Source organism: Schistocerca americana, chromosome X, assembly GCF_021461395.2.
Source record: "Schistocerca americana isolate TAMUIC-IGC-003095 chromosome X, iqSchAmer2.1, whole genome shotgun sequence".
Lineage (NCBI taxonomy): Eukaryota > Metazoa > Arthropoda > Insecta > Orthoptera > Acrididae > Schistocerca > Schistocerca americana.
This window is the reverse complement of record NC_060130.1, coordinates 765,078,020-765,222,198: the sequence shown is the minus strand read 5'-3', so window position 1 is coordinate 765,222,198 and position 144,179 is coordinate 765,078,020. Positions and strand designations below refer to the sequence as shown.

The 144,179-nt window shown below is 42.6% G+C and overlaps 1 protein-coding gene across 1 annotated transcript; it reads left to right on the top strand.

Annotated features, from left to right (window-relative positions):
* Positions 1 to 44,279: 44,279 nt before the first annotated feature.
* LOC124556766 (PAT complex subunit Asterix) lies at positions 44,280 to 117,879 on the top strand. Its single transcript, XM_047130774.1, has 5 exons — positions 44,280 to 44,403; positions 47,351 to 47,516; positions 78,656 to 78,764; positions 99,920 to 100,017; positions 117,541 to 117,879. The coding sequence occupies exons 2-5, from the start codon at positions 47,473 to 47,475 to the stop codon at positions 117,620 to 117,622; spliced, it is 333 nt and encodes a 110-aa protein (XP_046986730.1). The 5' UTR covers positions 44,280 to 44,403; positions 47,351 to 47,472; the 3' UTR covers positions 117,623 to 117,879.
* Positions 117,880 to 144,179: the final 26,300 nt, after the last annotated feature.

Below are 144,179 nucleotides of genomic sequence, written 5' to 3'. Positions count from 1 at the left end.
TACAATTCAGCTGTACTCCCCACCCTGCTTTATGGATCTGAATCGTGGAAATGTTACAAACGGCGCGATAAAAAGCTGGAATATTATCACTAGTTACACCTGAGGAGCATTCTGCGTGTAACATGGCCATATAGACGCACAAATGTCAGCAACCCTGAAGAGATACATACAACCAAAATAGAAACAATGGTTTTGAGACGAGTCTTCCTGCTAAATTTGGTCATCCTGACGCATTCGGTGGCAGAAGTTGCCACTACACTATTTATGTAAAAATTAACTGTGCTTATGATGGCTGAGTACAACCGATTTCATACTCCTATTGACATCTGCCTGTTTCACATTAAGGCATCCATCATCGAACACTCAAGGTAACATCTGGAGACTCTTCTGTTTATTTATGTCTTTCAAGTATTATGAACATGCATGATCTATATTATGTATTATAGGTTACAACATGCATACTGAGTCACTGGCAACTGTATGCCAAACCTGTATTCTGTGATGTAAGTTACCTGTATGATGATAGTGTATTGTGGATGACTTAAACAGTGCAGAAATTCATATGGCACTACATGCCCAAGTCAGCTATTGTCACTGCCACGACTATTAAATCCAGACAAGCTGAATTTACAGACAGAATACCTAGAGTTTTTGTTACTCCCATATGCTTGACTGAGATACAGAATGAATTTAAAGCATATAAGAAACAATTATTTGAGAGATACTGCAGTTTAAAGGCTGTAGAGAGGAAAAATACAATTTTTTGATGAATGTGATTAACAGTGTATGAAAATATATATAATAAAAAAATTTCTTATAAAATTACTTTTATTTTTTCAAAACCTGATACTCTGATTTCATGCGATTTTTGGGTACTTAAAGACCTGTAGTCACTGTAACTTAGTAAAAGAACTTTTTCTCAAACACACCATCCTCCCACCAGTATGCTAAGCCACAATAAGCCTGCATCTTTAAAAGCAAAACCACGTATATGAAAAATTACTTTGTTACTCTTTACATGCTTCAGAGTGCAGTTAGTAGGAGGAAATCCATAAGTTTGACATTGTGCATTCAATTCATAATGCTTGTAATAAAATTCGTGTTTAGAAATAAGCACAGCGCACTGAAACACTTGAGTTAGCCACTGGAAGCTGTGTGAAATACCGCATAACAATGTTATCCATTGTTTAGGAAACAAAACTCTAGTCAACTGAGGTTAAACTACGATATCTTTCTGTAAGTTTCTGACACATTTCAAAAAACAGATTACACACGTTTTTAGATTTAAGCCACTCAAACAGGTAATAAGCATTAACACACTCATCATTCTTCTGATTGAATCGATTGTTTTCCAGCTGCAGTATTGTGACATATTCAGTAACAGTTAGCTACTGTGCATCTCCAGGACTCCTGGGATTAGTAGATTTCTTGAATACACCAATGCTGTGGTCACCATTCTTCTTTAGTAGTGAGTTAATGGATGTGTTCTAAGTACAGGCACATGCTACATGTTCAGAACATGCAATGTGCTTTCATTGCACACACTTAAATTAACAATTAGTATTATCAGTCTGTGTTTATGAGGTTTAGTGTCAATATCATAAACTTGCTGGTTTTAAACAGTATATGTGATAATAATGAACCAATTGTAGTGTTCCATGTAGTTTTCTTTTATACCAAAAAGCAAAGATGATATTTGACTACACAATTTCTTTAAAAGTTGCTGACACTGTGGTGAATGATATTTATTATCATAGTTTGAAAAGTGTTATCCCTCCATCATATGAGAACACTCAAAGAGTAAATATGTTAGAAGGTGTTGCAACAGCAGTGCTGCTCTCATCCACAATGCATCCATCACGTAAATCTTAGTGAGAATGATAGTGACAGTATTAGGGTAGCCAATATGTGTGCAACTTATTTTGCTGTTCTTCATACAGGTGAGGCAGATGCATCATCACAACTGCCAGCACCAGACATGAAAATAATGATATAGTATATCATTTAAACAGCTGTGAAAGTCTATGCATTTGTGTGAGAATGGTATTGGATCATGAGTTCAAACCAGTGATTGTTTTCGAAAAGCCATGTTACATCCATTCAAATGGCTCTGAGCACTATGGGACTTAACTTCTGAGGTCATCAGTCCCCTAGAACTTAGAACTACTTAACCCTAACTAACCTAAGGACATCACACACACCCATGCCCGAGGCAGGATTCGAAACTGCGACTGTAGTGGTCGCGCGGTTCCAGACTGTGGCGCTTAGAACCGCTCGGCCACCCTGTCCCACGCCATGATATAGTGAGATCAAAATATTATTATCTCCAAATGAGTTGAATCAACTATGTGATGGTTAAATGCAAGCTTCTGCCATGCTCAATGGAGCTGCTCAAGCTCCCTTAGTGATATTAGATGTTCATATGATTAGTGCAGGCGACTTTCCATGAACAGTTAAAATTTTTAACGAAAGAGAGAGCGCACTCATCTGCAACTGAATATATTTAAACATTTTATGTATGCCATTTACACAATCCAGCATGCTCTAGACAAACGACTAAGCAGGCAGCCATTTGTGCACAGATTTGACATGAAAAGATGGAACAGTGTGCTGGAGTTAGATCATGAAACACTGCGTTCTACAGAATAAAGGATGGATGTTGTGCATCAGTAGATGCAAACGTGTGTGAACTAACTGCGCCAGATGTAGGTACATAACTATTTTATCACTTAGGCATGTTCATATATCATAATTTATGTAGGAACTCATAAAAAAATAAGCACAAGTGCGTAAGACAATTGCATACTAACATCATTGTATAGTCATCACCATGGATGAGTGGGCAAAACATCCTCATCACAAGGACTTCATAGTAACCGATTGATCCTGCAATATACGACAGTACTGGAAACTACGCATTGAAGTTTGATTAGTGTGGCTCGAGCCGCCATGTGCTATGGCACAAAAATATATATATATTTGTTACACTCAGCTTAATTGAGCGGCCCGGAGATGTGGCTGGTCTCAATGTTTGGCAACAGTTTTTTGTCCTAGGGCGCCAGCTCACACCTGTCGTAAACGCAATTTTTAAGCTGAAATAAAATATAAAAAAACAATGCAGGCAGCTATTGCAGTGAAACTTAAAATACTGAATAACTGTCGTTGATTTATAATTTGAATAAGTAGTTTATTTTTCTTCAAAACATTCACTAAACACTTAAAAAGCAGTCTGAGGGGCTTTTACGTAAAGGCAGCCATTAATAACTGATGTTACAACACTTCACTATAAAATTCATATGTCGCGATCACGGAACTCGACAGTCTGTTTGCTATTCACCAAATACACTCTTGTCAGCTGTCCTAAACCACTATATTGTGCTCCACTTGATCGCTTTCGAGCGTCGCTACATACATAATTATCCTCGAACGTGGCTACCAACTCACTACTATCCCCAGATGTGTGGCACGTCCGGCTCTTAGCGTCGCTCATCATATGCAGTGCGAGTTTCTGGCTAGTGATAAAACAAGAAAACTGAATGATGGAAGATGTAGACGAAACTTTAAGGAGTATCTTTTAACTTATTATATACACAATAAAGAAAACTGGTAAGTACATCAGTAAACTTTACACCAAGGACAAATTCGTAAGCATGTGAGGCACTCAGCATGATAGTTATGGAGTAAATAGACAGAATATTCGTCCATAAGTGGATGCAAAAATAGAAACAATAAGTTAGAGTTTAAAATGATGTACTATGGAAACTGAAAATATCAATGAAACCCTCAAACGTCATATTATAGAAATCAAAACGTTGATACATGCTGTCGATTGCATGGATACAGTAACTGTAAAGGCGCATGAAACTGCAAAAAATGTTAGAAGGTATAAAAAGAAAGAGTCTTGAAATGACGGTAAGGAAAGAAAAGCTTGGGAAGAAACCACTATAATCCGTCTAAGCTTAAACAATGTGGCAAATGCAAAGGTTGAGAAAAGTGAGGAAGTTTCTACATCTACATCTACATCTACATGGTTACTCTGAAATTCATACTTAAGTGCCTGGCAGAGGGTTCATACTACTTCTCTACCATTCCACTCTCGAATGGCGCGTGGGAAAAAGTAACATCTAAATCTTTCAGTTAGAGCTCTGATCTCCTTTATTTTATTTTGATGATCATTTCTCCCTACATAAGTGGGTCTTAAGAAAATATTTTCGTATTCGGAAGAGAAATTTGGTGATTGAAAATTCGTAAATAGATCTCGCAGCAAAGAAAACCACCCTTGTTTCAGTGACTGCCACACAAACTCGCGTATCATATCAGTGACACTCTCACACCTACTGCGCGATAACGCGAAATGAGCTGACCTTCTTTGGACTTTTGCGATGTCCCCATCAATCCTACCTGGTAAGGATTCCATTCCATGAAGCAATATTCCAGCAGAGGATGAACAAGTGTAATGTAGGCTGTCTCTTTAGTGGGTTTGTCACATCTTCTAAGTGTTCTGCCAACAAAGAACTGTCCTTGTTTCGCTTTCCCCACAATATGACCTATGTGATCTTTCCAATGTAAGTTGCATGTAATTGTAATTCCTAGGAATTTAGTCGAATTGACAGCCCTTAGATCTGTGCGATTTATCGCATACCCAAAATTTATTGTATTTCTTTTAGTACCCATGTGGATGACCTCACACTTTTCTCTGTTTAGTGCCAATTGCCACTTTTCGCACCATACAGAAATTCTCTCTAGATCATTTTGTAATTGGAAATGATCGTCTGATGATTTTACTAGATGGTAAATTACACCATCATCTGCAAACTATGTAACGGGGCTGCTCAGATTATCACCTAGATCATTTATGTAAATCAGAAACAGCAGAAGGCCTATGACACTACCTTGTGGAACGCCAGATATCACTTCTGTTCTCCTCGATGATTTACCATCCATCGCTACGAACTGTGATCTCTCTGAGAGGAAATCACGAATCCAGTCACACGACCGAGATGATACTCCATATTCACACTATTTGATGAACAGTCGCTTGTGAGGAATGGTATCAAAAGACTTCTGGAAATCTAGGAATGTGGAATCAATCTGAGATCCCTTGTCGACAGCACTTATTACTTCATGGGTATAGGAACAATATTTTCTGAATCCGTGTTTGTTATGTATCAATAAGTCATTTTCTTCAAGATGATTCATAATGTTCGAGTACAGTATATGCTCCAAAATCCTACTGCAAATTGAGGTCAGGGATATGGGTCTGTAATTCAATGGGTTACTCATATTTCCATTCTTGAATATTGGTGTGACCTGTGCTATTTTCCAGTCTTTGGGAACAGACCTTTCGTCAAGTGAGCAGTGGTATATGATTCCTAAGAAAAGCGCTATTGTGTCTGCATACTTTGAAAGGAACCTGATTGGTATAACATCTGGACCAGAGGACTTGCCTTTCTTAAGTGATTTCAGTTGTTTCACAATGCCTAAGATATCTACTTTTATATCACTCATGCTAACAGCTGTTCTGGTTTCGAATTCTGGAATATTTACTTCCACTTCTTCCCTGAAGGAATTATGTAAAACTGTATTTAGTGACTCCGCTTTAGTGGCACCATTAGCGGTAACGTTTCCATCCATACCACACAGTGATGGTATTGACTGTTTTTTGCCACTGGTGTACTTTACATATGACTAGAATCTCTTTGGATTTTCTACCATATTTTGAGACAATGTTTCATTGTGGAAACTATTAAAAGCATCTCGCATTGACGTCCACACTAAATTTCGAGCTCAAATAGAACTTAGCTGGTCTTGGAGATTTTGCGTTCTTCTGAATTTGGCATGCTAATTTCGTTGCTTCTGCAACAGTGTTCTCACGTTTTTTGTGTACTGTGGTGGACCGTGGTCATCTCTTACTAAGCTATGTGGCATGAATCTATCTGTTGCTGTCGATAATGTATCTTTGAATTTGACCTATATCTGGTCTATACTTACATAATTAGCTTGGAAGGAATGGAGACTCTCTCTCTGGAAGGCATCAAACGAATTTTTATCTGATGTAAATAGATATATTTTGCGTTTATTTTTAGTAGTTTTGAGCCTCAGTAGGATGGTTTTGTAGGTTCTGGCTCACTAGCTCAATTTTAAAAAAAATAAAAAATTGCTCATTAACACACACAGTTTTGTAATTTTTCACGAAATTGACCTAATTACCCAGAACTTACAAATTCATCCTACTTTCCATTTATCTAGTAATTAATAATAATAATATAATATAATAATATAATATATAATAATATAAAAATAACTATTTTTAAAAATCACTTATTTTCATACATTTCCCTTAGGTGAATGTAATAAATTAAATAAAAAAAGATGATAAATTAAATATATAAAATTATTCACTTTATGCTTTATCAGCCATAGGATAATTATGATTTGTTGTTGGTAAACGTTTTTTGAGGAAAGACTTATTTACAGTTCATCCACATTCACAAGTTACTTTAATATTAATATGTTCCTTACAGTATTCTTTACATACATATCTATGTCCACCTGTTCGATGTTTATCTTTATAAAATTCCTCAATATTTTTTTTATCATACATTCACTACACTGTCTTAATTGTGGCCTACTGTTATTCATTTAAACTAAATAAAATTAATGAGAAAAATAATTATATTTATAAATTTTAAATTGTGAAAGTAAGTAAATAATTGAAATGTATTAACTAACTAAAGAACATTATTTTAAACATTTTACAGTGTAAACTCTATATCATGAAATTTGTTATTTTTATTTTTAAGTTTCTTCATACCTTTATATTTTAATTTCATTTGTCCTTTTTTATTGAATTCAAAATCAAATTCGTCAATTAATTTAGAAAATCTATTTCTTAAATAACTTTAACATACTTTTTGAGTTCTAGACAAAGTTGTTCTTCAAATTTAGTATTTAAATATTCACAGCTTGTAATATTAGATAAAACATTTATCTCTAGCTGTTTTACTTGTATAATTTCTTTAGAAATTCTAAAATTATTTAACATCTTGATTAAAGTAGTTTCCATTTGTTTAGAAATTATTTTAATTAGTTATACAAAAATTAATTTATAGTTTGTATTAAACATATTTTTAAAAAAATGTATTTTTGAACTTATAGCTAAATGATTAATTGAAAATTATTACTTTTTTAGTTTTTGTAAATCTAATAAAAATTATTTCTTATAAATGGAGAACAAAAAAGAAATGCAAGCTAAAGAAAAAGACATATATGTTATAATTGAGGTTTGTGAAGAAGATGTTGATTGTCCTATTTCTTTAAGTGATGAAGATTATAATGAATTAGTTAAATTGGAATCATATCTTTCATAAAGAGTGTATCAATAAATGGTTGAAGGGAAAAGAAAATTGTTCACTTTGTAGAAGTATATTTAAAAATAAAGAACCAACATTAGAAGATATATTAGCTGTACTTGATTCTTTACCAAATACAGTAGGATCTTTTGAGCATATATATTTCAGTAATCTGAATTACGAATCTGATGATGATTCTGATGATTATTGTTGATGATTATTTTAAAATAATGTATATGAATAATTTAAAATTAAAATTTAAAAACTGTAAAAATTTCCAAAAAATTTTCTTTTTCACAAACCCAGTAAATTTTTTCTATATAAATGGTGCAAGCGTCAGCTGAAACAGGCTTAGAAATGTGCCAAGCACCAGCTGAAGCAGGCTTAGAAATGTGCCAAGCACCAGCTGTAGCAGGTTTAAGACTGCCAAGTTAAACATGACTGTTCTGTGAAAATTATATTCTGTAAATATTGTAATAAAGAGAAATTAATTGATACATTCACTTTGAAGAAATACACAAAAGATGATTATAGAACTATATGTTGGCCATGTATAAATAAATATCATGTACAAAACTACAATAAAAATCGAATTCCACGTGTATGTGGAAAATGTGTTTCTAAGTATTATTTTAAAGAACATTTAGAACGAAATCCAAGTGTAGTACATAGGAAAATAACCTTAACAATGGATAATAAAGAAATATCTATATCTATAATGAATAATGAAGAAGTTGTAATTGAAGAAAAATCTACTTCCACCATGAAATGTAAAATTTGTCAAGAAATCAAAGATTTAAATTGTTTTCATATAGAGCCATCTCATCAAGCTAAACTAAATAATAAATGTAAGAATTGTACTTTAGAATATATTAAGAATAAGAAAACCATAACTATGAAATTTTTAATTTATGAAATATATGATTAAAACCAATTGATTGTTAAAACACTATTTAGCAAATAATTAATTGTTAAAGTATATATAAAATAGTTCTCTTTTTGATTAATTGTTTATTATATACTTATCCTCATACTTCTAATAAAAAATTATCGTTTTATTAATAAAAATAATTTTTACAAATCTAATGATTCTTCTTCTAATATACTGAAGAGGAAACTGATTGAATGTTGAACTAAATAGTAAAGTAAATAGTAAAGTAAATCTTTTAAAAACTAATTGTTTAAAAACTGATAGTTGAAAAACTAAATAATAAACTAATTATTTAAAAACTAATTGATTGTTAAACTAAATAATAAACTAAATGATTAATAAACAAAAATATTTAGCTAATTGTGTATTAGATTAATTATTTACTAAATAATAATCTGTATCCATCTATTATATTATTATTATTTTATTTAAAAAAAATTTTTAAAAATCTAATAATTTTTTTTAAATAAATAGAAGAGCAACATGGTAAGCAACATTGCCGTTCAACTACAACAATTCAGAGTTGCAAGACTACATGAGTTTTGTAAAATAAATAATTTATGAGGATATTCAAATTTACATAGAGCTGATTTAATTTGATTTATTTTTAGTAATCGTTCAATTATAATTAGTAATCATCCAAAAATTGTTAAGAATAATACATCCGAATATAATACAAATATTGTTAAAATTAATGTTGCTGCAGCAATTGAAAATTATATAACTGAAGTAAATAAATATTATAAAAATATTGGAAATATTTATATAAATGAACAAAATAATAAAAATACTGTTAAAGATAATAAAGCTAATCACAGATCTGAGACTGCTTGAGCTATTGCTGAACAGACTGAAAATTTTTACGAAATATTTACCATATTATGATATTTCTGTAGCTTTTCCAACTGAAGAAAATTAACCATTGAAAAGAATATTTCTATTTTCTACAAATATATTTGTAAAACCGAAACCATAAGATAGAAAAATATTTAAAGACTACTAAGTTGAAAAAGCATTTGACAATAGCTTACAAATTATAAATCTTGAAAATAGTATAGACGTACTTGATCCTAAACATTTCTTAAAAGCAGTAAAACAATTTGAAATTGCTAAAGAATATTTCAAAGTACATCATGGTGAGAAGATAAATTTTAATTTACATTGTGAAATATACTAAAAAAAGACAAAATAGATGAAAAAGTTCAAGATTTTGGACAACAAACACCAAACTATTCTATTTTAACAGAGGAAGATTTTAATTACAAATTTAAATATAGTAAAAGACATATTTTAGAAAAAATTTCTAATTTTCAAGCACAAGGATCAGGATGGGCATTAAACAGAATTATTGGTTAACAACTAGAAATTAATAAATACTTTCCATTAAAAGGATTTGATTCAGGAGCTAATGGTAAATCTTTAGGTAAATCATGTAATTCTTTCGGATATTCTAGATCTACTTCAAATATATAACCATCTTGACTATTTGACATTTCACTTATTCTTGTACATTTAAGCTTATTTGGTTCTTCCCATTTAAATCCGCCACATGGCAAATATTGATTTATAGCATAACCATATAAATTATTAGCATCTAGATACATTATATATTATATGTTCATAATTTTCATCACTTATGTCACATTCATTTAATTCACTATAAAATTTATCTTTTGTTTTTTCAAGAACCCATGTAATCATATGGATAAACACTTTTTCTAATTATTCAGGAGAAAAATACTTATTAATATTTTTAAATTGATTATTCTTTAAATTTCATGAAAGTTTATCAAGTGAAGAAGCCATAAATCTAAATGTATCAATAAATCTCATTTTTTATTTATTTTTATGTTTACCAAAACAAATATATTTATTTTCATTATTTGGAATTAGTTTTATTTCTTTATCATCATAACCAAGTTCTTTTACAAAAAGATGTGAATCATAACTAGACAAGTTGTGTCAATAAATAGGAATGAAATCAGGTTGTTTTACTTTTAAATTACACATGTTACATATTGGACCAATATATTTTCAAGTTAAATGACCATGATAACAACCTCTTTTAATCTTTTTTGTATAAGGACATTTACATAGTGTACAAAATGTAGATTTATGAAACATTCTTTATCCATCAAGTCTAAGCAGTTTCATTTCTTCTATTTCAGAATAAATTTTTACAATTTCTTGAACTCCTTTTTTAATACATTAATTAAATATTTGATGACAATTTAGTCCTCTATAAACAACAGGATCTTTTAATTTCCCTTATATATATATATATATATATATATATATATATATATATATATATATATATATATATATATATATGTAATATAATAACAAAATCCACTTGGTTCATGTTATTGATATTTCATTGTATATGGTGTTTCTGGATTTGGTTCACAATTATCCATTTTTAAAAGTAAACTTTTAAAATCGGCATAAATAACAAATGGAACTTTTTGTGTAACTTGATAATTTTTAAAATAAACAGATTCACATTTACCTGGCATTTCAACTTTTAATGATTTATTAGTTAAACAGTTTTTTTGTTTTCATCTAATTTTTCTTTACTATTAAAATGTTGTAAACATAAATTACAAACTACTTTTACTGTTTCATGTTTGGTAATTTTACTTAAATCAAGTCTAGATAAATTTTTTATTTAACAATAATGCTAATTATTATCTTTCTTGAAATAAAGTAGATTTACATGTTTTTCCTTTTTAGATTCTCTTATTTTTAATGAATACACTTGATAATTTTTATCTTCATCATCAAATGAATAAACATTAATAGATACATTAATTATTTTTTCTATTTTTGGAATATGATCAACAAGTACAGGAAATTCAATATTTTCAAGTTTTATATCATGATCAAGACCAACATGTTAATCTTTTGTTATTCTTCCAGCATTTTGGTCTACAGGAAACAAAGCTGATTTTATAGACCACAGAAAACATTTTTGATCCTCATCTTTCACATTAATACAAGCTTTTTTGTATTTTACTACTTTGGGTAAATCAATATGAGATGATCCTGGTGGTGGAATATATTTGTTAATTGCTAGTTGTAAACCAATAATTCTATTTAATGACAATCCTGATCCTTGTTCATGAAAATTAGATACTTTTTTGTGGACTGTGTCTTTTACCATATTTGAGTTTTTTATTGAAGTCTTTTTCTGTTAAAATTGTATAGTTTGGTGTTTGTTGTCCAGATTCTTGAACTTTTTCATTTATTTCATTTGTAGTTTATATTCACAATGTTGTTGTTGTTGTGGTCTTCAGTCCTGAGACTGGTTTGATGCAGCTCTCCATGCTACCCTATCCTGTGCAAGCTTCTTCATCTCCCAGTACCTAGTGCAACCTACATATTTCTGAATCTGCTTAGTGTATTCATCTCTTGGTCTCCCTCTACGATTTTTACCCTCCACACTGCCCTCCAATACTAAATTGGTGATCCCTTGATGTCTCAGAACATGTCCCACCAACCGGTCCCTTCTTCTCGTCAAGTTTTGCCACAAACTCCTCTTCTCCCCAGTTCTATTCAATACCTCCTCATTAGTTATATGATCCACCCATCTAATCTTCAGCATTCTTCTGCAGCACCACATTTCGAAAGCTTCTATTTTCTTCCTGTCCAAACAATTTATTGTCCATATTTCACTTCCATACATGGCCACACTCCATACAAATACTTTCAGAAACGACTTCCTGACACTTAAATCTATACTCGATGTTATAAAATGTCGCTTCTTCAGAAACGCTTTCCTTGCCATTGCCAGTCTACATTTTATATAGTCTCTGCTTCGACCATCATCAGCTATTTTGCTCCCAAAATAGCAAAATTCCTTTACTACTTTAAGTGTCTCATTTCCTAATCTAATTCCCTCAGCATCACCCAACTTAATTCGACTACATTCCATTATCCTCATTTTGCTTTTGTTGATGTTCATCTTATATCCTCCTTTCAAGACACTGTCCATTCCGTTCAACTGCTCTTCCAAGTCCTTTGCTGTCTCTGACAGAATTACAATGTCATCGGCGAACCTCAAGGTTTTTATTTCGTCTATATGGATTTTAATACCTACTCCGAATTTTTCTTTTGTTTCCTTTACTGTTTGCTCAATATACAGATTGAATAACATCGGGGAGAGGCTACAGCCCTGTCTCACTCCCTTCCCAACCACTGCTTCCCTTTCATGTCCCTCTACTCTTATAACTGCCATCTGGTTTCTGTACAAATTGTAAATAGCCTTTCACTCCCTGTATTTTACCCCTGCCACCTATAGAATTTGAAAGAGAGTATTCCAGTCAACATTGTCAAAAGCTTTCTCTAAGTCTACCAATGCTAGAAACATAGGTTTGCCTTTCCTTAATCTTTCTTCTAAGATAAGTTGTAAGGTCAGTATTGCCTCACGTGTTCCAATAGTTCTACGGAATCCAAACTGATCTACCCTAAGGTCGGCTTCTGCCAGTTTTTCCATTCGTCTATAAAGAATTCGCGTTAGTGTTTTGCAGCTGTGACTTATTAAACTGATAGTTCAGTAATTTTCACATCTGTCAACCCCTGCATTCTTTGCGATTGGAATTATTATATTCTTCTTGAAGTCTGAGGGTACTTCGCCTGTCTCATACATCTTGCTCACCAGATGGTAGAGTTTTGTCAGGACTGCCTCTCCCAAGGCCGTCAGTAGTTCTAATGGAATGTTGTCTACTCCCGGGGCCTTGTTCCGACTCAGGTCTTTCAGTGCTCTGTCACTCCTTTCACCTTTCTGCTTTCCCTTCTTCGATTAGGACTGGGTTTCCATCTGAGCTCTTGATATTCATACAAGTGGTTCTCTTTTCTCCAAAGGTCTCTTTAATTTTCCTGTAGGCAATATCTATTTTACCTCTAGTGAGATAAGCCTCAACATCCTTACATTTGTCCTCTAGCCATCCCTGCTTATCAATTTTACACTTCCTGTCGATCTCATTTTTGAGACATTTGTATTCCCTTTTGCCTGCTTCATTTACTGCGTTTTTATGTTTCCTCCTTTCATCAGTTAAATTAAATATTTCTTCTGTTACCCAAGGATTTCTATTAGCCCTCGTCTTTTTACCTACTTGGTCCTCTGCTGCCTTCATTACTTCATCCCTCAGAGCTACCCATTCTTCTTGTACTGTACTTCTTTCCCCCACTGCTGTCAATTGTTCCCTTATGCTCTCCCTGAAACTCTGCACAACCTCTGGTTTAGTCTGTTTATCCAGGTCCCATCTCCTTAAATTCCCACCTTTTTGCAGTTTCTTCAATTTTAATCTGCACTTCATAACCAACAGATTGTGGTCAGAGTCCACATCTGCCCCTGGAAATGTCTTACAATTTAAAACCTGGTTCCTAAATCTCTGTCTTACCCTTATATAATCTATCTGATGCCTTTTAGTATCTCTGGGATTCTTCCATGTATATATCCTTCTTTTATGATTCTTGAACCAAGTGTTAGCTATGATTAAGTTATGCTCTGTGCAAAATTCTAACAGACGGCTTCCTCTTTCATTTCTTACCCCCAATCCATATTCACCTACTATGTTTCCTTCTCTCCCTTTTCTACACTCGAATTCCAGTCACCCATGACTATTAAATTTTCGTCTCCCTTCACTATCTGAATAATTTCTTTTATCTCATCATACATTTCATCAATTTCTTCATCATCTGCAGAGCTAGTTGGCATATAAACTTGTACTACTGTAGTAGGCGTGGGCTTCGTGTCTATCTTGGCCACAATAATGTGTTCACTGTGCTGTTTGTAGTAGCTTACCCCTACTTGTGTTTTTTTATTCATTATTAAACCTACTCCTGCATTACCCCTATTTGATTTTGTATTTATAACCCTGTATTCACCTGACCAAAAGTCTTGTTCCTCCTGCAACTGAACTTCACTAATTCCCACTATATCTAACTTTAACCTATCCATTTCCCCTTTTAAATTTTCCAACCTACCAGCTCGATTAAGGGATCTGACATTCCACACTGTGATCCGTAGAAAGCCAGTTTTCTTTCTCCTGATAACAATGTCCTCTTGAGTAGTCCCTGCCCGAAGATCCGAATAGGGGACTATTTTACCTCCAGAATATTTTTCCCAAGAAGACGCCATCATCATTTAACCATACAGTAAAGCTGCATGCCCTCGGGAAAAATTATGCCTGTAGTTTCCCCTTGCTTTCAGCCGTTCGCAGTTTCAGCACGGCAAAGCCGTTTTGGTCATTGTTACAATGCCAGATCGGTCAATCATCCAGACTGTTGCCCCTGCAACTACTGAAAAGGCTGCTGCCCCTCTTCAGGAACCACATGTTTGTCTGGCCTCTCAACAGATACCCCTCCGTAGTGGTTGCACCTACGGTACGGCCATCTGTATCGCTGAGGCATGCAAGCCTCCCCACCAGTGGCAAGGTCCATGGTTCATGGGGGGATATTCACAATATAAATTAAAATTTAACTTTACACCATGATGTATTTTCAAATAGTCTTTAACAATCTTAAAAAAAATTTGTTTTTACTGCATTTAAGAAATGATTAAAGATCAAAAACATCTATCTTATTTTCTAAATTTATAGTTTGCAATCCGTCTGCTTTTTCAACTAAGTAGTATTTAATTTTTTTTCTATCTCTTGGTTTCTGAAATATATTTGTGGAAAATGGAAATATTCTTTTTAATGGTTTATCATCTTTAGTTAGAAAAACATCACAAATATCATAAAATGGAAACTTTTTCTAATGATTTTCACTATGTTCAGCTTTATTATTTTTAACAATATTTGTTTGATTTGCACTTACTTCTTCAGATGTAAAAATATTAAGACTATTTTTGCAATTTAACCTAATTCTGTAAAATAATACTTATGATTTTCAGTTACTGCAGACGTATTACTTTCAACAATATCTGTATTATTTTCACTTAATTCACCGACAACTGAAGCAGTGTCAGATCTACAATCAGATGTATTATTTTCAAAAATAATTGGATAATCTCTTACTATAATTGAACGATTACTAATAATAAATCTAATTAAATCTGCTTTATGTAAATTTGAATATCCTCATAACTTATTTTTTTCACAAAATTTACGAAGCCTTGTAAGAGGAAATCGTAGTAGATTAGCTATTTGTTCTAGTTGAACAGCAATATATTTTTCCATTTTGGACTTCTATTTATTACAAAAAAAATTTAACATGTTTTTAAAAATTATTTTTATTGATAATATGATAATTATTTAATACATGGATTAGGATTATTATTTTATAAATAATTGATCAGAAAGAGAATTACCTTAACTATCAATTAGTTTTTAAAAGAATTAGTTTACTACTTAGTTTAACTTTCAATTAGATTGCATTCCTATTTATACAAAAAATTCATTAGATTCGAAAAAAAAATATTTTTTTAATAAAATGGTAATTATTTAATACATGGATCAATTTTATTATGTAATAAATAATTACCCATAGAGGATTATTATTTTAAATTAAATCTTTCTTATTCTTACGAGGGTCGGTCAAAAAGTAATGCCTCCCATTTTTTTTCTACTTAAAGAAATTAAGTTAAGTGAAAAATTTGAATTTGGCGCCATTCCTCAAACCTTCTTCTGCAATCCACTGCAGTAGTAACTTTCTGTGTCAACAGGTGGCTGCACAGCAGAAGTTTGTAAGATGGCCGACATCGATGTTCGTTTGAGACAGCGTTGTGTGATTGAATTCTTGAATGCAGAAGGTGAAACGCCCATACGCATTCATGAAAGACTGAAGAAGGTGTATGGTGTTGTGACAGTGGATGTCAGCACTGTTAGACGATGGGTTCGTCGTTGTAAGGAAGCTGAAGGGCAAACACCGTTGACTGACGAAAAGCCGAGCGGCAGGCCGGTGAGTGCAGTGACTCCACACAACATTCAGCAAGTTGATGACATCATTCGTGGTGACCGTCGGGTGACTGCAGATGAAGTGTGTCGCATTATTTCTCTTAGTAAAGGCAGTGTGATCACGATTATTAAACAATTGGGGTACTCAAAAGTTTGTGCACAGTGGGTTCCAAGAATGTTAACCGATCAGAATAAAGAGGCAAGGAAAACAATAGCCTCCCAACACTTGCAGCGCTTCCGTTTGGAGGGAGATGAGTTTCTGAAAAAAATTGTGACCGGGGACGAAACATGGGTGCATTTTTTTGAACCCGAATCAAAGAGGCAGTCAATGGAGTGGCGTCACACAAGCTCGCCGAGGAAGAAAAAATTCAAAACTGTGCGATCGGCAGGGAAAGTTATGGCAACAGTTTTCTGGGATACAGAGGGTGTGATTCTGGTTGATTTTTTGGAGCAGGGATGCACAATAAATTCTGTTCAATACGTCACAACCCTCAACAAACTTAAAGCACGTCTTCAGCGAGTTCGCCCAACAAAATCAATGGCAGATGTTCTTCTTTTGCATGACAATGCAAGACCACACACCAGTCGTCACACCTCTGACGAGATTGTCAAAATTGGATGGGAAGTTTTGCCTCATCCCCCATACAGCCCTGACCTGGCACCATCAGACTTCCATCTGTTCGGGCCACTAAAAGAAGCTCATCGTGGGATTCATTTTGAAGATGAGGAGGCTGTCAAAACATCCGTGCGTCAATGGCTTAGGAAGCAGAGCTGTGATTTTTACCGTGCTGGGATACATGCCCTTGTTCAAAGATGGACCAAAACTGTAGAGATGGGCGGAGATTACATTGAAAAATGACAAAATGATCCTCAATGTTGTGGTTTTCAACCTATGTAATTGCATTTAAATTTCCTGACAATTAAACGTAGAAAAAAAAAATAGGAGGCATTACTTTTTGACTGACCCTCGTAATATATTCTGTGGTATATTTCTTACATTTTTATTATGTTTATCTTTATGTGACGGATTTATTTAAAAACAAATTTTACATTTCTTTTTTCTTCACTTGCAACTTCTTCATTATTTATTGTAGATTCATTTTCCATTTTCATATGTTCTTCGCTTGTATTTCATCTCACATGTTCCTTGAAATAATATATAGCAACACTTTTTCCACTTACATAAGGAATTCGATTTTTATTATAATTTTCTACATGATATTTATTTGAACATTGTCTACATATAGCTCTATAACCATATTTGGTGTATATTTGTTAAGTAAATTATCAATTGATTTCTCTTTATTACAATACTTACAAAAATTAGTTTTCACAGAACGACCTGGTTGAACTTGCTCCATTTATATAGAAAAAATTTATTAGAATTGTAAAAAAGTAAATTTTTTAATTTTAAATTATTCATATAAATTATTTTTAAAAATAATCATCACCAATCATCATCATAATCACCATGATATTCTGCTTCATCCTGAGCATCAAACATAGCATTAATAGTTATTTCAATTTTTACTGGTACTTTATTTTTAATAATACTTCTACAAAGTGGGCAATTTTCTTTTTCCTTTAACCATTCATCAATACATTCTTTATGAAAAATATGGTTGCAACTTGTTTTGACAAATTGATTATTATTTTCATTGCTTAAACAAATAGGACACTGAATATCTTTTTCACATACTCCAATTAGTACATAAGTTTCTTTTAGTTAAGATGGCATTTCGTTTTGGTTCTCCATTTATAAGAATAACTTTTTTAGATTCAAAAAAAATAAAAAAATAATAATTTTCAATTAATCAATTAGCTATAATTACTATAAATTTACACTACCATTTATCTTTTGCAAAACTAATAAAAAATATTTCTCTTAAATGGAATCGATTGTAGATATCATCAACAATAAGCTAACTTACAACAATAAGCAAGTTTCCATGATTACTGATGAAGAAAATAATCCATGGTTCAAAGCTAAAGAATTTGCTGTGTTTTGCAAGCCCAAATCAAGAATTGATAAACAAACTATTTTCATCAGTGAATCTGGATTGTATTCTTTAATTTTAAAATAAAAGAGAGAAGAAGCTAAGCAATATAAAAGATGGGTTACTCATGAAGTTTAACTATCCATTAGAAAATATGGTGAATATAAGATTAGAAAAGAGATGATTGATGCTTATGAATATTAAATAAAAGACAAAGATAATTGCATACAACAACTACAAGAATTGAATAAATTCACACTGGAACAACCGAAATAAAATGTTCAAATGTACCAACATTCTGTATTTTAATTTAAAATACCTACCTGTTGCCAACTGTTCGTGTAAAACTGTGAGCTCTATTACAGCGCCATCTATCACAAAGCGAAAAAAGTGGTCCAACTAAAACATTCATATTTCTTTACGTGCTACACGAATATGTAATAAAAAATGGGGTTCCTATTTAAAAAAAACGCAGTTGATATCCGTTTGACCTATGGCAGCACCATCTAGCGGACCAACTATAGCGTCATCTGGTTTCCCCCTTCAAGGTAGGCGATTTTCGTTCTTTGTAGTTTTTTCGTTTGATGCTTATTTCGTGAGATATTTGGCCTGGTCACTTTCACTGGACCACCCTGTATAATATATGTCTGAAAAATAATAGCTTACGTCAAGCCAAATATTTATTAGAGTATTATGTAAAAACTTGAAGTAAATCAGTCAATAACAATTCGAGATTTGTGCTATGTTCACCCATTATATATTTTATATATAATTTTATATAGGATATATATTAAAGTAATGTGAAGCTTTTGTCTGTCCAAGCTTTAATTAGAGTATCACGCAAATATTTTAAGTACATGGGTCTTCAATTTCTCAAAACTTTTACAAACAAAGCTTGTTTATATATTGTCACGTGGAAGGAGGTGTAATTAGATTAATGACGAACACTGGCTTCACTAACAAAGGCTCCAGCACTTGCACATCCAAGAGCGCAGAGCGAACTGCCTGCAGCCAGAACACATACAGTATATTCCAGTACAATGGTTCTTGACATTTGTACATACTTCTAGAATGTACCCAAACCGATTATAGAAATTAAAATCATGCATCCCAGGTGAATTTTGAACTCACAACCCTCCATGCAACAGCTTAGTATCATAACCACTACACTACAGGGCTACTCAGCTACTTCAGTGACTGCCTCTTTCCTTCTCGGTGTTACGACGTCCTAGTCCGGGAACGAGTCAGCGGTCCTGCGTACTCCGACTCCCGATAACTGATGCTCGCCCTGGCGGTGATCTTCTTAGAACTTCTTTTGCCACCACGCTCTTTGTCACCTTTCCTCTTATTGCCTGTCGCTGGAGCTTCGAATTTGCCCTAGGTGGCAGGATCCTTGTAGGGCTTCATTCGAAGGACGTGGACCGTATCTTCGATCTTTCTTCGTCTTGTGTCGGGGTAGAAATCTTCAACTTCATAAGTAACATCAGACAACTGTGTTACAACCTTATAAGGTCCAAAGTAGAGCCTGAGGAGCTTCCCAGAGAGACCATCCTTCCGATCAGGAGTGAAGATCCAGACAAGGTCACCAGCCTGGTTGGCTCGCGTCATACCTTCGGCAATTGTTTTCTTGAGCCTGTAGAGTGCAGTGTCGAGCTAACTGCGGAACTTCCTCAGCTCTCGTTAACACCTGGCCGATGTAGTCGTCGTCTACGTCATCAGGATGTAACGGAAATACAGTGTCAATTGTCGTAGCCGCCTCAACCCCATGCACCAGGAAAAATTGCTTAAATCCTGTGGTGTCCTGTTTGGTGGTGTTGTAGGCAAACGTCACGAAAGGTAGCACCTCATCCCAGTTGCTCTGCTCAACATTCACGAACATTGAAAGCATGTCGGCCAAGGTCTTATTAAAGGGTTCAGTAAGTCCGTCAGTTTGGAGATGGTAGGCAGTCGTTACGTGATAAGTAATGTTGCACCGACAGTTTATCTCTGTCACAAGTATCGACTGAAAAACTTCCCCCGATCCGTAATTAACGACCTTGGGGCACCGTGTTTTAATACGCTGTCTTCCACGATGAATTTGTCTACGTCAGATGCTTCGGCTGTTTTCACGGCTTTTGTAATGGCATAGCGTGTCAGACAATCAGTGCAAACAATAATCCATCTATTGCCACTAGCAGACGTTGGAAATCGTCCAAGGAAGTCAGTCCAAACACGCTGGAAAGGCGTTTCGGCTGGTGGAATTAGTATGAATCGACCAGGTGGTTTCTGAGGAAGTGCCTTTCTCCTTTGGCACTCTCTACAGTGCGACACATAGTGACGGACACTCCTTAATAAACCTGGCCAGAAGAATCTCTTGCGGATTCTATCATATGTCTTAATAAATCCTAAACGTCTGGCCTCAGGTGTGTCATGGAATTTCTGTAGAATATCTAAGCGCATGTGTTTAGGAATCACTGGTAACCACCTCTTTCCAAACGGCTCAAAGTTTTTCTAGCAAAGTAATCCACTAACTACCTTAAATTGTCCTTTCGCATCCTCTGACCGATTTAAGGCAAGCATAATTTGATATATCTTAGCGTCCTCCTTCTGCTCAGCAGAGAGATCCTGGAGTGCAGCGAGACAGTCACTACCTTCGTCGAAGTCTTGACGGTCTTGCACAGGGTATCTTGAGAGACAGTCGGCATCTTGGTGTTTTCTTCCACTTTTGTACACTGTGGTAATGTCGTACTCTTGAAGATGTAGTGCCCACCTGGCGAGTCGTCCTGTTGCATCCTTAAGACCTGTCAGCCAACGAAATGAATGATGGTCTGAAACAACTGTGAATGGCCCTCCATAGAGATACTGTCGAAATTTGCACATGGCCCAGATCACATCAAGACATTCTCTTTCTGTAGTTGAATAGTTTCTCTTGGCTTTTGTAAGTGTCCTAGAAGCATAGGCTATAACCTTTTCTTTTGCATCCGAAATTTGCACCAGAACAGCACCGATCCCACACCCACTTGCATGTGTTTGTAGTTCTGTAGGTGATCTCTCAACATATAAACCAAGTACAGGGTCAGTCGTCAGAGCTTTTCGCAGCACATCGAAAGAATCTTGTTCAGCACCACCCCAGATAAATTTAGCATCAGCTTTTAACAACTCTTGGAGTAGCCTGGCTTTGATACAAAAGTCTTTGATAAAACGACGGGAATAAAAACATAATCCAAGGAAGCTTCTTACATCTCTAATAGTTTTAGGAATAGGAAATTCTGTTATAGATCTCACCTTTTCTGGATCTGGCCGCACAGCTTCGTTTGACACAAGGTGTCGAAGTATTTTAATTTTTTTTGCTCCAAAGCGACACTTTCTTGGATTAATTTTCAGTCCGCCTTGTTGGAGACACTTAAGAACGGCCTTCAGTCTTTTTATATGTTCATTAAATGTCTCTGAGAACACTATAACGCCATCTAAATAACAAAGACATATAGTGCACTTCAGGTGCCTTAGAAGATTATCCATCATCTGTTCAAAAATTGCTGGTGCATTAAACAAACCAAACGGCATTACCTTAAACTCACACAGGCCCTCAGGGGTGATGAATGCAGTTTTCTCACGATCAGCCTCATCTACTTCGATTTGCCAGTATCCCGAATACATGTCCATGGTTGAGAAAAACTTAGCCCCATTCAGACAACAAGCGCATCGTCCATTCGTGGAAGAGGTTAAACGTTCTTTTTAGTTATCTTATTAAGCTTCCTGTAATCAACACAAAAGCGCCAAGTGCCATCCTTCTTCCTGGTGACAACCATGGGCTATGCAAAGGCTGAATGATGTCATTCTTCATCATTTTCTCTACCTCGTTGCAAATTATTCGACGTTCCATTGCTGACACACGGTATGCTCTCTGGCTTATTGGTTGATGGTCTCCAGTGCTAATCCAGTGCTTCACCATCGATTTGTCTAATTTGCTCTTCACCTGTGGATTTTGAAGCATTCAGAGAACTCTTGAAGAATGACAAGTAGCTTCTTCTGTTGTTGCCTAGTGAGATCTGGTGATAGTCAAGCTAGAAGATCTTGTCTCGTAGTGGTAGCGCTAATTTCGCCCACAGACTCGGCGTGGGAGGTTTCTATGACACTCAGCTGTTCTTCAGTTAACGGCTCAGTGTTTGCTATGCACAAGCATCTTGGAACGATTTGCGGTTCTCGGCGACAGTTAACTATCCACAATTCACCGAATCCGTACTCAAACGAGCGAAAGAGGTTGGGATGACCAAGTTATTCTTTGGTGGTATGTTTCTCTTACATTCCACAAAAAGATCCATGGGTTGACACATGGCATGACACACGACAGTTACCTTTCTAGCGTTGACTGCAGGAATGATTACTTCATCCAGCACACATACTCTCCACACACTCGGATGTGCATATTCCTGTCCACAGTATCTCATCTCGCCTAGCATAATCTTTGAGCGACCACAATCTATAATTGCCTAAGAAGCTTTCAAAAAGCCCATCCGAGAATGACGTCATGAATGGACTCTTGTAAGACGGTGAATTCTAAGGGCTATGATTGGCCACTTCTACCCACATGAATGGTACATCTTTGACTGAATATGATGCTCCAGAGCCCACAAGAGCTTGGCCTGGTCGGCCATCCATGAGGATATCGACGTGGTTTCCTATCATTTTTGTAGTGATTGACGGTGGAGGATTTTTCTCTTCGGTGGCCTCACTTCCAAGGAAGGTCGCACTCTTTAGTTTTCCACGTTGTGGAGGCTAGGTGATCGGCTGAAGCTTCAAAACGACGATGGAGACCTTGATTGGCGTGCTGGGGAGCGTCCTCTCCAGCGGCTAGCTTGCGGCGATGGTGATCTACGTCGTCCTGCACCCACAACGTCTTGTTTATCTTCGTCGTTCCGGAGTTGGCGTCTACTAAGGTCGGTCTGCTGTCTTCTGGCGTGGGCGTCATCAAATATCCGCCGCCTTTCTCGACAATTGCGCACCACATCTCCTCGTCGTCCGCAGTGGAAACATACTGGTTGGTTATCTTGGGTCCTCCATATGTCAGTCTTCCTTGGTGCCCAAATAGGTTCCTCATGCGGCATTGTAGGAATGTAACTTCGCCTCGGTCTCGACTTTTTTTCCGTTTTGAAGGAAATGAAGGACGAGAGATTGGGTTCAATGTCTGTTCCACTTCCTCCCTTATGACCTCTTGAAGCGTTCGGTTTTTTGCTCGCCGTTCAATCCAAGTGCCTTCTGAACTTCCTCTCTCACTATCTGATGAAGAACACTTGTGAAATCAGTTTCTTCCACCATCACAGACATCGATACGACGTTTGGAAGCCGTTCAAACTTCTGGCATGTAATTCTTTTTTGATGCATTGTCTCGATATACTGGCACCATGTTATTAAGTCGTCTGCTGTCGAAACCTCCTTCAGGAGGATGGCTTGATACGTGTCCTCAGCAACACCCTTCATGAGATATGCAACCTTATCTTCCTCCTTAATTCTAGGATCCACTATTTTACACAGCTCCAAGACGTCTTGAATGTAGGATGCTGTAGATTCTCCTGGACGCTGTGCCCTGCACTTTAATTTATCTTCAGCCTTGCACTTCTGTCGTTGTGTGTAGCCGAAATACTTGCGCAGTTCCGCCTGGAATACCTTCCAGCTTTTGAACTTCTCCTTGTTGTTCTCATATCATTGCTTGGCAGTACCCTCCAAGTAGAAAAATCCGTTAGCCAAACGCAGTGTCATCCCATTTGTAAATTTGGCTATACGCTCATATACCTTCAGCCACTTGTTTGGATCTTGGCCATCATCACCAGAGAACGCGGAAGGATGTCTCATCTGGTGGCACACCGTTGCTGTAATCGTGACGTCCTCTTCTTCTTCTGTCCCCGATAGATTGCGATCTGTTGAATATGGCTCGAACTCGGGTTTCTCGCCACGTAAACGGCGGCTCCGTTGTAGTCTGCTGGGAGCCACTGTGTCGTCGATAATGTGTGGTATCACAAGTTCCTATACCCAGCGTCTCCACCAGAATAATGTCACGTAGATGAGGGTGTAAGTAGATGAATGACAAACACTAACTTCAATTAACGAAGGTTTATTCAGCACTTGCATATACAAGAGCGGGGAGCAAACTGCCTCTGGCCAGAACACATACGGTATATATACAGCTACAGGATATTCCAGTACAATGATTCTTGCCATTTGTGGATATTTCTGTACTCAACCAAATATAGAAATTAAAATCTTACAGTTTAGGAAAGTTTTGCGCTCACTTTCCACCACGCAACACTCTAGTATCATAACCACTACACTACAGCGACTGTGCTGCTCAGCTTCTTCTTCGACAGTATTTTTGGTTTTCTTACAGCGTGCAATATTTATGCAATAGATTAGAGATGAACAGAAAGTTTCCCAGTGCTTAACCATGGATTTTGCTATAACATTATTACTGTTATCGTACATTCTGGCTTGTACAAAACTGGTAAATAAGAAGTGTGTAAAGAAGTGTGTGCTGGAGCTAAATATAAGTACAGGCAGGAAATCAATAATGCAATGAAATTCCATGATATATTAAACATTGAGAAGTCCAAAAACAAATGGGAAGAAGCCTGGAGTGTAATGAACTTTATTGGCTAAACTAAACAAACAGGTGATATTGCCATAACTACACAAGGATGCAATAAATTTTGTATCTAATCCAGTGAAGAAATTAGTAGTTTAATAAACAAACTTCCTGAAACTGCACTTAGTATCAGGGACAACTGCTTTGAAAAGCCTTTTCCAAGCACTTTCATAGAAATGTGTCCGAATACTATCTTGAAAGTAATGAAAAATTTCAGACCTTCAGGTAGTGGTGATTACTATGATTTGTCATGTAATTTGTTGCAAGATGTTATTGACTGTGTATTTTATCCTTCGGATTTTGTGTAAATAAAAATCTAGTTGAAAGTAAGTTCCCTGAGAAACTAAAAATTTCTAGAGTTGTGCCCATATATGAAAAAGGTGAAAACAACTGTCCCACTAGCTGTAGGCCCTGTTTTTCTAAAATTCTTTGAACAATAATTTATAAACAAGTTAGTGTTTATTTGGGCAAATCAAATATAATCAGTGATAAACAATTTGGATTTACGAAAGGTAAATCCACAACTAATGCAATGGAGTCCATAGTAAAATTTGTCATAGATGTGTTCAAGGCTAGGTGTTGTGTCCAGTCTACGTTTTGTGACCTGATCATAACGTTTGATTGTGTAGACCACAATATTTTCTTGAATAGGGTACTCTATTCTGGTTTTGATGGCAACAGTATAAATACGTTTAAATCTTCCCTAGATCTTTGGTAGAGAGAAGTCAAATTCGGTTTATATCAGGACTGGAGTTCCACAAGCGTCTGTGCTTGGACCTTTATTGTTTCTGTTAATGATTAATGGTTTACCCTTATTCATAAATTCTCACACAATATTGTATGCCAGTGATACAACTTTTCTAAATAAAAGCTCAGATCTAGCTACACTGAAAATATTGTCTGAAAATACCCTTGCTCAATCTTCATTATGGTTCAGAGTGAATGGTTTCTTGCTAAATGAAAGTAAAACCCAAGAACTTTACATTAGCTTGAAGTACATCCCTAACCATCATGAACTCTAAACTTAAAATTGTATGTGTTATTATTGACAACAAATTCACCTGGGAACCACACATCAAAAATATATCAGGTAGACTTTCAAGAGTTGTTTATTTAACTAGAAATTTAAAAAGATATGTTCCAGATAACTATGTAAGATTGGAATGTTTTGCTTTTTTCCAAAGCATATATTATCACATGAAATTTTATTGTGGGGTAGTAGTTGCCATATAAATAACATTTTACTTTTGCAGAAGAAAGTATTAGGGGTAATTATTGATTCTAGCAAATATGAACACTGTAAAACTCTGTTTGTGAAATTGCAATGTGTGACAGTAGTAAACCTATTGATTTAATTGTTGTATTGTACATTAGAAAAATGTTTCAAAATTTTTATTCAGAAGTGATATTCACAGCCATAATACTAGAAATAGAACACATGTAGACATACCACATCATAAACTATGTAAACCACAGAGCTACTGCCTAGTTCTTGGACTAAGCATCTTTAACAGACTAAGCAAAGATTTTAAAGAATGGCCTGGAAATATTTTAAAAGCTAAATTGTATAAGCTACTAGTAAACAATCCGTTTTACACTGTTGACGAATTTTTCTAAGATGGAAGTATTGCTTTGTAACATGTGGGTTCTACTCTTACCCATTTCATGCAAACTAAAGTGCATAGAGAAAGGTATGCTCTTGACTTTGTCTATTGCTGTAACGAACTGTATGACAATAAAGTTTTACTTCTATTATTACTGCTCCATTTTTCTGAGATAAATGTAACATCGTTAGTTTTTTAAATCTGTGTTACATCCATAAATGTAACTGCATTGTGTTTTAATTTGTAGATTATTTATATAAACAGCTTTTGATGGTCTGAAATTAACATTTAATACCTGAATATCAGTGTTGCTAATGGTGGAACAGCAGCATACTGTATAGCATTTTTTTCCTAAATTTAGGTTGTGACTTCTGATTAGATCCTATAAGTCTCTTGAAAGAGAACTGTCTTCTAGTGTTTTTATGTTATCACCTACTACTGTTATGTAAGTCAATTCTCTGGTATCCTTTTTTAGTAGTACACACAGTTACTTGAGAAAACGTCTTACCTGGCAACTTGGAGGTCTGTACAGTCCTAGTATTAAGCTCCTCTTCCTTCCTCTGCTGCTTCAGGACAATTTCTGTATATTTCTGTCTGTCCACAAAGTGGTAACCTTTCACCGAGCGAGGTGGCTCAGTGGTTAGCACACTGGACTCGCATTCGGGAGGACGACAGTTCAATCCCATCTCCGGCCATCCTGATTTAGGTTTTCCGTGATTTCGCTAAATCACTTCAGGCAAATGCCAGGATGGTTCTTTTGAAAGGGCACGGCCAATTTCCTTCCCCATCCTTCCCTCACCCGAGCTTGCGCTCCGTCTCTAATGACCTCGTTGTCGACGGGACGTTAAACACTAATATCCTCCTCCTCCTCCTGGTAACCTTTACCTTTTTGTTTAAATATATTGCCACTCTGCCTCCCTTATGTCCCTGCCACTGAAACATGCAAGTCCCTTGTATCCAAAATGTGGCAAGAATATTTACGCTGTTTTTGTGTAATACAAAGTTATGTCTTTGTTTGTCTCAATCTATGACATCAACACCATCTGGAGCCAAGCTAATACAGTCCTCGAGTCTGTGATCTTCTGTTTGGCATACGAAGTCCCCAAATAATAACTTTTGTTGCAGATCTTGTCTAAAGGCAATTGAGTATGAGATGGTATGTTTTTCTTGTATTGGTCACTTATAATCGTCTTCCTAAGCATATTGTAAATACTTGTATCCAGTATGTATTTCTATTCCTTATGTTACCTCAGCCTCATAATTATTGTGTGTTAGGTTTTCTAATTTGTCTTTGTGTAAATTTTGCGACAATGATCTGATGATGATTCGAAACCCATCATATGTAAAGTTTTTAGCAATCAAGACATTTCCATGAAATTAGTACATGCAAAGCCTGAATGGTCACATACCTTACAGATAGAAGACTTCATTTTTCAAATGGTAATTTTGTTGTACATCTTGATTACATTTTCTTCTACTCCATGTTCACACATTATGGTCTCTGGTGTATCAGAATCAATTAGTACTTCTGTTGTTCTCAATTTCCAAGCAGTATACTGTACATTTTGGTGTAAAATTCTTACATTTGAAGCATATCAGGTTGAAAAATACGTGTAGTTAAAAAAATGAACGAAGGAAGAAAGTGACCAGTGTACCAAAAGCAAAGTCAACTTTCACACTGAAAAAAATCTCTAAAACTCCAAAAACAGGAATGAGGTGCTCTCATCAGTGAAGTGTGACCAAAAAAACAGGTGAAAAGCAACTTTACTGTGAGTACAGTTACCTCAGCTCAGCCACATTTATAAACATGAGTGTGACACATTTCTAAATATATAAACATCAGACACATTCATTAAAAAATCACTCACAACTTGTAGTAAAGAATACCTAGTGAAAGCAAGTGCACAGTTAAGATCCAGTAAAATAGAAATGCCTTTGTGCAACAATGATGAAATTATTCTCCACATTAATGTCAAGTCTCCTAAAGGCCAACTTAATGAACTGCTGTATCAACTAGAAAGAATCAGTTACAGCCACTTCCGTATCAGTAAAATTTGGGTGAAAGACTCCAAAATAGTTTACTGTTCTCCTCTTTGCTACCTGCTAGTTGGTAAATTCTAGCCACCCAAGCATTGCACAATATCAATCTACGTAAAAATTCCTATTCTGAAACATGAACCTCAGAAAGTGCTGAAGACAAGAAATGGTATATAAATTTAGAAGTATAATTGCTAGCTGTAAGGCACATGACACTGTAAACTCTAAAAATAATTCTAAAGCACCATAGAACGATACTAAAAAGCTAATGATTAATTATAGTAAAGAAAACAGTGTCCCATTTTACGTTAAAATTCTCAATATTCTGTAAATCGTACTAACTGCACCATCCTGCTCAGTAATTGCACCTTGGATGCAGAAACCTTGTTTCCTCAGATTAAAAAATGTGTGAAATTCATTACCACAATTATCCTTTGTCAATAATCACTATAGGAACACAAGTACAAATTTTTTCAGGAAGTTGTCACATTCAGAGCCATTAAATAAATATAAGGGAGCAATAGATACTTGGCTTAAGGGCACTGAATTTTATTCTGTTGAACTCTTAGTGATGACTGAAACGTGTTTCAGAAATTTTTAATTGCTATGCAAGCATTTTTATTTTGCGTTTTGCAGTATATCATGACAACAGACTTTGGTCCATCATATGAAAAGTGTCTTCCAATTCATGCCAAACATACTCCTCTGCAGACACATCTAAATTTTCTCCACTAGTTAAATAGCAATTCATTTTACTGTAATCAAGTATTTCAAATAAGGCTTTAAATTACACATGGAAATAAAAGGATAAAATTTTCAATTGAAGGACAACATTCCAAAAAAATTTTATTTTCTTTATTAATATTGCTTGGGTTTCTGCATCACCAACTGGGGTACCAAGCACAATGCATTACTCTTTGTCTTACATGGTGGGTTTCCCCAGTAGGCCTACAAACCATGTACACAGAAGCACACACAACTAAAAGTTAGTGCCAACAGTAATTATGGTCATAGTCAATGTAAACATTTAATATTTCACTTTCAGGCTGCCTCAGTGCTGAAATAATATTTGCTTTTTCAGCAAGGGTTCATTTATTGAAACTGCCCTTTGGCTGTTTGTTACATTTACCAGGTCTTCGCTGCACTTTTACCCTCTTGTTGCTGGGGCATCATGGAGCTTCCCTGCAGTCTGACTGAAATAGTGACAGTGATGAGCTGCATCTTTCTGTAGTGATTTCAGGATTTCTGTGGACACTAACCGAACTGACAAGGTTAATCAAAACTTGGTACATGGATACTAGTTCTCAGACCAGAAATGTGTTCTCATGATCATCAGTATTTGTTTTAAGTGAACACAAAATGGCAGAAGCCTGTTGCTTCAGTTGGTGTAAATGTGGCACTGGAATGTAATTCATACATCATTGACACAGCATGAATTTGTTTGCATTTGTTCAAATGAATTAAACTGTCTGCACAAGAACAACTGAAAGCATGTATACATATATTACAAATGGAACATGTCAACTTACACGCCAATCTACATTCAATATTATTTAAAATCACAGTGTGTTTGTGATTTCACACGAAACTTTATGCCATCAGTATTGGCTGTTATATCACTCTCCTTAACACTATATGAAGCTTTGTGATGAGTTTCGGTAATATGGATCCTATATGAATGGCCACCCTTATACAGTTTAACCTCTGGCGCACACAGTTTGTCACCCACTAATTTCATCAACACAACAAGTAGTTTGTCAAGTCTGCCGGCCGGTGTGGCCATGCAGTTCTAGGCGCTTCAGTCTGGAAACGCGTGACCGCTACGGTCGCAGGTTCGAATCCTGCCTTGGCCATGGTTGTGTGTGATGTCCTTAGGTTATTTAGATTTAAGTAGTTCTAAGTTCTAGGGGACTGATGACCACAGATGTTAAGTCCCATAGTGCCCAGAGCCATTTGAACCATTTGCCAAGTCTATTGTTAATGTTCCATCTAAATAACAATATGTTAAGACTCAATGCTTTGGTTCAAGGTGCATATTTGTGTTTATACCCAGATTGCAATGGTGACAGTATGCCCACTGCAGAGGCCGGAATAAATACTTTGAACGGAGATATACACTAAAGTTTCTTGTAACTTCATATGCTTGAAGCTACCCGACAAAGGACTCCAACAGCTCGTTAAAATTGTCTATGTCCGCTTCTTCAAGCAATGTATGAAGAGCTTTATATACAAGTGCTTTCTTTCTCTTCATTGCCATGGACTTTCTTCAAATTATTCCACCAGCTGCGGTGTATGTGTCAAGCACACAGCAGGTTATTTTCTGTGGGTATCATGAATCAAGTCCACACACTGCAGAAAGTATTTGTGTCTTCAGACACAAATACAGACACTTTTATGATGACATCTCTCTCTTTCACAGCACTAAAGAAATGAGTCATTATGGAAGTAGTCTCCTGATTTGAAACACAGAATGCTACAGGCATACCTGAACCACAATCGTCTACCACTAACAATGTGGTCACAAACTTGTAGACATTTGTACAATGTGTGGAGTCTACACATACAATATTTTGTCCAAATCTCCGTAATAACTGTTTCTGGTAGTCAGTCGACTTCGTCAATGCTATGCTGCTGATCATTACCAATGGTGGAAGGTCATGTCGAGTCAAGAGATGCAGCCTCTCCACTTCGCTGGAATGAATTGAGTCCCGCACGTCATCCAGAATTCTCTGGAGAGTGACCTCCTTAATAATTTAACCTGTAACATTTTAAAATTACTCCAACTACAAACAGGGCATTTCTGAGTATGTACATGCACACAATATGCAGAAAGAACACTGCAGTTAATCACTCTCAATAAAATAAATTCATGAAATATAACAGTTGCTGTAAGTATGTATAAGCTGGATAGTTAATAAATGGCTTAACAGTGTATTCAGCTTAACAATATATTCAGCATACCCTTCGAACATAGCTGAAGATGTCATTAATACACTGAGGACAGAAGAATAAACTGAGACCAGATTTCAGCACCAGCTGCAATGTGTTATTTCCCTGTTTCAACTACCAAGGCCACTTTCAACTGGTTATGATGTCTGCAAGTACATGCCAGAGCATTGTAACCGGTGCTTTAATCTAACTCAAGTCCATTATTGCATTTGCAGATGTCCTGATCCACCATGTTTAACGCGCTGGACAAGAAAAAATAAATGTTTTGCCTTTAGTATATCCAGATGCAGTAATTATCTATTCTTGTAAAATAGATTACTATGACACATGCAATAACACAAGGCAATATGTAAGTATTTCAGAACTTTCTTCCACACTTGCATTACTGTAATGCATTACACCTGCCCTCACCCACCCAAGTACGTGGCATTACAATCACCATTATTGTGGTCAGTATGGATCACAACAGTCTGGTCTTTTACAACTGCACTCATGCTACCGTCACAAATTGTATTCATATGAACTGCCAATCAATATATTTACATCTTTTGCTCCTGAACACATATCCATGACAATAGTCATTTCTCAACAGTCAAAAATAATGTTCCTTCACCGTAAAAAAGTAAAAGTCAACTACATGTAACTAAAAGCAAGCCTGACAACGGATTCTCAAACTTTCATGCTATATTTTAATCAGAAGTTTGACTCACGTACTAGGAGATCACTGAAAGAGCAGCAGCATTCTATAATTAAGGTAATACTCACCAGTGATGGCTTCTCTATCAGAAATACTGAGATGCAGGAAAGCAATGTTCTGTTCTGTAGTAAATGGCAGTGCAAATTCCACTTTCTTATTCGTGAAGCACTTATGGCAGCAACACAATGGTTCCCCATCTTGCTAGTACCCTGGCACTTACACAACCTTTTTCTATCTGACTTGGATGAAAATGTGCCAGTTCTGTGGCATACAAAGGTGGTTTTTGCAGTGCCATCCTTTAAATGCTTAGTTCCATAACGAAACACAAAACTACTTTTTGTTTTTCTCTCCTCCTCAGACTTCCACTTCAGGTAGTCAATAAAACCGTCGATGAAAAACAATTATATTCAGATTCAACAAGTACAATGTAAACAGAAGGAGTAAAACATACATTGCACTGTTAGATATCCTCACGAATTACTGACACCGTACTGTTACTGGTGTGATTTTAATCATTTAAATTTGTGTGTACAGGGCTTAGGTGCAACAATTTAACCTATACGGAATGTAGCATACAGTAAGGATACAGTTTATGCGAAATGCGTCTTTTTTAGGCTTTCAAATAAGCACATATTCTATTGATAAAAAAAGTGCTACTGGCCACAAGTCAGGCAAGTATGTAACAATTAACAATGGACGATATTAATTTAAATAGGCAGTGTACACTTAACTTACCATCCTTCTATTGGAATTCACTAATTTCTTTTACCATCTCAACCATGTGCTCCTGTTCCAAATGTAGTCGCAACTTAGCCAAAAAAATAAATTTAAAGCTGCAGCCACTTTTTGAGCAATTTATCATATTCTATCCATCTGGCTGTATTTTATGCACATTTGTCAACTGAGCGTTCAAACGCTTTCCCGCTGAATACTCTCTATCACACACACTTAACACACAACAGAACCAGCCATTTCGACGAAATAACTCACAGTCCACAACATGCAAAGATATTCGTTCTAATTGAGTGTGATTATGAGAGTGAGTGTAGCAGAGATGTTGCATTCACTCAAATTTTAGCTACGCTTCTGGTTCGTTAATGTGTATGACGTCATGAATCTAAGTCCCTGCCAATCAGCATCGACAACAGCATGTCGCGAGACGCAAGTATATTTTCTACATTTAGTGCAAGGGTGGCCAACCTTTCTGGCATGCTGGCCAAATTATTGAGACGAAATATCCCCGTGGGCTGCATTAGCAATTTTTGTTTTGCAAACCTAATCAAGCAAGAAATATTATTTCTTTCTTTAAATGAAATATAACAAATCTGAGGAAGGAATATTTCTTATGCAATTTAATGAAATGCAATGTTAGTGGGATGTGTGGCTTTCTTTGACCAACGTAAGTGAGTCAATGTTGATGTCAACTGAACTTTTCCAGATGAACATCAGGAATTCGTGTTCTCATTTTGATTAGGTGTAATCCATCCGACTAAAAAGCTGTTCACTCACGTGTTTTCAAATAATGAAATAGTTTTTAAATCATATTGTAAAACGCTGGATGTTTCTTCTTGTTTAAATATGCTTTATAGAACTATTCCAAACCAACCTGATTAAATTTCTCTGTTAACTGTGCATCACCTTGCATTTCGCAGCATTCCATTTCTAAATGTCCGGGCAGTGAACTCATGCCTATGGAGAATGGCATAGTAAATACAGAAAAAACAGGCAATGTTTATTTAGACCTTTAAATCGGTTTTCGTATTCATATTTCAAGTCAGATATCAAAGAAGCATATTTAATCGCTGCCGCCTGTGTGACGTCCGTTTGCTTTGACAGTGTAGGGAAATGGTTGAAAATTTTTGTTCGTAACTGTTGGCTCCAAGGCCCAAGTTTCGTTTGAAATGCGGAGATAAGATCAGCATGACATTAAATAGCTGTTCTTTTCCTTGCAGTCGATTATTAACATAATTTACATGGCTAATTATATCGACCAAGAACCCGAAGTCGAAAAGACCTTCTTTATCTTCGAACTGTGGGAATATCTTTGATTTGCTTTCAAAGAATAATTGTATTTCTTGCTTCAAATCAAACACTCTTTTCAACATTTTCGCACGGGTTAGCCATCTAACTTTTGTGTAATACGAGATTTTATAATGCTCGGAATCCAAAGACTTCTGAAATTCTTGGAGCAGGCGGTGTTTCAATTCTTTTGAATTAATAAAGTTCACTGTTTTGACAGTTATCTTCACATCATGCTCCATTCTGGGGGACTTAGTACATAAATTCTCTTGATGGATTATGCAATGAAAGTTTTGCATCGACGTATTGCCAACATTGCAGGCCTCGTTTTCAACCAAGTGAACTAAATCTTCTTGTTTCCCAGCCATTGCTGGAGCACCATCCGTTTCCAGCCCCAACAGATTGTCAACTTTCAACGAAAAGTGTCTTAATGTCGATATAACTGTTTTCAATATATCTCGTGACTTCGCGGTATCCTTAACTGGATACAATGCCACTAATTCTTCTGTTTTGTTAAAGTGGTCATCAACACCTCTGACATAAAGCGTTACTTGGGGGGTATCCGCTATATCTGTGCATTTATCCAAAGCTAGAGAATAAAACATAAACTCAGATGCACGATTCTTAAATTATCTTCAATTTGTCTTCCAATGTCGTCCACAAATCTAGTACTAGTCTGACGAGACAGGTATATTTTTGAAAAATCCTTTTTCTATCCTGGTCACGCAATTTCAACGACTGTCTCTAAGCATTCCTTAATATGGCTTTGATTTTTTTGCCAGTATCAGAGGTAGTGCATATCTCGCTTTCACATAGCATGTTGACTCCGAAGTCGTCCTTGTAAATATCTGATGATGAGCAGAACGTTTCCTGTTTAAATCGTTTACCTGGTCTTGTCGAAATTTTCCTTTGTACTTATAAAATATAACTGCATATTTAGTCTCCCGTGTCATAGTTTTGTTTTATATTCCACAAAAATATAGTTTACAGTCCACTAGTCTTGAAAAGATCGCAACTCCCCTGTAACATTCCTCTTCTTAGATCCCGTTGGTTTACTAGTTGACGCTATGCATAATTTACGTCTTGGACTGAAACAGATTTATTTTTACCATAAGTCAGAAACTGACAAAGGTACCACATGGTAATCAGAGTTTCGTAATTTTTTATATGTATGGTACTATATGTATGTTACTATGTATGATAAGCTTCGAATCAAATATCAGTTACGGTATCTAAAGTAGTTCGATGCAACTTTCAAAAATTCCCTACAAAATCTACTTTGAAGTTCCCCGAAGTTGTTTAACACTGTAAAGCAAGTTGAATGTTTTGATGGGCTGTGTGTCTGTGTGGTAGGATGCCTAACTTCCACATGGGTGGGGAATGATTGTTGGCCTTGCAAAAATGTTTAATGATATACATAAACTATGCTGAAAAGTGGAATCCAATCCTGGCCCTCCACATGACTGACTAGCATCGTACCACAGTGCTCGTCAAGTTACCAGTATTTCATTTGAGTATTATACTCATTTGGGAAAAATGGCTCTGAGCACTATGAGACTTAATATCTGTGGTCATCAGTCCCCTAGAACTTAGAACTACTTAAACCAAGCTAACCAAAGGACATCACACACATCCATGCCCAAGGCAGGATTCGAACCTGTGACCGGAGCGGTCACGCGGTTCCAGACTGAAGCGCCTAGAACCGCACTGCCACACCAGCCGGCTCACTCGGGAAACTTTGTAGTCTGTTCTCTTGAGAATGTTTGAGAGTGGTATTCAACTGCTTTAGAAAATTAATATTTTAGTTCTGAGCATCAAGCATCATAAATATAAAATATTACAAATGCTTGACTTAACCTAGGAGCCTTACTTTAAAACTTGGACGCACATTACGACTTCTTTTGTTATGATTGTTTCTAAAAACTATTCTACATTTCAAGTCGATAACATTATAAGTTGCTGCAAATAAGAAAGAAAGAAAGGTGAATGAAGTTACACTGGGAAGGTCTCTTTCCTACCTTTGTAATGCAGAATCAATAAACGTCAATGGTAAAAACACATTATTACAATTTAGTATTTATTCATTTTGTACTACTATAATTTAAAGGAGGTACTGAGGCAGAAACAGTTGTTAATATCGAGTGGTGTACCTACTCGCCATAACTGAATACTTCAAATAAATGTAAGCCTACTGAAATGAAAGGCAAGCATCACAGACTAATTGAAAATGATAAAATCTGGCTTTACTTACCTGAAGTGATTATAGATATATGGCGATCGAATGTGCACCACATACACACGCGAAGGACCATACTTTATGCCTCAGGGTGTTGTTAGCTTGCAGTAAAATCAAATAAGGAATATGTTGGCAATGTCTGCCACTTGTGACACTCGCTCAGTGCAACAAACATATCCTGTTGTGCAATCCATACTACTGATGATTGGTTGCATATCACCAAGGCGAGCTACATTTTCTTCAAGATGGCGTGCGGGCTTTTCAGAATAAATATATTGGAGGGACTTTTCTTTCAAACAGGAATACAGACAAAAATCTAATGGTAGTCGAATCAATGAACTGAGTTATTTCTTTTGTAATTAGATATACGAAAGGCACTTGATGGAACGCTCTTTTGGGGTTTTTATATCAAATAAAAGTTAAATTTTTTATCATATGAAAGAGCTCTGTGGGCCAAAAATTAGTGCCCGCAGGCCGCAGGTTGGGCATCCCTGCTATTGGCCAAAAAAATTCAACCTTTTGAGCCAAGTTGTTACACGCCAGCCACTTGGAGCACTAGCAATGCTTCAGCTGCCAGAAGTTTTGAGAGGTGAAGTGATTCTAGCGCTCTAAGATACTTGTGCTTAGTAACAGAAGTATGGAATAGTATAAATGAAAACTTGCTTTACTTCCATATTTCTGTCACTAAACGTAGGGGTGACGTTTTGACACAATAAAGAAAATGTAATTAAAGTATTATCTCATCTTCTGTTAATGTCAACATGTAATAATGAAATCTCAGTGGAAAGTAATATATACAGTTCACACCAGCACAGTCATAATCACATAATCGTACATCGATTGAGACAAGAAATAAATTGTGACCTGATGTGTTTAAGTTCAAAAGAAAATTATTACAAATGTATCTGCATGCTTGGTATGTATTTTATGAATTCTGATGCTTTGCACCAAGTGTACTTAGTATCACCAATTTCTTTGCGAATTTCAGACCTATTTTAATACATTCAAAACCAAGCAAGTTTTTTTTACAATCTTGGAGATATTTTTTATTGCTCCTACAATTTATGTGGCACAATTAACTTCGTTTGTGTTTTGAATGTGCTTCTACACTTGGTACTTGCAATATACAATTGTTTTGCTGTATGGCAGCGCTGCAGTAGCAGTTTCAAGAAAACCGTGGAGATTTCCATAGACAAGATATTTCTGTTCTATGGGAGTTTCACAGCTGTTTTTCATAAACTGTGCTTAAACGTCCATGGTTTATACATACTTCTTTACAGAGACCTTTCATGTGATACCTTAAGTCACAGATAACAATGGGAAGCACTGCTTTTCAATCAGACATTTTAGTTGCTGGGTCACCCAGAGTGTTCTGTAACAGCTCTGGCATTGTTCTCCTATTGTTGCTACCTAGAAATAAGATGTTTTTGTTTTTCTTCATAGATTCTAAGAAAAAAGAAAAAAGCCATGTACTGCAAAGGAATTATCCGAATGTGACGGAAATCGGTAGATAGGATGTACATGCACAGATTAACAAATGATAACAGTCTCAGAAAAACTGGATGATCTATTCAAGAGAAACAGCTTCACTAACCGAGCAGGTCAATAACGCGTTGGGCCATCTCTGTCCCTTATGCAAGCAGTTATTCATCTTGCTATTGGCGGATAGAATTGTTGGAGGTCCTCCTGAGGTATATTGTGCCAAATTATGTCCAGTTGGCACCTTATATCGTCCAAATCCCGAGATGGATGGAGGGCCCTACTCGCAAAGCTCCAGACATTCCCTATTGGGGAGAGAACCAGCAACCTTGCTGGCCGAGGTAGATTTTGGCAAGCACGTAGACAAGAAACTCTTGTCGTGTGCAGGCAGGCATTATCTTACTGATGGTTTGCCATAAGGGCAAAAAAACGGTGTGCAGAATACCGTCGACGTAGCAATGTACTGTAAGGGTACTGCAGACAACAGTTAAAGGGGTCTTGCAGTGAAAAGAAATGCCACCCCAGACTATCACTCAAGGCTGTCGTGGAATATGATGGGCGACAGTCAGGCTTGTATCTGGGGCGTCTCCAGACACGTCTTTGCGGCTCATAGGATCTCAGTTCGAAGCAGCATTTGTCACTGAAGACAATTCTACTCCAGTCAATGAAATTCCAGGCTGAAGACTTGCATAAGGGCTAGAGGTGGACTTACAAGTTATTAACTTGCTCAGTTTGAGAAGCATTCTCTTTTGAACGTGTTATCCAGTTTTTCCGAGATTGTAATTACTTGTTTGTCTGTAGTTGTACATTACATCTACTGATTTCAGTTCCATTTGGATAATCCTTTCGTGGTGCGTATCTTTTTGTCTTACAGTGTATTTTAATTAGCTTTTGTGAAATGCTGCAACGTGTTATCCAGTTTTTCCGAGATTGTAATTACTTGTTTGTCTGTAGTTGTACATTACATCTACTGATTTCAGTTCCATTTGGATAATCCTTTCGTGGTGCGTATCTTTTTGTCTTACAGTGTATTTTAATTAGCTTTTGTGAAATGCTGCAATTGTAGTGATCACTCCAAAGATATAAATTTAACGCCCCCTGTTCACTGTTAAATAGCCACGGTAATAATTACTGCATTATTAAAAACATATTTTTCAAGAAGGTTGTGGGAACATTGTATGGGAAAAAATGTTGTGTTCAATGAAAAGAACGATTATTTTGTATCAAAGCTGGTTACATCCCAACATAGTTCGGGATCAGTTATTTGACAACAGTGACTGCATTCCTCCATAATGGGGTGAATGACGTGTTGTTTGCTAGTTTATGGATATGAGTGAGGCAATAGCTAATTTCTACCCATAAATGAATGCTATTTTCATATTGTTTAGGTAGTCTTTTGGTAGTGGTAGAGATTTGGCTGGCAGAAAATATCCCAGCTAGCAAGTGGTAAAATAATTCAGACATATGAGCTACTAGAAACCATTATTTTTATTTATTTATTTCTTGTTCTGGTGACCTATGTTGTGACAATATCACAGGATATGCAACATATCAGAAACATATGGTAGCACATAAAAACAAAACAAAATGATTTCAAATTACAGTAAACAGTAACTTAGGTTCTACTACAAAAAATCAGTTTTGAGAGATAAATAAATATTACAAAATAATAAGTGTTACAGAAAATAAATATTGCAAAATATGTGTTTGTAATAAAGAATAGTCAGGATTACAAATGTAGATTTGGGAATATATTTGCAGTTAACAATGCAAGAAAAGCGAGACACTATAGTTCAGGAACTCTTCTCTCATATGAAATGATCCTTGTAATAGGAACTGCCTTAAAGTTTTCTTTAAACAAGAGCTCATCTTCTACCAAACACTTAATTCTTAAAGGAAGGGCGTTAAAAATCTCACAGCCAGTGAAATGGACTCCTTTCTGTACCAGACTTAGATTGACCTGTTCATAGTGGATATCATGTTTTCTTCTTATTTCACAACTATGATGCTCAATATTCAGTTTAAAAATTGATTTTTCTTTCCTTATGAATCACATCAAAGAGAATATATATTGTGCAGTGGATGTAAGGATTCCAAGTTTCTTAAAAAGATTTCTGCGTGTGGCTCTAAGATGGACTCCACACATGATCCTTATGGCCCTTTTTTGTGCACACAGTACTTTCTTAGGCAGTGACTGATTTCCCCAAAATATAATTCTATATGGTGTTTGAATAACCATAATAGGCTGACTTAATGGTTTCCATACTTCTACAAGAAGAAACAATGCGTAATGCATAAGTTCCTGAACTCAATCTTTTGGATGGATCGAGGATGTGGTTTGACCAGTTCAGTTTGCTGTCAATATGCAAGCCTAGGTATTTTGAGGTACCCACCCTGGTTACCACATACTCACCTATTTTTACTACCATTTCTTCATCTTTGATGTTGTGTGGAACTGAACGTAATTTGTTTTAGTGTAATTTAAAGAAAGTCCATTACTGTTAAACCAGTTCACTGCTTCACTAAAAACCTTATTTGCTGTTTCCTCAAGTTTATCTACTGAATTATCAGTAAGTAACGTAGTGTCATCAGTAAAAATAGTTAATCTACAGTATTCAGTACAGAGAGGCAGATCATTCATAAAGATAATAAAAAGTAGGGGCCCCAGAACTGATCCTTGTTGCCTCCACATGTGATGATACCCATCCTGAAGATAATGGGACTCCATTTTGACTATCCACCCACAACTTTCTGTTTCCTGTTTAACAGGTACGAGTCAAGCCGTTTCCCTGATGAACCACTTATAGTGAGATGTGCAGCTGTTTGTAAAAGAATCTGGTGACTGACACAGCCAAACGCTTTTGTTAGGTCACAGAAATACCAACCACCTTCAGTTTTTTGTTGATAAATTCCAAAACTTTGCCATCAAATGCAAATATTGCATCTTTTGATGACAAATCTTTCTAAAATCCAAACTGACTTTCGCTGAAGATATTTTGATTCCTGAGATGCTTAACTATCCTTGCATGCATTAGTTTCTCTAAAAGATTTGAAAAACTTGTCAGTTATGATATTGGCCAATAGTTAGCAGCATCTGTCTTATCTCCCTTCGTATACAGTGGTTTTATAACTGCATACTTAAGCCTATCAGGAACTATTCCTTGCTTAAGTGATGCATCAAAAATGTGGTAAAGGACTTTACTTACATGGCTGCAGCAGTATTTTAATAATTTGTTAGAAACATTGTCAGTTCCAATAGAGTTTTTACTTTTCAGGGATTTAATAAGTTTTTCAATTTCTTGAAGAGTGACTGCTGTTACCTTCATTTGTTGTAATGAGCTAGGTACTTTGGCTTTCAAAAGATTGGTGGCTGGGTTCATGGAGCCTTGTGAATCTATTTTTCTGATACTATTAAAATGTTTGTTTAATGTGTCTGCAACTATTTTTGGATTGCTAACAAGATGACCCTCAGTTTTTATCTGGATATTTTCACTACAAACTGCATTTTTGCTTGTTTCCTTCTTTACAAAATTCCAAATAGTTTTTACTTAATTGCTCAAGTAATCAATTTCTGCCTTCAAGAACATGTTCTTTGCTGCTTGTATGGTCTTATTCAGAACTTTACTGTAGAGTTTATAATGCATACTCCTACTGGATCATTTGATCTCTTGGCTACTGCATATAGTACTCCTCTTGTTTTACAAGAAATTTTGATGCGTTTAGTAGTCCAAGGCTTGTTTCCAGATTTTAAGAGGTTTTCTCTCATTTCCCATTGTTGGAAAGGTTTCTTCAAGAAGACTTGTAACTTCACTGATAAATATATTAAAATTTGAGTTTACATCAATTGCAGCATACACATGAGACCAGTCCACTAGCAGTAATGGCTGACTAAAGCTTTCAATGGTGTGTTCATTTATAATCCTATTTTTTTCCAAATGAAATTTTCTTTCCTTCGTACATTTATTTGGTTTAGAGCGAGGTATTGCCCTTCATGATCATTTATAATATTTTTCACAGTTAGATTATTATAAATATCCTTATCTACAAATGCATTATGTATTAAAGTGCTAGAACTGGCTGTCACGCTAGTTGGAGTGCCCATCAATGCTACTAAATTGTAACAGTAGATCAGGTGTTCGATACCATTTTGTTTCTATTTACTTTTTAAAAGTCGACTTTGAAGTCACCCATAACAATGCTTGATTTATTTTTCCTACACAGGTGGGACAGAAGTGATTCTATTTATCTCAGGAACACATTCAGATTTCCAGCAGGTGCCCTGTAAATAGCCAGTTCGATAACTGTGCACTGTCTGCTGTTAACTCGATGACTCACGCCTCATAATGCTGTTAATCACAGTATTTGCTCAGATATACAGATTTATACACTACATTGTTTTTTTTTTTACAAATATTGCAACTCCAGCTTTTCTCATAATAGATCTGTAGTAATATGCAGCAAAACTAAAGTTTGCAATTTGCAGTATGTGGATTCCACTAATAACATCATGTTCTGAGAATCACAGTATATCAGGCTCTCTTTCACACTTGTCTTTTAAATTTATTAGCAACTGGTCCATTTTATTCTTGAGACTACGTATGCTTTGGTGGAATAAAGACAAGGCTTGATTTTTGCTCACCCTTGCGTTTGCATGATGTTTGATAGGAGTGGCTTTTCCCAGAACACTAGTTGATAGTATTGCTTGGGGTGTGGAAGACTCATATTGAACACACGAGATAGCTGTTTCACGCAACTTGGGATCCTTTTCCCTTGTGCTACCACAAAAAACGCTGGGTTTGCTTTCTGTTTCGTGTAGGACCGGCAACAGTTTCTGCTGCACATGTTGATGTTTCAGCTGTTGGTCCTGCCACTGATCATTCTGCTGCTTTTGATGATGATGCTTTTTCTGCTGCTGAGACTGGTCCCCTACCAGTACATGGAATTTTGCTGTTCGCTCTCTCTCTGTTCGCAATGATTTCATTTATCATTTTACACTTAAAATTTTTTCTTTCGTAATTTAGATGCATTCCGTGTTGGGTATGCTTCCATTCTGTCCAATTTGGTACGCTACATTTTACAAACAAAGAACACATTTGTTTTCTTTTAATGTTAGTGTTTCGAATTTCTATGTTGACACACAAGTGATACCTTACTTCGTATCTGTGTGGTAAATTTGTAACTATTGTACTTCGTAGTTTATTGCGTTCCAGGGGCGTTTTTAGTACCATTATGCAGTTATTCACTTCGTTTTTTGCAATATCATTTGCTGCCGCTACACACACGACATAGTCATTTTTTTCCCGACATATTATCGTGTAAGTCGACACGAATAATGTTTTTCGTTTTTGCTCCTGGCTTCACAATACCCGTTGCGTCGTATCTTTTGAAAGTCTCGTCATGTTTTTGCCGTTAGTGTCCGTTAAAAACAATACACTACTTTCGTGTTTGTACTGTTGTACGTTTTTGTTGGTACTGTCTTTCTCATTCGTCCCATTACTACGTGCAATAGATGACATTCTCAATTTCTCACCGTCACTTTATGCCTTAATGCTGCTCAGTTTCTCACCGTTACTATTTGCCTTAATGCTGAACTTAGAGCCTGTATCACCATTCTGTTGATAAGGTTTGTTCAAAAGTTCATGTTCCCTTACCGATGTTAGGCCTAAATCCGCCTCTTCACTCACGGAAAGAACATGAAATTTGTTTTTAACCACCAACTGTTGGGCGTTTTCACTCCCCGGCAATGTTTTCGTATTTACATCTCTGTTTTTATATGGTATTTTCGTCCAGTCGTTAGAGTTTTTTTGCTGAAGAGAAATGGATTTTTGTTTGACTAATGGCTCAGTTATTTCTTTTCGAAGTTTAGATATCTTACTATTCAATACACTGATGATTTGCTGAAGGCTAGAAATACGCCCATTTAGCTCCATAATTTCGTACCTACAATTTTCACACACTGTATTTTTACCGACATTATTTTCGTTTTTCGCAAGAATACTGCTCACTTGTTCACACAACGTCTCCGCCATCTGTCTATTGTAGGGCAGAATGAAAACTGATACGAAATATTTATTAGAATAGGTACTAGGCAGGGCTGAATCTTCTTTCAGAGTCGCAACAAAGTTACCTCCATAGGGGCAAACTAGCCTCGTTTTACCACGAGTTTAAAACAAATTAAAGTACAATATGTTGGTGGAAATCCCGTGCAACACGCATACACCGAGCGCGGTTGCGCAGTGGTATGAGATTGGACTCTTATTCGAGAAAAAGGCGGTTCGGATTATCGTCTGGCCATGCAGATTCAGATGTCGGCTTTCTGTGGAACGCATAAGGCTAATGCTGTATTGGTTCCTTCGTTATAGCATGGCTGAATTCCTTCTCCATCCGTCCCACGGATTTACTTCATCACTAATGGTCTTGCCATCGATGGGACGTTAACTTCTAATATACTTTTTGTAGGATGAAGGCGGTATGTTTGTATGACCTTTCGACTGTAATTATTCGATTGCTATCATATTTCACTGCTGGTAGAAGACGCTGTGTTTTTCCTCTTTTCTCTGAGTGTTGGGAATGGTTGCTGTTGACGTCAGTAGAGGTGGGCCAAACGGTTATTCTGGAGTAACCGTTATCACAGTTCCAGTTATTCTTTGATAACCGTTATCGTTAACGGTTATTAATAACTGCCAAGTTATTTTTCGCTAGCGAATACCGATAACTCCGTCTCCGACAGTTAAATAACGACGTAGTTGGAATCCATCAGTTTAGTTATCAGTATAACTGCGAGTAGTGTGAAATAGCAGGAATGTCGTATGAATCGTGTCATAACCTCAGCTTATTAACTCCGGGTACATTTTAGTTGATGTCAGAACGATTATTAGTGTTTCAGATTATATGTTTGTAGGTTATCGGTCGCTATTAGAAATATTATCTTCGCAGCTGCGACAGAAAGTACGCGGAACTTCGCCAAAGCACTGTTTAAGTAAAATGTTAACAACGTGCGTTTTTAAGTATGAAGTAATATGTAAACTGAGTACTGTAGGTTAAATTCGAAGCTTAATTTCTTGTGCTGCTCACATAATAGAATAAAGTGTACAGCCTTGTAATACAACAAAATATACGTAATGTGACAGATTCGTTTACTCCTGTGCTGTAAAAGCTATTCCTATTGGGGATAGTGTGAGTACGCTAATCCAAGTTTTATGTCAGATTTGCAAACTGCTCGATTTCTCCAGCGACAGCATGTTTATAACATATGAAGACATGCAGATCGAAAAGGTTGACAGTGTTACATTTCTGGGATTACAACTCGATAATAAATTCAGTTGGGAAGGGCATACCACATTTTTTCATTCTATTATTTCATAAGGGAACATATTCTGTGGTAACTCATCAAACGTAGCAAAAGTTTTTCGCATGTAAAAGCGTGTAATAAAAATCGTTTGTGGTATCAATTCAAGAACATCATGTAGGAACCTGTTCAAGGAACTTTGTATTCTAACCACTGCTTCCTAGTATATTTATTCCTTAATGAAATTTGTTACAAGTATTTCCAACCAATAGCTTAATACATAATATCAGTACTAGAAATGGGAACAGCAATCTACATAAAGACCTAAAATTACTTACCTTGGTCCAAAAGGGGTCTAACATTCAGGAACATGCATTTTCAATAAGCTGCCAGCAAGTCAGCAACCATTAAAAACTTGGTTTCAGATAAGGCACGGTTTACAGTGTGTTTGAATGACTATTTGATACATAAGTGTCTGATTCCACTATATCAATATGCCGGAAATGTCTATTTTAAGTGTGTCTATGACGTCACTACATACACATGGCAACAAACACGAATATACATATAAATAATACAATAACATTTCCCACCAAAAGTACAATCAAACCAATGGGACAACTGCGGGAAGTTGGGGGTTTTAGGGTGAGGACAAGCTAGTAAAAAAAAAACACACCATGATCCCAAAACACAAAATGAAGAACAAAAAGAAAAAAAATACAGCATTCTGCTACACCAACAAAAATCTGCAGGAATCGGACACTTCCCTTGAACAATATAGGTCAACTATAGGTGACCATACCAAAACACCAATACCCATAACTAAAAGTACGAAAATTGGAATCAGACATTTCCCTTGACCTACATAGGTCAACCTCAGATGACGATACTAAAACATCAACACACACAATTATGAAAATGGGAATCGGTCATTATCCGGTGACCTATATAGGTCCACCACAGCTACTGATGCCAAAAAACCAACACCTACAACTGCGAAAAATAAAACCACAATCCCAAAAGTCCACAAATCAATCATCCCTACATAAGTTAAATCACATTCAATACTTCATAAATACACAAAACATCACAGCTAGAAAAAAAAAATTAATTACCACCAGCAAATTCCGGCACTGCAACCTAGATCGACAGCCCCCCCCCCCACACACACAAAAACCAACTCATAAACACCGTGCCGTAATGACATTCACACACCACAACACCTTTACGTCGAAGCAGACGGGTGGAATCAGACGCTTCCAGTGACCCCTCCTTCTACTCTGTAGATGAATATCGTAACAGAGACTGATAGACCAGCTCAGGTAAAAATTCTGCTATATTTCAGTTTTGACAGCACTTGGTTGCAACAGTCAAGATCGGGTATTCTGTGTACGATAAATTTATTAAAAGTACGTAACTGTGTTTTATTCTGTCAGTGTACCAATTCTGTAAAGATTAGCAGTTACTATGATATATTCACGTATTTTGACAATCTCCTGACAAATGATGAGGATAATAATTATTATATTCCACTGTATTATGTTATACTTTCTGACATGTTATTTGTCATTCGCGATGGCCAGCGGCTATTTCCGTAGCAGTACGAAAATATTTGTTCGCTCCAGTTACTATCCTCTCTGGAAATATCACCTGGAACTACGACCTTTAACTGGAGTCACCGAGTCAGGAACGTCTAGACACACAGTTATTCCGTTACCAGCTTCCAGGTTATCTGTGGTGGTAGCCCGATAACTACCAGAGAACTAGAACTACGAGCCAATAACGATAACTGCCAGAGGAGAATACCGGCTCTGACAGTTATTTCCATAGTCGCTCGAATTCCTTAGTAACTTTCCTTGTAATACCCGTCCAAGCTAAATTAACACGTAAGGCGGTGGCTTAAGGGAACGACCGTACTTGTTAATGCCTGTACTGCAGCTCCTATCAGCCACGGCTCGGACATTAACTTTATTTAATTGTTTATTCTAAAAGTAACGAAGGCCCACGAAATAGTACACAGTTCTTATCAACAGATGGCGCGCAGTCTCACAGTTATTCCCATGGTCTATAGAACGCCTTCCAAATGCGCAGTACGATCTTCGGTCAACAGATGGCGCGAGGCATTGTTGACACAACAGTTATTGAAATAACTGCCAGAATCAGAGGAACGGTTATCGCAGTAACCGTTACTTTTCAGTAACCGGTTATTTCTATCAGTTACGTTATTTTTTGCCACCTCTAGACGTCAGTAATGTAGGTCATGGTCTGTGTGTGGGATATAAAAAGCATACGGAAATAAAGCCTATTCGATTGCTTAGTGCAGTTTTGTGTTGTATATTGAAGTTAATGCTATATCTAGTGCAATGAACAATCACTTAGATCCCCGAAGACCTGATAAAGAAGTGAGGTTAGTTACTAAAGTGTCTGTTTCTACAGTGCGATCTATCACATGGTTACGTTCGTTTACCTCGATGTTACGTTTTTAAAGGGTTGTTGATGTTTTGTGGCATTTCAAAAAGCTGTAGATTCACACGTTTTGGAGATTCACGCGTTTCTTTCTTTTAGTTTGCTAGTAATAATTTGTTGAGCGGTCTTTTTAAAACTATGTTTCAAATGACAGCATTATACATATGTTCTAAAGGCATAACCGTAAAATGCTGTTTTCTTATTACTGTAGTTCTAGTTTCGCCATAGATACAACACATAAACATGACTTAGGTTCTACAACTTTACCAGTACCAAATTACTTACGTAATGGAAGGAAGGCTGTTTATCAACACCAATTGGGTTTTAAATGCACAAGTACAGTTGGCCAAAGATGGGACAGCGAATCAACTGAGTGCTTGCTTATGGTAGTGCCTTATACCTACGTGAGAATAACTAGGGGAACAATTGAAAGCTTATGTGAGAATTAACTCGTGGATTTACGAGCCCACCTCTCAAATATGGAGCTGTCTTCTTTATCACTGCATCACGTTATTGATGCAGACCTCCACACACCTGTAAATAAGTTCCCATGTAAAACTAGAAATTAGTCATACATTACAGTAAGGGTAAAAAATATGCAGCATGATAATGTGTTTATAATCACTCATTTGAACATACTGGGTCATGCCTTCACTTATTGTACCAAATTTATGGTTTGTCACATTCATATGAGTAAAAGCAGTGCTTTAGAAAGGAAGCTAGCAAAACTGCTCTTCATACTAACACTTGGTAAAGAAAATTCCCCCACCCCATCCATACATACAGAACCAAGTAGATGTCTACATCTAAATCTGTACTCTTCAAACCACTGTGAAGTGCATGCCAGAGGGTACATGCCTTTTGATTAGCTTATATATAAATTTGAATTTCACAGTTTCCACCCATCATCACTTTACACACTCTCCTTGGAACATACCACCTCAATGTTGACATTACATGTTTAGTGATGTACAACACATGATGCTCTTGTGCTAAACTACCCCATGATGAGATATGCTGTTCATATTTGGTTTTTCTCACCTCTAATTCCTGCACTCAACCTCTGTAAAGATGGTCCCAGACACATTAGCATTACTGAAGAATTGGTCAAACAAGCATTTTGTAAAGCGCCTTTCTGCTGAATGAATTGCATGTTAAGGGACAAAAATGGCTTTGGGTATCATTAAGTTCAACTCAGCCATAGTTGGAACACTTATAAAGACAGCAATATTTTTCAATTGGTTTGGACACATTGATACTCCAGTGACCTACTTTGAATTGCTACTAAAAGGGGGGGGGGGGAGGAGAGGTATCTCATAAGATCCAGTTATTTTCACTCTGTTGTAGTTGATTTTGTACTGTGGGAAAACTTATTTTAGTATCGTTCATTTGAATGTCTGTGAAGTGACAAATGAGAAGTCATAGTACAATCTTTCCAAATGAAACAAGACTGAAAGACTGCTATGTATGTGCACTATGGTACATTTATATGTGTTGGTCAGCTGTCAGCCCTTGAAAAAAGTGCTCGACTTTTGCAGGTCTTCATGAATTTTAATAAAATTTGCGGGTGTTGCAACACGTATTTTCAAAAGCACCATCTTCAGATGGTCTCGTGAAGTTTTTGATGTTATTCCTGTCGTCACTGATGTGTGTTGTGAACATTAATGCTGCTCGTACACTGTCATACAATACACTGAAATTACTTTCATATCTCTGTTTCTCCCTACGAAGACTGACATGCTGATATCTATTTGAGAGGAAATCCTCAACTGTCACAAAAAAATGGGGTCGACAGAAGCGTCAGTTCCCACGCGTTGGCTTTAACCTGTGACGTAAGGGTGTTGTCGTGTGAGACGTCATGACGGCGCGGAGTTTGGTTTGTGAGTGTGGCGTGTTTGTAGATGTCGTCGTGTTGTGGTTTTTTTGTGCTCTCTGGTGGTATGTCCAGGTTTTCGTTTGTGTGGTGTGATGGGCCAGTTTGCTTTTGCTCATTATCCAGAATTGTTCGAGTGTCGGCTGTGTTTGTAGTGGAATTCGTTTCAGTGAGTTAACGATTTTGTGTGAAGGTTAATTTAGTGTTGTTCGCTGTGCGTCGTGTGGTAATTTTAGTAAAATTAATCGGTTGTTGTTTTTGTTCAGGAATGGATATGACGGATAAAATTAAGAGTGCGCAGGTCAAGGGAAGTGTTCGATCCCAATGTGTGGCTGTGTATGTTGTATTGGGAGATGTTTTTGAACTATATAGGCCAAGGGAAGTGTCCGATTCCAGATGATGTTGTGTTTAGTGGTATTTGGGGAGTTTTGTGATGTCGGCTTTTTTCGTCGTTTTATGTGATTTTGAACTGGGCTGGGTGTCTAAATTTGTTTATATTTAGTTTGCCCCCGCCCAAGAACACCTTATTTCCCGCGCTTGTCCCGTTAGTGTCATTAGGCTTTTTGTGGAAAGTGTGTGTTTGTTTTTCGATGTATTTTCGTCCCCATAATGTGTACGTAACGACTTTATATGCGCCATATTGGAATCGTGGTTTATGGTCGTTTCCGCCATATTTGTGACGTCATGGGTCAAAGCAGACGGGCGGGATCGGACGCTTCCGTATTTCCCAAAAAGGACAAATTTCTCTAAACTCTTATTTGTTTCACTAGGTGATAATCCAGAGCTGTTTTGAATGCTTTCTGCCCGTCAACTGCATTCATCACCCCTGAGGGCCTGTATGAGTTTAAGGTAATGCCGTTTGGTTTGTGTAATGCACCAGCAACTTTTGAACTGTTAAACTTGGTGCTGCTGTCTGTGGTTAAAGTTATGGACTCCCTCCTGAAATCATGGTTGTGGCAACAGATTGAACTTTTAGTGCTTCCTGAGGTGTAGGTTAGGTTTGAAGGTCACAGTTTGGTTGCGAGTTGGTGAAGCCAACTAATGTGAAGGTACAAAATCTGGTTGTGATAACATATTCACTGGTAGTGAAGCTTGAAAAATACAAAGGGAGTCTAATACATAACTTTTACCCTATTTACTGCAGTCCGATTCTCATGAACAAGCATAGAATGTGATCCATAATTCTACTGCTCTAAAAGTCTAGTTATGAGCACATTTGGTTTGGGGTTAACTGAAGTGTCCAATTCCACTTTGACCAGTCATCTTTCAACCTAATCTAGTTACCAGGCTATGCTACAGTTCAGTATGTCATCACAGCTAAGCTTTTGTATTCAGATTCATTTACTTCTCTAACTCTCAATCAAATTGTCTCCTTCAAACCTAACCTAGATTTCAAGCTATGCTACAGATCAGTTGGGCTCCATAACCAACATTTCAAAAACAGGTAAAGGAGGAATACCAGCTGTTGACTTTGAGTGATGCAGGTGTCAAACAACATGACGTCTTTTTCTTTCTTTCATTCATTCATTTTCCCCCCTTTCATGTGGGCTAAGTTACAGATAAGTCTGTCACAAGCACCACATAATTTGCTTCCACATTCAGTAGCTTTGCCAACCAACAATAAAACAGAAAATGTGCACCAAAAGATGATGTCACAGCAGCCATTAACTTTGTTACTAGTCAATGCCAACAACTGGTATAGAATATTCCTCTTGACTCCCGAAAATATTAAGGTGAGGTAGTGGACTCGGACATGCCCTCCGCTCTCCTGACCACGGTAACAGAGTGATCTATATCATAGATGAAGGTCGAGAGTATGTTGGAAGGTGATAATTTAGTTGACAAAGGGAATGTGACTGTGTAATAAAGATTTTGATAATAGGATCTCTAGTGTAGCCAGATGTCTACATTTGTGCCGTATTTAACACAGCATTGATAACACAGATTTTGCTATACAAACTAAAATTGGAAAGTTCAGAATACCTTTATTAGAGAATGAAAAAGCCTCAAACTAGTATTTTGATGCACATTATGAACATATATTGTACATAAACTATCAGAAATAGAAGGGGGTTCACCATGTAAGTTTGCCCAAAAACTAAGACAGATGCAAAAGAAATGTATTCAGTGTTCTGTTCTCTTTATGTTTTGAGCACATATGGTGTCATGTCACATCATCATTATGTTATGGGACAAAGGAGAAATCTGGTATCATTAGGTTCAATTGACCCATTGTTTGAACATTTATGAAAACAGTAATGGTCTGCAGTTTTTTCCAGTTTTGGAGACAAGGATTCTTCAGTGACCAACTGTAAGCTTGCCCTTTTTTTTAAAAAAAAGGGAAGGGAAAAGCTCTTTCACATAATCTGTACACAAGCCTCTCGTAAGATCCGTTTATTTGTACTCAGGGTAGTTGTAGTTGCGAATAATCTGAGGAAACTTATTTCAGTATCAATCATTAGGACTTGTGTGTGATGAACCACAGTACAATCTTCCCAAATGAGACATGTGTGGAAGATTTGCAGTATTTTGGTCTTCTGCCATTCACCATTTCAGTGCAATAGGCCTTGCCTTTTTTAACCATTTATACTCCTTTGTTCAGCTCCAGAGGTGAATATTAGATTTTGATTGTGCAGGTAGTCTGCAATCTGTTTCCTGCACATTTGCGATGCTGAAATTTATTCCTAGTTTTCTTAATGTTTGTTTTTAATGGAGCTATGACAACCCCATGGTCACTTCTGCATGTTAATTGAATTGAAAAGTTCAGGTCTGTCCTGCTTCATCGGGCGATTCTATAATTTCTCAATGTAATTTTTGAACAAGACATTTAAAACAAGTCATGTCCCATATAGATGTCTTTTTTCCTTCTAATGTTGAAATAGTCGTTAATGAATACAGAATCTCAGTTTGATGCACCTGATCTGTAGTGTAGCCCAAATGTAGCTTAGCTTGGAAGATATGTTTGGCTCTGAGATGTCAAAGGCAACAAATGTGCCACGGCCCATGACACGGCCCCAGGCCCTGCTTCAGTTCGCAATCAGATGATCCAACACCTGAATGTTCCCCAAAGCCAACAGTCTTCAACCGTCTTTGGATCCCAGGTGCCTTCCCCCCCCCCCCCCCTCCTCCCTCCCCCCCCCCCATGATGAATTTAGTATAGTTGTGCCAACACTTAAGCCAGGCAACAGGCTAGTGTCTCTCAATAGTTATCTGCTCATTAGCCACACCAATGTACTTCACAAGTAGCTTGAAAGAATGGTTGCCTGCAGGTTCTCAAATCTCTGGGCTTTTTGTCTCCCTATCAGTGTTGTTTCTGGGAAGGACAATCAACAATCGACCATCTGCTTAGGTTGGAAACAGCAATCCCATGGACTTTTTGTTAACTCCAACAACCTGCCACAGTCTTTTTTTTTTACTGCATAAAGGGTATGACACTACTTTGTGTCATCACATTTTACTTGCCCTCCATGCATGACTGGGTATTTAGAGACCACCTACTGATTTTTATTCATTTTTACCTCACCAGTTGTACAAGGTTAGAGGTGGCACTTCAGTCAGCTTCCCACAGGATTGTGTGTTGAGTGTCACTCTTTCCCTCATTGCCATTAATGAGTTTGTGGTGACCTCTGTTGGGTCACCCCTCAGGGGCTCAGCATTCATTTGATGGGTACGGCGGGCTTGACGACTCTTTGGTTCCTGAGCTGGGAACTGATAACCAGTGTTCTGTCACCGTAAGCTGTGGTCATACTTCAACGACCACTGTGTGGCGCAGCGGTGGAATGTTGTATGTTTCGGAGAATGGGGGTCTTGGCTTCACCGCCTGGACCACGAGGATGGTACACACCTCTATAAAAAAAAACCTCAACCTCAAGGTGTGCTACGTGCTGAGGAGTTGACTGGCTGTTGATGTAAAACAGTCTTTAGGGGGCAACCTCTGGGGCACCCGTCCCCCCTCCCCCAGTTGTATCAGGCTTGCTCAGGTGTGAAGGGCTCTGCCTGGGTCGATGGTTGTTTCCCTAGCGTCTCATGGGATCCTTATGGAACTGTCTCGTGAAACTACTACTCCTGATGGGACAGGTGTACTGTCAGGCAGCACCTACACGCATTCCTCGAAGAGAGCTTGGTTGGTCAGTCCTCCTGAAAAGAAGCCTCAGAGTAATAGTAACAGCGCATTAGTATGTCAACACTTTCATTGTAATCAAGTGAAATGGGGACAGCTTTGGGAAGATATCCCCTTTCTATATTCACAAGGCATTGGAAGGTATTGCTGGGTCTCTGAAAAGTGTCAAATGACTTCGTAATGGAACGCTTTTAGTTGAAACTGCTAATTCCAACCAAATATCTAAGCTTCTGGGATGTAAGGCCCAGTCGAGGCTGAATTGCATAACACCCTTAACTATAGTAAGGGCATGGTTACCTGCTTCGATATAATGGAAGTGAACCCCGCGGAGTTATGTGAAGGGTGGAAGAATGTGGGCATCACAGAGGTGCAGAATTATATGAGGAGAGTCAATGGCAAATTGGAAAAATTGGCAACATTTATTCTAACATTTAGTATTCCTGAATTACCAGAAGATATCCTAGCAGGCTATATCCGTGTTAAGGTTTGCCTGTTTGTTCCTAACCCCAAGTGATACTATAAATGTCAAAGATTTGGCCATACCACTATGAGATGTAACAGGAAAACTACGTGTGGCAATTGTGGAGGCTCTGCTCAAGAGTCAGGGACTTCTTGTACACTTTCTCCGAAATGTGTAAACTGCTCTGGGGATCACCCAGTGTGGGGTTTACAATGAGGAAAAGAAAATTCAAGAGTTGAAAGTAAAGAGACGCATACCTTATGGTGAAGCTAAAAAGGCTTACAAAGCCATGCGACAACCGGTTTTTGCTACTTCTTTTGCATCAGCCGTTAAGACACCAATAGCTAAGTGTGATGCGTCCACACAAACTCAGGCCACAGATTCCAGTACGAGCACTTGCACTTGTCGATGTACCTGTGGGGAAATGCTCCACTTGCAACTGATGTTGTTCGGAAGCCCTCAGCAGTAGGCTACCACCTAAGCCACATACCACTGCCCAACTTTAGAAGCCAACTAAGCCATCCTCACAACCCAGGCAGACGCCGCCTCCTGCCAGTAAAGAAAAATGCCCTTCGGAAAGTAGTTCTAAGTCCAAGAAAGCGGTAGGTAAACCTTCGGATTGACGAGCTCTCTTACTTCCTCATGACTATGCTCTTGAGGATATGGACTTCCAATTGGAGGAACCAGAGAGCACGGAACGGGCTAACGTTCCCCCTGACCTCCCGGGTAAATCACCGCCTCTGAGGGAGATAAAAAAGAGCCACCAGCGCTAACCAATGTTGTCTTCCATAGGGACTTCTGTGTTGAAGTGGAATTTGAATGGATATCGCTCACATTTGGAAGAATTCCAGCTGCTGGTCCAGGATAAACCTTTCTGCATCTGCTTACAAGAGACACATCTTAAAAACACACACACACACACACACACACACACACACACACACACACACCTGTGTTATGGGTCTACCACATATACAGGAAGGATGATACTACTGGAGACAGGGCTAAAGGTGGAGTGGCTATTTTTCTTGATGACAGATCCAATCCTCTCCTGTCCCTCTTACCATGACTATGCAAGCAGTTGCTGTGAAAGTTCTCGCACCCTTTACTATCAGTGTGTGTTCTTTGTACCTGCCCCCCCCCCCCCCCCCCCCCCCATGACACTTTGGATATGGATGCACTGGCAGACCTCTCCCATGCCCTTTCCTTCTTGTGGGGGACTTCAATGCCCACAATGTGCTGTGGAGCTCGGCTACTACTTGCTCCAGGGGTCGGATGATCGAGCAACTCGTCCCTTGTCCGTTCTGAGAATATCTGCCTTCTGAATGCGGGTCAGATGACTCACTTTTCCACAGCTACAGGGTCTTTCTCAGCTATTGATCTTTGTTTTTGTTCCCCAGCTATTGCAGACTCAGTTCAGTGGGAAGTGGCTCCAGATTTACATTATAGTGACCACTTCCCAGTGTGGATTCGACTGCCGCCTTGGTGGCCAGCAGGAGACCATGCAGGTGGCTGATACAAAGGACAAATTGGTTACAGTACAGTCGACAGGCTATTTTTGAGTGAAAGTATTGTGCACAGGAGGCAGTGGCCCAAATCACTCATGAGATCCAAAGGATTGCCTCAGTCCATCCCCAGGTCTATAAACCACCTCAGACGACGGCCTGTTCCTTGGTGGAATGACGACTGTCGATTGGCAATCAGGGCCAGACACACAGCTCTGCGGAACTTAAAACAGTGTCCAGGGGGTGTGAGAGCACATGCAAGGCGAGTGGTCAAAGAATGGAAGAGGGCTTCCCGGAGGGAATTCATGACTTCCAATAATCGGTCCACTTCCGCTGCACGTGTTTGGAAATCAATAAGATGGATTTCAGGCAAGGGTAGTTGACATCCCCTTATGGCCTTGTCAAATGATGGGGTCTTGGACACGCCAGAAGACATGGCTCACGTTTTAGCTGAACACTTCTTTACTATTAAGTTATCCAGACAAGCTCCTGCTGTTCATGTATTCCGTCAGACTGCAGAGATGAGGAAGCTCAATTTCTTCTCGAGTAATGAGGAAGTCTACAACCTTCCATTCTCCATGTGGGAACTGGAATCTGCTTTATCTGCAGCCAGAGACACTGCTCCAGGACCTGATGAGATCCATTATGCCATGCTTAGTCATCTGTGCCCTGAAGCAAAAGGTCAGCTCCTCCCTTGTTTCAATCAGATCTGGTTTGATGGAGAGTACCCCACGACTTGGAAGGAGCCAATATTAATTCCATTCTGGAAACCAGGCAAGGACCGTAACGCAACTAACAGTTATCGGATTGTCGCCCTTACTAGTTGTTGAGTCCCATAGTGCTCAGAGCCCTTACTAGTTGTATGGGTAAGACTCTTGAATGCCTGGTCAACCACCGCCTTGTCTGGCTGCTCGAGTTCTGAGGTCACCTGAGCCACTCCGTGTGGTTTCATGTGCTACCGTTCCACTCTTGAAAACTTAATTCTTTTGGAGGCGGTGATACAGGAGTCGTCCTTACGCTGAAACCAATAAGTTTTTGTGTTTTTTGACCTCAAAAAAGCATATCACACTACTTTGAGGTACAACATCCTTCGCCAGCTTCATGAATGGCAAGTACGTGGACGCCTGCCGCTTCTGATCCAATCCTTTCTCAAGGAACAGAGTTTTCGTTACCACATTGGCAATGCCATGTCCGATTGCTTTGTTCAGGAGAATGGTGCGCCCCAGGGCAGTGTCACATTGTTTGCCATCGCTATCAATGGCATTTCCTCCCCAGTCAGGAGCCCTGTCAAATGCTCTTTGTTTGTGTGTGACTTTGCTATGTCCTACTCTTCCTGTGATCTTACGAAGACGATGAGGCAGCTATAGCTGACCATTAGGAGGCTGGAAACCAGGGCCCAGACAACTGGTTTTAGGTTCTCACCTAAGAAGACTGTGTGTCAATTTTAATTGTGCTTGTTGGAGTTTTAATCAACCAGAGCTTACAATGGAGAACCATATTTTAAGTTTTCAAGACACTATGCACTTTTTGGGTTTATTATTTGACTAGAAATTAACATGGCTCCCACACCTGAAAGACCTACGAACAAAGGGCTTCCGGTTGTTGAACGTTTTGAAATGCTTTGGCGGAAAAACATGGGGAACTGACAGGTCGCGGCTCCTGCAGTTTTATAGGGCATTTGTTCGATCACGCCTAGACTATGGCAGCGTGGTTTGCGGATTGGCCTGTTCTTCCTACTTCCTGATGTTAGATGCTGTCCACCATGAGGGCATTCGGATATTGATTGCAGCCTTTCGGACCAGCCCAGTTCAGAGTCTATGTGCAGAGGCTGGTGAACCACCCCTCTGGATTCAGCATCGTATCCTTTTGGCTCGACAGGTGCTGAAAATCTTGGCCTCACCTCAGTCATTGGCATTTAGTTCAGTGATCCAACCCACCTTCAAACGACTGTTCAGGAACCAGCCCCAAACGACCCAGCCATTTGGTATACTGCTGCGGACTGTCTCAAGGATCTGGATCTCTCAGGCATGAAAATACACACCCATGGAGGGAATGCACTGCCACCTTGGTGTCTTCAGAGGCCCAAAGTGATTTTAAGCTTGACACAGTACACGAAAATTTGTACTCCAGATGTTGTTTTTACAACTTTGTTTTCGTCTATTTTAAGTATGTACCATAGTTTTATCGTTATTTATACAGATGGATCCCAGCAGGGGAATGCTCTCGGTTGTTCTGTGGTTTTCCCTGATAGGGGTTTTAAAATGCATCTTCCAGAACAATTTACAAATTATGATGTGGAGTTATGTGGCATTCTGATGGCACTGGAGAGGGTTCACAGACATCATCGTACCAGTTTCCTTGTCTGTTCCAACTCTCTTAGTGCACTGCAAGCACTCCACCAAATGTATCCGGTAGACCTGCTGAATCAGCTCATCCATGACACCTTACAGCAGCTCCAACGCCGTGGCAAGGTGGTTATCTTTTGCTGGGTACCTGGCCATGTTAGGACACAGGGTAACAACGTGGCTGACAAAGCTGCCAAGGAAGCATGTTGGGATGGTGCTGTCCATCAATGCATGCCATTATCTCATTTTCTGACAGATGCATCATGCGTCAGTGGGAGACTGAATGGTTGCAGGTGTCAGACAACGAACTGCGGTCACTCAAATTGACGACAAAGGCTTGGCGGACTTCGTGTCGGCCTCGCTGCTGGAAGGAGGTTTTGCTTACCAGTCTGCGCATTGGGCTTCCTCCTCCGGCGTTAGGATCCACCATTCTGTGAAGTTAGTGGCGTGTCGCTTTCAGCTCAGGATATTGTGGCTACATGTGTCCTGTATACAGATATTAGGGCAGTCCTTGGTCTTGCTGGAGATCTTTCCACCATCCTCACAGATACAGATACCAGTGTGAAATTTTGTGGGCTATCAGGCCTCATCCCTAAACTGATATGGAAGGGTGGAAGATTTTAGTACATTATAAACTGCTCCACATGTGGGACAGACTTCATCCCCATCTATGAGACTGACTTTGTCAGGGCACTGACCACCATGATGTCGAGTGCCGCCTCAACTAATTCACCATCTCTGTTGGGCCACTGGTCACCCTGCTTTGCATGTCAACGATTTTTGCATGAGGGTAATTTCATGTCAGTTCTGGATTGGGGATTTTTTTTATGCCTGGGGACTGGGTGCTTGTATCAGCACCATCATCATTCATGATAGTGGCTAGATTGGATTGTGTAAAAACTGGGACTTTGTACAGGCGCTGATGACTGCGCAGTTGAGTGCCCCACAAACCAAAAATCATCATGTCAGTTCAGCATATAAAAGTAACATTTTCAATCTGACCAGCTCATTTCTTCCAAACTTGTCACATCCAGTGATCTAGATAAGAGATGAGAAACTACCAATTTGCAGAGGTATATGACAGTTGTGAAGATAGTTACAGGTCTGCGAAGTTTGGAAATTGTGTGAAATTTACATGTGTCTGTCTCAACTTAAATGACAATAATTTTGGTTCTCATCCAGATACACCAATGAAACTTGTATCATTACAAAGCTAATGAGTAGAGCTTTACATTGATGTGCAGCATGGTGGGATTCAAAGAATTTCCACTATAAAGGTCATTGACCTTCACCTTTGACCTTGAATATCTCAAAACACCCCACATACAATTCTTTTTAAATTAAATATTGTATTGCTTCAGCACGCTACAGTAAAGATGGTAAATATCAAGATGATATACCAAAGGAATCGTGCTCCAAAATTTTTGTCATTGTCAGTACAGTATTTAAATGCAGAAGGTAGCACATGAATATGAAACACAAATTATTAAAAAAAATACAATTCATGAGTAATGTTGTATAAAAATATGGTTTATATTGTTGTAGTGGTACAATGAATGATTTAAAGTGTAGCTTCAATGAAAAGGCAATAGAAAGTGGTTACATCTCATTTCATAAGTCTCCAATTAAATTGTTAATGTTCACCAGATCTGATGCAGTTACTTCCTTCCAGTTGGTGTCACTGGATCCAGTCTTGTGAGAATGTCACGTTTTCTGATGACACGAAAGTCTGGTTTGGCAGGAAACATAAATGGTGGATATGGTCCATGTGGATGCAAGTAGTTGGCCTGTAGTTCTCTATTTCTTTATGAGTTTCTAAGACATATGCAATCCACCAATGACTGTCACAATACAGGCAACAAATCCATGTATATATCTTAACAGCAATCCATTCACCATAGTGATCACTAACTCTCCTCTGCTCACAAAAGAAGCAGAACATGTCTTTGTTTTTACTATACATTTCCTAATGCATATTACACCATTTAGCTTACGGGCACCTGTAACTTAACTTGTATTCTTGAAATGTTGGCTCAGCTTGGCAATGTCTTAATCATGATGGAAAACTGAAGTATAGTCAAAGACACATGGCGGAATATTTTCTTTGCACCACTGAAACATACTGACCCGGAATTCTGCTTACGTACCCAGCACCTGGCTGTTGTAGCACAATCCTGTTTCTTCAAGCTCTTTTCTTATAAGAAGCTGATCTAGCTGCCCCATATTTGTCACCTGAAGTCTAGCTATTTGCAGAAGCTCAACACCCTCGTCTTGGTGTGTGGATCATGCTACTCTTATCTGTATATCCCAAATGGATTACTGTTGCCAAGTTGGTGAGTTTTAGGCTCCTTCAGCTTTAAAACTATTAGACACAGTCCCCCATTGTGGTATGCATCTGGCCACTGGTTTCATTTGGAGTAGTCCCGTAGACAGACTCCTTGCCGGAGCAGGAATCTTCCCCTTCAGATTAGACAGTACCAGCTCTTGGTCTCGTATGCAATTGCCATTTGGCAGTTCATTGCTCATCCATCCACAGCTTGTGGTATAGTGGCTAATGTTGCTACCTCTGGATCAGGGGGTCCTGGGCTCGATTCCTGGCTGGGTCGGGGATTTTCTCTGCCCGGGGACTCGGTGTTTGTGTTGTCCTCAAAATCTCATCATCATTTGGGAAGTGGTGAGCTTGGAACTGGAAAGATTGGGAACTTGTACGGGTGCTGATGACCTCGATGTTGGGTGCCCCACAAACCATCATCATCATCATCATCGATCATCCCATGTATTCCATTCTCTTTACATCGGAGTGGTGTTGTCATCCTGATACTCACCTTTGGGTGAGACTACCACTTGGATGGTGCCTTGTTTCCCTCTTCCAAGATCTCCAGCCCACCCACCCCCCCTCCCCCCTCCCTTGAGTGCTCTTCATGTTTTCTCCTGCCCTTCCCCTTGGACCAGTCTTATCCCAGGTCCTAAAGTCTGTTGCCCCTAAGACCTTTATGCTCTAAAGCTGAGGAACACAGGGGATATACTTTCACATCTTGTGCTGGTATGGAACACCATTTGCTATCAGGAACGTGTAGTGTGTTTATGGCAGAGCCGATAGGTGTTAGCAGAGCCCTCCAGTTTATTAAATGGACCTCCTTTGACCATGTTTTAATATGTACTAACCCAATGTGCAGTCTCCAGGCTATTGGCCGGTGCTATTCTTGCCACACTTTGGTCTCTCTAATTTGTGACCTTGCTGACTTTAGTCACGTGGCCTGCTCAGTTGTCTTTCTCTGGGTCTCAAGTCATATGGGTATCCCTGGGAATGAACTGGCTGACCATTTGGCTTGGAGAACTTACTCACTCCCTGTTCATTTTGTCGACCCCAGGTGCAGATTTGTGGGTGCACGAGATACCCGTTCACTCCTAAATGGAACTACATCTGGTGGGCTACTGCCCCATCTAATAAACTTCTCACAACCACTCTTTACTTTGCTTCTCCCAGAAGAAATCCAGTCCTACGTTGTCTCCACATTGGTCATACCAGGTTAACCAACAGTTCTCTTTTGTGTAACGATCTATCCCCACATTGTGGTTGTGGAGCCTTGCAGATAGTAGCTCATTCCTTGGTGGTGCCCCAAGCTATTGCAGCCCCTTCTCTCTCAGGCTGCATTCTGTTCCCCATATCCACTACTTCCCATCCTAGCTCCTCCTCCTCCTCCTCCTCCTCCTCACCTGATCCCCTTCTTTCACCCTCAGTGTTTCCCTTTGATGACCCGGCCATTCCCCAAGTTCATATATTCCCTTTTGGTCTTGTGTCTCATGTTTCCACTCTCCTTTTTTTCCCTCGGGCTTTTTCTGGTGCCACCTGTAATTTGACCTCCCATTCTAAATTGTTTCCATAGTGTGAACCATGTGGTAAAGAACTTCCTCCCTAGCATCTCCAATGTGGATTCCTCTCCTTCCGTCCACAGCTCATGGTCTCGCGGTCGCGTTCTCACTTCCCGAGCACGGGATCCCAGTTTCAATTCCCGGTGGGGTCAGGGATTTTCACCTGCCTCGAGATGACTGGGTGTTTGTGTTGTCCTCATCATTTATGCAAGTGGAAGATTGGACTGAGAAAAGGTTGGGAATTTGTACAGGCGCTGATAACCACGAAGTTGAATGACCGGCAATCCAATAATCCTCCTCCTCCTCCTCTTCCCCACTTCCTTCCCCACTTCCTTCCCCACTTCCTTCCCCACTTCCTTCCCCACTTCCTTCCCCACTTCCTTCCCCACTTCCTTCCCCACTTCCTTCCCCACTTCCTTCCCCACTTCCTTCCCCACTTCCTTCCCCACTTCCTTCCCCACTTCCTTCCCCACTTTAGCTCCCCCCCCACCTCACCAGGTCACCAGCACATGTAGCCAGTCTGTGTGGTTTCGCTGTTATGTACCCATCTGGCTGAGCCCCTGACAAGACAGGGATCACAAGTCAGGTACTTTAGCTGTCACCATCTCATGTAAGCCTAGTAGTGATTGCTCACTTTTTGTGGAATTGGAACTCCCGGCAACAACCAGTGGGCCAGATGGCACTTGCTGCGGCTGGATGCAGGTGGTGCCCGTGAGGAGAGTCCCTGATCAGTGTGTGTGGTGCCAGGGTGGATGTTCTGCACATGAAGCATGCTAAGCTCCGTGCTTCTCACTGCTCATCAACAGCCATCTTTCTCTTCGGACAGGAAGAGCTCTTCTCTGCTCCTATCTTTGATTCGTCAGCCTTCCTCTCCCATGCCACTCCATGTGAGGACCAGGGCCACTGGCTTGGAGCGAAATCCTTTCCCCATTACTTGGTTTGTTCCAGAACAGATGGGGAGACTTCTGCTGCTACCAAACTGCTCTTTACGTAGATCATATTGAAGATAAGTTTGGTGAAGTTGACTCAGTAAGGTGCGATCTGGTTCCCTACTGATTGAAACCTCTGCTGCCAGTCAGTTGGCTTCCCTTTGTGATTGTAAGCACTTGGGAGGCCAGATGAGTATCACTCTTCACTAGTCCTTAAATATGATCCATGGCATTATCTTCCCCAGGTACCCCTTCTTTTAGTCTTACAGGAACTCGGGACTAATCTGGCATGGTGCAGCATTCATTTTGTCTGATGAGTCCAGATAGCTCATACGGACAACTGAATTGATACTAGCACTTTCATCCTGGCCTTTGAGGGGAATACCCACCAGGAAAAAGGTCTTAAGTTATGGTTTACGATTGTGACGTGCACCCTATATCCCATATTTCGTGTGCTGTTCCTGGTGTGTCTGTTTTGGTCACATATCTTCATGATGTGAAACAAATCTTAATTGTGACTACTGCACCCACCCTCTCTATATGAAGAGTCAAAGTGCACCAACTGTTATGGCCCAAATTCTCCTCGCTCACTGGACTGCCCAATCTATAAAAAGGAAAGGAAAGGAAGATTCAGGAATTCAAATCTCTCAACCCCATCCTACTCTGAGGCTCGACAGAATTTTAACCATCTCCACCCAGTATCTCTAACATATGCCGCCGCTTGTGTTGCGTCCTTTCCTCCTCCCTCCTCCTGACCTCCACCCTGTCCCACTTCACGTTCCTCCTTCCTGGCAGTTCCAGAGATGAGAGTATCTTCCCTGGCACCCACCATCTCCAGGACAAGTAACCTGTTATGTAGAGCTCGATGAGGCAACAGTGGTCTGTGGGCCTCAAGGCAACTTGTTCTCTTTCGCATCCTGACATTTCTGTGACTTGCTATTTTCCCAACCACAACTTCTCTTGCCCTCTGAAGGTGGTGGTGGTCCATAAGTCTCGGTATGAGGCTGCCCACTTCCCTGTGTCATAATGGGGGTGTTACCCCTCCCCCTCCCCCCTTCCTGTCAATCAGGGTCCAGTCTTACATTTATTGATGTCACCTTGTCCTTACAAGTGATAGAGAGCGACTTGGCACAATACCGATTCCGGCTGCTGGCCTGCTCAATATCCATCAATTCTCTTGTACTACTCTCTTCCAATTGGTCTGTAATGGTTATTATTGTCACCTACTTGAATTGTAGTCTCTTCTTCTCCTCTCTGTAGCTTGTGTTGTATTGCAGCAATCTCATTTTGTGGATACCCATTTGCCAGCTCTTTATAGTTACCAAGCCTTCTGCCGGAACTGGATTGGCCCTTTGTGAGCCTCTGGTGGTGTATCTAAGTTGGTTTGCACGGACATTGTTAGTTGTTGTGTTACTCTTCATTATGTGCTGGATGCAATGGCTGTTTGGATCCATTTAGACCCTGTGGTAACAATATGCAATTTGTATCTCCCCCCTGGACCAGCCTCCTATGCTTCCTGCTCTTATTGCCTTTCTTCAACAGCTCACTACCCCCTTCATCCTTCTTGGAGCTTTTAATGTCCAAAATCCTCTGTGGCGTGGTACTGTGACCACTGACTGGAGCAGACTTGTTGAAGACCTGCTGGCAGGGCTAAATCTGTGCCTCCTCAACATGGGAGCGCCCCCCCCCCCCCCCAAACATTTTAGCGTGGCACACAGCACTTCTTTGCGACTTATCATCCCATCTCTAGACCTGGATTCCTCCCCTTCATCCAGTGGGTAGTTCACGATGATTTGTGTGACAGATCATTTACGATCTTATCTTTTCTCTGCCATCACTCACCTTGATGCCCTCCCCAGGTGGGCCTTTACTAATGTGGATTGGGCTTAAGTGACTCTTTCCTCCAGTTCTCCCTGATGGAAGACCACGATGGTGGACCCCCAAATTTGTTGCAGCTATTAGACTGACATTGTGCCCTCCAACACTACAAATGGCATCCATCTCTAGACTACCTCCTGGCCATTAAATGGAATGAATCCCAGAAACAGATTTGTCGGGAATGATACGAGGTGAATTCAAGTTCTAAGGCCTCCGATTTTTTTTTCTCCGGACTGGAAAGAGGTAGAAACATGCGCATTGTTTTAAAATGAGGCCGCGTTCATTGTCAATACGTCCCAGAGATGGCAGCACCGTATGGCAGATGGAATTTTACCGCCAGCGGCGAGAATGAGAACTGTTTTAAATACTTAAAATGGCGATGTTTTCCTTACTTGAACAGCGTGCAATCATTCGTTTTCTGAATTTGCATGGTGTGAAACCAATTGAAATTCATTGACAGTTGAAGGAGACATGTGGTGATGGAGTTATGGATGTGTCGAAAGTGCGTTCGTGGGTGCGACAGTTTAATGAAGGCAGAACATCGTGTGACAACAAACCGAAACAACCTCGGGCTCGCGCAAGCCGGTCTGACGACATGATCGAGAAAGTGGAGAGAATTGTTTTGGGGGATCGCCGAATGACTGTTGAACAGATCGCCTCCAGAGTTGGCATTTTTGTGGGTTCTGTGCACACAATCCTGCATGAAGACCTGAAAATGCGAAAAGTGTCATCCAGGTGGGTGCCACGAATGCTGACGGACGACCACATGGCTGCCCGTGTGGCATGTTGCCAAGCAATGTTGACGCGCAACGACAGCATGAATGGGACTTTCTTTTCGTCGGTTGTGACAATGGATGAGACGTGGATGCCATTTTTCTATCCAGAAACAAAGCGCCAGTCAGCTCAATGGAAGCACACAGATTCACCGCCACCAAAAAAATTTCGGGTAACCGCCAGTGCTGAAAAAATGATGGTGTCCATGTTCTGGGACAGCGAGGGCGTAATTCTTACCCATTGCGTTCCAAAGGGCACTACGGTAACAGGTGCATCCTACGAAAATCTTCTGAAGAACAAATTCCTTCCTGCACTGCAACAAAAATGTCCGGGAAGGGCTGCGCGTGTGCTGTTTCACCAAGACAACGCACCCGCACATCGGGCTAACATTACGCAACAGTTTCTTTGTGATAACAACTTTTAAGTGATTCCTCATGCTCCCTACTCACCTGACCTGGTTCCTAGTGACTTTTGGCTTTTTCCAACAATGAAATACACTCTCCGTGGCCGCACATTCACCAGCCGTGCTGCTATTGGCTCAGCGATTTTCCAGTGGTCAAAACAAACTCCTAAAGAAGCCTTCGCCGCTGCCATGGAATCATGGCGTCAGCGCTGTGAAAAATGTGTACGTCTGCAGGGCGATTACTTTGAGAAGTAACGCCAGTTTCATCGATTTCGGGTGAGTAGTTAATTAGAAAAAAAATCGGAGGCCTTAGAACTTGAATGCACCTCGTATGTCACAGCTATAGGTAGGGCTGAATACTCTCTCTTTGCAGGTAAGGACAATGATCAGTGCAGCTATTGGTGTCCTCCTACAGATGTCCTGGAAATTCCCTGAATGGTTTTATCCTCACCAGCTCAGATTCTATCACCTAGGATTTTGCTCTGCACTTCGCCCAGGCCCCACCGTCTGCAATGACTTCTTTTACCTTTTGTTCCCTGTCACCTAGAGCCTTACAATGTCCCATTTAGAGAGCAAGAACTCACCAGCACTGTTACTCTCTGCCCTGACACAGCTCCTGGATTGGACCGACTGACCGACCCGGCTGGGTGCACAACCAAATGCTTAAACACTTATCGATGGCTAGCCAATGTCGTATACTTGCCTGTTTTAACTGTCTCTGGAGCAAGGAGGAATTCCCTTCCCAATGGTGAGAAAATGTCATTATTCCAGTTGGGAAATCTGTTAAACTGCCCCTTCAGATGGACTGCTATTGTCTGATCAGCTTAACCAATGTCCTGTGCAAGTTATTTCAATATATGGGGTGTCAAAGACTCTATTGGATCCTCGAATCCTGGGACCTTTCTTTCCTCGAGTTCCATACAGTAGGCCCTTCTTTGGTGTATAGTTTTGTTGACTTGCTTGTTCTAGGTAGGAGGGACTGACGCGTTCATGCTTTATTCCCTTTAATCATTAAACCAACGAACGAACCAGCCACATCTCGGTGGAATGCTTCCTCATTTTGGCTCTCCGTGCTAAGTATAAATTCCAATCTCATTGCCTCTAATATTGGCCAACAATTCATGGATGATTCAACTGGTTCTCAGTTTTCTCTGTGAAAGTGGTTTTTATTCTCAGTTATAAGGTTTTAATCTTCCTCCGTCACAGGGCCAGATTTGTTCGGGATGAGTGTCACCTGCTCCATGCTAAGTCTGTGGGGTCTTCAACCCTACCTCCTTGACCAGGCTACTCTTTCATCCCTTTTACTCTGCCTTAATCACTTTTAGATTCCATTTGCATCCTGTCTGCCGTGCCCAATATACTATTCTGGGTGTCGCACTTTGTTGAATAGTTGGTACTCTCGACTGTAATGGATCAGTGGTTGGACAGCTGTGGGTGGGACATTTCCTGTTGCATGCAGAGGCCTGGGGATTCCCACCTGCTGAGTTGTATCTCCTTTAACTTGTTTTCATTATTGATGGTGGAAAAGGTATTTTTTACAGTTTTAGCCTTCTCACTTTTACTGTTATGAATCTCACGGCTAGTTAAGAAAACATTCTTGGTGCATGTCTGTTCTTCCAGATGCACTATTATTGGATTGAGGGTCTGATGACCTCTTTGTCTGTACATCCCCTCCTCCAATCAATCAAGTTCTTCAGCCGTGAGTGTTGCTGAATACCAGCTACAGGTTGCCATAAGGAAAGCACAGTTCTGGATGGCTTCCTGTTTCCCACTCTCAAAACACTTTTTTACCAATGTAGAACTGTCTAGCCCATCAGTAACTTTTCCTTCATAGTGAACTGCTTTTGGGGCTTTTATTTGATGCTTGGCTGACATAGCTACACATATTTTCTAGCTTAAAAAGAAGTGGTAGTTGAAATAAAACACACTCCACTGCCTCAGCTGCCACGTCTTGAGCGGGAGCCGATCCATCCTTTTGTATCTTTACAAAGCCCTTGTCCTATCTTGACTTGATTGTAGAAGTCTGGCTTATTGATTAATGTCTTTACAGCTACTTAACACAGTGCACCATTGCAGGATTCAACTAGTGTCTGGTGTTTTTCAGATGGGCCATGTGAACAGCCTTCTTGTAAAGGCTGAGATTTCCCTTCTACAGATCAGTCAGCACCAGTGATTACTGAATTATACAGTAAACGTCCACAGTGACCCTGAATGCTAGAATCACCATGTCCTTTTCACCCCCACAAAGGTTCAGGTCTGTTTTCCCAGCAGCATTTCATCTGAAGTCTCTCAGATCTTTACTTTGCTTTCATCTGTTGAACCCTCATGTCAGGTTCTCCTTGCAACTTCCCCTCCACCTCCCCACCATGCTCTCTATTTCATCCAAAGATCCACCTGGAACTATCCTTCAGACCAAAGGAAATTGCGGACTCCTCTGCATTTAGATGTTCATTCCTCTCAGTTCTACGAGAATTTCCTGGTTCAGAATTCGTCTATCCTGTTGACTTGAAGGTAGACAACCATATTGCCCGTAACTTCACTCATTCTGTGGGTCATGAACAGCACTCCTTGGTATACAGGTGCTCTGTTTTGATAGTAGAATTAAATAGCTGTTAGCCAAGCTGTCCATTACATGTGCTCCTTGACCTCACAGAAACTGCCTAATATGCAGTGACACTCTAAGCTGTGTATTCTCAGGACCTGTTGGTTTTGACCATACATGATCTTTCTACCCCACAGTATTAGGAGCCTAATTGTATTCCTGCAGACCTCATACCACACTGGGATTCTTCCGGAGAACAAGCTGGCTGATCAGTTAGCAAAGGAGGCTTCTGAGATGGAGATGGGGAGACCAGGATATGATTTGCAACACTATCATTGCATCTTAGGCTTCTGGAGACCTGAAATGGGGAATAGCATGGTGGTCTTTTTTGCTCCTTCCAAAGGGAATCCACTACCCTTTGCTGGCTCCAAATTGGCCATACCTGGCTCACTCGGAGTCACATCCTTTGGCTTCTGGAGACCTGAAATGGGGAATAGCATGGTGGTCTTTTTTGCTCCTTCCAAAGGGAATCCACTACCCTTTGCTGGCTCCAAATTGGCCATACCTGGCTCACTCAGAGTCACATCCTTTGGCTAGATGATGAACTGTAATGTCCTTTTGACATCCTTCTGTCGTAAGCCCATATCCACTTAGTGCCCCAACTTTGTTCTTTGCAGTGAACAGTGAAACTTGATAACTCATTGACTCTGCTGTTCTGTGATGACCCCCAAGTAGTGTATCTGGTTTTACAATTTATACAAATATGATTTACCGACCCTCATTTGACCTTTGTGACTGTGGTCTCTTCACTTCATTTTTGCATTCTGTGATGAGAGCATTCTGACAGTATTCTACAGTGAATAGGGGAATTCTGGTCTGGTACATAAGTTAACCTTGCTTCACTGGACTAGCCTTGTTGAGGTCCTTCAGCTGCTTTGTCAGGCACATATCCCCTGCTCACTCTAAAATATTACTTTTTATGGCTGATTTACCTTTTCTCTTGTTTTTATCATGTTTTAGACTTAAGATGAAATTCCTAAAGATTGCCCGTTAACAGTAGACTGATGTGACAAGATGTTTTCAACCTCTTTGTGATTTTTGTGCTAGTTCTTGTTTCCACAATTTTTTTGATATTCTACCTTTTCACCATTTGATTATGCCTGTATTCTACAATGATTGGGTGACTGTAGGTTGGATGTGGAAGCTGACTTCTCACTGCAAGACTACCCTCGAAGGATGGAGCTCCACCTTTGGCAGGTACACCTCTGGCTCCTCACTGTGTGTAATTACTTTTGGTTTTTTTCCCCTTCATTCTGCTCCTTACCTGGTCTTTTGCATCAGATAATGCCATAAATGATCAGATTTGCTGTCCTCTTTTTTTTTTTCTCTTAATGGAATCCTTCAGGCTTTGATTACTAAAGGAAGAGGGGGACTAATCTGATGACCTCCAGGTTTAGTCCCAGCCACCATTCAATGGAACATCTCCAAAATGACGATGATGTCTTGTATTGAAGAATGGCTCCTATTCTACAATGGAATGTGAATGGCTTCAGGGTCAACGTGGAGGAGTTCAAACATGGCATAGAAAAAGACATTGAGCTTGTGTCTACAAGAGTGACACTGTGAAACTTCTGATAATCCTGTACTGAGGTTTGATCCGTTCCACAGGAAAAAAGATGGTAACTGTGATTGGATTAGATGTGGTGTGGTATTATTCATAAGTAACATGTATCACGCTGCACCCGTCCCACTTACCACCACCTTCCACGCAGTAACTGTTAACTTCCCCATGTTGCCTAAAATTGCCATTAACACTTTGTATATCCCACCTTATGATCTAGTTGTTAAAGAAGTTCTTGTAGACCTAACTGGGCCTCTTCTCTGTGTCAGATTATGTACTTAGGAGCTCAGAACACCACTTACAAAGAGTAAAGTTCTTGAGTGTCTCACTGTACAAGAGAACACAGTAGCAAAGTGGGGGGGGGGGGGGGTGAACAAAAATATGGCAACACCAAAAACACATTACCATGCCTAATACAGTGTAGGAAAACTCACTGACATTCAAAACAGGAATGGATAAATACAGGCCATCTATGGTGTCAGGAAGAACCAAGCAGCTTGGTGAAAGTTTAGGTCCAATCTGTCAGGAGATAACCAGTAGCTTCTAGTGTTGAGAGAGCAAATTATGGTGAGTAATTAGAGAGGAGGAAAGGTCATAACAAAAGTTTCTAAATTCCATTTAATTACAGAAGTTGGGGGGTTGATCAGAAGGCTCAGATCCCGCAGGGGGGGTCCACAACTCTTTTGTGGATACGTGTGTGGCGAGCACGGGACCCCGAGCTAGTGTGGCTCTCTGTCCTTTCTGGGCTGCATACCTTCCTTTTCCACATCCTCCCCCCCTCCCCCCACCTCTTTCCTTCCCCTTCCCCCTCTTTGGGAGTATGTTTCATCCCTACATCTGGAGGTGGACTCTTACAGTTGAAAGACATAGTTTCTGTTCTTTGCTCTCTATGCTGGAAAGTCTCTGTCTTCCCTTTGTCCTTCTCTTTTCCTTGCCTATTCTCTTTACCCTCTTCTCCTCTGTGGCATTTGATACATGACTTCTTTACTTTTCTTTGTTCCTCCCTTTCTCTTTCTTTCTTCCCTGTGCGTGTCTGAAGGCCTACCCATGCGTAGCCGGTGATGGGGCAACGTGCAATTCTCCGCCCTGGGTAGACAGGTAGGACACGTACATACCCCCTAGTAAAGGCCAGGCCCAAGGAGGGGTGATTACCTGAGCTGGTACCTTCCAAACATGCCAATTGGTCACTGCATCCGTTTCTCAGGAGGTCTCACCTGAGGTGTGAACAATCACTTAAGGCAGGAGTGCCTTCGGAAGAGGGAACCAATGAGGAAGGAGCGCGCCATCTGAGACGCCGGTAATCAGGGGGGATACTTTCACAGTGGTTTCCTCTATGTCTACAATTTCTGCTCACAGGCGAAAATTAGATGAATCTCAGCCACAGACAATTCTTCCATAAGTGCTACAGTTCCTAGTTGTTTTTCGGTTTGATGAAGGTCAAGACTTCTACACAGTCAACCCTTTCATTATTCAGAAAGGTGTTGAGAAAATTGCAGGTCCTGTAAGGTCTTGGTCCCAATTATGAAATGGCACCTTGTTGTTAAAAAGTCAGCGCCCTCTGGACACACAAATTGCTGCAAACTCCACTGCTTCACACCTTCCCTGTCTGGATGGAAGCGCACCGCACTTTAAATTCATCATGCAGGGTGGTTTATACATGCTCGCTCGACGGATTGTCCAACGAGGAAATTCAAAACTACCTGTCTGACCAGGGTGTAATGGCTGTACATAGTCATGAAAAGGGTTGACAAGGACTTGCTACCAAACCTTACGCTCTTCTTGACATTTGACAGAGTTAAACTTCTATCGAACGTTAAAGCGGGCTATGAGATAATTTCAGTTCGCCCTTACATCCCCAACCCTAAGCATTACTATTGGTGTCAGCAGTTTAATCATACCAGCCAGTCGTGTTCTAATTCAGCCAAGTGTGTTACATGTGGCAGGGATGTCCATGAGGGTGCTTGTCCACCTCCACCCCCTCGGTGCATCAACTGTATCGGCGACCATGCTGCATCCTCTAGAGATTGCCCCATTTTCAAAGATGGAAAAGTTGTCTACATTTGCTGCTCGTAAGTTGTGCGCCAGATGAAAGCCCACTGTGCCCCCAGCAGGTAAATAAAGCACTGTCGTTACATCTCCTCGGCCTACTAAGTAGGCAGCCATGCAGACTTGCAATCTCACCTTTAGTGCCACAATTGTTAGCTTTGTCAGCACAAAGATCGCCCATTCAACCTCCCCACTTACACCTGCTCACTCTACGGCTCACCCTTCATCAGCTGCTGTTAAATCACGAGCCCCAAAATCGGATGCCCGGACTTCCAAAAAAGAGCCTGCTCACGAAGATTTTTTTTACATACCCCAACTTCACAACCCTCGATTCCTCCCTCATCTCAATGTCCTGTTTCCAAGAAGGCTCATAAGAAACAAAGTTCCTCTCCTCTGCCTTGGAGTGTCTCATCTACAGCTGCGGCTGTCTTCCATGTCGCCAAGGCACACCGTTGACGGCCGATCAACTGGCCGATCGCTGGTGGCAGGAGCTGCCCCCGAACAACCTATGAATCAGGATCTTCTGCCTTTGGCTGAATGCTGTTCCATGCTGTCAGCCGTTGGCTCTCAGCAGTCGTTGAGTTGACAGCAACTGTGGTAAAATTCTTCCCTTTTCTGTCCACCCTATGCTAATTATCCATTGGAATATCCGCGGCATTCGAGCCAATCGGGATGAATTGTCGATCCTCTTACGATCCTACTCCCCGGTCATCTTCTGTCTTCAGGAAACAAAGCTGCGTCCCCACGATCGCTTTGTTTTCCCTCATTTCCAGTCAGTCCGGTTTGATCTCCCCTCTGTTGATGGCATTCTGACACACGGGGGACTTATGATTCTTCTCCATGATACTGTGCATTATTACCCAATATCCTTAAACAGTTCCTTCCAAGATGTCACTGTCAGTCTTTCCATTTCTGGATACATCTCTCTTTGTACCATATACATTCCATCGTCCACACCGATGGCAAGAGCTGATCTCCTTTATCTCCTTGGTCAGCTCCTGCCCCCCTACTTGCTGGTTGGGGACTTCAATGCCCACCACCTGCTTTGGGGATCTCCGCATCCTTGTCCGCAAGGCTCTCTATTGATTGACCTCTTCCACCAAGTGGATCTTGTTTGCCTCAACACCAGGGAACCTACATTTTTGTCTGCCTCCAAGACAAATTTCTCTCATTTGGACCTTTCGGTCGGTACTGTTAGCTAGCGTGGCGCTTGTGAGTGGTTCGCTCTTGCTGATACACTCTCGAGTGATCATTTTCCGTGTGTCCTGCGATTACAGCAATTGCCACCTATGTGCTCGAGACACTGGAAGTTTGCCCAAGCTGATTGGACACTTGTCTCCTCTCTAGTGACATTTGATGACTGTCACTTTCCTAGCATCGACGATCAGGTCACTCATGTTACAGAAGTTATTCTTACAGCAGCGGAATGTTCAATACCTCACACCTCTGATTTGCCCCGGCGCCCCCCAGTTCCTTGGTGGAACGAGGTGTGCCGTGACACAATATGCGAGTGGAGATGTGGTCTTTGCGTTTTCCGCCACCATCCTACTTTGGCCAACTGTATCCGCTATAAGCAGTTGTGTGTGTGCAATGCCATTGCATCATCCGCGATAGCAAGAAGGCAAGCTGGGACTTCTTTACTAGCTCCTTTAACACCTTTGCTACTTAGTAGTTTGGAGTTGAATTCAACATTTATGTGGCACATCTAGTTTCTCCCCGACCTCTGGGCTCACTGTCGTGCATGATACCTTAGTGGACCCAGTCACAATTTCTATCTCATTGGGTCAACACTTTGCTGGGATTTCGAGCTCTTTAAAGTACCTGCCAGCCTTTTTCCTGAAGAAATGTGCAGTGGAAGTCTGACCTCTTGCTTTCTCCTCTCAAAAGAGCGAAAGCTATAATACTGTTTTCTCTATGTGGGAACACCAAACGCACTCTCTTCTTCTCGTTCTTCTGCCCCAGGACCAGATGGCATTCATGTCCAAATGTTGCTGCATTTATCATACCATAGTCTGTGTTACCTCTTTTGCTTTTATAATTGGATTTGGACCAACAGTACCTTTCCCAGAAGATGGCGGGAATCTATCGTTGTTCCTGTTCCGAAATCTGGAAAGGACAAACATCTCCTCGATGCTAAGTGTTGTACTGTTTGCCATTGCCATAAATCCAATTATGGATTGTCTCCTTCCCGATGTCTCAGGCTCCCTCTTTGTCAGCGATTTTGCAATCGTCTACAGCTCTCAACAGACCAGCCTTCTTGAACGACATCTTTTAAGGATGTCTCGATCACCTCCATTCTTGGAGCATAGAAACCGGCTTCCGCTTTTCTCCCAGTAAGACCGTCTGTGTAAATTTTTTGCTACGGAGTTTCCTCCACCTTCCCTACATCTAGGTGCTGTTGACCTTCTGTTTGCGGACGTTGCTAAATTCTTGGGACTTAAGTTTGACAGAAAACTGTGCTGGCCCTCCCATGTTTCATATCTTTTGGCTCACTGTCTGCGATCTGCTAACACCCTCCGTGTTCTGAATGCTACCTGCTGGTGAGCAGACAGAGTGGTCCTTCTCCACCTATTTCGCACCTTAGTGCGCTCGAAATTGGACTATGGTAGCATAGTTTACTCCTCTGCTTGGCTGTCTATTCATCAGGGTCTCGACTCTGTCCACCGTGGATTGCGTTTAGCGTCTGGAGCTTTTTGTACCAGCCGCGTGGAAAGCCTTTTTGCTGAGACTGCTGAACCTCCGCTGTCCAATTGGCGAGCTGTCATTCTGAGTCATTACGCCAGTCATCTGTCTTCCATGCCTGCTCATCTGGCACATGCCCTTTTTTCGACGCCTCCTCAGATGTATGGTATGTGGGGCGCTTTTCCTCTCTGCTACCACCGGGAGTCTGCTTCTGTCAACTGCTATGTTCTCTTTCCTTTGGCTATCATAAAACTTTCTTGACTACTGGGGGTACGGCACCACCTTGGCTTCGCCCCCGGACTTGGCTGCTCCATGACCTTTGTCATCTTCCCAAGGATGGTACCCCTCATCTCATTTATCATCGGGCATTTGCTGCTCTATGCACACAAATGGAGGATGCCACATTTATTTACACTGATGGCTGAAACACAACATATGGTGTTGGGAGTGCCTGTATTGTTGGCGACACCCCTAATAGAGTTCAGCTTCCCAACCAGTATTCGGTTTTTACTGTGGAGCTTTACGCTGTTCTGCAGGCTGTCCAATACATCCGTAGCCATAAGCGGATCCAGTATATTATATGCTCGGATTTGCTCAGCCTCCAAGCTCTTTATCCTGCCCACCCTCTGGTCCACCAGATTCAGGACTGCCTCCACTTGCTCCAGTTGGGGGGCATCTCTGTGTCATTCCTCTGGATCCTAGGGTGCATTGGTATGTGTGGAAATGAGGCAGCCAATATAGCGACCACAGCTGCAGTCTTTCTTCCTTGGCCCGCTGTTTGCATGGTTCCCTTTGCTGATCAACAGGGTGTTTTATGTCGTTGTGTTGCTCTTTTATGGCACACACATTGGTCTACACTTCCTAATAATAAATTGCTGGATGTGAAAGCTCTTCCCTGTGCGGCGACCTCTTTCTCCCGATTTTGTCATTGGGAAGACCTAATTTTAACTAGACTCTGGATAGGGCAACTGTCTTTTTAGCCATCAAAATCTTTCAAGTGGTGATCCTCCCCCGCTTTGTCCCCTCTGCTCTCAACCATGGATGGTAAGACACCTTTTACTTCAGTGCCCCTATTTACAGCTGCCACCTGACATATTCTCCCTTTTAGTAGATGACACGCGCTCAGCCAGTCGCGTCCATGTGTTTGTGTCAGTGAGACGACATTGGTCATTTGAAGCTCTTCTCAGGCAAAACAACCCCCCCTTAATAAGAGTGTTTCCTAAGATTGCCTGCCATTTGTAGTTTCCCTCCTCCTTTAGTTTTGCTCCCATTGCTGCTGATTTAAATTTCAGTTTTTTCCTCTTCACTGAGCCACATGAACATAGCAGTTTTGCGCCCTAAAAAAAATTCATCTGTGAATGGCCTTAAAGAGCATCCAACATTCTCTACTAGATCATTTATGTATATTGTCGACAGCAACGGTCCTATCACACTTCCCTGTGGTACTCCGAATATTACCTGTACATCTCTCAATTTAGTTCAGTTGTGAGTGGCGTGTTGAGTTCTATCTGCAAGTCTACTCTGATACTCCGTAAGCTCGTATCTCCATTAGACGGCAATGCCTTGCTGTGAAGGCAAGGAACACAGGATCAACCTGAGCACTGTTTTCCGCTGAGCTGTGAATCTCGTGAAGGAACAGAGCGAGCTGAGTTTCGCAGGATCTCTGTTTCCAGAATCCATGTTGCTTTTTGATCCATCTTCCTAAAGTAGATCTGAAAATTCACCAAGCTCTCAAAAACTCGTGTAACTGTTCCAACTGTCAACAATTAATTAAATATTCAAAACAGCTGAAAATGCATACATACATCAGGAACATGTATACCAACAAGATGAGAAGTTTTGAAAATTTGATGTGTAAAGGCTGCAAAATTAAATTCCCATTACTTTTTTATCACACCTCATATATCTAAGCCAATGTTGTACTTTAAATGCCAAAATTTTGGGAACATCACCATGCAATACAAGGGAAGACATTGTGCAGCAGGTGTTTTTTTGCTGTAAATGATAGAAATATTCCATGTATGGCTCAATCCACATGTCTGAATTGCTTGCAAAAAGAAGTATGGAGCAGAGAATGTTGGTTATTTATAGAGGAGAAGAAATTACAGGAACCCAAGGTTACCCAATGTATCTCATATTCTGTGGCAAACAAGACATTTAGGTCTAGCCAGCTGCCTACATTCATGAAGCCATTCATCTCGGCAGTGAAGCAACCTGTATGGAAGACTAGTGTTGGCACCCAGAAAATATAGCTGATCAAAGCACAATAACTTGAAAATGTAGCTACAAGCCTGTGCTACAGTCTAAACCAGCAAGCACATGCAGAAGAGACAATAGTGGCAGCAGAATATATCGTTCAGAATAATGAACCCTCATGGTACTCAGAAGACAATAAGGAAATGAATGGTTCTGGTATAACAAAGATACCTGTGTGCTTAAAATTGAAGCAAGGGACCAAGAGCAACGAGTGAAAAGGTACAGCAAAAAAGTCTACAATAAGCCACACTTTAAACTTTGACTCCTCTGTGCTACATGGTTATAGCAGTCATGAAAAGGACAAAATTATTTGGGAGAATGGTAAAGGGGGAGTGGCAGTTACTGTAAGCAATACATAGTCCTTCTCATCTATCCCCTTTAGCACTAGCTTACAAGCGGTCACTGTAAAAGTGCATGTGCATCTTGGATTAACATTATATTTCCTCCACCTGCCCCCAAATGAAATTGTAGACAAAGAGACTCTCCTCCCACCCCCCGGTCTCCTCCTGCGGGTCTCTGTCTCTTTGCCTCCCCCCCCCCCCCTGTTGAAAGCCTAATTTCAGTAATAAGTACACTGTGATCAAAGTATCTGGACACCCCCAAAAATACATGTTTTCAAATTAGGTGCAATGTGCTGCCACCTACTGCCAGGTACTCCTTATCAGTGACCTCAGTAGTCATTAGACATTGTGAGAAGATAGAATGGGGCATTCAATGTCAGTTAAAGTGTCGGTCAACTGCAGATAACCTAAAAGTCTTGGAGTGATAAGGGTGAAACGTCATTGATTTGTTAGGGAGAGCAAGTAGACTATGCCAGCTTTTCCTGAACGTCATAAATTGATCCACTAAAAGTATGATTGTATGGAAGACTATTAGGAGGATTTCTTGAAGAGATGGGATATGTCAAGTTGCAGCTGTAATGTGAAACTGGAGTTGCTAGAGCAATGCACAGACATAACCCAGACAACGGTGGAAGCTTTTGCTGGAGTTACTTCCACTACCAGTCTGGATCTAGCTTTCTGATACCACACAGTGATTTGTTATCACTGTCAAGACACAATGGATAAATTTAGAAAAAAAAACTTGGGATTGACAAAAATATTGCAACATTCAGTCATCCATAAACAACTAATACTAGCCAGGATGTCTTACTGTTAGAAATATTTGAATTCCACTAGATTTCTTGTGTACATACTCTTGGATTTCAATGACTTATTTACTATGAAAGACAGCATCAGCACTATCATACTCTAGTTTGGAAGGCTTCTTTTTGCCCATCCGTTCTTAGTGGAAAACACACAGAAGTTCTTACAGCAGCATGTAAAATGGGTTCCAGAAAAACTGCTGTGTGTCTAATTTTCATTGTCTGCATTTGCAAAATCACACGTCACACTGAACCTCATGATTGCAGCGTACACTTAACACAAAGTGTGCTGTAATGAATATCATGTGGTTTGAGAAATCATTTGCACTTGTGTGTGTTACTTTCAGAGTTGTGTGTATTGCATGTGTGAGTTTTAAAAATAATTTATGTTCAGTGACATTTGTCGTTGAAGTGCCTCTTTAAAATTATGGTGCTCGATATTTTTATAGCCCTAATGATATGATGAGATTTAGTACAAATAATGTAACTTTCTTTGCTTGAGAACCACACACATTTTTCTACCTCATCTAATTGAATGAGTCAGTTACAGTAACAGGAGTTATCAGTTGGCAATAATTTTAATTCATAATTTCAATAGATACCTGTATCAAATATTTTTCTGTTTACAGGTACAAACCTCCAGTACAGAACTCTCAAAATGGCCAGGGGGAAGACCTGACCCCTGATTATATGAATATACTGGGAATGATCTTCAGCATGTGTGGACTGATGATGAGAGTAAGTTTACAGAAGGTCCAACAAATTGCTCAGATATAATTAATTTCATTTTATGAGAATCAATTTTTATGGAGAAATGAACAGTCTTGTGGAAATAACAATATCAAGTTTTCTTGCTGCCCTGAATAGGCTCTAAAGCCCTTGTACTTAAAGCTTAGTGGGTGTGAAAGACAGCTTGAATTTCATTAACTTCACAATCTTGATTCCCTTGTGATGCAGAGAAACCTCTGAAAACAAGCTACTCAGATCATCATCATCATCATCATCATCATCATCTGGGTAACAGGACAGTTTCCTGATGAATTCAGATATGCTAATGCAATGTCTGCTGAAACCCAAAGAGGACTGCATGCCAGAGCACTTAACCCAGTGTTGCCTTCACCAGATATGTAAGTAAGATATTGAAGGGAACAGTCAACTACCACTTTGTTTGAAATTTAGAATTCAGACAACACCTGAGTCACTTTCAGCGGGGATCAGGAAATAACACACTACTATGTACAACCTGACCCTGCTGGAGCTGGCAGTACAACAGACCTTTGCAAATGTCACTTAGCAAGTACTTTCTTTGAATTAAAAGGAAAAAAAAACCATCCTCAGAAAGCTCTAGAAATGCAGTTTCCAAGGACATCTGCACATCTCCATTAGGTATTTCTCCTGCCCCTGCTCCCTCACCCTGTTGCCATCCGTGTTGCTCCTTCCATTTGAAATACTGAGGAGGTGCTGTTCTAACTGCCTAAGTAGCACATGGCTCAAATAGCATTCTGTGACTGGTGTACTTTGTGACCAGAAGATTCCAAACTGCCTCAAGTCGAAAGTATACTGATTTGTAATCCATTCAGTTGCACTTTATGCTACTGAATGCTGGCCTTTAAAAAAAAAGAAGTGGAAGGACGACTTGCTGTCATGGAAATGAAGATGCTCAGGTGGACATTTGTATTATCACTGCACGATTGTGTCACAAATGATAACAGTCATAAGCTATATGGAGTACCATCAATAGTAGACAAGATGAGAGAAAGCCATCAACAATGGTATGGGCATGTTCTTAGAGCAGACACAATAGTAATGGCAAAGGCGAGTTTTAATTTGAAAGTAAATGATAAATGGCAGTAGGATGACATTGACAGTGAAGGCTTGACACCCTGCATGAAGACCTCATGCCTACACCCTGATCAGGCACGTGATCACATAAAATTGTGACAGCCAACCAAAATGGGACCCTGCAAGCATGCGGGACAAATGCTAAGGAAGAAGAAGAAGAAGAAGAAGAAGAAGAAGAAGAAGAAGAAGAAGAAGAAGTACATCAGTCTTTGTTGTTAAGTCCACCAGTTTTAATGCTCATCCAGCCTTGCCAGAAAAAAATCTGATAGCTGCAACTGACAAGTGAGTGAACTAATGAAAAATGGAAAAGAAACTCGGCAATCAGGCCCTGAAGACGATTTGATGTTGACCACCTGCCTTGTAATCATCTGCAATGTGGCGTCACGTAGATGGAGTACGGAGGGGGCACAGTTTCAGCACACCACTCTCCAACCTGCTGTTGACGTTTACACCTGAGAGCCGCTACCTCTGTTGAGTAGCTCCTGAGTTGGAGGCTGATTGCACCCTTGGTAGCTTTGGAACTTGAACCTGGGTCGCCACATTGCAGGCATCTACACTGACCACTCAGCTACAGAGGCAGACAGGTGGAGGAATGGATGGAGAAAATGCTTTTAAATTATCAATTGTCAAATCTAGTTGCCCTTGTAACTGCTTGTATTCTGTTTTTCTAAGGTCGTGACGAGGGCCACTGTTGCTAGCTGCCCTAGCTTTGTGCAAGAGATGCAGCCCACGTGACTCATCATTTCAGCCCCTTGTAGCCAACAGCAGAAGCAGTTGTAGGGACGTGTAGCACCTATGAATTGTTATCGAAACCCACTTTAGGTAGTGATACTAAATCCCTTCCCTCTGAAATTGCCAAATGGAGCCGGCAATGGCCAGGTTTTGCCATTGCAGGCATGGGAGAGTGGAAGGTGTGTCTGAGATCCCCACCAAGTGATAGTGGCCCGATCTCATCTGGACTGGCCAACTCAAATGGTCTGACTGAGCACTTAGGGGATGTTGGAGTTGGCAGCACATTAGAGGCAGTGCTGCTCTGATGCAGCTGGACTAGAAGAGGCTTGGGCAGTTGGAGTGGCTCAGCATTCATGAACTGTCACACACTGACCTACTCAGTTGCTCACCTACGATCGGGGTAGTGGGGTTGCAGGTTGTACCAGTGAAACGGCAGCACAGGGTTATGGCTAGTGGCATGGTAGGTTGTTACTAGGGTGCTAGGTCCCTGTATCAGAGGTGGCAATGGGGACAGGAGTACTGACTAAGAGTACAGTCATTGCTGGAGCAGGTTTTGGTGGTGGGTTAGGAGCACATGACAGGATATGATGTTGAACAGCTGACATGCTCTGTGGCCTACGATGACCCCTACCCCAGGGGACTCGCAGATCTTTTGTGGGTAATAAGTACAGCACGCATGGAGCCCCAAGCCATTGCAGCCTTTCTTCCCTCCCAGGCTGATTTATCTTCCCCATATCCTCTCCTTCCCACCCTAGCTGCTCCTCCCCCCCCCCCCCCCATCCCCATCTCAGTGTGTCTTTCCCTTTATGATGATGATCCAGTTATTCCCTTGGTTCCACTATTTCTTTTTGGTCTTGTGTTTCTTTCTGGTTCCCCTTGGGATTTGACCTCCTTTCCGAAATTGTTTCTGTAGTGTGCCATCTGGGAACGAATTTCCTCCCTAGCACCTCCAGTGTGGATTCCTCTCCCCCAGTCCTTCCCCCTTCCTTCCCTGCTGTAGCTGTCCCCCCCACCCCCACCCCCCCTCCTCCCCACTTCTCTTCAGCAGGTCACCAGCACGTGTAACCAGTCTGTATGGTGGTGTTGTTATGTACTCATTTGGCAGAGCCCTATGACAACACAGGGATCGCACTTCTGATACTCGAGCTGTCACTGCCTCGTGTATGCCTAGGAATGGTTTGCTTGTCTTTTTGGGGCATCAGAACTCTCAGCAACAAGCACTATGCCAGGTGACCCTTGTTGCAGCTGGGTGGTGCCCTTAGGGTCAGCCCCTGATTGAAGTGGGTGGTACCAAAGCAGATGCTCTGCTTCTGGCTGCTCAAACAAGGCCATCTCTTCGTACAGGAACAGTTCTCTCTCTGTTCCTGATTTTGCTTCCTAGGTCTGGGGAGGAGGGCCAGGCCTGCCGGCTTTAGGCAAAACCCTTTTACCTTCACTTGGTTTGTTCCAGGACTGACAGGAAGACTTTCACCACTACCAGACTGCTGTTATTTGGAGAACATATCACAGATCAGTTTGGTGAAGTTTACTCAAACAATAAGATGCAGTCTGGTTTCCTACTGAATAAAATGAATTCTGCCAGTCAGTCAGATTTCCTTTGTGCCTGTCAGCGGTTAGGAGAAATCCTGGCGAGAATCACTCCTCAATAGTCCTTAAACATGACCTAGGGCATTACCATCCACAGGGACCTCCTCCCTCAATCTGACAAGGAACTTAGGGGACTAACCTGACATGGCATGGCATAGCATTCATTTCATCAGCGAGTCCAAATAGGTTCTAAGGGCAATTCTGTTGATAATCAGCACTTTCATCCTGGCTTTTAGAGTGTTACCATTCCATAAAAAGTCAATTGTGGTTTACTGCTGTGACATGAAGCCTTATATGCCATCTGCCATGTGCTGTTCATGGTGTCTCCATTTTGGTCTCATGTCTTAACGATGTGAGGCGAATCTTATTTACGGCAATGGGGGCCACCATCTCTGTATGGGGAGTTCTTGCACCCCACTGCCAAAGTGCATGAACTGTTCCTGCCCACATTCTCCTTGCTCACCAGATTGCCCAATCTAGAAAAAGAAATGGAAGATTAAGAAGTTCAAAACTCTTTGACAGTCTATCCTACTCTGAGGCCCAACAGAAATGTGACCATCTTTATTTTTAATGTCTATCTTTGCTTCTTGTCAGTCTTCTTCTTCTTCTCCTCCTCCTCCTCCTCCTCCTCCTCCTCCCCCCCCCCCCCCTCCCCCTCCTATTTTTCTGTCCTACCCTCCTTCGCATTCCTCCTTCCTGGCAGTTCCCATTGCCTTCCCTCATGGAACCATTCCTTCTCTGTGGTTAGAGAAGCAATCGTCTCCTCTGGCACTAGCCAGGGATGGGGCTGCCTCTAGGAACCCCCCTCCCCAGTGTCCCCAGGGCAAGAAATCTGTAAAGTCAGACACAGGACCCATGCACTGTGGGTCTCAAGACCACTCATCCTCTTTCAGATCGTGATATCGCTGCAACTTACCAACTTCTCTTGCCCTGGAGGAGGAGGAGGAGGAGGAGTGGTGTAAGTGTAGGGGCATGACTCCCTGCCCCCACACGCCTGCCCTCAATACCCCATGGAGTGTCGCCTCCTCCCTCGCAATCAGGGTCTAATCTTACATTCAAGGATATCACTCTGCACTCTGTCCTTACCAGAGATGGACACTGAATGGGAACAATGACTAATTCTGGCCCGTTCACCAGCCATCCTGCCTCTTTTACTACTCTCCTACAATGGAGCAGTAATACTTATCATCACCACCTGCAGGAATTGGAATCTCTTTTTCCTCCTTACTCTGTAGCGTGTGTTGTACTGCATGAATCTCATTTTGTGGATACTCATTTGCTGACTCTTTGTGGTTTCCAAGCCTTCTGCCAGAACTGAGTTGGCCCTTTGTGACCCTCCGGTGGTGTCTGTACACTGGTCCACACGAAAATTGTTAGTTTCTGCATTCTTCTTCATAGTGTGCTGGAAGCAATGTCTGTTCAGTTGCATTTAGACTGTGGTAATGATATGCAATATTTACTCCCCCTCCCCCCGGACCAGCCTCCTATGGTTCTTGCTATTCTTGCCCTCTTTAGACAGCTTAGTCCCCTCCTTTCTTCTAGTGAATTTTAATGCCCATAACCCTCTGTGGAGTGGTACAGCAACCACTTACCAGGACTCCACCAGGAGGCTCGCCACTCTTTGGCAGGTTTGTGTTTGGCTACCATGGGGCCCCAGCTTTTGCAGCATCTCTTCCCTTCCATGCTGCATGTCTATCCGCTTGCTATTATTTTTCCCCTCCCTTGGGGAACACATCTGGGGTGTTATTGGGAATGTTTCGCATTGTCTGTCACTGACATAAGAACAGTCTCACCACTTTTTTTCATTCCCTTTTCCTTTCTCTTTTTCCCTTCTCCGCTTCGGCGTTTGAGATTACTTTTTTTCTCCTTCCTCCCTGTGCACTCCTGAAGGCCAGTCAACGTGCCTGACGCATAATAGGTGACTGGGTAACTCACAATTCCCAGCCCCGGGTCGACAGGTAGGGTTTGGATTTACCCACTGGGACAGCCCAAGCCCAGGGAGGGGTGATTGCCTGAGCTGCAACCTTCCCAAATTGCCAATTAGTCCCTCTGTCAGGTGTTCAGGAGGTGTGACCTGAGATGTGAACAATCACCTAGGGCAGGTGCGCCTGCTTGTGAAGGAAACCCCCAGTTGGAAGGAGTGCGCCATCGGAGATGGTGGCAATCGTGGGGGATTTTCTTGCAATGAGCCAATGTTCACAATCAAGGTCTACAAAATGTAAATGGAATGAGGCTAACTACTCAAAGACCACTCCAGCTGCACCATGGTTCCTTGTGGTCTCACATACTGAAGACGGCCAGTCCTTCGTCACGGTAAATCCATTTATTATTCAGAAAGGTGTTGATACCATTGCCAGCCCTGTGAAACCCTGCTCTCATTTACAGAATGGCAGTTTCCTTTTGGAGATTACGTCTAATTCTCAAGCTCAACTGCCTGCCGCTTCACTTCACTCCTACCCTGTCTGTCTAGGCCCATAGAGCTCTGAATTCTTCCCGTGGTGTTACTTACACTAAGCTGCTCAATGGTCTGACCAAGATCGAAATGCAGTCTTGCCTCTCAGATCAGGGTGTCACTTCCATCCATTGGGTGATGAAAAAGGTAGATTTCTCCTTAGTTCCCATCCGCACTCTTTTTCTTAGCATTGATATAGTGGTGCTTCCGTCCAGACTGAAGCAGGCTATGAAATTATCACAGTCCGACCACACATTGCGAACCCGATGTGCTGCTACCAGTGTCATCATTTCAACCACACTAGAATGTGTTGTCGACACCCAGCTAAATGTGTAACCTGTGGTAAAGATGCACATGAGGGCGATTGTCATCCACCTCTTTGCCGCCGTATCAACTGCAGTGGCAGCCATGCCACCTCGTCTTAGGATTGTACCTGATATTTTGATGAGTGGGCTGTCTAAGAGATCCAGATAAAGGAAAAAGTGCTTTACCGAGTCACTCGCAAGTTATTGGTTAGGCGCAAACCCTGCTTTCTCCCGTCTGGCGCCTATAATTCTGTTTTTGTTACCACTCGCTCCATGAAGAACATGGCTACGCAGATATGCGACCTCAAATTCAGCTCTGAGGTTGTGAAATCACCCAGTGTCAAGGTAGCCTTGGCATTCCCCTGTCCAGCTGTGCAACAAGATGACAAACTCTCTCCTCAAGGGGCGGATCCACACAACCAGTAGGCCGGAAAGTACAGAAGGAGCACTCCCGTGATGACTTCTTACGTCCCTCCAGCCAAACAACACCAGTCTTCCTCTGCTAGTCGGAAAGGCTCGAAGAAGTCATCCAAAGGCAAATGGTCTTCTCCTTCGCCAACTCAAAGATCCTCTTCGACGGTGTTGCCATGTGATACCTTAGCCTGGCCGGCCTCCGTATCACCAGTGTGCACCACTGACTGTTTTTCTGTGTTGAACTCGACAGACCAGCAGGATCCTCCTGCTTCTGTGGCCTGTAGCAGTGACTTTTTGCAGGCTGTTACTCAGCAGCCACTGAGGTGACACCCTTTCACCCTGAGGTTGGCATCCCATCTCATGGAGGTGTCATGGTGCTCATATGGCCTGATGTTCATAGTCAACCCATCTCCCTGACTACCCATCTTGAAGTTGTTGCGGTTCGCCTTTTCTTCCTCACCTGACTTTGTCCCTCTGTACTGTTTATGTCCCTCCATCATTCGATGTCACCAGGGCAGACATCCTTCAGCTTACTGGGCAGCTAAGTTCCCCATTTCTACTACTTGGTGACTTTAATGTGCATCATCCCCTTTGATGTTCTCCCAGAATATGTCGGAGGTGTGTCCTCTTGTCTGATCATCTTAATCAACTCAACCTCTTCTGCCTTAACACTAAAGCACCCACCCACATTCCTTTCTGACTCCTCACATACCTATTCTCATTTGGACATATCTTTATGCACTGCCCAGCTTGCTCATCATCATGAGTGGTTCATTCTTTCTGACATCTACTCGAGCGACCATTTCCCATGTGCTATCTGATTGCTGACTCCTACCCCACCTGCGTGCACACCCAAATGACAGCTTATTAAAGCTGACTGGCAGCTTTTCTCCTCCCTGATGACCTCCGAAGAACAAGATTTCCCCTGTTGTGATGACCAGGTGGAATATCTCAAAAATGTTATCCTTCCTGCTGCAGAACATTCCATTCCTCTCACTTCCTCTGTACCACACCACGTCTCAGTCCTTTGTTGGAGTGAGGCATGCCATGATGCAAATCATGCACGGAGATGTGCTCTCCGCATTTTTAACTATCATCCTACGATGGCAGACTGCATTCCTTATAAACAGAGGCATGCAAAGTGTTGTCAGCATAGCAAAAAAGCTAGCTGGATTTCATTCACTAGTTCTTTCAGCATTTCCACCCTTTCCTCTGTTGTGTGGGCCAAATTCCGACGGCTCTCTGGGATGGAGATCCATTCGCCAATTTTTCGCCTTAAAGTAGCAGATGATGTTATTGTGAACCCTATTGCTATCTCCAACACCTTGGGCCTCCATTATGTGGAAATTTTGAGCTCTTGCCACTGTCATCCTACCTCCCTCCATCGGAAATGAGTGGAGGCGACTCGGGCGATACCCTTCTCTTCTCAGAATTATGAGTGCTACAATGCTGCAATTACTATGAGGGAGCTAGATCATGCTCTCAATTCATCCCGATCCTCTGCCCCAGGGCCAGACGCTATCCACATTCAGATGCTGCAGCAGCACTTTTTTCTTGCGGGCAAGCACTTTCTGCTTAATACATACACCCGCATCTGGGCAAAGGGCACATTTCCCAGACAATAGAGTGAGTCATACCCATACCTAAGCCCGGTAAGGACGTAAACCTTTCTTCTAGCTACCACCCCATCTCTCTCACCAACTGCACTTGCAAGGTGATGGAATGTATGATTCGTGCGCGGTTGGTATAGTGGCTCAAGTCTCACAATTTACTAACAACTGCACAGTGTTGATTTTGGGCGCGGCGTTGTGCAGTTGACCATCTCGTTACTTTGTCTACCTGTATCATAATGGTTTTCTGCAGAAATCCCAGACTGGCCGTGTTTTTTGATTTGGAGGAGGCCTACAACACGTGCTGGAGAACTGGTATCCTCCATACTCTTTACTCGTGTGGCTTCCGTGGCCACCTGCCCTGTTTCCTTCAGGAATGTTTAAAAGACTGGGTTTTCAAGGTGCGTGTGGGTTCTGCCTTGTTGGACACCTTTATCCAGGAAAAAAGAGTGCCTCAGGGTTACGTCCTGAGCGTCGTCCTCTTTGCTATCGCCATTAACACTATAATGGCCTGTCTCCTGCCAGGCATCTCCGGCTCCCTTTTCGTTGATGATTTTGCCATCTATTGCAGTTCTCCATGGACCTATCTCACTAAGCGGTGTCTTGATCATCCTTACTCCTGGAGCATTGACAATGGCTTTTGTTTTTCCACTGATGAAACTGCCTGTATGAATTTCTGGTGATGCAAATGGTTTCTCCCACCACCTATACATCTTGGGCTTGTTGCCCTTCCATTCGCTGAATCTGCAAAATTCCTGGGGCTCATGCTTGACAGGAAACTCTCTTCATCCTCCCATGTCTTACCTGGCAGCCCGCAGTACACGGTCCCTCGATGTCCTACACGCACTCAATGGTACTTCCTGAGGTGCCGATCGAACCACCCTGCTCCATTTATACTGGTCTCTTGTCCGTTCAAAACTAGACTATGGATGTTTTGTTTATGTGTCTGCACATTCGTCGTGCTTACGCTTTCTCAACACTACACCATTGTGGCATCTGCTTGGCCACTGGTGCCTTTTACACTAGCCCAGTTGAGATTCTGTATGCCGAAGCTGCTGAACTACTACTGTCGTACTGCCTTGACTTCCTGCTCAGCAGGTATGCATGCCGTTTGTCTGCCATGCGTGACTACCAATCCTATGACGCCTCCTTTGATGATTCCTTTGATCGCGAGTATGGGGTGTGTCCCTCTTCTCTGTTGCATCCTGGAGTCAGCTTTCAGCACTTGCTTCGGCATCTTAACTTCACACTACCTGCAACTTTCGCGGTGGGTGTTGAACCCTTCACAACCTTGGCTTCGTGAAGTGGCCCGTGTTAACCTTGGCCTTTATTCTCTTCCTAAGGACACTACTCAAGCCTTGCTGTTATCGCCTTCAGTTTCACAACCTTCATGTGGAATTTCGCAAAAGTACCTTTGTGTACACTGATGGCTCTCTGACCATGGTGTCAGGTGTGCCTTCGTCATTGGTGCCAATATCTTTAGATATCAGCTTCTGGCACACTGCTCAGTATTTACAGCCGAGCTCGTTGCCCTGTATCAGGCCACAGGTACATCCGGCGACACAGACTTTTCAGTTGTGTCCTCCATGGCCTACTCCAAATTTTTATCTGTAACTTTATTTCATGTTGCACTTGGCAGGCCTTCTGTGACACCTCCCATTTGCAGGAGAATGGTGTTCTGCAGGGTTTTGTTTTAAGGGACCCTCACTTTGTAAGGGCTATCAGTGGTTTGGTGGTGGCTGTGGGGCTTCCAGTGTCACTCTGTTTGTATGCTGTTGATTTTTACATTTATTTTTGTTCAGCCATGATGGGCATTGCTGAATGCAGACGGCTGGGAACACTACGCCGAGCAGTCTTGGGCTCTCACTAATGGCTTTCATTTCTCAGCTGCCAAGACCTGCGATGAGAATTTCTGTCCTCACTATACAGTCAATCTCCATCCATATCTGTTCCTGAGTGACCAGTGCCTCAATGTGGTGGGCTCTCATTATGTTTTGGGACTTACCTTTGCTGCTTAGTTGACATGGTCCCCCCCTCCCATATTCAACTAAAGCGGACATGTTGGTCACAGCTCAGTCCTCTTCAATGCCTCAGTAATACCAACCGGAGCACAGACCACTCTTCTCTGATGCATCTCTATGCAACATTGGTCCAGTCCCACCTAGTTATGGGAGTCTCGCATATGGCTCATTATCACCTTCAACATTACAGATGCTGGGCCTGATACAATGTTGTTGGGCACAACTTGCAACTGCTGCCTTTTGGACTACCCCTGTGATCAGCCTCCTAGCAGAGGCAGGGGTTCTACCACGGCGGGTTTTGCGCCAACAACAGTTGATCACTCACGCATTACACATTCAGTGCTTCCCGGAGTACCAGAAACACTGTGTCCTCTTTCCAGACACAGAGATCCACCTCCTGCAACAGTGTACAACGTCTGGGGTTATGATCCAGATCCGCATTTGGTCCTTTCTTTCTATACTCAGTTTTTCCCACTACCACCACTTCTCCAGGCCTGTTCACGTACACCTCCATTTTGCATCCCCCATCCACAGCTCTGTCTTGACCTATTACGAGGACTCGTTTACTCCTGAGGCCCTCTATCACCAAATTCTTCACCATTCTCGGAGCATTTCGTAGTTCAAAAGTAGTCTACACTGATGGCTTGATGGTTGCCAGTCATGCTGGCTTTGCTTACATTCATGCGGGATGTAATGAATTCCACTCCGTAGCTGATGGCTGCAGTGTTTTCACTGTGGATTTGGTAGCCATCTCTTGTGTTCTTGAGCATACATTCCTGCACCAGTGAGTCCTTTGTAGTGATTCTGAGCAGTTTACGGGCTCTTGTTCTTGCCATCCATTGATTCTGACTATCTGGGATTCCCTTTCTGCACTCAAACATTGTGGGTGCTCGGTCTTTGTCTGGACCCTGGGTCTCTTCAGGATTGCAGGAAATGAACTCTGTGACAGGCTGGTCAAACTCTCTAACAGCAAGGTGCCGCTTGAGATCGGTATTCTGGATTCGGATCTTCAATTGATATTACACCTTCAAGTTCTAAGGATTTGGAATATGGAATGGCATACTCTGACTTTGCTGAACACTGGTGATAAAGGAGACCACGAATTTATGTAGGTCCTCCAGGCCAGCCTCCCACAAGGACACCATCTTCCTTTCGTGGCTCTGCATCAGCCATACGTGGCTAACTCAGTCATCTCCTCCATCACTAGGATCCACCCCACTGTTGCTGTGGTGCCAGTCTGGTGATGGTCCACACTTTGCTGGACTGTCCCTAGCCTAGCCTAGCCTAGCCTAGCCACCCTGTTGCAGACTCTTAATCCTCCTGACTTGCTTCCCCTGGTGTGAGCAGATGACACCTTAGCACTTGACCTGGTTTTACAGTTTATTCGTGAATGGAGTTTTCGCCATTCTCTCTAAGGGAGGGCGTCTTAGCCTTGGGTTAGCAGGACACTCTGTTACCACCTCTGTCCTGCATGGTCAGCAGTTGTCTGGGCTTGGTGGTGCACCACAGCCATTTCCATACCTGCTCTTATGCTCTTCTTCCCCTCCTTGCATGTAGTAGGTACTGTTGACCTTCAGTAGACCTTTGGGGTTTTCTTTCCTTTGGTTTTGTGCACTGGGTCATTCTTTGGTGTGTAGTTGGATTGACTTGCCTGTTCCAGGTAGGAGGGATTGATGGCCTCATAGTTTGATCCCTTTAATCATTAAACTAACCAACCTCAATTGCAAAGATTGTAGAGAGGGCCCGGAGGGTTGTATGGCTGGTCACTGGCAACATCAGAGCCACGGAGGGGGGGGGGGGGGGGGGAGGGGAGGAGCTGAGCTGAGCTGGTGAGCTTATCCACCACCACCAGCCACATATTTCCCTGAAATGGTGTGGCAATATCAGTGTGTACCCTTTCCCATGGGTAGTCTAGGGGTAGCCATGGAGAGAAATGCTGTTCTAGGGTCTCTACACCGGACCAAAGCTAACATCTTCAGATGTGTCATCACGCAATGCAAGGCTGGACGATATGTGGCCAGAGTAGGACTGGAGTGATGATTCAACATTCAGATTTGTCAGTGGCCAACAGCAAGACACTCTTTGTTGCATTGAGCCAGTGTTGTGTTGGAAAAAGCTGGGTCTGCTTGTTTTGGCAAGTGCTGTAATCGCCCCAACTGCACCACTGACAAAACTTTGTGCACGACTGATTCACTGTGGCTATCTTCTGTATTGTCAGTGGGAAGTTGTCCAGGTTTGTTGCAGGTGCTGATCGAGTGAAAAACACTGTGTCTTGGCAGGCAATCAAACTTCCTTTTGGGGCCAATGGAAAGGTGGGAAAGGACATCTGTGTTGGCATGTTGGCAGTGGGATGAAAGTGAATTTTGTAATTACACCCTGCCACTGTAGACACGGCCCTCTCTTTCCCAGGAGCTTCGACCTATGCCCAAAAATCAATGTGAAGGGTTTTTGGTCAGTTAACAGGTGGAATCTTCTGCCAAACAAATCTACATTAAACTTCTTGATACCAAAAACTACTGCTAAAGCCTCCTCCACAACTTGGGAACAGTTTAAGTGCATTTTATGGAGATGTAGGTGATTGGTCTTTTAAAGCCATCTAACAGTTTGTGGGATCAAACTGCCACAATGCTGTACTAGGATATATCTGGCGTGAGCACTAACTGCAGGCATTGGATGTTGTGCTGTTTTGAGACAATACTTTAGGGATTGAAAAGCCTGTTAACAGAAAGCCGACCACACACATCTGACTCCCTTTTTGTGCATCTGGGAAATAAACTTCACATAGTGAGCGATCTTACCAAGAAGAGACTTCTTGCTACTGAAGATGTGGCCCAAGTGTTTAATGCTGGGGGCAAAAACACAACACTTGTCTGACAACATAAGCTGTTTACCAAGAGCTGCTTGAAACGAGATTTCAGGTTCCTGCAGTATATGCATGTGTCAGTGCTGTTACAGTGATATAATCTAAATAGTCATTGCACGGTGGATCATCCTGAATCAATTGCTCTAAGCATATTTGTAGAAGGTGGGGGCAATAGCAACTCTAAATGATAAAAAACTATACCTTTCAAGCTGAATGGCATATTTAAGACCAGCAACTGTTTAGATTCGCTGTCTAATGGAAGTTGTGGATAAACATCCTTATTTTTGAAATATATTGGCTCTGGGCTACTTTCATTAACAAATTCTCTGAATGAGGCATAGGATAAAGATCAGCATTGGACTGACTGATGATAGTTACCTTGAAATGGCCACAAATGTGGAAAGACCCATTAGGTGTTTTATGATGATTGTAGGCATCGTTCATTAATTGGTTGACACCAGTTACATGACATCTAGGTCCTTAACTTGTACAAGTTTGATCCAAGCAGCATTTCTAGCAAGAACTGATAATGAGTGAGCTCTACAAAATCGGGCCCCAATAATGATTTCATAGATTTTCTGCAGTAAAATTTGTTGCACAGCTTAGCAATTGTTTGAAAACTGTGTATGTGTTGCGAAGAGAACCTAGATCAGAAAATGGCACTGTTCTGGTGATAAATTTATTTGGTCCACTATTTTGAAATCAATGTTATTAAAGCGGCCCTCAGGAGCTCAGCATTCATTTGCTGAGTACGGACTTGCCGACCCCGAAGTTCGTGAGTTAGGGACTTGTAAGCGCTGCAGGTCTCCTTATACCGTAAGCTCTGGGCACACTTAAACCACCACTGTATGGCACAGCATTGGAACGTTATGTGTCGCAGGGACTGCCCAGATCGTGAGAATGGTAAAAATCTCTACAAAAAAAACCTGAGTCTCAATGTGTGCTGCACGCTGATGAGATGCATGGCTGTTGAGATGAAGCAGTCATTAGCGGGCAACCTTTGGGGAACCTGCCACACCTCATTTGTATAAGGTTTACTCAGGCACGAGGGGCTCTGTCCGAGTGGACCGTTGTTTCCTTAGCTGCTCGTTGGACCAAGATGGAACTCTCAAACTCATCTTCTTCTCCTCCCAGTGGGAAGGGTGTTAATGCCTGGGAGTATTCACACCCAATCCTCCAAACAAAGAAGGGAGGCTGGCCCTCTTGGTAATCTGCATCAGTTGAATTATATAGTAACAGGGCTCAAGGAGACTTAAATCAAAATGTGTTTTTGGTCATTAAGAGGAAGGGGGGATGTTTGAAAAAGTGTCCCCCTTCTATATCCATAAAGACTTGGACGGACTTGCTGGAAGCCTGAAGTCTATAAAGTGGCTGTGGAGTGGTTGCCTACTGGTCGAGACTAGTGGGGCAAAGCACATGGAACTATTTATGAAGACTGAAAAATTGGGTGAGTATGATGTAACTGTTTAACTGCATGATTCCCTTAACTCTAGCAAGGGCGTGGTCACGTGCGATGGCATTATGGATATCGACATAGCCAAATTTAAACAGGAATGGGCATTACAGGGGATAGTGGACGTAGAGAAAAGGATGTGTAGGAATAATGGAGAAATTGAGATCACCACCTTCACTGTAACCTTTAATTGTCCAGCATTGTTTGACCACATCATGGCAGGTTTCCTCCAACTTAGGGTTAGGCCTTATGTACCTAGCCCTATGCGGTGCTACAAATGCCAGTGTTTTGGTCACACAATGCTGAGTTGTGTGGGGTGAAGTGACCGATGGGAAATGTGGAAAGGCAGCCCATGAAGCTGGGACTGACAGTCAGTCTCTAGCAGTCTGTGTTAACTGCCACCCAGTCTGGAGCCAAGACTGCTCTGTTTTTGCAGAGGAATTAAAGATTCAGGAACTAAGTCACCAAGCGGATCCCCCTATGCTGAAGCCAAAAAGGAATACAAGGTAATGAAATCTCCCGTCTTTACCAATTCTTATGCTTTCATGGTACAGAAACCTGTTCTTAAGGTCAATGCCTTGATGCAGACGTTGTCCAGTATACAACCATCCACCACCAGCACCTGTACTTGCAGGTGTACATGCCAAGGCAAAATGAGTAAGGACAAACCAATCCAAGCAGCTGCTACAGAAAAGACCAGCAACAGTTGTGTAGTGAATGTCAAGAAGGCACACAACAACCAGAGTGCCTCTCAAAACCCCCTCTCCCCCTCATCCTCGAAGGGAACAGGGTGCAGGGAAAGAAAGGTTCATGGCGTTTCGGTCAAAAGCTGTCCCGAGTGCCATCAGATGTCATTCTTTCACATCTGGCTGATGAGGACATCATGGAGTTAGGTGCCTTGGATCAAGGCAACCCCTCCACTCCCCCTCACTCTAAAAGTGCTTCACCTCCGCAGTGCAAAGATAGGGGTAAATTAAAACTAAATTGATGAAATGGCTCCCATCCTACAGTCGAACTTGCAGGGGTTCAGGATGCATGTGGAGGAACTCAGTCTCTTATCTCAGGGTAGAACACTGTATCTCCAGAGACTCATTTCCATCAATTGTACACCCCTGAGCTACGAGGCTATGTTGTCCACAAAAAGGACAACCTGAGTGGAGAGAGAGCCAGAGGAAGAGTAGGTATTTTCATCAGTACCAAATACCACTCCTCGCCTCTCTCACATAAGATGACTTTACAAGCAGTTGCTGTATCAGTGCACGTGCGCCATCCGTTGACAATATGCATATAGTGCACTTGATGAAGAGGCCCTAACTGACCTTATTACTCAGCTTCCCTGCCCCTTCATCCTCTGTGGTGATTTTAATGCACACAATGTACTTTGGGGCTCTGCAGCTACCTGCCCCAGAGGTAGAGCAATTGAGAGGCTTCTCGGCTCGTCATGCGCATACTTGCTAAATGTGAGACAGAGCACTCACATCTGCACAGCTACTGGGTCGTTCTGTACCATTGATCTCTTGCTTTGCTCTCCAGCTCTTGCACAGACTTCTCAATGGGAAGTGGGCGATGACTTGCATGGAAGTGATCACTTCCTGATTTGGAAACCATCGTGATGGGTGCTTGGTAGGGTGGGAATGTCGAGACATGGTGGACCATATTACGAAAATTATCCACCACACTGCTGCAGCATCCATTTCACAGTCCAAGGGCAATGTTCGAACTGGGCCAACTAGCTATAAAGTGTCCAGTCGTCTCTACCAAGCATCCATCACAGTGATTTCCAGATCAGGAAGTGATGACTTCCATGCAAGTCATCACTTGGTGGAGTGCCAACTGCTGCTCTGCAATCAGGATCAGGCATGCAGCTCTGCGTAGGTTCAAGTGTTGTACAACTGCATAGAAACTTGAAGTGTCACCAAATTATTCAAGAGAGCAAGAAGAGGTCATGGCAACAGTTCCTGAACACCATTAATCATTCCAGCAAAAGTTCCGTTGTGTGGAAGACCATCAAGAGAATTTCTGGGAGAAGAGGCAGGTGTCCGATCGCTATTGTAATGGGGAACGGTACTCTCCAAATCAATCTATGTGACATTGTCCAGACTATGGCAGCATATTTTGCCACAGTTACTGCAACAGCCAGTCAAGATCCAGGTATTCAGCACCATAGAGCGGTTGTCGAGAGGTGTAGTTTGGACTTCCGGTCCAACTCTGAAGATTACAACTGCCCATTTTCCATGTGGGAGCTGGATTCTGCATTGTCGGTGGCTCGTGACACATTCCCTGGTCACGACAGGATCCATTACAGTATACTGCGACACCTCACAAGGTGAAACAAAGATATCCTTCTCCCACTTTATGATGCCATTTGGGCATCAGATCACTTTCCCGACTTGTGTCGTGAGGCGATTTTACTCTCTTTTAAAACCTGGGAAAGACTATATATGCCCAAGTAGTTACCATAATTTTGCCCTCACTAGCTGCATGGGGAAGACCTTGGAGCAGGTGGTCAACTGCCACCTTGTCTGTATTGTAGAATCCAGGCAACTTCTTAGTCGCTTTCAGTGTGGGTTCAGGAGGTATCGCTACACCTTCGATAACTTTGTCCTCCTGGAGACGGTTATACATCAGGCTTTCCTATGCCAGCATTGCCTTCTAGGCATATTTTTTGACATCGAGAAGGCCTACGATACTATTTGGAGACATCTTATCCTGGAGCAGCTTCATGAATGTGGTTTTTGTGGTTGTCTTCCAATTTTTATTCAGTCCTTTCTCTCGCCACAATATTTTAGGTACAAAGTCGGTGACATCCTGTCTGATAGCTTTGAGAAGAGCAGTGTCCCTCAAGGTAGCATTTTAAGTGTGACTGTCCCTGCCATAGCTATTAATAGCATTATGTCCATAGTGAAAAGTCCTGTTCAGTGTTCTTTGTTTGTGGATGACTTCTCAGTATTTTGCTCTTCAAGTCTCTCAACAACATTATGGGTGCATGGTGTATGGATCTGTGAGATCCTCTTATTTAAAGATGTTAGACACGGTGCACCATGAAGGGATTCGGTTGGTCACTGGAGCATCCAGACAAGCCCCATACCAAGCTTCGATACAGAGGCTGGTGAACTGCCACTTCATGTCAGGTGACGGCTACTTACAGTGCACCAGGTGTATAAAACACTGTCCGCACCATACACACCCACCTACCATACCATTGCTCAGCCTCCACTGGAATGGCTTTTTCGTAACGGGCAATAAGGCCCTATGGGATTCATGAACAAGACTGCCATCTGAATGGGTGTGGCCAGTCTTCATGTTTTACATCACGGTGGGAGTAGATTTCCACCTTGGCTTCTCCAAAGGCCCAGACTTGTTGTGGCGGCAGTGCTTTTTCATCTAGTCAAGGGCTCCTCATTGACAAATTTCTTGCAGACCACAACCTGTATCTTCTTAATGATAGTTCCCCTACTCATATCAGTGTCATCTATGGCATTGTCTTTGCCGTTGTTTTGCTCACTACACCTCTCCTTCTTCCTTCTTTACACTGGCCCCCACATGATGACTTTTGCGACAGTGGCCACTTCCCGTTGAGTCTCTCATTTCCTCCCCACCTCTTGATGCCCAGGTTAACCCTCTGGGCTTTCCATTGTGTTGAAGGGTTTATATGTATATCTCCCAGGTTATGTTTACACCTTCTTCGTCAGGATTTATTGATAGTCACGAAGGCCTTGGCCTTACCTCCTCACTGGCCATGTTCTCCCCTCCTTTTCCATATGTTTCGTCTGGTTTTTCATGCTATTTTGTTTCCTCTTGTTCCCCTGTTGTCCCCGTTGTCGGGATCATAGTATACTATACTATACTATACTATACTATACTATACTATACTATACTTTGGCATGGGCCTGGGAGGTGACAGCAGTGTTGGTGCCCCAACATTTGTAGCTTCTTTGGAGCACCCCTGCTGCCACAGTTTCCTCCCCCCACCCCCACCGTCCTCCTGTTCTTTACTCTTGTTGCTTCCCAGACGTTCGTTTTAGCTCTCTGTTTGCCCGTTCTCACTTCCCCTTGACTGGACTGTGCTGTTCGTACCTTGGTTTCTGCCAACTTGAATCATGGAACCGATGACCTCACTGTTTGCCCCCCCCCCCCCCCTCCTCCCCAAAATCAACCAACCATCACAGAAGTGAAGCTTTCGAAATCTTTGCTGATTTGTGGAGAGAAGCTTCTCACTCTCAATAAAATTTATTGTACTCAGAATTGGTATATGCTCAAGAATTCTGCAAAAACAGATGTTCATTTTGCAGTTCTATTCTTTTACGCTTATTATGTATGATAACCATCAGTGCTTTTTTTTCCAGTTGCTTGGATATTTCTGCTGGGTGAGAGATTCACAATAAATGCAAGCTAAGTATGGGGCCAATTACGATGGGAACTCTTCTAGAAAACAGAATTGGTATTCTATCTGGATGTGGCAATTTGTTTTCAACTTTTTCAGCTGCTTTTCAACCCTAGGGATACCTGTTTTTGTGCTCTCTGTGTAGGAGTTTTTGTGGTCGAACAACAGTATGTCTGTCTGATACCACAGTGTAAATGATTCTTTAAACGTAAAATGTAAAACTTCAGCCTTTTTGCTGGCTTCTTTTTGCCACACCAGACTGGTCTATGAGTGACTGTATAGAAGCCTTGAGCTCGCCTGGGATTTTATCTGGGACCAGAATTTTCTAGGATTCTCAGCAAGACCTTTCAATAATGTATTACTGGAAGTTGTTGTATGCTTCACACATTGAAGTTGTTATAGACACTTGAATTTCTAGTAACTTTTTCCTGTCGACAGTTCTGCGTTCTTTTATGAAGAAAGTGTGCAACAATTTGTTAGCTCGGCATATTCCGGATTTTGTTGTTAAACTGTGATTCATGTTCATCGTTAATCCATTTACTCAGCATATATTCTCCAGTGTGCGGCTTACAGTCAGTTTAAACTTTGCCCATAATTCCTCTATGTCCATCATAGTGGAATGAAATGACATCCGTTCATTGTCCTAGTAGAATGCTAACAACGCTTATCTGCTTTTTCCAGCATAAGTACTCTGCTGGGCTTTGTGATGGATTTCTTATTTTAGTAACTGTCCCAGTTATGATGATGATGATGATGATGATGATGATGATGATGATGATGATATGATTTCTAATCCCTGTCTGTCTGTTGATACTGTTGAAAAGGTTAGGCCTCTCTGTAGCTACATGGTCTAAAGTATTCCATTGGGTGTGGGTTGTCGCACTTGTTACTGTACTTAGTGCGACAGAATGAAGTGGCAACACCAGTTAGTCTGGCCAGGGGTTTGGAGTTTCCCTGGGTGTAAGGGGAATACTGGAGCTGTCCATCTCATTCCCTCTAAATTAATTTCCAGTTTGGGGCAAACACCTCAGCTTTGTACAACCTGTCAGAAAAATAAAAATCTGAACAGAATAAATGTATAACCTAGTAGCTGAGGAGCACATTTTATATTATGACAAGAAGGCATAGATTAACTTTTGTGGTGACCTGCCTTTTAGTTTAACTGACAGGGAAACTAGTGTGGTAAAACTTACAAGCTTTTGTGTAGTGTGTGTAGTCCATCTCAATCTAAGAGGCTGGAGATGTTAGTATATTAGAGGGTAATGGGCTCACCTTTTGGACTCCGGTAATCAGCCAGGCAGCCACATTTGTCTCCTGTCAGTTTTAGATGTTCCACAGTTTAATTTCTCTTTTTTATTGGAGTGTGTGTGTTTTAAGGAAGTTTTCTGTATTAAGCCTTGTGAAATTTTTAAAACAATTTTCAGCCGTACTTCTATCGTGGAATTAATGTGCAGATGCTAAGCTCCCAAATATCATATTAATTTATTGATGTTGTAATATAAAGCAAAAACTTGTTGCCCAGCTATTGGCTTTTTATATTGCCCCAGAGGGAGCAGTGGGAACTTATTAGCAGAAAAGCAACTGTATGTTACCTCATGCTTTATTAAGTAAATAAACTTGTTGTGGATAGGTGCCACAACAGTATGATTGAATCTGTTTTGTATGTGATACAAGGGATGTTGTTGGGATGTTACTTAGTGCAAGCCAGAATCAGTTACCAACTCTTCACACTGTACTTTCTACATACATTGTATTTTGTCTAAAGAAAATGTGGAGATATGCAAGTAGTTGTGAGAAACCACTTCTGCAAAATGTAAGAAAAATTAATTTCATGTAATTTAAGCAGCATTACTTATCTTCTCCCATTCATGTGTTCTCTTATTTGCCGTTGACTACAGGTCCCCGGTCTCGAAACTTGTCCTGTCACAAGGATGCAGCTGTTACAAATTACACATTTCTCAGTTGTATTATATTGCAGGAATAAAATAAGATCTCAAAAGCTTGAAGTCTCTTGTCTACATTCTGGTTATCTTTTCACTACCTCACATGTAAAATAAATAATTTCTTTGTTGGTTTTGCCTTTGTTATACACTGTTTTCTGTGATAAAATTCTCAAAGGACAATTTAACATATTTTGAGCCTAACAATATTACATTCACAAGTAATCACAGTACATGCTATGTAATTGTGTGACTTTGTGTATTATTTAACATGAATGTGTGGTTTTCAGTTGAAATGGTGTGCCTGGGTTGCCTTATATTGCTCCTGTATTAGCTTCGCAAGTTCACGCGTGAGTGATGATACTAAACAAATACTTAGCAGTTTCATGTAAGTATGTTAAAATGTAATGTGTTATTACTTGTATGTTCTGTAAATATTTTAGTGAAGTGACTTCGTGTAAACTTGACCTTGCAGTAAAAGTGTGATTTGTTTTTCTGAACTGGTACTTTGATTTCAGTAGTTGTACCAAGTCTTGGTCACAAACAAATAACATTGATAGCCTTTTGAAATTAATTATAAAGTTCTCTAATTGTTGCAGCACTTATATTCCTGATATTTTACTGTGACGCACATTTGGCCGGCCGCGGTGGCCGAGCGGTTCTAGGTGCTCCAGTCCGGAGCCGCGCTGCTGCTACGGTCGCAGGTTCGAATCCTGCCTCGGGCATGGATGTGTGTGTTGTCCTTCAGTTAGTTAGGTTTAAGTAGTTCTGAGTTCTAGGGGACTGATGACCACAGCAGTTAAGTCCCATAGTGCTCAGAGCCATTTTTGACACACATTTCTGTGTAGGGAATGATCTTAAGATGATATTAAGATCGGTAATCAAGGTTATTGTTTCGTTACATTCTGGATACCTATTATTATTTTGCAATATTTTGGTTCATTGTCAAACTAAATTAATTTGTGTCTTTAGACTGAAAGTTTTGTAGGAAGAAAGAGACTATGTAGCTATTAAATAAGGAAGATATCAGAAATTTTCAGGTGGTCACATAAGTGAAGCTTTTTCAGAACTATGTAGCAGCTCAAACATTGCAAGCATCAAATTTAAGTTTTGATAAATTGGAATTATTTCTCAGAACACATGTTCAAGATAAAGCTAATAAAAAAATTGAGTGGATGTAGCAAATATTTTTATGTAGGCCCAAAACTAAACTAAACTTAAACCCCTTATATAAATTTTCTTTGATTTCACATTGAATATGTCATGAATATAGCACCTTTCCTTGCTAATATGTATCAAGATTCTGTTGTGCAGCCATCAGGAAAAGAACATATTACTTCTGCTTATAAAACGAGTAAAAGGCTGGGTGCACAGACTTACAGACCAATATCACTAACATCTGCTCTTTTGAAAGAATCAAGATCATATTTAATAAGCTCATACATGGACATTCCAGGAAGAAAAGAAGCTGCTCTTGAAGAATCAGTGTGGAACACTGAAAATCTGCTTGTTTTATTCAAAAACAATGCCAGGCAAATGATAGATGTAGGTAAACACAGATATACCATCTACCAAGTTTCTGAAATAAATTAGACTCTGTAAATCATCATCTATGAGAGGTATTTGAGAGGGGGAGGGGGAGAGAGAGCGAGAGCACTGGAGGCTGGTAAACAGGAATGTCTACCTTTTTTTTCAAAAGTTGTTCCCAGCACTGTTGAGGCACTTGCCCCACTGCAACATATGGTGGTGAATGGCTCTCGTAAAACTTCTTGGTGTGCATTGTGAACCAATTCCAAACACACCAGTTGATATCCTTGCAAGAGGCAAACTTTTTGCCTCTGAGCCTTCTTTAGGTCACCAAAATGTCATAATTGCTGGTAGACAGGTCCAGACTGTATGGAGTGTGACTGAGGACCTCTCATTGTGTATGGGGGCCTCAAATTGTCATAGAGCAAAATGATGCCTTGGGTGAGCTGCCCTGATAGTTTCAATCCGATTGCATGGCAAAGGGCAGTCAAGGTTCATGAGTATCACTGCACATGCACTGTTGTCCCATTGTGCTGGAAGGAGATAATTTGGGATCCTTTACGTCAGAGAAGAAGGTGACCCAAACTTTCCCACACTTGTGTGGACAGTCCATTATTTTTTGTGGCAACAACCATGTTTGCTTAGAGTCTTCATCATTTAGTGTCTGGTTCAAAGTGATGACACAATGTTTCATCATCAGTGACCAGTTAACAGGAACTCATTGCCTCTCTTGGCACAGTGCAGCAGGTGTTCAGGATAGTCCCATTTGACATACTTCCTGTGCTGGTTAAAAATTGAGAAGCACCAATTGAGGTGCACACTTTGCAAGACTAACATACATCCTTAATGAATGCGTGAACCCTTCAGACTCTTAATCTGAACTCTGCAGCAATGGCTGCTATTGTAATGCGCCAGTCTTTAATAATCTCCTGGACAATGGCATTGGTTGTACAATAGCATTGGTAATGGGGTATGGCATTCCATCCCTGAATTGCTCATGCCCCATCTTCACACTTGTAACGGACGTGATGTACTCTCATACACTAGTACCATTCTTCGAAGCATTTCTGTTCCCCACACTCCTACTTGATAGCTACACACTACACCCCTGTGCTTTTCTTTTGAAACCTCCATTTCACTGTTTTCAGCAGACTCAGTGCAGTGGGTGTTTGACATTTGTGCACGTGCTTGCTCTGTTGTCTCATGGGTATACACCCATGTCCCTCTAGTGGTGCATTTGGGACCTTAGTGCTCTAATAGGGTGTGCACCATCTTCCGCGGCCAATGACATTACAATCCTTTCAGTAGTTTTCATACACCCTCTGGCTTGTTTCTTTTTGAATACACTTTATAATAGCCAAGGTACAGTGTTTTCACAGATATACAGTTTTGTTGAATAATGCTTGAAAAATAGAACCAAGTATGTTACACTGGATGGGAAACATTAAAAAGAAATGAAAGGTGGGATTGAGTGAGACTAAAGAAGCATAGTAGAACCTCTAATGTTGCCAGTAAAAATAATTTGTATGATCAGATGAGATCAGCAGCACTATCAGATTGTTCATCAACAATGTTGCTGTCTACAGGGAAGTATCACTACTGAACAGTTGCAAGAAAGTGCAGAAATACTTTGACAAAATTAACATTTGGAGCGTATCATCTCCCATGGATTACTGTTGTGGTCTCCAGTCCAAAGACTGCTTTGATGAAAATCTCCATGCAACTCTATCCTGTGCAAGCCTCTTCTCTATGTATCTACTGCAACCTGCATCAGTATTTGAACCTACTTACTGTTCTCCCCCCTCCCTGCACACTTCACTCCATTACAAAACTGACGATACCTTCCTGCTTCAGGATGTGTTCTATGAACTGATCTCTGCTTCTAGTCAACCTGTACCATACTTTCCTTTTTTCCACTGTTCATTTAAGCACCTCATAAGTTACTCGATCTACCCATCTACCCATCAGCACCATGTCAAGAAAGCTTCTGTTCTCTTATTGTGTGAACTGTTTATCATCTACATTTCACCTCCATACAAGGTTATACACCAGACAAATACCTCATAAGACTTCCTAACACTTAAATTTGTATTTGTTGTCAACAAATTAGTCTTTTTCAAAAATGCTGCTATTTATGTTACAGCAAGTCTGCATTTTACATCCTTTCTACTTCAGCCCAAATAGAAAATACTCGTCTACTACTTTTATTTCCTAATCAAATTCCTTCAGTGTCACCTGATTTGCTTACATTTCATTACTCATGTTTTACTTTTGTTGACGTTCACGTTACAATTCTTTTTTTCCATGTTATAACCCACTTCAAAGACTCAATGCATTCCATTCAATTGCTCTTCCAAGTCTTTCGGTGTCCCTGACAGAATTACAATGACATTGGCAACATAACCTCAAACCTCTTCATTCCTCTCCTCTAGTCAAAGTTCTCCTGCTATATTTCCTTCTCTTTGTTTTCCTATTATCAAGTTCCAGTCCCCCATCACAAATAAATTTTCATGTCCCTTAACTATCCAAATAATTTCTTGTATCTTATCATGCTAGATGGCATATAAACTCGTATTATTGTGGTGGTGTTGGCTTTGTGTCTTTCTTGGCTATGATAATGCCTTCACTGTGCCATTTATAGTAGCTTACCCCCATTTTTATTTTATTATTCATTATTGGACTTAATCGTGCATTCCCCATTTGATTTTGTATTTATGACCCTGTACTCACCAGACGAGCAGTCCTTTTCTTCCTGCTATCACATTTCATTAATTCCCATGGTATCAAACTTGAAGCTTTCCATTTACTTTTTAAATTCTCTAGCCTGCCTACTCTATTAAGGCATGTAACTTTCCATGCTCCAACCCATAGAATGGTGTGTTTTTCCTGATGACATTCTCCTGGGTAGTCCTTACTGTAGATCCTAATGGGGGATTTTTTACCTCCAGAGTATTTTACCCAAGAGGAAGTTGTCATTATTTAACCATATAGTAGAGGTGCAGGCTGTCAGGAAAAATATCTGTAGTTTCCCCTTGCTTTCAGCTGTTCACAGTACTAGCATAGCTAGACCATGTTGGTGTAATGTTACAGGGACAGATTATTCGTTCATTTGGACTGCTGTCTCTGCAACTACTGGAAAGGCTGATATCCCTCTTCAGGTGCCATTGGATAGTCTGGCTTCTACACAGTTAAACCTCTGTTTTGGTTGGTTGGATGAATAAAGGGACCAAACTACTAGGTCACCAGTCCCTTTTTCCTTGAACAGATAGGTCTAGATGACTGCATGTCAGAGACAGCCTACCACACAAAAACAAGAAGAAGAAACTTGAAGGTCAGCAAAGCTGAAATAAGGGACAAAAAGAAGAAAGGGAGACACAATAAGAATGGCAAGTGATGTGCCCCACCTAGGGAGCAGCCGGAAGCCCCCGAAAGCAGAGTCCAATGAGGGGATATACATTCCCCACCCGCCACTTACCAGAGGTACTCCACTCAGCAATTGCCTTCTAGGAACTAGCAAGGGAAGCACAGCGGGAGAAAAGGTGAAAAAGTCTAATGGACCATGTGGGGGGCGGGAGTAAAAGAGCACATGAGGGGGGGGGGAGTAAAAGAGGGGGGGGGGAGTAAAAGAGCAGGTAGGATGAGGACTAGGGTGTACCACCAAGCACAAACAACCACAGCCTGGTCTGGGCAGAGGGGGCAACAGTATTCTGCCAACCTGTAAATGGGCCAATAAGATTAAGCGGCTCTACTGTAAAGAGAGTGGTAAAAGTGCTCTTCACAAATAGAACATAAAGCTAAATCCAGGGGTAGCGAATCGGGGAGATAGTCCGTTCCAGGGCGGTTAGGTTGGAACAGACCTGCAAAAATGTGCACCACCATCAAACGGGAGCTACGACGACAGTAGGGGGGAGTCCTCGCTCCAGAGGAGACAGCTATGAGTCAGCAAAGTATGGCCAATACAGAGCCGGCTAAAGATGGTAGGGTCCTAGTGAGAGGCCTGCATAGAGGACCTCTGCAGATTTATAGTATCTTTTATCACCAGTAGTTTGTTTGGTGAAGTCAGAGTGAGCCATTCCATATTCCAGGCACCTAAAACTTGATGGCATAATACAGATCAGAGGTCTGTTTCCAGAATACCGAATTCAAGAGTTGGCTTATTGGCTAACAGAGTTCATTCCCTGGGACCCTTATGTGGCCTGGGGCCTAGGTGAAGGTCATTGAGTGTCTGCACTCTTAAAGGACATGCAGGGAATCTTGGACAGCAATGACCAAGGGATGGCAAGGGTAGCACTGGTTGAAAGCATGAAAACTGCTCAAGTAGTTGCTGTAGATGAGAAAGGACCCACCAGTGCAGGAACGGATATGCTTAAAAGCACGAGAGATGGCTACTAACTCCACAGTGAAAACACTACAGCTGTCCAGCAAGGAATGCAGTTCAGTACGTCCCATGTGAGTATAAGCAAAGCATATGTGACCATCAAGCCATCAGTGCAGACTTCATGTGAACCCCAGGATGTAAAAAGGATGGCGAAACAGAGCGAGGTGGCGCAGTGGTTAGCACACTGAACTCGCATTCGGGAGGACAACGGTTCAATCCCGTCTCCGGCCATCCTGATTTAGGTTTTCCGTGATTTCCCTAAATCACTTCAGGCAAATGCTGGGATGGTTCCTTTGAAAGGGCACGGCCGATTTCCTTCCCCATCCTTCCCTCACCCGAGCTTGCGCTCCGTCTCTAATGACCTCATTGTCGACGGGACGTTACACAATAATCTCCTCGAAGGATGGAGAAAAATTGGCAGTGGAGGGCCTCAGCATGAACAGTCTTTCCGACCTTGTGATAGGTCAAGATGAAGCTTTGGCTGAGTGATGTGCCAAGGAGGTGTACTTGAGTGGGTCCAGAGGAAAAACTGAAGTTCAGAGAGGATAGACCGGATGCGGATTGCAATCATAATCCCAGATCCGGGCCTGGACCCTTGTTGCGGGAGATGAACTACCATGTTTGGAAGAAGGAGATGGTTGTTTGGATGCTTAGTGGAGCTGCAAATGTGAATAGCATAATTGACAAGCTGCTGTTGGTGCCTGATCTGCAATGGAGAGACCCCAGCCTTCATGAGTAAGCTGTTCACAGGGCTTGTTTGAAAGGCTCCTGTTGCAAGTCGAACCCCGCAGTGGTGTATCAGATCCAGTATCAGTAATGCTAAGGGTGATACCAAACCAAATGCCAGACTTCCATAATGAAGGTGGGATTGTATCAGGGCTGTGTAAAGCTGCAGAAGGGTAGTGCGATCTGCATCCCAGCTGGTGTTATTCGGGCAGTAGTGTGTGTTCTACATCTACATCTACATCCATACTCCGCAAGCCACCTGACGGTGTGTGGCGGAGGGTACCCTGAGTACCTCTATCGGTTCTCCCTTCTATTCCAGTCTCGTATTGTTCGTGGAAAGAAGCATTGTCTGTATGCTTCTGTGTGGGCTCTAATATCTCTGATTTTATCCTCATGGCCTCTTCGCGAGATATACGTAGGAGGGAGCAATATACTGCTGGACTCTTCGGTGAAGGTATGTTCTCGAAACTTTGACAAAAGCCCGTACCGAGCCACTGAGCGTCTCTCCTGTAGAGTCTTCCACTGGAGTTGATCTATCATCTCCGTAATGCTTTCGCGATTACTAAATGATCCTGTAACAAAGTGCGCTGCTCTCCGTTGGATCTTCTCTATCTCTTCTATCAACCCTATCTGGTACGGATCCCACACCGCTGAGCAGTATTCAAGCAGTGGGCGAACGAGTGTGCTGTAACCTACTTCCTTTGTTTTCGGATTGCATTTCCTTAGGATTCTTCCAATGAATCTGTCTGCCATCTGCTTTACCGACGATCAACTTTATATGATCATTCCATTTCAAATCACTCCTAATGCGTACTCCCAGATAATTTATGGAATTAACTGCTTCCAGTTGCTGACCTGCTATTTTGTAGCTAAATGATAAGGGATCTATCTTTCTATGTATTCGCAGCACATTACACTTGTCTACATTGAGATTCAATTGCCATTCCCTGCACCATGCGTCAATTCGCTGCAGATCCTCCTGCGTTTCAGTACAATTTTCCATTGTTACAACCTCTCGATACACCACAGCATCATCTGCAAAAAGCCTCAGTGAACTTCCGATATCATCCACCAGGTCATTTATGTATATTGTGAACAGCAACGGTCCCATGACACTCCCCTGTGGCACACCTGAAATCACACTTACTTCGGAAGACTTGTCTCCATTGAGAATGACATGCTGCGTTCTGTTATCTAGGAACTCCTAAATCCAAACACACAATTGGTCTGATAGTCCATATGCTCTTAATTTGTTCATTAAACGACTGGGGGGAACTGTATCGAATGCCTTGTAGAAGTCAAGAAACACGGCATCTACCTGGGAACCCGTGTCTATGGCCCTCTGAGTCTCGTGGACGAATAGCGCGAGCTGGGTTTCACACGACCGTCTTTTTTGAAACCCATGCTGATTCCTACAGAGTAGATTTCTAGTGTGTTAAGGTACAACTAGTACTTTCGCTTAAAGCTGGTGAAGATGGGGAATCAAAGTTGACCAACAATATAAAATCAGTCCTAAGAAGTGGTAAGTCTCCACCACATTGAGTAGTTGGTCATCGAGGTTAAGTTCTGATTGTGGGTGAATGGTACGACGTTGGCAGAAGTGCATGACCCAAGTCTTGGCAGCTGAAAATTGAAGCCATAGGTGAGGGCCCATGCCTGCACATTTTGTATGGTGCCTTCCAATTGACATTCACGCCCACATTAGAGGAGCAATAGTAGAGGCAAAACTAGTCAGCATACAAGGCGGGTGATACTGGGGACCCCACAACCATTGATTGCTACTGGAAAGAGAGGAACATACAGTACAGTTCCATGTGGGACCCCATTCTCTTGGATATGGTGGGTACTGTGTGAAGCACCAGCTCAAACCTGAAACATATGGTGTGACAGGAAGTTCTGGATGAAAATCAGGAGTGAATCCTGGAGACCCCACTCATGTAAGGTAGCAAGATGTGGGGTCATACGCCTTTTGCATGAAGAAGGAGATGGCTGTAAGGTGTTGATGTTGCGAAAAAGCCGTTCAGATGACAAGAGCCCAGGTAAACTTACAGATTATTAGTAGTGGAACAGCCTTGGCAAAACCCACCCTGGGTCGAAGCCAGAAGACTCGAACCCAAATGCCAGCATTCAAGCAACTTACAGAGAACACTGATGAGACTAATTTGGCAATAACTGTTCATCTTGAGAGGGTACTTACCTGGTTTCAGTACTGGGACAATGTTTTCTTGCCATTGTGGTGGGAAATAGCTCTTGCTCCAGATGCAGTTAAAGATGACAACGATAGGCTGCTGACAGTTCACCAGTAGGTGCCTGATCGTTTAGTTGTGGATGTGGTCCAGCCCTGGGGCTGTATCAGGGCAGTGGGCTAAGACACTGACAAATACCCACTCACCGAATGGAACATTATATGGCTCCAGGTGGTGTGTAGCAAAAGGTAATTGCTTTTTCTCAACCCACTTTTTAGAAGAGGGAAGGCAGGCTGATAATTCTTAGATGCTTAGGCTTGAGCGTAGACCAGAGCAAAATGTTTGGCGATGGCATCTGAATCAGTGTAGATAGTGCGATTCAAGGTAATACCAGGTACACGAGGCACAAGGAGTGTCAGCATGTAGCGCTCTTCCACAATCTCGACAGATTGGGCTAGCATTGCAATGAATTTCAGGCACTTGAAGCACCACACAGGGAGGGGGGAGTACGTATGGTTCCACATCATATTGGTATACCATCACATTGACATTTTCAGGCAATGAATCACTCTCAAAGGCCAAGAGGAAGGCACCAATAGTGTCCCTATTGTCATTTGGCCCCCTATGTACACATCGCTCCAAGTTGGTGTGTAGCTCATCATCAGATTGTAAGAGCAGGTATCTGTGGTAAATGATGCCCTGAATAAAATTTAGACTTTTGTGGGGAATGACAGTCGCTGGTATGTCACCCAGCTTGTTACTAGCAACTAGTGCCCGTGACTGGGCAGGGGATGCCATTTCGATCAAAATTGACCGACTTTTCATTTTAGAGATGGGTGCCACTATCCCAAACTTGTCTTCTAAGTTCTCCACAAAGAATAAGGGCTTTGTGGCCAAGAAGGAATTGCCCACAGTCCATGTACAAACAAAGTATTGTGGGGATTTTTACTCTGCTTGCCACTTAGCCCTACATCCCTCACACAGTGTAGACAGGGAAGGAAACGTGGGACGTATCTATCTGCATTGAAATATGACTGTCCTTTCACAGAGACTGCTGGGGTTGCTTTATTTGTGGCTCATCCACCATGGTGCCACCCACTCTAAACAGGGGCTCTCCCCACAGGTACCACGTACCCCCAGCAACAGCTATCTTCTAGGGGGCTCACCACTCTTTGGCAGGTTCGTGCTTGGCTAACACGGGGCCCGAGCCTTTGCAGCAGTTTTTCCCTTCCGTGCTGCATGTCTATCCTCTTGCTGTTCTTCTTTCCCTCCCTTGGGAAACATGTCTGGAGTATTCTTTGGAATGTTTGGCATTCTGTCGCTGACGTGCGAACAGTCTCCCCTGTGTTATTCGCTCCCTTTTCCTTTCTCCTCTCATTCCTCCACTTCGGCGTTTGAGAATCCTCTTTTCCTCCCTGAAGGCTGGCCCACATGTCTGATGTGTAACAGGTGACTGGGTAACATACCCCCTGGTACACGCCAGGCCCAGGGAGGGGTGAATGCCTGAGCTGTAACCTTCCCAAATTGCCAGTTGGTCTCTCCGTCAGGTGTTTGGGAGGTGTGAACAATCACCTAAGGCACCTTGTGAAGGGGCCCGCAGTTGGAAGGAGCGTGCCATCGGAGACGCTGGCAATTGTGGGGTATTTCCTCGTGATGAGTCGATCATCTTCCCACTCCACTTGTATAAAATGTAAATGCAATGATGCTAATGATTCAAAGATCCTTCTCTCTGCATTGCGGTTCCTCATGGTCTCACGTACTGAAGACAGTCAATCCTTTGCCAAGGTAAATCCGTTTATTATTCATAAAGGTGTAGATGCAGTTACTGGCCCTGTGAAATCCTGATCTCATTTAAGGAATGACACTTAGCTTTTGGAGACCACTTCTGATTCTCGAGCACAACTACTGCTTGCTGTCTTGCTTTTCCACGGTTACCTTGTTCGTGTCGAGACCCACACAACTTTGAATTTTTCCCGTGGCGTAATTTACACCAAGCTGCTCAACGGTCTAACTGAGGCTGAAATACAATCTTACCCCTCTGATCAAGGTGTCATTGCCGTTCATTGTGTAATGAAAAAGGTAGATTCCTCCTTAGTGCCCACCTGCACTCTTTCTCACCTTTGATAGAGTGGTGCTTCCAGCCAAGCTCAAAGCTGGCTATGAAATTATCACTGTCTGGCCATACATTCTGAACTCAATGCTCTGCTACCAGTGTCATTGTTTTAACCACACTAGAATGTCTTGTTGACACCCAGTCGAGTGTCACCTGCGGTAGAGATGCACACAAGGGCAACTGTCCACCTCCTTCTCCCCTCTGTATCAACTGCAAAGGAGGCCATGCCGCCAGCTCTCAGGATTGTCCAGTGTATCTTGATGAGCGGGCTGTACAAGAGATTCGGGTAAAGGAAAAGGTGCCTTATCCAGTTGCTCGCAAGTTACTGCCTCGTCGCAAACCCTGTGTTCTCCCATCTGGTACCTATAGTTCTGTTCTTGTTGCCCCTCGCTCCATGAAGGACATGGCCACACAAACATGTGCCCTCCAATTCAGCTTTGAGGTTGTGAAATCGCCCAGTGTCAAGGTAGCATTGCCATCCTCCCCCCCACCCCCCACCCCCACCCCCATCCAGCTGTGTAACAAGTCGGCAAACTGTTGCCTTAAGGGGCGAAACAACCAGCTACACAACTGGTCGACCGGAAAGGTCAGAAGGAGTACTCCCGTGAAGGCTTCCTCCATCCCTCCAGCCAAACAACACTAGAGTCTTCATCTAACCGGAAAGGCTCGAAGAAGTCATCCAAAGGCAAACGGTCTTCTCCTTCACCAACTCAAAAGATCCTCTCCGACGGTGTTTCCATGTGGTACCTTAGCCCAGCCACCTTCCATGTCGCCGGTGCACACCAACAACCGTTTTTTGGCATTGTACTCAACAGACCGACAGCACAAGCAAGCTGATGTTTCTGTAGACCCCATGGAGCAGGATCCCCCTGCTTCGGTACCCTGTAGTAGTACCACTTCCCCAGTTGTCACTCTTCAGCTGCCGAGGCGACACCCCCATGTCTCTTCATCATGACTCTTTTCCAATAGAATGTTTGTGGCCTTCGGTCCCAGAAAGATGATTTACGGCTGCTTTTAGCGTCGCAGTGTCCCCTTGTACTCTGCCTTTAGGAAACTAAATTGCGCCCTCACGGCCGCTTTGAACTTTCACATTTCTTACCGATTCGTACTGACCTTCCCCGTGAGGTCGGCATTCCCTCTCATGGGGGCGTCATGCTGCTCATACGGGATGACATTCATAGTCAACCCATCTCGCTAACTACCAATCTTCAAGCTGTGGCAGTTCACCTTTTCCTTCCCCACCTGACTTTCCATCTGTACTATATATGTCCCTCAATCATCCGCTGTCACCAGGGCAGACTTCCTTCAACTTATTGAGCAGCTACCTTTCCCATTTTTTGCTACTTGGTGACTTTAATGCGCATGATACCGTTTGGGGTTCCCCCAGGACCTGTCGGAGAGGTGCCGTCTTGGCTGACCTTCTTAACCAACTTAACCTTTTCTGCCTTAACACTGGAGCACCCACATTCCTTTCTGGCTCCTCGCACACCTATTCCCATTTGGGCATATCCTTTTGCGCTGCCCAGCTTGCACATCATCTTGAGTGGTCTGTTTTTTTTTCCAACACCTACTCGACCAACCATTTCCTGTGTGCTGTCTGTTTGCTGACCCCTACCCCATCCGCGTGCACGCCTAAACGGCAGCTTCCTAGGGCTGACTGGCAGCTATACTCCTCCCTGGCGACCTTCGAGAACAAGATTTCCCGAGTTGTGATGACCAGGTTGAATATCTGAGAATCATTATCTTTACTGCTGCAGAATGTTCCATACCCCACACTTCCTCTCTACCACGTCGTCTCCCAGTCCCTTGGTGGACTGAGGCATGCCCCAAAGCAATTCATGCATGTAGACACACACTCCGCATTTTTACTGCCACCCTACGCTAGCAAACTGCATTCATTATAAACAGATGTATGCAAAGTGTCATTGTGTTCTGCAGGATAGCAAAAGAGCTAGATGGATTTCAACACTAGTTCTTTTAACAGTTCCACACCTTCCTCTGTCGTGTGGGCCAACCACCGATGGATCTCTGGAACCAAGATCCATTCTCCAATTTATGGCCTGACAGTCGCTGACAATGTCATCGTGGACCCTATTGCTATCTCTAACACCTTGGGCCGCCATTTTGTGGAAGTTTTGAACTCTTCCCACTCTCCCCCTGCCATCCTCCATTGGAAACGAGCAGAGGTGGCTCAGGCGATACCTTTATCTTCTACAAATTGTGAGTGCTACAATGCTGTCATTACTATGAGGGAACTAGATCATACTCTCAGTTCATCCCGATCCTCCACCCCAGGGCTAGACGCCATCCACATTCAGATGTTGCAGCACTTTTCTCTTGTGGGCAAGCACTTTCTGCTTAACACGTACAACCGCGTCTGGGCAGAGGGCACATTTCCTGGACGCTGGTGTGAAGCCACAGTCATACCCATACCTAAGCCCGGTAGGGACAAAAACCTTCCTTCTAGCTACTGCCCCATCTCTCTTATCAGCTGCGTTTGCAAGATGATGAAACGCACGATTCATGCCTGGCTGGTGTGGTGGATTGAGTCTCAACATTTACTAATGACTGCGCAGGGTGGATTTTGAGCGCAGTGTTCTGCAGTTCACCATCTCGTTGCTTTGTCCACCCATGTCATGAATGGTTGTCTGTGGAATTCTCAGACTGTGGCTGTGTTTTTCGATTTGGAGCAGGCCTAAGGCACCTGTTGGATAACGTATATCCTCCATACTCTTTACACATGGGGCTTTCGTGGCTGCCTGCCCTGTTTTCTTCGGGCATTTTCACAAGACTGGGTTTTCAAGGTGTGTGTGGGTTCTGTCTTGCAGATACCTTTGTCAGGAAAATGGTGTGCTTCAGGGTTTCGTCCTGAGTGTCATCCTCTTTGCTATCGCCACTAACCCTATAATGGTATGTCTCCAGCCCGGCATATCCGGCTCTTTTTGTTGACTCTTTTCCCATCTATTGCAGTTCCCCATGGACCTATCTCACTGGTGTCATCTTCAGCTCTATCTTGATCATCTTTACTCCTGGAGCATTGACAATGGCTTTCGCTTTTCCCCTGACAAAACAGTCTGTATGAATTTCTGGTGGTGCACATGGTTTCTCCCACCATCTCCACATCTTGGGCCTGTTGCCCTTCCATTCGTTGAAACTAAGAAATTTATGGGGCTCATGCTCGATAGGAAACTCTCTAGGTCCTCTAAAGTGTCTTACCTGGCCGCCCGCTGTACGGGGTCCCTCAGTCTCCTACATGTCCTCAATGGTACTTCCTGGGGTGCCAATCAAACCACCCTCCTCCATTTGTACCGGTCCCTTGTCCATTCGAAACTCAACTATGGGTGCTTCCTTTATGCGTCTACATGCTCATCCCTCTTACGCCATCTCAACACTATCCACTATCATGGCATACGTTCGGCCATAGGCGCCTTTTAGAGCAGCCCGGTTGAGAGTCTGTATGCCGAAGTTGCTGAACTACCACTGTCCTACAGCTGTGACTCTCTCCTCAGCAGGTGTGCATGCCGTTTGTGTGCCGTGGATGGCCATCCAGCCTATACCTCCTTCTTTGATGATTCCTTTGATCATCAGTATGGGGCTTGTCCCTCTTCTGTTACCTCCTGGAGTTTGCTTTCCCCACTTGCTACAGCAGCTTAGCTTCACACTACCTGCAACTTTCCCGGTGGGTGTAAACCCTTCACCACCTTGGCTTTGTGAAGCAGTCCATGTTAACCTTGGCCTTCATTCACTTCCTAAGGACACTACTCCAGCCTCGGTCTATCACCTCAAGTTTTACAACCTTTGCATGGAACCTTTCACTAGTACCTCTATATACACTAATGGCTCTCGGGCTGTGTGCCTACGTCATTGGCACCCGTGTCTTTTTATATCTGCTTCCAGCACACTCCTAAGTATTTTCAGCCGAGCTCTTCACCTTGTATCAGGCCATGGAGTACATCCAGCGACACAGCCTTCCCAGTTGTGTCCTCTGCTTGGACTCACTCAGTGCCATCCAATATCTATGTGCACTGTACACTGCTCATCCCTTAGTGAGTGCAGGGGTCCCAGGAAAATTGTCACTTGCTCACTCTTCGTGAAGTGAGTTTCATGTTTCTGTGGGTCCCTGGTCATGTCGGTCTGCCAGAAAACGAGGCTGCTGACGCTGCTGCCAAGGGTGCCATCCTGATACCTCAGCCTGCGGGTACCTATATTCCCTCCAATGATCTCTGTGTTGCTGTCTGTCAGGAGGTGGTGTCCCTTTGGCATCACCAATGGTCCTCCCTTCACGAGAATAAAATCTGGCTTATTAAGCCTCTCATAGGGCTTTGGATGACCTCTTGTTGGCCCTCCCGCCGGGAGGAGATTATTTCAACTCGGCTGCGTATTGGGCACTGGCTTTTTAGCCATCATTTACTAAGTGGCACTACCCCACCACTTTGCACACATTACCCCCAAATTTTAACTGTCTGACACTTTCTGCTGGAATGCCCTTTTTTTTAAATTTACATTCCATCCTGGCTTTGCCTTCTGATTTATCAGCCTTTTTTAGTGAATGATGCATGGGCTGTTGACCGTATTTTGATTTTTATCCACCGAAGCAATATGGTGAAGGCCATTTAATTTTTAGTGTTGGACCTCCATTTCTGTATGGTGTTTTTTGCCCCCCCCCCCCCCCCACATGTCTGTTTTTAGCTGTCTCCTATTCTGTCTATTGGGACTGACGTATAGTCTTGTAACTCCTCTCTGTGTTCGTGTTCTGTAGTTTTGACTTGGGCACATATGACCCCCCCCCCTCCCAGTTCTTTTTTGTGCCCTAAAGAAAGCAAAATAAAACCAAAACCAATCAGTAACAGCTGCCTGGCAAGTAAGCCATTGCTCGGAGTCCCTGTGCCCCAGTCATGATGAGCACATACTCCTTAGCATACATGGGGAGTTTCCAGCTAAGGCACCAACAATGTGATCCCTGTGTGGTCAGGGGGCTACCACCGTGCAGGTATTTGACAACACCCTGACAACCCCCCACCTCCACCCCCACCCCTACCCCTTACAACAGGATGGCTACTGTGCTGGGTTTTGTGTGTATTACCTTATTAAAGGGAAGGGTGCAGAGATGGAAAGGCACAAAGATGGAGCATACATTGCATTGGGCAAAATTCCCTGCATGATCCACACATCTGGAGAATTTTGAAAACTGGTGGCACGTCAAACCCAACACTAGGGATCACGTGTTTATTTAATGAAAAGTTGTAGAATATGCTACAAGTGGAAACTTGAGACTCAGTTGTAAACCAGGTCCAAGCAAGGTCAGCACCAAGTAAACCATCTGATGGATAGGCAGAGTGGGAAAGGGATAGTGGAAGTATAAGCTTACAGCACGGAAAGGAAGTAATGCTGCAAAGGCTGGGGGCCCCGTGGTAGTCAAGCACATACTCAAAAAAGAGTTGTGAACCCCCTGAGCGTGTTCTGTTTTGGTTGCACCTACAGTATGGCTATTAATATTGTTGAGACACGTGAGCCATCCTACCTTGACAAGGTCCATAGTTCATCAGCAGCTCACGTAGTTTATTGAGGGGCAATACTAAGAAGTGGTATGAAACAAGATGAACACCTGAAGTCAGTATTAAGGAATCAAATGAAAGGCTTAGATTTGTAGGAAGAAATCCAGATAGTGCAGTGCATCTGTAAAGGCACTAGTGCAACCAATCAGAAGTACTGTCCTAGCATTTGGAGTCCTTATCGAGTAAACATGATTGCGGAAATCGAACAAATTCAGATATTCTTTGTGAGGATCATAGGTGGTCAGTATAGACCAATACCAAAGTGTAGTGGAAGGAGGGGGGATGAGTTAAACGGGAATGTTTGGAAGAAAGGAGATGTTCTCCCAAAACTTTGTTAAGTAAATTTACGGAACCAGTATATGAGGGTCTGTGCAAAACCACGATTGTACATCTTGTGTAGCAGTCATAAATGTACGATAAGAGAGATTAGATCGTGTAAAAGGCATATAGACTGTATGGAAAGGATTTAATTCTCTTGAGCATCCACACTATACAGGGGCTTGTGGAGTATGTATGCAGATCTACTTCACCTGTTTAAAAAGAACAGAGTAAGGCTCAAATCCCTGTCTGGCAATAAAGACACTCTAATATTTCCCAACTCACTTAAGGTGAATTGCATTGATGGTTCATTCGAAAAGGCCAGTCAATTTTCTGGCCATTCACTTTGCACAGGTTTTAATGTCATTTAGCCCTAGTCTTCCTTCCTTCCTTCTGTTAGTACAGGTTCGGTATGTGTTGAATTTCCCTGTTTTTCAGCAGGCTATTACTACAGACATAAGATATTGTGAAGAGATAACAAATTTGTGATGCTGGTGGGTTTTTTTTCTGTTTACAAGTGACCACAGTCCTGCAAGATTTCAGAAATTACATTTTCCAGTTGGATTGTTATTAAAAGTATTTATTAACAGTTGTGATTTCAGCCTATTGTGCCATTCTCAAGTGACAGCTCTAACGTCAACTGCTTAGTCTTCTTAATATCTTTAAGTAATTTATGTTGTTACAGATGTCGCTTGAGAACATTATAATAGGTCAAAATTGCAATGATTTAATAGGTTTAGCAACAGTCTAGGCAGAAAAACTGGCAACTTAGCTATTGGAAGGAAGAGCCTGTACATAATACTAACACCACATGTGCTAATTGAAATTTAGGATTACTATATTCTTCTTTTAGGACAGTCATTTTCCGTATAATTACTGTTTCATGGCATTACCATTATTTTTAGTCAGAGAATTCTCTGTCCATGTGACAACTTCCTTGAATGTAAATATAGACCCCATTCCCATCATTTGTTATTTTCATCTAAGTAAGACATAATTTAATTTGTGAATAGCTTTTGTAGCAGCAGTAGTTATAAGAATTGTTATTCTGTGTTATTTCTGTATGTTACCCATGTATAAACACTTACCTTTTGTTTGTGTTTTCCAGGTTGTCAATATCGGCTGTAGTCATGTCATATTTGCAAAATCCACAACCAATGACACCACCTTGGACAACAGTTTTACCATGATGGTTGTTAACATAGGAACTTCAGAAGGAAAATTCTGCTGTAGTGTGATCAAAGAATTGTGCAGTGCTATGCACACTTGTAAAAATGTTTTATATAACAGAAGTTGGTATTTGATAAATGCCATGGTTACAACAAAGTACAATTAAGACTCAAAATAATGACGATAATAAGACAACGATCATTGCATTGTAAATAATAAAACACTGTTGACAATGTTTCATTGTAATTGTTGATATATATGGATTTAAAAACAGAAATATGTTGTTTACATTTTTAGAATGAATCCTAACCATAAGAAGCTCATTTGGCAAGGAATGTAAAATGACCAATTTCCTTTTGGCAGTCATAAAATGGTTTTGAATGTCAGATTGTAAAATAGTGATTTCATATTTTATTAGAGTATGTGAAAACCACACAGAAGAAGAAAATACGATGCATGTAATCAGCATCCCGTAAAAGACTGAAGTTTTTCAAATCACAAAAACAGATGTAAGATTTTTCTATATCTAAAAATCTAAAGATGCTGTTATCTACACTCCTGGAAATTGAAATAAGAACACCATGAATTCATTGTCCCAGGAAGGGGAAACTTTGACACATTCCTGGGGTCAGATACATCACATGATCACACTGACAGAACCACAGGCACATAGACACAGGCAACAGAGCATGCACAATGTCGGCACTAGTACAGTGTATATCCACCTTTCGCAGCAATGCAGGCTGCTATTCTCCCATGGAGACGATCGTAGAGATGCTGGATGTAGTCCTGTGGAACGGCTTGCCATGCCATTTCCACCTGGCGCCTCAGTTGGACCAGCGTTCGTGCTGGACGTGCAGACCGCGTGAGACGACGCTTCATCCAGTCCCAAACATGCTCAATGGGGGACAGATCCGGAGATCTTGCTGGCCAGGGTAGTTGACTTACACCTTCTAGAGCACGTTGGGTGGCACAGGATACATGCGGACATGCATTGTCCTGTTCGAACAGCAAGTTCCCTTGCCGGTCTAGGAATGGTAGAACGATGGGTTCGATGACGGTTTGGATGTACCGTGCACTATTCAGTGTCCCCTCGACGATCACCAGTGGTGTACGGCCAGTGCAGGAGATCGCTCCCCACACCATGATGCCGGGTGTTGGCCCTGTGTGCCTCGGTCGTATGCAGTCCTGATTGTGGCGCTCACCTGCACGGCGCCAAACACGCATACGACCATCATTGGCACCAAGGCAGAAGCGACTCTCATCGCTGAAGACGACACGTCTCCACTCATCCCTCCATTCACGCCTGTCGCGACACCACTGGAGGCGGGCTGCACGATGTTGGGGCGTGAGCGGAAGACGGCCTAACGGTGTGCGGGACCGTAGCCCAGCTTCATGGAGACGGTTGCGAATGGTCCTCGCCGATACCCCAGGAGCAACAGTGTCCCTAATTTGCTGGGAAGTGGCGGTGCGGTCCCCTACGGCACTGCGTAGGATCCTACGGTCTTGGCGTGCATCCGTGCGTCACTGCGGTCCGGTCCCAGGTCGACGGGCACGTGCACCTTCCGCCGACCACTGGCGACAACATCGATGTACTGTGGAGACCTCACGCCCCACGTGTTGAGCAATTCGGCGGTACGTCCACCCGGCCTCCCGCATGCCCACTATACGCCCTCGCTCAAAGTCCGTCAACTGCACATACGGTTCACGTCCACGCGGTCGCGGCATGCTACCAGTGTTAAAGACTGCGATGGAGCTCCGTATGTCACGGCAAACTGGCTGACACTGACGGCGGCGGTGCACAAATGCTGCGCAGCTAGCGCCATTCGATGGCCAACACCGCGGTTCCTGGTGTGTCCGCTGTGCCGTGCGTGTGATCATTGCTTGTACAGCCCTCTCGCAGTGTCCGGAGCAAGTATGGTGGGTCTGACACACCGGTGTCAATGTGTTCTTTTTTCCATTTCCAGGAGTGTATCACATAGCATACCAAGAACGTTTAGTGTTCTGGTTGGAGTTTCTGTGCTAAATAATCAGGAGACAAGGTCAGCAACCATCACAGATATAAACAACAAAGGCCACTGACTTGTAAACAAAACAAAATGTTGATTCTTCAACAAATAAATTATGCATTAAACTGATGTTTGAAGAGCTGCAGAAATACTGATGCTACAAAAACATGAATACTAAGTGAAAATATCACTGACTCAGTAAACATCTTTAAGAAGTTTGATGTTTATCAAGCAAAAGTTTCACAAGAATGTGTGGAAAAAAAGCAACCATGTAATATTCTTTGTTACTAAAATGGTCCCATGAGAACATGTCAGCTATCCTCCATCAGCAATCTGTAACATGAAATCTGTGTCTGGCTTTGAGTTTCTTGAATTTCCCTGGCAGATTGAATATTTGATTACCTTTCAGGTGTGGTTTACACAACTGCTGTAAAACAATGTTGTTGAAAGTATACACTCATTACCAATTAGACTGAACAAATGGTTCAAATGGCTCTGAGCACTATGGGACTTAACATCTATGGTCATCAGTCCCCTAGAACTTAGAACTACGTAAAACTAACTAACCTAAGGACAGCACACAACACCCAGCCATCACGATGCAGAGAAAATCCCTGACCCCGCCGGGAATCGAACCCGGGCGCGGGAAGCGAGAACGCTACCGCACGACCACGAGATGCGGGCAATTAGACTGAACACACACACCTAGTAGAGTGAAGCACTTCTTTCCATGCTGATGGTGGTAACGTATTGTAGCATAGGCTCAGTTTATGTTCATAAACGATGAAAAGTGTCTGCTATAAAGCTGCCCCAGCCATCTTACAAATTTTTGTGAGACATGTCCAGGGTCTGTACATCTCACTTAAGTCATATATGGGCTCAATAAGAATAAAATTAGGTATTCTAGGGACTGCTGAAGTACCCTTTGGTCTATGAAGTGTTCTTCAAACATTTGACAGTTCAACAACAATGGGGTAGGGCACTGTTATGTGGAAGGTACAGGTGACCTGTGCGGTGCTGTTGAAAACTGGGTGGATATGATCTGACTGTAGGTTCCTGTATCATCTGCTTCTGAGAGCTGATGGCAGAGGTATCAGATCTGTCTTGATCGCCTGTGCGAAAGTAGTAGTTCAACGTTCACTCATCTTGTACATATTTCTGGGGGGAAATAGAATTCTCTTTCTCTTAGGAAGTGCATGTAGTAGCGTTAATATTCACTGTAAGACTAGGTTATGCATAAAGAAGTTACATCATAACTCTTGTGTAAACGTCTTCATGAAGTTGCTTGCATGTAACAGTCAGTGTTGGTGCTTTAGTATGTCATGTTCGACCATGAAGTGTCAGCATTAAAGCTTACATTAGCAGCAGCAGTAGTCTCTGACACACTTTGTTTTCCACCGTCGATGGCTTTGACAGCGACATGTTCAGTGGCAAGTCGGACAGACTGGACATCTCTCACTGTGAGTCGCCACGTTAACTTACAATTATGTTTTACTATAGTTATCTAGGAACTAGGCAAATCAGAAGATACAGTCGATCATAACCAGAGCAGAGAAGGCAGACCTGTTCTTAGATAAAATAAAATTATAGACAATGAAATCCAATCTAAAATGATAAGTGTAGGATAAGAATTTGAACTTAAGAGGAAAATAATGTGATGGTAATTGTACAATGTAACTCAACAGAACAAACTGAAGACTTAGAAAAAGGAGACCAGGAGGCTGACAGTGAGTGGTAAAACTAGAAAAGCACAGGCTTAGAGAAGAAAATATTAGTGTGGCTGCCTCAGCTGCACATCCACAGAAGGTTGCAACAGGTACAAAAATACTAAACTCACACCAAAGAAGGGTGCATTTGGTTTATTCATCATAGCAACAACAATGGGGATGAAAGACACTGCAGAAATTTACAGACTGACTCAGTCCCATAAAAGAAAAAAAGAAGTACAAACAGTGAACAATGCTTTGATCGTAGAAACAGAATTGGAAGCTCATAGTAAAAAATTTGGGCCGCCAAGAAAATATACGCCTTTAATAATGGTAATCAATATCCTGTCACAAAGGACAGTGGAAGAACTGAAGTGCTTTATAACCATAATCTAGAGTGAAAAATAAACTAAAATTATTTCACAAACGATACTGGGTTTCATTTCAGGATTGCAACCAAAGAAAGGAATACATGCACAGTCCATGTCGGTTAACCTGAATGAAAGGACAGAAAAGGGTAAATATAGTATTCAGGTTGATGAATGTGAAAAACTACTTATTGTTTGCTAGGATTGTGGTCTTAACACTAAATTCTGCAAAACAGGAAAAGTGGTCCACTTGTACTGTGGCTAGGGGAGCCATGGGGGAAAAAAAGTTTGTAATAAGCTCTAATAGCTACCTGTCTTGGGACCCATGTGCAAAAAGGAAGACACAGTGCACTCAGGAGGGCAAAGATCATCTGGGTTATCAACTTTTATTGGAGCAACAGATTAAAAAAAAATTGTGAACTGCAGGAAATTAAGTGCTTCTGAGCAAAAGAAAATAACTTAAAATGGCTGTGTATATAAAACTAAAACGATGGGAACATTGTCAGACAGGCTCAGCTAAGAAAATAGAAATTACATCAGATTCAGCATAACAGATAGAATTCCAAATAATCTGCACCATGTGCAGAAAGCACAAGAAAGCTTCAAATAAAAGAATTGATGCAGCCTGAGTCAGAATTTCTCACGAAATTTTGGTCACCAGCTTTCTCCTCTGGGTGTGAAAGGTGGTAGGAGTAATCCATTAAATTACATGACCATATCATTAACGTCGATATGCAGCAGGATTTTGGAACGTATACTGTATCTGAACACTATGAATTACCTTGAAGGGAATCAACATGGATTTAGAAAACATTGTTCATGTGAGAAACACAACTATCTCTTTACTCACACGAAGTACTAAGTGCTGTTGACAAGAGATTTCAAATTGATTCTGTATGTCTAGATTTCCAGAAGGCTCTTGACACTGTATCACACAAGTGGCTTGCAGTAAAACTGTGTGCTTATGGAATATCATCTCATACATGTGACTGGATTTGTGATTTCCTGTCAGAGAGGTCTCAGTTCATATTAACTGATGTACATCATTGAGTAAAACAGAAGTGATTTCTGGTGTTCCCCAAGGGAGTGTTATAAGACACCTGCTGTTCCTTATCTATATAAACAATTCAGGAGACAATCTGAGCAGCTGCCTTAGGTTATTTGCAGATGATTCTGTCATTTATCGTATAGTGAAGTCATCAGTAGATAAAAAAAATGGAGAATGATTTAGAAAAGATATGTTTATGGTGCGAAACTTGGCAATTGACTCAAAATAATGAAAAGTGTGAGGTCATCCACATGAGTGCTAAAAGGAATCTGTTAAACATTGGTTATGCGATAAAGCAGTCAAATCTAAAAGCCATAAATTCAACTAAATACCTAGGAATTACAATCGTGAACAACTTAAATCGGAAAGAACACGCAGAAAATGTTGTGGAGAAGGCAAATCAAAGACACTTAGAAAATGAAACAGGTCTACTAAAGAGACTGCCTACACTATGCTTGTCCGTCATCTTTTGCATCTCTGCTGCATGATCTGGGATCCTTACCATACATAATTAACGGAGTGCATTGAGAAAGTTCAAAGAGCAGCAGCTTGTTTTGTATTATCACGAAATAAGGGAGTGTGTGTCACTGAAATGGTACAGGATTTTGGGTGGCTATCATTAAAACAAAGGCATCTTTTGTTGCGTTGGAATCTTCTCACAAAATTTCGGTCACGAGCTTTCTCTTCTGGGTGTGAAAATATTTTGTGGACACCTACATAGGCAGAAATGATCATCAGAATAAAATAAGAGATATTGAAGCTCACATGGAAAGATTTAGGTGTTCATTTTTCTGCGTGCTGTTAGAGAGTGGAATAATAGAGATTTATTGTGAAGGTGGTTCGATGAACACACTGCCAGGCCCTTAACTGATTTGTGGAGTACCTATGTAGATGTAGAACTGATAAGGAATTTTCATTCACCTGCAGAATAAATTACATTTCCGGTTCGAGAAGTAGTGGACAAAATTCAGCTGAAGATGATGAATGTACCATCTGAAATACCTTAACTGCAAATCTTGCTCAGCATACTATTCAAGAAATAGAAGAGATACAGATATTGATGACCTGTCCAGACAGTTGGTAGTGACTTTTGGCCACTCCCAAGGCTAGCAATACAAACACACCCAAACCTAGTACTTTTTGCCAGCAGTGATGCTCAGTGCAAATGCACACAACAGCTGCCTGTTAAATTTTCTAAGAGTTTGGAGATTAGTTTGCTGGGGAGGAGTGGGGGGGGCGGGGGGGGGGGGGTGTTTCTCTATTTCATTGCTGCAATGAACCACGTTTCTTTGGATTGTGCTAAATTTCAACTGCGCACTGGGTACACAGCATACTCAAGTCAGTTCACAATGCCTACTATAATGTTATATTGATATGACATGTCTTGTTTCCTGCTTAAGGCTGGGAATGAGTGGAAACAATCCATATCTTCCTGGAGTCATCGGACTTCCACAGGTACCTCTGCCCATAGAAAAGTGCCGAGTTGTATTGTGCATATAATCCCAGGTGTTATAAGTAAAGTGAAGCTACTCAGAGAGGTCAGTTGTGGCCTGTAATTATTGTATGGCAGCGAAACATGATTGATATGCAAATGCATTAATGCAGAACCTATTTATACCAGGTAAAAAAATAGATTCCAATTTTTGCCACCAGGTGCAAATTTGGTGCTATACACTGTTTTGTATGGTGGTGTGACATCCACACTGTCATTTGACGAGCCATAATGTTAGTGGACAGTATGGCTATTGAGAAGAGAGTGTGCGCTGTTAGTAAGACTGTTTTCTGTGAATAGCAGCAATTGCAGGTGTGCTTTGAGTGAGTATCACTGACTGAATGGTCTGAGGAGAAGCTCAGTGTCATTCAGTGGTTTAAAGATGATGATAATGAAATTGAAAAACATGGGTGAGCTTGATGTGGTACATGGAATAGGAACACGTCCTAACCCTGTGGAAGTTATTGACAAGGCTGCTGTTGCTGTAACTGACAATGCACAATGTTCACTGGATAGTGATCGTGCGTATGGAGTGTCAAGAGAATTGTCTGTCCCATGGCAAACAGTAGACAAAAATTTTGCAATCCGTATTACAGTGGTACCTGTACAAGATTCAGAGGGTGCAGCAATTGAAACCTAGTGTTCCACAGCTACGTTCTGAATTTACTCTTCGGTTTCTGGCATGGATCAAAGTTAATGACATGTGGCCGGGAAATATTCTATGGAGTGATGAGGCACATTTTACACTTCAGAGTGCAGTGAATGCACAGAACAGCCAATTTTGGGGTACCATTAAACCGCATGTTGTGCACAAAGGTCCTCTGCATTCACCTATGTGGCTGTGTGGTGTGGATTCACAAGCAACTTTATTCTTGTACCTCTTCTGTGGATAAAATAGAGAAAATATACCCAGAGGGTCTGTCAGGGGTACAGTGATGTCTGCACATTATCGAGAACTCTCTGTACAGCATGTGAGTCTTGCTTTGGAAGAATGCAACTTTGTGGGAACCACTATTTCCATAAGAGGGGGCAACACCTCGTATCACTTGGCCCATGAAAGATCTGCTTAATGCAACCTTCCACATGTTATCTCCACAGGTTTTCCAGATTCATGGACAGCAAAATCACCTGATCTGAATCCAAGTGACTTTTGGCTCTGTGGATATCTGAAAGAATGCATTTACCAGAGACTCATTTGATCTCTACCTTACCTGAAGGCCAGTAAAAAACAGCCTCCCCAACAGCGCCCCCCACCCCCCTGCTTGCCAGTCTGTGGTGGGTTTTTACTTGGGTATCATGGGGCCCCAGTTTTTGCAGCATTGTTTTCCTTCCGTACTGCATGTCTATCCTGTTACTATTCTTTTCCCCCTCCCTTGGAGAACATGTCTGGGATGTTTCGAAAATGTGTTCTGCATATTCAGTAGGTGATACCAGAACAGTCTCTTCACTGTTTTTCATTCCTTTTTTTCTTTCTTCATTCCCCTTCTCCTATCCTTCCACTACTTCAGTGTGTCAGGTTCCTCTTTTTCTTCTTCCTCCGTGTGTGTGCTCCTGAAGGTCAGCCCACGCATCTGATGCGTAACAGATGACTGGGTAATGTGCAATTCCCAGCCCTGGGTTGGCACGTAGGGTTCGCACATGCCTTCTGGTATAGGCCAGTCCCAGGGAGGGGTGATTGCTTAAGCAGTTACCTTCCCAAATTGCAGATTGGTTCCTCTGTCAGGTGTTCGGGAAGTGTGTACAATCACCTAAGGTGGATGTGCCCCCTTCTGAGGGGGGGGGGGAGGGGGGGGGGGAGTTGGAAGGAGTGCCATCGGAGACACTGGCAATCATGAGGGATTTTCTCGCAATGAGCCAATCATCTTCGTCCCAGTCAATTCCTACCAAACATAAACAGAATGAGGCTAAAATTCAGAGACCCTCCCAGTTGCACCATGGTTCCTCATGATTTCACGTACCAAAGATGGCCAGTCCTTTGCTATGGTAAATCCGTTTATTATTCAGAAAGGTGTTGGTGCAATTGCTGGCCCTGTGAAATCCTTTTCTCATTTACGAAATCGCAATTTGCTTTTGGAGACTACTTCTGATTTTCAAGCACAACAACTGCTTGCAACTTCACTCCTCCATGGCTATCTTGTTATCACAGGCGAAACATGCATTCCACACCCAATTCACTGCTACCAGTGTCATCATTACAACCCCTCTCAAATGTCCTGTCAACACCCAGCCAAATGTGTAACGTGTGCTAGGGATGTCGACGAGGGCAATTGTCTGCCTCCTCCTCCCCGCTGTATTAGCTGCAAGGCCTCCCGAGATTGTCCCATGTATCTCAATGAGCAGGCTGCCAGGAGATTTGGATGAAGGAAAAAGTGTCTTACCCGGTCACTTGCAAGTTTTTCGCTAGTTGGAAGCCCTTCATTCTACCACCTGGCACTTTATTGTACTTGCTACATCTCCTCCACGATGAACATGGAAACTCAGACAGAAGTCTTCAGATTCGGCTGTGAAAGCACCCAGTGTCGTGGTAGCATCCCTGTCTCCACCTCCAGCTGTGCAACACGCCACCAAACTTTCGCCTCATCGGGCGGAGTCATCTGCAACATGACTGATGGGCCGGAAAGGACAGAAGGGAAACTCCCTCAAAGACTTCCTATGTCCGTTCAGCCAACAAACATCTGAGTCTTCCTCTGCCAATGGGAGAGTCTCCAAGAAGTCAAACAAAGGCAAACGGTCTCCTTCACCAACTCAGAGATCCTCTTCGATGGTGTTGCCATGTGATACACTCACATGGCTGACCTCCATGTTACCGGTGCACACCATCAACCATTTGTCTGCCCTGGACTCCGCAGATCAAGAGAGAATGCCGGCACCTCTGTAGATCTCATGGGGCAGTGCCCTCCAGCCTCTGCATCCTACCCCCTGCGGGTTCGGGGGTAAGAATAGGCCCGTGGTATTCCTGCCTGTCGTAAGAGGCGACTAAAAGGAGTCTCAACTGTTTCGACCTTACGTGATGGTCCCCTCTCGGGTTTGACCTCCATCTTTCTAAATTATTCCGAAGAGCGAGCCAATTGGGGAAGGGCGCCTTACATGGTGCACTGTATCCGTCGTGCGTTGAGACCTTTAGCCGGCCTTTTCGTTGTTGGACTGGGGTCCCCCTCGTTTTCCATCTCTTGGGCGAGGATATGTCCCTGGGTGCGATTCCCACGCTGCAATCTGCAGTGTTTCTTTTAACTGCGACGACGACCTTGGACAGTTTTGCACCTAAGATCCAGCACGGTAGCCGCCATGTACCCTCTTGGTTGTAGCCCCCTGACAACACAGGGATCGCTCTACTGATGCCTGCACCGTTAACTCCCCACGTATGCCAAGGAGTAGATGCCCATCTCCTTGGGGCATCAGGACTCCCGGCAATGGCCGTCCTGCCAGGTGGCTATTGCTGCGGCTGGGTGGCGCCCGATGGGAGGGCCCTTGGTTGGAGTAGGTAGCATCAGGGCGGATGACCCGCAATGAAGCGTGGTACATCATCTCTCGCTGGCAGCCAGCCGCCAGCAGTCTCTAAGCGTTCTCGGGCTCAATTTAATGCTGAAAAGTACAATCCGAAAACGTTCCCCTCTCTGGCCACGCCGTGGGAGGAACGTAAATCTCAGGATGGCAGTAGCAATTATTCGCCCCGATTCTTAGTTTGTACGAGAGCTGATGGGGAGTCTTTTCTCTCCACAAAGCCTCAGTTCTTCGTCGAGCATTTAGAGGACAAGTTTGGGGAGGTGGAGGGCTTGTTAAAAATGCGCTCTGGATCGGTCCTGATACAAACGGCATCCTCTGCCCAGTCACGACGGTTACTTGCTTGTGACAAGTTGGGGGATGTTGCTGTTACGATCACACCGCATAAGAGTTTAAATATGGTCCAGGGAGTTATTTACCATAAGCACCTTCTTTTGCAGTCTGATGACGAGCTGCGCGCCAACTTAGAGCGCAGAGGTGTACATTTCGTCCGGCGCGTTCATCGGGGTCCGAAGGAAAATCAGATAGCTACCGGTGCCTTCATCTTGGCCTTCGAGGGTGATACGTTACCGGAAAAGGTCAAGGTGATGGTCTACCGATGTGACGTCAGGCCCTATATTCCTCCCCCGATGCGGTGCTTCAAGTGCTGGAAGTTTGGCCATATGTCTTCCCGCTGCACTTCCAGCCTCACATGTCGAGATTGCGGACGCCCGTCTCATCCCGATACGCCATGTGCCCCGCCTCCCATCTGTGTCAACTGCGGGGAGCACCATTCACCTTGCTCGCCAGACTGCAGAATCTTCCAGAAAGAACGCAAAATCATGGAATATAAGACCCTGGACCGACTGACTTATACTGAGGCCAAACGGAAATACGACCGATTACATCCCGTGAGAATGACGTCATCCTACGCCACTGCTACAACACCTGTGCTCGCCCCATCAGTTTCGCGACTTCCGGCCGGATCGCTGAGTGGTACAACTCCTCCTGCCCCCTTGCCAGTGGGGGGCTCTACCCACCGGGTTGCTCCTGCGCCACCTACCTCAGGGGCAACACCATCCCCCCCCTTCAGGGACGTCCGTCCCTGCTTCTAAGCCGGAGAAGTGTCCAACTTCTTCGGCTTCTCACGCTCGCAAGGGGTCCCTCGGGTCCCTCCCTTCCCAGGTTTCCACCATTGGGAAGGCTGACGACCGACAGTGGCGTAAGTGCCCGCAATCAGCTGGTCGACGGGCTTCACGATCCTCCTCAGTCCCGGAGACTGAATCGGTGAAGCCCTCCCAGCCAGTTAAACCCAAGGAGCAGCGTGAGAAATCAAAGAAGAAGAGCTCTAAGCCCAAGGAACTCGCGGTGGCAGCCACCCCACCGCCACCTTCCAGCTCTGCGTCTGAGGACGAGGTGGAGATCCTGGCGTCCGCTGAGGACCTCGATCTCGCTGGTCCCTCAGACGCCATGGATAGCACTAGCACGGGTGCTCAATCGGAGGCAGCAGGTGACCCAGCGGCGTAATCTGCCTTCCCAGTCCCGTCACGCCTTTCTCTGCCATGGACAATACCATCCTCCAGTGGAACTGCAGCGGTTTCTTCCACCATCTAGCTGAGCTCCGCCAGCTTATCAGCCTTCATCCTTTCCTTTGCATTGCTCTGCAGGAAACTTGGTTTCCGGCAATGCGAACCCCCGCCCTCCGTGGCTATCGGGTTTATTATAAGTACCGAGCAGCTTATGAAAGGGTGTCTGGTGGCGTCTGCATATATGTCCTTCACACTCTGCACAGCGAGTCTGTCCCTCTCCAGACGCCCTTAGAGGCTGTCGCTGTACGCGTGTGGACGCCACAGGCTGTTACCATCTGCAGTCTTTACATTCCACCGGATGGTGATGTCTCGCAGCATGTCCTGGGTGCACTGGTCGCCCAATTGCCGCCACCTTTCTTGCTATTGGGCGACTTCAACGCCCATAACCCTCTGTGGGGTGGGTCAGTGGCCACAGGTCGAGGCGCCATCGTTGAGCATTTATTGTCGCATCTCGATCTCTCGCTGTTAAATGATGGTGCCTTCACACACTTCAGTGTGGCGCATGGCACCTACTCCGCCATTGACCTTTCCATCTGTAGCCATAGCCTCTTACCGTCTGTCCAATGGAGTGTGCATGACGACCTGTGTGGTAGTGACCACTTTCCGCTCTTTTTGTCACTATCACAGTGTCACTCTTCTGGGCGCCCTAGCAGATGGGCTATGACTAAGGCTGACTGGGATTTGTTCTCCTCCACTGCCGCTTTTGAGCCTCTCTCTACTGATGACATTGATGCGGTGGTTCAATCGGTCACCACCGGCATCATTACTGCCGCCGCGTCTGCCATTCCCCGTTCTTCTGGGTCCCCTCGGCGGAAGGCTGTGCCTTGGTGGTCCCCTGAGATCGCTGAAGCGATTAAGGATCGCCGGCGGGCGCTCCAGCGTCACAAGCGACATCCCTCCTTAGCCCACCTTATCGCCTTCAAATGGCTGGGTGGGCAGGCCCGCCTCCTCATCCACCAAGGCAAGGAGTGCTGGGAGCGGTATGTGTCCACCATTGGCCTCCATGTCACTCCCTCGCAGGTCTGGGCCAAGATTCGACGCGTCTACGGCTATCGGACCCCTGCCAGCGTCCCTGCGCTCTCACTGAATGGAGCCGTTTGTACTGACTCCGACATCATTGCAAATCACTTAGCAGAGCATTTTGCTATGAGTTCCGCTTCTGCGAATTACCCCCAGGCCTTCCACTCCATTAAAGAGCGGATGGAACGTCGGAGCCTTTCGTTTCGCACCAACCACCCGGAATCTTACACTGCTCCATTCAGTGAGTGGGAATTTCGAAGTGCCCTAGCTGCTTGCCCTGATACCGCTCCTGGGCCAGATGGCATCCACTGTCAGATGCTGAAACACCTTTCAGTGGACTGCCAGCGGCGCCTTCTCGATCTTTACAACCGTCTTTGGGTCGAGGGGGAGTTTCCGTCGCAATGGCGGGAAGGCATTGTCATCCCCGTTCTGAAACCTGGAAAGACCCCTCTGGAGGTGGACAGCTACCGTCCCATTAGCCTCACCAACGTTCTTTGCAAGTTGCTTGAACGGATGGTGAGCCGGCGCTTGCATTGGGTACTGGAGTCTCGGGGCCTTCTGGCTCCGTCTCAGGGTGGGTTCCGTAGAGGCCGCTCCGCCACCGACAATCTGGTGGCCTGGAGTCGGCCATCCGTACTGCTTTTGCCCGCCGTCAGCACCTGGTCACTGTCTTTTTCGACATGCGGAAGGCGTACGATACGACGTGGCGTCATCACATTCTTTCTACGCTTCATGGATGGGGCCTTCGGGGTCCTCTGCCAGTTTTTATCCGCAATTTTTTGTCGTGTCATACCTTCCACGTGCAAGTCGCGGCCTCGTATAGTTCCTCCCACGTCCAGGAGAACGGTGTGCCAAAGGGCTCTGTTTTAAGTGTCTGTCTGTTTTTAATAGCCATTAACGGGCTTGCTGCGGCCGTGGGAAATTCTGTCTCTGCTTCCCTGTATGCTGACGACTTCTGCCTTTATTACAGCTCTCCTGGCATTGCAGCTGTTGAACGTCAGCTACAGGGCGCTATCCGTAAGGCGCAGTCTTGGGCTGTAGCGCATGGGTTTCAGTTTTCGGCAGCCAAGACCCGCGTTATGCATTTCTGCCGGCGCCGAACAGTCCATCCTGAGCCGCGGCTTTATCTTGCCAACGAACTCCTTGCTGTGGTGGAGACCCACGGGTTTTTGGGGGTGGTTTTCGATGCCCGGTTGACTTGGCTGCCTCATATCCGGCAGCTTAAACAGACGTGTTGGCGGCATCTAAACGCTCCGAGATGCTTGAGCCACACCCACTGGGGCGCCAACCGCTCTACCCTGTTGCGGCTCTACCAGGCGTTAATCCAGTCCCGTCTGGATTATGGGATCCTGGCTTATGGCTCAGCATCCCCATCTGCGTTACGGGTGCTGGACCCAATTCTCCACAGCGGGATACGCCTTGCCACTGGTGCTTTCCGCACCAGCCCTGTGGCCAGCGTACTAGTGGAGGCAGGTGTACTTCCACTGCGCTTCCGACGCCAACGTTTGCTGGCCGCTTATGCTGCCCATGTTCTAAGCTCTCCCGGGCATCCAAACTATCGTCTCCTGTTCCCGCAGTCGGTCGTCCGTCTGCCAGAACGTCGGCCCCGGTCTGGTTGTACAATAGCGGTCCGCGTCAAAGAGCTTCTCTCTGGGCTTCAGGTTTTCACTGTTCCGCCTCCTTTCCGGGCTACTTTGCATACACCCCCATGGTGTGTTCGTCGCCCTTGCCTTCGGCTCGACTTGGCACAGGGCCCTAAGGACTCAGTCGCTCCAGAGGCCTTCCGCCGCCGCTTTTATTCCATCCTGGCCACGTATCAGGGTTCTGGTGTTGTTTACACTGACGGTTCGATGGTTGCTGGTCGTGTCGGATATGCGCTCACTCTAGGGGACCATTCCAAACAACGTTCCTTGCCGGATGGCTACAGCGTTTACACTGCTGAACTGGTCGCCATCTTTCGTGCCCTAGAGTATATCCGCTCCTGCTCAGGTGAGTCCTTCGTTATCTGTAGCGATTCCCTGAGCGGTTTACGAGCTCTCGACCAGTGTTTCCCTCGTTCTCGTCTGGTGATGGCTATCCAGGAGTCTCTGCACACTCTCGCCCGTTGCGGCCGCTCTGTGGTCTTTGTGTGGACCCCCGGTCATGTCGGTATCCTGGGTAACGAACATGTTGACTGCCTGGCGAAAGAGGCCACCAGTAAGCCATCTCTGGACGTTGGCCTCCCAGAGACTGATTTGCGGGCAGTCTTCCCCCACAAAATCTTGGCGCTATGGGACGATGAATGGTGCGAACTGACAATGCGCAATAAACTCCGTGCTGTCAAGGGGACGACAGCTGTGTAGCGGTCGTCCCTGCGAGCCACTCGCAGGGACTCAGTAGTTCTTTGCCGGCTCCGCATTGGCCACTCCCGGCTGACACACAGTTATTTACTGCGCCGGGAGGACCCTCCTCTATGTCGCTGTGGGGCGGCTTTGACAGTGGCCCACATTTTGATGGCCTGCCCCCTTTTAGCTGTGGTCAGGCAGACATTTGCGCTGCCTGCTACGCTCCCTGCCCTTTTAACAGACGACTCCACTATGGCTGACTTGGTTTTACGTTTTATTCGGGCAGGGGGATTTTATCATTTAATCTGAGTGTTTCTGTTTTATTTTATTGGTTTGTGTTGATTCTGGCCTTTGGCCTATGATTTTAAACTGATTTTTTTATGTGTTTCTAAGTGGTTGGCTTTTCCTTTTTTATTTCTATGGTCGGCCAACCACCGTCACACTCTGTGTGGTTTTAGTTCGTTTTGTCTTGTCTTTGTCTCAGTTTCTCTTGTTCTGTATCGTCTGTGGTCTCTTCTGTTCCTCGTTTTTATTCTCTGTGGGTGTTCTTTGTATTTGGAACAAGGGACCGATGACCGTAGCAGTCTGGTCCCTTTAATCCCCCAAACCAACCAACCTCTGCGTCCTGTAGTAATGATGCTTTAAAGGCTTGCATTTGGCAGCTGTCGAGGTGATACCCCTTCACTTTTGCCCCCCTCCTCTTCCGTCGTTACTACTCTCCTCCAAGGGAACATTTGTGGCATTCAGTCCCACAAAGAGAATTTACAGCTGCTCTTAGAATCACAGTGTCCACTTGTTCTGTGCCTCCAGGAAATAAAATTGTGTCCTCGCAACTGCTGTGAGCGCTCTCATTTCTTCCCAGTTCGCTTTCACTTTCCCCCCGAGGACAGCATCCCATCTCATGGGGGAATCATGCTGCTCATCCGAGATGACATTCGTAGATAACCCATCTCCTTCACTACTCAGCTTCAAGCTGTTGCAGACTGCATTATCCTTCCCCACTTGACCTTTTCCCTTTGTACCATTTACGTGCCCCCCCCCTCCCCATATCTTTCAGCATCACCCCCCAGGGGTTAGAATAGGCTTGAGGTATTCCTGCCAGTCGTAAGAGGTTACTAAAAGGAGTCTCTCACCTTTTTGCCTTTATGTGGTGGTCCTCTGTAGGTTTTTGACCTCCATGTTTCAAAATTGTCCCGAAGAGCGAGCCAATTGGGGAAGGGCGCGTTACATGGTGCATCGTGTTCATCGTCCATTCAGATCTTTAGCCCACTTTCTCGTCGAGGTATTACAGTCCCGCTCATCCTCCATCTCTTGGGCAAGGACACCTTCCTGGCTGCATTTTCCTCCACCTACTATGCAGTGTGCCATTAACTCCCCACATATACAAAGGAGTAGATCCCCGTCACCCTGGGGCATAAGGACTCCTGGCAAAGGCCATCCTGCCAGGTGGCCTTTGTTATGGGTGGGTGGCGCCCGTGGGGAGGGCCCCTGGTCAGAGTGGGTGACATCAGGGTGGATTACACATCATCACTTGCTGGTGACCAAATGCCAGCAGCCCTACATGTTCCAATTCTCAGTATGATCCTAAATCATTCCCCTCCCTGGCCACACAATGGGAGGAACACCAGGCTAAGGATAGCATCGAACTTTATTCTCCCCGGTACCTCGTATGTACGAGAGCTGATTGGGACTCCTTTGTCTCGATGAAGCCTCAGTTTTTTGTAGAGCATTTAGAGGACAAGTTTGGGGAGGTGGAGGGCTTGTCCAAAATGCAGTCAGGGTCAGTCTCGAGAAAAACGGCATCCTCTGCCCAGTCATTGGCATTACTCATTTCTGATGCGCTGAGGATGTTTCCGTTACCATCACGCCTCATAAGAGCTTAAATATGGTCCAGGATATTATATTCCACACACACTTTCTTTTGCAGTCCGACGATGACCCGCACACAAACTTAGAACGACGAGGGGTTCATTTTGTCCGGAATGTCAATCAGGGTCCGAGGGATAATCAGGTTGCCACTGGTGCCTTCATCTTGGCCTTCGAGGGTGACACATTACCCGAGAAGGTCAAGTTGACGGTCTACTGCTGTGATGTCAAGCGATATATCCCTCCCCCAATGCGGTGCTTTAAGTGCTGGAAGTTCGGCCATATGTCTTCCTGTTGTAATTCCAGCATCACATGTCGAGATTGTGGACATCCATCCCATCCCAATACTCCATGTGCCCTGCCTCCCATCTGTGTCAACTGTGGAGAGCATCATTCCCCTTGCTCACCAGACTGTAGGATTTTACAGCGAGAAAGGAAAATCATGGAATACAAGACCCTGGACCGACTGACCTACACTGAGGCTAAGAGGAAATTTGTACGCCTACATCCTGTGGCTATGACCTCCTCTTACACCACCGCTACGAGAACAGTTGTAGCCCCATCAGTTCCACAAATCCAGTCAGTTCTTAGAGCTGGAAGACTACACCTGCCCCCTTGATGGCGGGGCCACTTCCCTCCCTGTTGCTGCCGCACCACCTACCTCAGGAGGACTGTCCCCCCAACCGTTGGGGACACCAGTCCCCCTTCTCAGCCAGAGAAGTGCAAGTCTTCTTCAGCTCCTCTGGCTAGGAAGGGGTCCCTTGGGTCACTCCCCAGGTTTCTGCTAGTGGGAAAGAAGACACCTGCCAGTGGCTGAAGTGCCCAAAAGCAGCTGGTTGTAGGGCTTCACAATCATCCTCCATCCCACAGACGGAATCAGTGAGGCCCTGCCAGCCAGAGAAACCCAAGGATCAGCGAGAGAAATCCAGAAAGACGAACCCCAAACGAGGGAATAGCAGTGGCATCTACACCACCGCTGCCTTCAAGCTCTGTGTCTGAGGACAAAGTGAAGGTTCTGTCGTCCACAGAGGACTTAGATCTCGCCAGATCCTCAGACACAATGGATATAGCCTGTTCGGGAAATAAGTCGATGGCAGTAGGTGACCCTGAGGTGTAGACTACCTCGTTGAGTGTTTCATGCCTTCCCAGTCTCATGATCTCACATCATCCTCCAGTGGAATTGTGGCGGTTTTTTCCATCACGTGGCTAAGCTATGGCAACTGTTAAGCTTCACACCTGCTTTCTGCATTGCCCTCCAGGAAACCAGGTTCCTGGCAATGTGGACCCCTGCCCTTTGCGGTTACAGGGGATATTACAAGAACCGTAGTGAATATAATAGAGTGTTAGGTAGAGTTTGCGTTTATGTCCTGAACTCAGTATGTTGTGAACCTGTGCCCCTTCAAACTCCTCTTGAAGCTGTGGCTGTCAGGATAAGGATGACACAGGAAATAACTGTCTCCAATGTATATCTCAGTCCAGAGGGTGCAGTACCCCTGAGTGTATTGGCTGCACTGATTGATCAACTCCCTAAACTTTTCCTACTTTTGGGAGGTTTTAACACCCATAACCCCTTGTTGGGTAGCGCCATGCTTACTGGCCATGGCTGAGATGTCGCAAATGTACTGTCCCAACTCAACCTCTGTCTCTTAAATACTGGGGCCACCACACATTTCAGTGTGGCTCATGGTATTTATCAATTTGCAGCCCAGAACTTCTCCCATCTATCCACTGGAGAGCACTTGACGACCATTGTGGTAGTGACCACTTCCCCATCTTCCTGTCACTCTCCTGGCGTCATGCCCACGGATGCCTACCCAGATGGGCTTTAAACAAGGCAGGCTGGGTAGCCCTCACCTCTGCTGTCACCGTTGAATCTCCCCCACGTGGTAACATCAATGTGGTGGTTGAGCAGGTAACTACAACAATCGTTTCTGCAGCAGAAAACGCGATTCCTTGTTCTCTAGGATGCCCCCAGCGAAAGACAGTCCCTTAGTGGTCGCCGGAAATCACTGAGGCAATTAAAGAATGTCGGTGAGCTCTACAGCGGCATAAGCGGCTCCCTTCCCTAGAGCACCTAATAGCCTTTAAGCTGCTGTGTGACCGTATTTGACTGCTTATAAAACAACGGAAACAGGAGTGTTGGGAGAGGTACATGTCTACCATTGGGTGCTATACGTCACCTTCCAAAGTCTGGATGAAGATCAGATGTCTTTTTGGGTACCAGACACCAACAGGTGTTTCTGATGTTAACATCAATGGCGTGCTCTCTACCAATGCAGATGCAATTGCCAAGTACTTTGCTGAGAAATTAGATCGAGCCTCTGCGTTGGAGTACTGCCCCCCAGCATTTCACACCCTCAAACAGCGGGTGGAAAGGAAAGTACTCTCGTTCACTACACGCCACACTGAACCCTATAACGCCCCCTTTACAGAGTGGGAGCTCCTCAGCGCCCTTGTACATTGCCCCGACACAGCTCCTGGGCCTGATTAGATCCACGTCAGATGATTAAATATCTCTCATCTTGACTACAAGCGATATCTCCTATTCATCTTCAACCAGATCTGGTACGATAGCGTCTTCCCATGGGAATGGCAGGAGAGCACCATCATTCTGGTGCTAAAACATGGTAAAAATCCACTTGATGTGGATAGCTATCGGCCCATCAGCCTCCTTAACGTTCCCTGTAAACTGCTGGAACTTACGGCATGTCGGCAGTTGGTTTGGGCCCTGGAGTCACATGGCCTACTGGCTCCATGTCAGGGTGGCTTCCGCCAGGGTCGTTCTACCAATGATAATCTTGTGTCCCTCAAGTCTGCCATCCGAACAGCCTTTTTCAGATACCAACACCTTGTTGCCGTCTTTTTTGATCCACGCAAAGTGTATGACACCACCTGGCAACATCATATCCTTGCCACATAGTATGAGAAACATCCTTTCGCTCCATACTTTCCGTGTCCAAGTTGGTGCCTCCCATAGTTCCCCCCGTATAGAGTGTCTCTCTATTTTTAGTGGCCATTAATGGTCTAGCAGCAGCAGCTGTAGGGCTGTCAGTCTCCCCTTCTCTGTATGCGAATGACTTCTGCATTTCGTATTGCTCTTCCAGTACTGGTCTTGCTGAGCGGTGCCTACAGGGAGCCATTCAGCCAGTCATGGGCTCTAGCCCACGACTTCCAGTTCTCAGTCGCAAAGTCGTGTGTCATGCACTTCTGTCGGCATTGTATCATTCATCTAGGACCAGAACTTTACCTTAATGACGAACCACTCATTGTTGTGGAGGCATATCGATTCTTAGGACTGGTTTTCGACACCCGATTGACTTGGCTACCTCACCTTCATCAGTTTAAGCGGGAGTGCTAGCAGCACCTCAATGCTCTCCGCTGCCTGAGCAACACCAACTGAGGTGCAGATCGCTCAACGCTGCTGCAGCTCTACAAAGCCCTTGTTCAATCCCGCCTTGACTATGGGAGGCCCCCCCCTCCCCCCCGCAGTTCACGTGCGATCCCTTCTCCCTGAACTGGAGTCCTTTCCTTTACAACCTCTCTTTGAGGTCGATTCACATACACCTCCATGGCGTACACCTCAGCCAAAGCTTTGTCTGGACCTTTTGCGTGGCCCTAAGTACTCCGTTAACCCTGCCGCTCTGCGCTGTCACTTCCTCTCGATTCTTGACGTGTTCTGGGGCTCTGAAGTTGTTTACACTGACGCCTCGACGGTTGATCGTAATGTTGCCTTTGCCTATGTGCACAGAGACCATATTGAACAGCATTCCTTGTCCACTTGCTGCAGTGTATTCACTGCAGAGCTTTCGGCCATATCTCGTGCACTTCAATACATCCATTCCTGTTCTAGTGAGTAATTTTTCTCTGTTCTGACTCAGTGAGCAGCTTACAAGCTATCGACCAGTGCTACTCTTGCCATCCTTTGGTAGTGAACATCCAGGGGTCCATCTATGCCTTGGAATGGTCCAATCATTCAGTGGTGTTTGTGTGGACCCCAGGACACATTAGAATCGCAGGCAATGAACTTTCTGACAGGCTGGCCAAACAGTCTATGCAGAAACCGCTCCTGGAGATGGGCATCTCTGAAACTGACCTGCGTTCTGTCGTATGCCGCAAGGTTTTTCGGCTTTGGAAGACAGAGTGGCATAACAGTATACACAACAAATTGCATGTCATTAAGGGGACTGGGAATGTGTGGAAGTCTTCCCTGCAGGCTTCTCACAGAGAATCAGTTGTCCTTCGTCGGCTCTGCGCTGGCCATATGTGGCTCACACATGGTTACCTCCTCCGTTGCAAGAACCCACCTCAGTGTCGCTGTTGCTCCCAAATGACAGTCATCCACCTCTTACTGGATTGCCCACTTTTAGCCACTCTGTGGTGGACTTTAAACTTTACAAGCGCCCTACCTTCAGTGTTGGCTGACAATGCCTCAACAGCACCTTTAGTTTTACGTATTATTCGTAAGGGTGGATTTTATCATTTGATCTGAGTTTTAGTGCATTTCCTGTGTCCTCCACCCTAGGACTTTTAGGGTGGAGGTTTTAATGTGTTGCAGAATGGCTGAATTTTCTGTTTTTATTCTCATGGTTAGTCAGCCATCGTAATCTGCTTTCCTGTTTTTAATCTCTTCTCTCTGTTTCTTGCGTGTCTCTGTGGTTGTGTTGTCCTGTTTGGTCCATTGTAGTGTTTGTTGTCCTTCTGTCATTCTTCTGGTTCTTCCTTTCTCCTATTATTTTGCTGTACATCTTCATTGTTTTCTTATTTCCCTTTGGTAAATGTTCTACTGGGAACAAGGGACCGATGACCTCACAATTTGGTTCCTTTTCCCTCTTTTAAACCAACCAACCAACTTTCGGTGTCACCAGGGCAGACTTCATCCAGCTTATTGGGCAACTCCCTCACCCCTTTCTGCTGCTCAGTGACTTTGATGTGCAATATCTCCTTTGGAACTCACCCAGGACCTGTCAGAGGTGCCCTCTTGACTGACCTTTTCAATCACTTTAACCTCATCTGTCTTAACACAAGCACCACTCACACCTATTCCCATTTGGACATCTCCTTCTGCACTGCCGAGCTTACCCTTCATCGTGAGTGGTCCATTCTCTGACATGTACTTGAGCGACCCTTCCCAGTGTGATATCAGATTGCTGACTCCTACCCCACCTATGTACACACCCATATGGCAGCTTTCTAAGGCTGACTGGAGGCTTTACTCCTCCCTGGCGACCTTCCCCAGTTGTAATGAACAGGTAGAATATCTTACAAACCTTATTCTTACTGCCGCAGAACATCCCATTCCTTGCATTTCCTCTTTGCCTCACAATGTCCCCATCCCTTGGTGGACTAGGGTGTGCAGTGATGCAATTTGTGTGCAGAGATGTGCTCTCTGCATTTTTAACTGTCATTCTATGATGGCCAACTGCATTCCTTACAAGCAGTAGGGTGCACAGTGTCGTTGCATTCTTTGGGATAGCAGTAAAGCTAGCTGGATTTCCTTCACTAATTCTTCTAACAGTTCCACACAGTCTTCTGTTGTATGGGCCAACCTCTGATGGCTGTCTGGGACCAAGGTCCATTCCCCAATTTCTAGCTGTAGATGATGATGTCATAGTGGACACTACTGCTATCTCCAACACCTTGGGCCACTACTTTGTGGAGATTTTCAGCTACACCCACCATCACCATGCATTCCTTCATCAGAAATGAGTGGAGGAGACTCAGGCAATACCCTTCTCTTCTCAGAAACAAGAGTGCTACAATGCTGGCTTTACTATGAGAGAGCTAGAGCATGCTCTCACTTCATCTTGATCCTCCGCCTCAGGGCTAGACGATGTTCACATTCAGGTGATGTAGAACCTTACTCTTGAGGGCAAGCACTTTCTCCTTCATATGTACAATCACATTTGGGCAGAGGGCATGTCTCCCAGACACTAGTATGATGAAGCCACGGTCATACCAATACCTGTACCTGAGCCCGGCAAGGAAAAACACCTTCCTTCTAGTTATCACCCCATTTCTCTCACCAGCTCTGTTTGCAAGGTGATGGAACATACGATTCGTGGCCAGCTGGTACGGTGACTTGAGTCTCGCAATTTACTAACCACTACACAGTGTGGAATTTGAGCATGCTGTTCTGCAGTTGACCATCTCGTCACTTTGTCAACCCAATTTGTGAATGGTTTTCTGTAGAAATACCAGTCTGTGGCTGTGTTTTTTTGATTTGGAGAAAGCCTAAGACACCTGCTGGAGGACTGGTATAGTGCATACTCTCTTCACATGGGGCTTCCATGCATGCATACCCTGTTTCCTTCAGGAATTGTGAAAAGGCCAAGTTTTCAAGGTATGTGTGTGTTCTGCCTTGTCAGATACTTTTATTCAATAAGACGTTGTGCCTCAGGGTTTCGTGAGTGTCATCCTCTTTCCTATCACCATTAACCCTATTATGGCCTGCCCCCCACCAAGCATCTCCAACTCCCTTTTTGTTGATGATTTTCCCATCTGTTGCAGCTTTCTGCAGATTTGTTTCCTTTAGTGGCATCTTCAGTGATGTCATGATCATCTTTACTCATGGAGCATCGACAATGGCTTTCACTTTTCCAAACCGTTTGTGTTAATTTCTGGAAGCACAATTGGTTTCTTCCACCGTCTTTTCATCTTGGGCCTGTTGCTCTTGTGTATGTTGAAACTACAAAATTCCTGGGGCTCATGCTTGATAGGTGGTCCTCCTCTGTGACTTACCTAGCTGCCTACTGTACATGGTCCCTCAGTGTCCTACGTGTCCTCAGCAGTTCTTCCTGGGGAGCTGATTGGGCCACCCTCCTCCATTTGTCTCAGTCCCTTGTCCATTTGAAAATAGACTATGGGTGTTTCGTTTATGCATCTGCACACCTGTCCCTCTTATTCTGTCTCAATTCTGTCCACCATTGTGGCATACGTTTGCCCATTGGTGCCTATTACACTAGCCTGGTTGAGAGTCTGTATGCTGTAGCAGCCAATTTACCACTGTTATACCACCGTGACTTCCTCCTCGGCAGACGCTCATGCCATTTCTCTACCATGCTTGACCACCCATCCTACGTCTCCTTCTTTGATGACTCCTTTGATCGCCAGTATGAACATGTCCCTCCTCTGTTACCTCCTGGAGTTCACTTTTGGCTCTTGCTCCAACAGGTTATCTTCACGCTATCTGCCTCATTTCCAATGGGTGTAAAACTTCACCTTCTTGGCTTTGTGCAGCAACCCATTTTCATCATGGCCTTCATTCGCTTCCTAAGGACACTACTCCAGCCTCGCTCTATCACCGTAAGTTTCACAACCTTTGTGATAGTACCTTTGTGTACATTGATGGCTCTTGGACTGACCATGGTGTTGGGTGTGCCTTCATCATTGGCACCGATGTTTTTTGGTATCGGCTTCTGGAACATTGCTCAGTATATTCAGCAGAGCTTGTAGCCCCGTATCAAGGCTCGCAGTATGTGCGGCGACACAAGCTTTTCAATTGCGTCATCTGCTCCGACTCTCTCAGTGCACTTCAGAGGCTCAGTGTGCTGTATACTGACCATCCCTTAGTGCAGTGGCCACAGGAAAGCTGTCACTTGCTCACTCTTGATGGAGCCACTGTGATGTTTATGTGAATTCCTGGTCACGGCAGTCTGATGGGAAATGAGGCTGCTGACATTGCTACCAAGGCTGCAGTCCTCATACCTCACGCTGTTAGTTCTTCCACCCCCCTGATGATTTCTGTGTTGCCATTTGTCAGCAGGTGGTGTCACTTTGGCATCACCAGTGGTCCTCCCTTCATGGAAACAAACTCCAAGGATATAAGCCTCTCCCATCAGCTCGGATGACCTGCTCTAAGCCCTCTGTTCTCAAGGAGATCATTTTAACTAGGTTGTGTATTGGTCACTGTCTTTCTAGCCATTGCCATTTCTTAAGTGGTGCTCCCCCACCACTATGTGCTCATTGCCATCAACCTCTGACAGTTCACAATATCCTCATGGAATGCCCGTTTGTTTACCACTCACATTCTCCTGTATGTTAGCCATCTGACTTACTGGTCATTTTAACAAATGACACATGGGCTGCTGACTGTGTTTTACTTTTTTCCATTGTAACAATACGCAAAGGACATTTAATCTTTACTTCAGGACCTCCGTTTCTCTATGGCGCATTTTATGGTCCCTGTTTTTAGCTGTCATTCCTTCCATCAATTGTGCTTAATGAGTAGTCATTTTTAACTCCTCGTGTTTTAACTCTTCGTGTTCTATGGTTCTGACTTGGGCACATATGACCATAGTTGTTTTTGTGCCCTAAAACAAAACAATACAGTATACAGGAACATATTGCTCAGATTCGACTGGAACTGCTGCAAGCAACTGTTGATCACATCATTTTATTGATGCAGCGCCTTGTCGATGGCTACGGTGCACATATTGAACAAACTGTGTAAACAGCAGTTAATAATAAAATTAACTTTACACATTTCTCACTTTTTTGACCTTTTCTGCCCATGTCCCATATCTGGTCCATTATATATGAAAACTGTTACATACATCTTTCTTGCACAGATAGTCCCAGATCTGTACCCAGGCCAAAATTAGATCTCATTTTTTTCCCCGTGTACATCAGTTCTGCATTAACACTTTAGCATATCTACCAAGTTTCACTGCCATACAATAATCACATTCTGAAAAGTACCTCAGTAAGTAGCTGCAGTTTAATTGTGACCACCTGGTACCGAAAGTGGGACCCCCTCCTCCACACCTGCCCCTCCCACTTTCCCTGTTTATACTAAAACATAATGTCCCACAGCCAACCCACCCTCACACACCACCTTGATTACATTTCTCCCATGTGGGCCAAAAAATAAAATATAATGAAAAACATTTTAAAAATTAAAGAAAAAATAAAAATTATTTTTCAATACTTGGAGGCAGCTATTGCACATAACAAATACTGCAGACTGTACAATTTAAATTTTAATGAAATACAAATTCAGATCTGTATATAACTAGTAAGATAACTGCCTTATATTCAGAATAAAAACTTTTAAAATTAATTAGAACACAGAGGGATGCCTGAAAATTTAAGTAATATAAAATGCTTACTGTAAGAGCATTAGGCAACAACTGACAAGAACAGAGGAAAGGAATACAGTAGAAGATGAATGGATAGTTTTGATAAATAAAATAGTGAAGGCAGCAGGTGATCAAATGGGTAAAAAGACAAGGCCTAGTAGAAATCCTTGGATAACACAGGAATACTGAATTTAATTGATGACAGGAAAAAATTTAAAAATGCAGCAAATGAAGAAGGCAAAAGGGAAGTGTAAAATGGTAATCAGGAGTGCCCAGGGTCAAATGTAAGGATTTAGAAGCATATTTCAGTAGGCAAAAGACATATATCACCAACAGGAAAATCAAAGAGTCCTTTGGAGAAAAGAGAAGTAGCTGTATGAATACAAGAGCTCAGATGGAAAGCCAGTACTGAGCAAAGAAGGGAGAGGTGGAAGGAGTATAGAAAGGGTCTATACAACACAAATCAACTTGAAGGCAGTATTATAGAAAGGGAAGAGAACACAGATGAAAGTGACATGGGAGATATGATACTGCAAGAAGAATACGACAGAGCACTGAAAGACCTCAGTCAAAACAAGGCCCCAGGAGTAGACAACAT

Excerpts from the sequence above, each read along its gene's own strand:
- LOC124556766 (XM_047130774.1), top strand. The coding sequence starts at position 47,473 with ATGAACAATCACTTAGATCCCCGAAGACCTGATAAAGAAGTGAG. Across the intron at positions 47,517-78,655 it reads AGACCTGATAAAGAAGTGAG|GTACAAACCTCCAGTACAGA; the intron begins GTTAGTTACTAA and ends TTCTGTTTACAG. Across the intron at positions 100,018-117,540 it reads CAAATACTTAGCAGTTTCAT|GTTGTCAATATCGGCTGTAG; the intron begins GTAAGTATGTTA and ends TGTGTTTTCCAG.